Source organism: Patiria miniata, unplaced genomic scaffold (assembly GCF_015706575.1).
Source record: "Patiria miniata isolate m_02_andy unplaced genomic scaffold, ASM1570657v1 HiC_scaffold_18, whole genome shotgun sequence".
Lineage (NCBI taxonomy): Eukaryota > Metazoa > Echinodermata > Asteroidea > Valvatida > Asterinidae > Patiria > Patiria miniata.
The window spans coordinates 9,127,491-9,250,134 of NW_024037056.1; the positions used below are offsets into that span (position 1 = coordinate 9,127,491).

At 40.4% G+C, this 122,644-nt stretch overlaps 5 protein-coding genes across 6 annotated transcripts; 2 read left to right on the forward strand and 3 right to left on the reverse strand.

Annotated features, from left to right (window-relative positions):
• Nucleotides 1-11,076: 11,076 nt before the first annotated feature.
• Nucleotides 11,077-12,021, reverse strand: LOC119725092 (tyrosine-protein kinase receptor Tie-1-like). Its single transcript, XM_038196454.1, has 3 exons — nt 11,841-12,021; nt 11,518-11,628; nt 11,077-11,203 (listed from the first exon to the last, which is right to left on the reverse strand). Exons 1-3 carry the CDS (start codon nt 12,019-12,021, stop codon nt 11,145-11,147), a joined length of 351 nt encoding a protein of 116 aa, XP_038052382.1. The 3' UTR covers nt 11,077-11,144.
• LOC119725093 (deleted in malignant brain tumors 1 protein-like) lies at nt 12,014-37,504 on the reverse strand. The gene is made up of 12 exons (XM_038196455.1): nt 37,172-37,504; nt 30,024-30,351; nt 29,571-29,900; nt 28,342-28,671; nt 18,549-18,881; nt 18,054-18,227; nt 17,609-17,977; nt 16,104-16,448; nt 15,404-15,745; nt 13,207-13,404; nt 12,429-12,582; nt 12,014-12,117 (listed from the first exon to the last, which is right to left on the reverse strand). Exons 2-12 carry the CDS (start codon nt 30,331-30,333, stop codon nt 12,033-12,035), a joined length of 2,970 nt encoding a protein of 989 aa, XP_038052383.1. The 5' UTR covers nt 30,334-30,351; nt 37,172-37,504; the 3' UTR covers nt 12,014-12,032.
• Nucleotides 18,934-21,647, forward strand: LOC119724523. Its single transcript, XM_038195614.1, has 2 exons — nt 18,934-19,113; nt 20,160-21,647. The coding sequence occupies exon 2, from the start codon at nt 20,391-20,393 to the stop codon at nt 21,645-21,647; it is 1,257 nt and encodes a 418-aa protein (XP_038051542.1). The 5' UTR covers nt 18,934-19,113; nt 20,160-20,390.
• A 5,871-nt stretch (nt 37,505-43,375) lies between the features above and the next one.
• LOC119724526 (endoribonuclease LACTB2-like) lies at nt 43,376-57,181 on the reverse strand. Its single transcript, XM_038195617.1, has 7 exons — nt 56,986-57,181; nt 53,117-53,280; nt 50,987-51,113; nt 49,503-49,605; nt 47,686-47,913; nt 46,800-46,881; nt 43,376-44,397 (listed from the first exon to the last, which is right to left on the reverse strand). The coding sequence occupies exons 1-7, from the start codon at nt 57,117-57,119 to the stop codon at nt 44,351-44,353; spliced, it is 885 nt and encodes a 294-aa protein (XP_038051545.1). The 5' UTR covers nt 57,120-57,181; the 3' UTR covers nt 43,376-44,350.
• A 69-nt stretch (nt 57,182-57,250) lies between these two features.
• Nucleotides 57,251-116,436, forward strand: LOC119724524 (gamma-2-syntrophin-like). 2 transcript variants are annotated; one of them, XM_038195616.1, is made up of 18 exons: nt 57,251-57,394; nt 62,068-62,254; nt 88,218-88,346; nt 91,050-91,079; nt 92,376-92,432; nt 92,920-92,977; nt 97,775-97,818; nt 99,053-99,094; nt 101,493-101,577; nt 102,550-102,623; nt 103,631-103,770; nt 105,837-105,966; nt 107,553-107,708; nt 108,734-108,805; nt 110,202-110,360; nt 112,169-112,261; nt 113,884-113,997; nt 115,453-116,435. In XM_038195616.1, exons 2-18 carry the CDS (start codon nt 62,246-62,248, stop codon nt 115,579-115,581), a joined length of 1,521 nt encoding a protein of 506 aa, XP_038051544.1. In that variant the 5' UTR covers nt 57,251-57,394; nt 62,068-62,245; the 3' UTR covers nt 115,582-116,435. The 2 variants fall into 2 exon arrangements, with proteins under 2 accessions (XP_038051544.1, XP_038051543.1); XM_038195615.1 differs by lacking the exons at nt 57,251-57,394; nt 62,068-62,254 and adding an exon at nt 78,191-79,115 and having other exon boundaries at nt 115,453-116,436.
• Nucleotides 116,437-122,644: the final 6,208 nt, after the last annotated feature.

The window sequence follows — 122,644 nt, forward strand, 5'->3', positions numbered from 1 at the left end:
TATTGATATATATTTTCATTTTCACCAAAAAAAAAATAAAATCGAAAAACAACGATTTTCATGAAATTCATCCCTTCGCAAAAAAAGGTGACGAAATGTTTATTTAGGGGCATGACCAAATTTTGTTTCGGCCCACTATTTCGCCCGGGCGGATTACTAATTCGCCCGGGCGGACTACTATTGCGCCCGGCAGCAGATTACTATTTCGCCCGGCGGCGGATTACTGTTTCGGCCCGGCGGCTGATACCTATTTCGCCCGGGCGGATTACTTTTGAGCCCGGGCAGATTACTATTTCGCCCGGGCAGATTAGTTTTCGCCGGGACGGATTACTATTTCACCCGGGCGGATTACTATTTCATTAGTGCATTTTCACAAGACGTTCAATCTGCTTGTCTTCTTTTCTGATAGCAGACAAGCAGATGGCCACTTTTTGTCCTCCATACCTATCAGCTGGTATTTCTCGTAAGGCCAAGCAGTGCCCATTGACTTGTCCAGTTGTGATTTCAGTTCAAGTTAGTTTTATTTCATTTCGTTGAATTAGGGAATTATTTTGTTGGCTCCGTTATTTTAATTCAGTTTCCAAAATGAATGCACAAAAGGTTCATTCATGCACATCGATCCAAAACATAAACATTATACCCTCCAAGATGGCTGACTGCTACGCATGCATCTATTTCTTCACGATGCGAAACCACTCAAATCAGTCAATTCTTCACATTGCACAACACAACACTTGACACGAGACGGTGTGCAAGATGATTGTGATGGATATTGACCTTTTGTCATAAATTAGGCCTATTTTATTTTGTACAAACGACGCCTTTATTGACTCAAATATTCTTGTTCTTATCTTATATTATGGTACAGCGTCTTTTATTCTGCAGTCTTAAATGTTTGATTACAGGTTCCTGTAGTTGCATATTGGGAATGATTTCAGATGTATTTTTAATAAAACCTTGAGGAAATAATAAAGTTGCAAAAGCAAGTTAAAGTATTACTTTACTATTTACTTGTTACTATTACAGACTTTCATGACGGTCATGGTATAACCTGGGCCAAATTTCGTAGCACTGCTTAACCCTAAAGGGACCGGGGCGGAATCCGCCCCCCCCCCCTCAACATTTTCCACGTTAGCGTCTAAAAAAATGTTTTGCCACTGGAACTGTAATGACATTTTAGCCTCGAGCTTTGCACATCTTTGGATACCAAAAACATAAAAATCGGACCACGGGTTGCCGCGTAGCAAAATATTTTCAAGCGCTACGCGCCGTGAATAACCCAGCCCCTTGATAAGGGTTAACAGTTAGCAGAAAATCCAGCTGGCTGCTGCTGCTAAAATAAAGCATTTTTATTATGGCGTGTATGTGCTCACGATTGCGCACAGGGTACGCAAGGAGATTTCTATTGTTACGTCACTTAGTGACTTTTCTGTAGGGACTAATCGTACTTTTGCCACGCTTACTGCTTATCCGGCTCGTTAGTAAAAACGTCATACACGCGCACGCACCACTGATTACTAGCGCCCATTGGCTGCAAACTCTCAAACTGCGTTAACTTCCGGTTCCAATCGTGCAGAGATTGCTGGAGGTGACGTCACACTAACGAACCGGATGGTCTCTATAAGGGCCCCGTAAGCACAAAATCGGCAGTGCTCTGAAATTGGGCTACACGTATATTATAACATCTATATTCTTTCAATTGCCCCTAACAATAGTAACAGCAAACACATGACAATTAACAGATCTCCGGGAAAATTAGACTTTCATTCAGCATTTCATCTTGCTTGGGGTGACAGGCTTACAAAGAAAAGTCAGTAAAGTGGTCATAAATAATCATTGCAAATACAATATGCCGCATAATTTCATCGAGATACATGTACTTTCCCTTCCCCCAGGGTCGGTTGATAAAAAAAAAATCACTGATTTAAATTGCGATTTAAATCAAACTGCGATTTAAATCAAACGATTTAAAAAAATGCAAGGATTTTAGTCCTTTTTTTTGGTAAAAATCTTATGTTTGGCAAAATAGACTAATTAAGGGGTCATCCTTCGAATCAACTGATTCCACTTAATAAACAAAGTGTAAGATGTTGTTTACACATTCAAACATCCCTTCATCAGATGATCGACTCAACTTAGATTTTGCATTATTACCCCAAATCATTGTTTTGTTTTAAAGTCAAGATCTGACATTACGGACACACTCTCGCAAAATGTGGTCCGGCAGCTTTCTATACAAAAACCTCGTTGGCTCGGGGTTTTGTACGTAAACCTTATCAGTCAGCCGATCACGCTCAATTGACTTCGGCCAAACCGCAGTCCCATCATAAGAAATAAGTTAACAATGTTATCCGGACCATTTTTTCCGAGAGTGTGTCTCTAATGGTTGATGGGCTTTCAAAAAGAACTTTTGCAAATGGGAAAGACACTTTGGAAACATCCAATCAGTTTGAATATGCTTCATGAATTTCTGAATAAAGTATTAAATAACTATTATTTTTTTGGTGTGGTGGTGGTGGGGGTGGGTTGCCTTTTAGGAGGGGTCAGACAGAAGATATATCAGAATGGCGAAATAAGACCGACAGCGGGCGCAATAATTTTGATTAGGGTTTCAAAAATGTCTACGCGTCCGAGTCGGTCATTTGCATAAAAAGTGCCCCCACAATTTATGGTAAAAAACGAGACCGTCTAGTTTAAAAATCGGTGGAATCGTGCGAATATAGCCGAGGATCATCTCCCTAGCTTTTGGGCTATTATCTAAGAGCAGATTTGATAAAATTAGGGTCCAAAAATGGGTCCTATTTGCACGAGAAAATGTAGGGATGCCACTGGTAACTTTGGCAGTATGCAGGCTCAGCATTACCGGCAGGCTTCAAGCCTTGATGGGCTTTTAAAAAGAACTTTTGCAAATGGGAAAGACACTTTGGAAACATCCAATCAGTTTGAATATGCTTCATGAATTTCTGAATAAACGAGCACATTTTTAAAAGTATTTAATTACTATTATTTTTTTGGTGTGGTGGTGGTGGTGGGGGGGGGGGTACCTTTTAGGGGGGCAGACAAAAGATATATCAGAATGGCGCAATAAGACCGACAGCGGGCGCAATAATTTTGATTAGGGTTTCAAAAATGTCTACGCGTCCGAGTCGGTAATTTGCATAAAAAGTGCCCCACAATTTTTGGTAAAAAACGAGACCGTCTAGTTTAAAAATCGGTGGAATCGTGCGAATATAGCTGAGGATCATCTCCCTAGCTTTTGGGCTATTATCTAAGAGCAGATTTGATAAAATTAGGGTCCAAAAATGGGTCCTATTTGCACGAGAAAATGTAGGGATGCCACTGGTAACTTTGGCAGTATGCAGGCTCAGCATTACCGGCAGGCTTCAAGCATTACGGACACACTCTCGCAAAATGTGGTCCAGCAGCTTTCTATACAAAAACCTCGTTGGCTCGGGGTTTTGTACGTAAACCTTATCAGTCAGCCGATCACGCTCAATTGACTTCGGCCAAACCGCAGTCCCATCATAAGAAATAAGTTAACAATGTTATCCGGACCATTTTTTCCGAGAGTGTGTCTCTAATGGAGTTTAAGTTTTCCTTCGAAGGTTGAATTTAAAGACAGCATGCTCACTTTTGCATTTATCATTCCTTGAATTGTTTACATTAATATTGTAATCAACGTATCTCAGCTGTATGAATCAAGCTATGCACCTTTAAAGTATCATCAGGATTAATGTACCCTTCAACCAAGTGATTGAAATCAAGTGATTTTTTTTTAATGACTGATTCAATACACTTTTTTTTCAAAAGCATTTTATCAATTTATTGAGTTTTGTGGTTGATGGGTATTAAAGGAACTAAAAACTCCTTAGTGATGGATGTAAGGATGCATGGAGAGATTTAGACACCATTTTAGACATATCAATATTTTGAAAGTAAAACAAAATATAAAAAAATCTTATTAAATCAAAGAAATCATTTTTTTTTTTAATTTTTGAAGAAAAAAAAAAACCACCAACCCTGACTTCCCCTCCACTCATGCCCCTGAAAAAATGTTAACATTGAGGTATTTTACAGCAATTCAGTATTTCGTCGAGTGAAAGTTACCCGCATTTGAAAATATGTAGGTGACTGAGGCTGAATGACTCGAGGACTCGAGACTGAATGATGAAAAAGGCAGCAAAAAGTATGGGTGCCTAGTAAAAATTGTGAAGTCGGTACATATGAAAGTCTTGCAACCATAGGAGGTAGAAGGCAGTCCATTCAATATTGGAATGCTGTTTCATCACCGATCAATTGCTGCGTCTTATCCCCAAGGGCGATAGCCGTAGAAGACGGTGCTTACACGTCGCTGAAGGACAAATTCTAGTTATTGAATTTATATTTCCCAGACACAAATTCCACTGAATGAATAATTTTACTCTTTTTTTCGAAACGCACCTTTTAGTCCAGCGGATATGTGACAAAATATCGATGAATTGTGCACTTTTGCATAAAAGCGTGAAACTTGGCACAGATGTTTATATTCATGCGAGAAAATGTTTTAGATGTGGAGCCATCGCAAATTTACCCTTTTAGGGGCGTGGCATCCATTTAAAAAAAGGGGGGCGGGACTTGTCGTGCCCGCAGTAAAAATGGTTTTTCCCACTTTTTACAAAAGCAGGATACTTCACAAAGACATAATTATATAGATTATTAGTGTTTTCCAGATTCGGAGCCACCACAAAAGTACCTTTTTAGGGGCGTGGCAGCCATTACAAGAAAAGGGGGGGTTTAATTATTATGCCCACTTTGGAAAACATTGTGCCCATATTTCATCAACAAATAAAACGTCCCACAGACGTTTATATTTATGAGAAAACAAATTCCAGATGTGGAGCCATCTCGAACACACCCTTTTAGGGGCGTGGCAACCATATAGGAAAAAAAGGGGGGCGGGGTTTTCATTATGCCCTCCCTGGAAATATTGTTCCCACACTCATAGAGAAATGGAACTTTCCACAAACATTAACATTCATGAGAAAACAAATTCCAGATGTGGAGCCATCTTGAACACACCCTTTTAGGGGCGTGGCAACCATATCAGAAAAAGGGGGGGCGGGGTTTTCATTATGCCCACCCTGGAAATATTGTTCCCACATTCATAGAGAAATGGAACTTTTCACAGACATTGACATTCATGATAAAAACAATTCCAGATGTAGAGCCATTGCGAACACACCCTTTTAGGGGCGTGGCAGCCATATTGAAAAAAGGGGGGCGGGGTTCTCATTATGCCCAACATGGGAAAAATGTGCCCACATCTCAAAAACGAATGAAGCTAATTTCCACAGACATTAATACTCACGAGATAAAAATCACACGTGGAGCCATCGTAAACACACCCTTTTGTTATAGCTATGTTATGGTATTTTCCTCTTGCGAGTTGTTCTAACCAATTCCTTATTGGAGCGCGCGTGGCGCGTACTACGCAAATTGGTGCAGAACGCGGCGGTGCCAGTGTCGTGTGAAAATACGATTGTGGAAATTTGGATTCATTGATACTATTGCGCATGCTGAGAGTTAAGATTGTGAACGTTAAATTAATTAAAGGCTAAAGGGATCAGACTTCATCAGAGTCCAAATCCCAGCCGATGTTTTATCAACCGTTTAAAACCGGCCGCGTGACGGCTCTCGACCAATAGGAATGGGTAAATATCTCAGGTTTTTATGAATTTTCAATGATGCAGTGGGAACTGGAATGGGCAATACAACCACAAAGAATGACAAGGTCACATTGAAAATTTGCAACTCTACTACACTGTTTGTAAAACTGAAATTTATGCACGTTCTTATACATATTCACACAAAGCATTTTTTTGATACAGGAGTTTTAACAGAGTTAATACAAATAATATTTAGTAATCAAAATCTAAGGTCATTTTGTTATACATGAACTGGATTTCAAACAATCTGAATGCGAATGTTGCTCTTTGCGATGGGACATGAAGATAATTCATATTGTTTTCGTAAGTGTCACTACTTTTAGTTGTCAGGTAGTTCAGTATCTAGCACGAGCCCCCATCACCTTGCAGTCCAGTGCATTCTTGATCGGCATTTAAAGACATTTATCGGTTCTTAACATGGTTTCGAAAAAAAAAATTGCGGATAAGTTACAAAGTCGTGCATTATGTCGTTCTTGATAACTTGTCGCCATTTTGATTCTCGAATTGACATCTTCAAATGTCCAATGTTCATTGACGATTATTTTAATAATGGGTATTTTGTTGCGATATTGTTTATCAACGAAATTAGACTAGCCGGGAGCACAGTCGATGCTCGGATAAAGCTTTTTTTACAATTTGTTTTCAGTTGGAAAAGGGAAAATCATACAGCATTATATCCTTAAAAAGGTAATTTGTAGAATTTAGCGGTTTTAAACAAGGCGATGCAATCTAGTATAAATATATAAGCTGTTTCGTTGGCGCTAACATTTAATTCGATAAGTATCAAACTATTACCCATTTTGTACACGATAACGGCATTAAACTGATAACAAAACTGAAGTTAAAAGTAGAAATTGTATATAAGCCATACTGTTTTAGTACTAATGATATAACTATTATGTATATTTCTGTTTGTTTTTACTGTCTTTGTAACTGTAATTGTAACTGTGTACAGGTGATGTTTTTGTGTGTATATTTCGTGTGCATTTTTGATGTTATTAGGCACGCGAAATCACTGAGTATTTTACTGTGTGTATATGTATGCATGTGTGACAATAAATGAAATCAATCAGTCAATCAATTAATCAAATCCAAAGCCTAACGCTAGCTACCAAAAATACAAATTTAGATAATTAGTGTAACGCATACAGTTTTACCGGAAAATTATAACCATATAAAGATATCTGCGTAATAGACGTGCTAATATTTAACATACATATAATTGTTACAAATTTCAAAACAAAATACAACCGAAAACCAAATTCAAACAAGCAGTTTCAATATTTCTTGTCACGAATTATTTAAAAAGGCAATAAGCTAAGCTGTACAAAGCCGGCTTAGATAAGTCACGTAAAATACGTTTTATATTGAAACAATATATAAGCACTTCCGATGGCGCTAAAATGTAATTCGATAAATTTCAAACTTTTAAAAAGGGAATGAAATATATCCCATTTTGTACACAATAACAGCATTAAACTGATATTAAAACTGAAATTAAAAGCAGAAATGTTATTTAAGCCATACTGTTTTAGTACCTATGATATAATTATCATGTATATTTCTGTTTGTTTTACTGTCTTTGTAATTGTAACTGTGTACAGTTGATGTTTTTGTGTGTATATTTCGTGTGTATTTTTTATGTTTTTAGGCACGCGAAATCACTGAGCATTTTACTGTGTGTATATTTATATATATGTGTGACAATAAATGAAATCAATCAGTCGATCAATTAATCAAATACAAACAGCCTAATGCTAGCTATCAAAAATACAAATTTAGATAATTAATGTAACGCTTAAAGTTTTACCGGCAAACTGTAGCCATATAAAGATATTTGCGTAATATACGTCCTAATATTTTAACAAATACAAACTTCAAAACAAAATACAACCAAAAACCAAATTCAAACAAGCAGTTTCAATTTCTCTTAACATGAAATATTTAAAAATGCAATAAGCTATACTTTGATTTATTATCCCATGTTGTACACGATATAGGTATTAAGCTGATAATAAAACTTAACAGCAGAAATGCAAAGGCCTAGCGTTAGCTATCAGCCTAACACAAATTTGGATAATTATTGTAACACTTTTATCGAAGCAATGATCAGACCCCATACTATGTGTGCCCCTATTTACCAAGAATTAAATAAATCTGAACAAGTGTGTCAAAATTGTAAATCTGTAGATATACTTTTTAAAGACAGACACTAAAAAATAATCTTATTTTTTTTTTCTCGTGACACATAGCAAAATTTAAATCACTTCCTTTCAAACTGTTTAATATATATTTTTTTACCTATTGTAGCATGATCATTTTGTTACTTGCGAACAAAAATCTCATTCAAAGATTTGAAATCAGTATTTGAAATGAAAAATAAAAGTTCATTTCAGTCGAGGAAATGGTGTTAAGTCCCGAAAAGTAGAGCATAAGTATAATTGGCGCAATGATATAACAGGAAGATTAACCTTTTTATGTACAAACAATCAAGGCTATTTCATAAAAAAATACATTGGTTCGTTTTAAATGTTTGCCAATGTTGTCTATTACCTTTGAGAAAAATAACTTAGTACCAAGCTCGATTTGACTTTTTTTTTGATTTGATTTCCAAGATCAAGCAAACCATTTGTTTTTTACTCGTTTAAAGAAAGATCTCCTTCAGCCTTGGTTTACATTGTCTTCAGCTTCAATGTTGTCTGCCTTTCTGTTAGTTGTCATCAAGCTCTGGGCGAATCATCAAGTTCATGTATTGCTCAGCCTTTGGCAGCAGTCCCATGTACGTCTACAGGGAGGGAATAATTTTACCAATGTATGTGTGAAATCAACGTTTTAATTGGCACCTTGCGAAAATTTGCTAAACACTGATACCGAACGAATAAAAACGCATCGAATTTATCATTGATATGCTAATGATTGTATGATTCGATGGTCAGAGCGGGAATTTTGAATAGGGAGTGGTATGTGATGCTGGAGGAAAAACGGCCAAGCGATCCCGTTAGCTAGGTGGTCGAGTGGTAAGACATCTGCACTAAAGCAGGAGGTCGTGGGTTCGAGTCCCACCCGAGTGATTTTTTTCCAACTTTCACTTGGGAGGTAACACACTAAGTATACAGTGTTTATACGTCGGAGAAGGGCAAAAACCTCATTTGGTTTATATCACCCCGAAGCAAAATTTCCATCTTATAAAAGATGACCTCTCTTCATCCATTTAGGCACTATAAAAGGAGACCATGGCAACCAAAACGCCAATCGAAGGGATTGGCATGGACGTACCGAGGGGGAGGGGGCACTTGACCCTTCCCTCTATAAAAAAATAAAAATAAAAAAGGAGAAAACAAAATAAAAAAAGAAAGAAAGAAAAAGAGGCGCGGAGTGATAATGCCATTAATTGAATGGGTTGGAATGGGGTGGGGTTTAAATGTCCCTGCCCCCCCCCCCTCGACAAATGATAAATTGAGAAAATGCTGGAAAAGTACGGAATTTCGGGGGGAAATGTGCTTGCCCCCTCTAGAAAAAAAATCCTGGTGACGCCCATGGGGATTGGGTTAAACCACAACACCCATGCACCGTCATACCGAAAGATCAGTACGGTTCTGGATCAAAATATAATGATAATAAAAAAACAAAAACAAAACGATTGCGCCTCGCATGGCTAAATAGCATAGCATGTCCAGTGTACTGCTTGCATAATTCAAAACTCACATGCTCGATTGGGTTGTCAGCCATACTGGTCAGACGAGTCACTAGTTTCTTGAAATGTGGTCGGTTAGCTGGGTCTTCCTGCCAGCACATCAACATCAGGTTGTAGCTGCAAAACAACATCTCAGGTTGTCGTTTACAAATGACTAGTAGCTACTACATATAATATTGTATTTTCAATTGTGACAAAATTGTGTGGAAATAACGTGAATATTGTTTACGAAAGTCGATTTCCAAATAGTGCACGTGTTAAGTTGAGATAGAAAAAAATTGACGCATGGATTAAATTGTTTAACCATATTAGCGATTCAGTGTACACATCTTACATGTCATCATTACAGTTGCTTGGCTTAGGCATCCGGTATCCATTCTCCAACCTCGACAACAGGTTCTTCGTTTTAATATTTTGGTAAGGAGTGGCACCTTGAAAGAATATCATACAAAAAATTCTTATTAAGAGAGCATTCACAGACGGATACTTAGCTTTTTTTACAGGTCAGTTTTTCATTTTGAGAGCGGCACAGTTTTAATGTTGCGAGCGGGGCATTAGTTGTGCTTTCGACGGGAAGATTTTCATCTCGATAAGTAATCTGGAGAGGAGCACTATTGTTCTCTGATGGCCAATTTCCCATCTCGAGAGGGGCACAATTTTTAGGACTGAGAAATATTGACTTGAGGAGACACATCTACTTCAAGCATAGTCCCTTCGGAGATTTTTGAATAAATGTAACCTTCAAATAGCACGGGAGAAGTTTCTATCATTAAACAAAATCCATACATTACCCAGGGTCGCAATTTCCCATAGAAGGATTCCAAATGACCATCTAAAAAGATAGAATAACAATAATAAAGCTTATGATGTGTGACATGTTTGAAATGAATATTATTATTTGCATTCAAAATGTAATCTTATATACTTACACGTCACTCTTTGATGTGTACGTATTGGATGTCAACGATTCCAGAGACAGCCAGCGAGTAGGAACACGAGTCTACGAAGGCGAAATAAGAAAAATGATATTTAATACTTCCACTTTTGAATGATGGAAAACAGGTTGGCCCGAGTATGTTATAAAAACTATTAGGTTCTACTTAAAGCATTCATGTGAACAGTCTTGACAGAAATCCATTCTGTTTTATTTTGCCCTAAAATACCCCACCAATTTTGGAATTTCTTTTACCTGTGAACTCTGCACGTAGATATCTTCCCCTCGTGATAAACCAAAATCAGAAACTTTGGCAACCAGTCTATTATCAAGGAGGATGTTTCTTGCAGCCAAATCACGATGAATCACCTGCGAAAACCAAGCATGCTTCCGAAATCAACGGTTCTACAAAAACAGTCTCCATTTTGACACAAAAACATGTTGAGAAAGGTATAGGCCTATTCATTTTGCAGCACATCTGTACCTTTCTCGACTTTTCCCTGTGGCACAAAATGCCCAATTCCTTTGGATTCCCATGATATTTCATAAAGGGTGACTTCTAAAATGTCTAAAACTGAAATATCTGCGTCTTCAGTTTTAACCTTTAGCTTGTTGGCTGCAATGCCCGTGCACTCTGAAGAAAATTTGGTTTCGTTTATACAAACAATAATTATTCCACTTAAAACAAGACCAATACTAACCCCTATTGTAGCGAGGTGTTGCACTCCTTTGGCAACATCCAAAGCAAACTGAATCAGTTTCTCAGAAGACAGAGTTGACTGTTCATCGTCCTCCTGGGATCGAGCGTTTCTCAGGTATAGGTGCGCAGATCACCGTTCGGCATGAACTCCAAGGCCACGTACAGAATGTCTGGTGAATGAGGAATGCTTTATCCTGATATTGCATGTACTCTAGGTCTGTATGTCTCTAATGGCTTCAGGCAATATTTGTATGTCTAAAGTTTGAAATGTTAAAAAAATCTTATTAATGGCCACTGCTGTATTGAAAATGACTTTATTGTCTTCGAAAACTGAACATCATGACATACAATCATGTGTTGTCAAAGAAAGTTCGTCAGACGGGATAAATTGACCTGGGGAATGGTGTCATTACTATAAAGTACAATTTTACATGTAAAATACTAGAATAACTGAAGCTGATGCAGGATTAACGATTTCACTTACCATCATTATGACAGGCACCAAGAATACTGACCACGTTCGGGTGCTGTCCAATTTTGGTCAGAGTCCGGAATTCCTCCATGAAATTCTGCCGATCGTTGTCAGAAGCGTTTGCTGTGACAAATTAAGAAATTTGAAGCTTCCAAAAAAATATAGAATAAAAACAACGGAACTGAGAGATTTCCTTACGATTGTTTATAGTTAAGATGTAAAAAGATAATAATGGAATAAGAAACTGAGATTTTTGAACAATCAATATACCTTTAAAGAAACTGATGGAATAAATGAAAAATCTAGTGGTGCTCGTTGATAAAAACAAAACGTACCTTTCAGTGTCTTTATGGCAGCTTTTGAGATTTCTCCTCCAACCAACACTGCTCCATCACGAACCTCACCGAAATGTCCCTTGCCCAAAACCTTTACGCCGATCATCATACTCTTAAATGGAATGTTCCAGCTCTGCGCCCAGGATGGCAGACCTTCATCCTCACAGGTTGGTGATGACATATTAACTGCAACTACTTCATGTGAAGATGGGCAATCACCATCGACATCCTCATAGTCTGGTATCTCTTCAGGAGATATCTGATTCTCATACGTGGCCTATGAAATGCACACAATGAAATATTTCGACAACGCATTATTTTGGTGTCCCTCTAGATGATTCACAGTTTTTAATGATACACTTCATATTTAAAAGGTAATATAACTAAATGTAGAGCATGATGCTGGTAGTATGGAATTAACAAGGAAGAGTAAAAATGAAAGATATAAACACATGTATACTGGGAACCCTAGGTTTATGTAATGAACCAAAAGATGAAACAAAGGAAGGACATGCGTGAATCAACATTCAACCATTCTCATATATCATGATCATAGCAGCCTATTTATCATCTTATCTTGACACCCACCAGTTCCTGTCCCCCTGCTGGTGTGTCTTTGCTGGCTGTCTTCTACCCTTTAGATGACGACGAAAACAAAGGAACAAAACCACAGCCAAGACAATCACGATGATGATGATGACAGTAACGACAAGGATCAGAACTGTCTGGCTATCAGTTGTTCCTGATTGAAAAAAAATTCCCAAACAATATTAAAAAAATTAAATATTGCTGATGATTTTGAATAATACTTCTAGTTAATGACAAATAAACGTTACTACAGACACCATGAAATCATGAGATGTTCAGGTTTTCTCGGCTATTTCAAAACGTTTATCACTCGAATTCATCGTTGCTGATATTTAAATTCATCCAGCAACATCGATTTAGTGCGCTTCCAATGTTTAATTTCGTTCTTTTTTCAGACAATTTCAAATTTAGTTTGAGCACACGTTTTCGTCCCAGAGTATTCAATTTCGTCTCGTCTATGCCAAACCCTTTTATTCAGAAATCAAGTTCGTCTAATTGCTTTAGATAAGACGATTTCGATCTCTGAATGCTGCAATTTGGCAACAGCTTAGACGAATTTGATCTGTATTGACGAATATTGTCGACCCGGTGACACAAGCGAGTGACCGAACTATGAAATTGAATGGTTAATGACTACATTGGTTTTGTTTAATAAAAACTCGATTTTTTTTCTTGGACGAAATTGAATGTTAGAGTTGGTAATTTGGGATGAACAAATGTGTTAAAATAGCTGGGAAAAACTATATTTCAAGCAGCATAAACGCTCGCACATTTTCACCTGCGATCGTGGTAGTTGATTGTGTAGTTACTGTTGCTAGGTTCTTTTTTACAGGTATTGTTGTTTCCATCAATGTGGTTGACTCAGATGTTGATTCAGTGGATAATTTGGCTGATTCAGTTGCTGAAGGACTCCTGTTAGTTGTTGAGGGTGCTGTTCCAGGTGGGGTTGTACTAATAGTTGCAGAACTCCATGGTTCTTATTAAATAAAACAAACACAAAAAACAACCGATCACTTCATTGTGAGGTCACTTCAAACTAGAAACACAATCTAACAATCCGAGTTTCAATATTAGAAATTTTCGTTGGTTGAATTACAAATGCTGGCTGATTTGGCAGACAACTACATTCAATTGAACGAATATTTTGTTAGAATAGAAAAGAAAATCACGAATTTCAGCCTTTCAGTTGGAATTATTTTGTATTAATATTTGAAAACAAAATGCGTCTTTTCGGGTTTAATAAAATAGTATGCAATTTATTTACGCGGACAAATTATTTCTTGATTGATGCCGCATCAGTTAAAAATGTGAAAATGGAACATCGATTTAGTTAAGAGAGGATACATAATTATGATGAAGTGAAAAGGATTTCTGAAAATATGAATAATAAAATGAATGGTTAATTGTGTGTCAAGCATTTTGTGTTGCTGTCATAAAAATTATGCAAGTTGCGTTTCTGCCGTCCAGGCTATTTTCTTCCATTCCTCCTTTATCAGAAGCCGAAGCTGCTCCAGGTTGGCAGTGTTGTGTAGGCGCTTGCCTACTATCCTTCATATCGTTGTCGAGAACGTTGGCTAGTGTGAGGGCGCCCTCGCCAGCCTTCTATGCCTGTGCTCTACCTGAACCGGATTACTCGTCGATGAATATTTGAGCGGGCGCATCTCTCTTTAGCCGCAGGACATGGCCGAAGAGTCGCCATCGTGCTTCAAGGGTCCTGATGCTGAGCGGACAACACGTGCAGTATTCGGTAGAGTGCCGTGTACAATGTACATGTTATGGCCACCGCATGACAATCAATCTGTCGTAATTGGCGTTGGCGGAGTGAGTCCAATTGATCGTTTTGTTTTGGGGTAAGGCCTGCAGGTACCAATTTTGTAGAAGAGTACAGGGAACACGAATAGTCCAGTGAATATGTGACAAAATATCCATTCTATTACAGCACTTTTTTGTTTCATAATATAGGTTTTCCCGGCCAATTTTCTAAAATGTTCATTCACTTCTGAAAATCGGTCATTCGTTTTCGTCTAAGTTTGAATGCACGTCTTTAATCCCATTTCAATTTAACGAAAGTTCAATCGTTTTCATTGTCCGTGCATTCGGTTGTGAGAAACAGACGGCCAATTACGTTACCTGTGCGTTTATTTACGACAGCGTACCTTTTCGCGTAGAGTTCTGGCATACAATTTCGTGAATGCAATCAAAAGTACGTTTTTCTCATTCAAAATAGCAGATTGCATCACATAATATTAAACTAAAAGTAAAATAGAATGACCAATGTTTGAAATCGCCCTATCAAAGCGAAAAGAAAGTCATGTAAACGAATCTGAATGAGCATAAACAAAATGTGCTGCTCAATCACTAAATTGATTGAACTGAAATGGAATCGAATGCTCTGGTAGCGGAAATGAAATGCGTGTTCAGAGCGATTCTCAAATTCAGTCGAAAATGAATGACCGATTTTCAAAAGTGAATGAACATTTGAGGAAATTGCCCGAGAAAACCTATATTTCCCATTCCCCATGGGCAAATGGGACTTTTTGAGCCCTGGCGTGAATGGGAGTAATAACGAATCTCGCGTGATGTTAGTTTCACCAATCAAATGACAAGGATCTGTATGTCGGTTTTATAATATATGAATACTTTCACACGGTTGAGTTGCTGGATCGGACCAATGAAATGCCGCGGTTGCCTGATGAATATTTATGAGGTATTGTAAATTCTTGTATCTTCCGGCCCCCAAAGCCGACCAATGTTATGTAATTATTTGAATGGTATTGCGCCTTGGTTTTAGATATTGTTTTCATCAGAAATTTTGATATTGACTTTTTGCTTCAAGCATGCCAATGTTGTTTCTACACAATTCCAGTTTTTCTATTGTCACACCTAAGCTGTTTCAACTCATATGCCATGGAGTGCCAGAAAGCTAAAAAAAAAACCATTGAGGATTGATTTCACGTATGTCACAGCTTACATACCTGGAGGGAATACGGTAGCATCAATGTCTGTGTTGCAAGTCACTCCTACATCGTAGTAATGGCCAAAGGAAGTGTTGAACCACCCACTGTGCTCGCATTGCTCGATGCTTTCTTCTGTGCCCTCGCAGACAACATTGTCGAGAAGAATAGGTCCTGATCCTTGGCCAAAGTGAGCCCTACGCCAGACCCGGGATGCAGAAGGGTAGCCCAGCTGTCGACAGGTAACATTCGCTTCTCTGATGGTCCAGCCGTTATGGCAGATTGTACCCCAGAAGCATTTGTAGTACACTTCCACTCTTCCTTCATTTGGAACGATCCCATTTACGAGTCTCACGGAAACTACTGAAAGGAGGAGAATTTACAAGATAACTCCTCATTCCAGCGCTTCAATAAATGCAGTAAAGTATCAATAAAACACAAAATGCATAATAACAGGATAAAAATAAGACAATAACTATTGTTCCTTTTGGTTTTATGTATCGGGAAGGCTGCCTTTAGGCTAGTAATCACAGTTAATTAAAGATTTTTATGTTTTTATTTCATTCTGTATTTTCTTAATTCCAAAGCGAGTTTCACACTGTTCATAACGTTGGAGAAAAAAACCCAAACAAACCTGACATTCCTTTTGAGGCGGTTACTGCGTTCATCAACCACCGTGAACTCTTTCGAACCCCTGCCATTAGATAGCTACTCAACTTACTTGGTTCAGAGGTTGAATTGACGTGGTTGTCTCCGCACGTCACTGCAGCATCTTCAGCGTGACTACATCCATTAGGCAACCATCCACTGTGATTGCATTGGTCAATGTTGGATTCGTTACCATTGCAAGCAACAATGCTCAGGACAATAGGTCCTGATCCTTGACCAAAGTGACCACTCTGCCAGGCCTGTGATGCAGGAGGGTAGCCGAGTTGCCGACAGATGACGTTGGCATCTTCAATGCTCCAGCCATCGTCACAGACAGTGCCCCACTGGTCTTGGTAGTACACTTCCACTCGGCCTTCATAAGGGTTGCTACCATTAACAAGACGCACTACATGTATAGCTACAAAGAAACAATTCACACAATTGTTAACGAAAATGTCGTGTCTTGTTCCTTGGAAACTCTACGTGCTTCAGTGAGTTGGGAACCTTTGTTAGTGCTCTTTCACAAAACCTATACATTGTAATTCTCTTTTAGTTTGAAATAGAACACAGAATGTAAAAAGCTTTCAAAAACCTTTTTTATTAAAAAAAAAGCACTAGGAATGTAATTTTTGAAATGCAGTCCTTGAAAATATACTTTCGTTTCCTATGTAATTTTCAATTTTCGTTTTGCCATTTTTAGGGGCACTTTGGTATCTATTTTGTTTTTAGGCTAATGCAAATTTAACTATTTTTGAACAAAGGTGTGATGTCAGTTTACTACGCCGGAAACCCTGAACGTTATAGCTGTTTCAGCACTACAAGTTGCCAGAATTTTGAATGTTTTGCTGACATAATTTTTGTTCTTTGGTGATTTAATGTGTCAGTACATGACAGAACGCCAATGAGCAAATTTGTGTGTCGCATGCTTTTAAGTAGTAAATTTTGGGGTTCACAATTTCAGCTGAAAACCCCTAAACTGAACAGTGTCTTCCTGAAATGACATCACAGCAACAGCGCCTTCGGTTGTCTGGAAAAACATGAATCACTTTAAATATTTAAAGAAGTGCACTTTTGAATACAATTAACCAAAAAAGGGATGATAATTAGTTTTCACACATATCAGGGGAATAGAAAGTTGCACAAATTATGTTCCTCAGACAAATTCATGTCATGAACCCTTTATACGGGTACGGAACGTGCACACAACCTTGTTTTACGTTTACATTTGTACATGTACCATTAACAGCGTCCTCTACGTGGCCGGGTAATTTAGGATTTTACCGAATGGTCATCCCCATTACCGACACAGATATTTATTTTGCCAATTAAAACTGGTTTCATTTCGAAACCCTTCCAATATAGAGACTTTGTGCAGTTGCTCATTCAGTCAGCAATTTTTTTATTTTAACAATGTAACAGTATCAAACACTGTGAACGATAGCATCAGCTAGCCGGCCATTTCTACGCCATGTCATGTACACATGAAATGATAAACATTGATGTTAACGTTACTAATGTCAAATTCCCAGTAAGTGAAAATATGACGTAAATGGTTGTTTAAAAGACACTTAAACGTACTACCTGACGAAGAAGCTGCTACGTTACACGTCACTCCAACATCATAACTGTGCCGGGTACAGCTATGACTGAACCAGCCACTGTGATCACACTGATCGATGGTGGATTCATGTCCATCACAGTGAACGTTGGCCAGGAGAATCGGCCCTGATCCTTGGCCAAAGTGAGCACTCTGCCAGGCCTGCCTTGCAGAAGGGTAACCGAGCTGTCGACAGATGACATTGGCATCTTCTATGTTCCAGCCATAATCACAAATAGTTCCCCACTGACATCTGTAGTAAACCTCCACTCTACCCTCATGGGTGGTGCTCCCATCTACAAGCCGGACTGCAACTATTAAGTTAATGTTCACACACACACACACACACACATTTTATTTGACAGTCACACGTTGAACCTTCAAACGAAAATTTCTGAGCAAATATGTATTAAAATGAATGTCAACGTTCAAGATAATAATGCCAGGCCACTGTTGCAGGAGGCAGGCCAAGCTGTCGACAGATGACATTGGCATCATCAGTGCTCCAGTCATTATCACAGACAGTGCCCCATTGGTCTTGGTAGTACACTTCCACTCTACCTTCGTAAGGGTTGCTACCATTGACTAGACGCACAGCAACTGAAAGAACAGGCAATTATTGATTTCAACAGCCATCACCCTATTAGAGCAAAACGGATGAAAAGGTGGAGCAAATAATATAAAGCAATCAACTTTTATCCTGCTGATTACCATATATCAATGTTACCTGGGTGGCTTTCAAATGACCATATGTACATTGTATTTTCCTTTGAAAGGAGACTATTCCCTTAATAAAGAAAATAACACTTTGGCTATAATTATTTTATGCAAATCTTACAGCTTCATACACTTTCTGGTTTCAAATTTCTGTCAAGCTTCTATCCTCGAAAATTCCATTTTATATTATAATTAGCAGCTCACCAGGCTTAGGATGCGTGACATTGCATGCAACACCAACATCACCTCCATGACTACCTGCGTCATGTGTATACCATCCACTGTGGTCACATTTGACGATACTTGACTCATGACCATCACATTCAACGTTGCCCAGGAGAATCAGCCCAGAACCGCGACCAAAGTGCGCATTGCCATAAGCCTGGGATGCAGAAGGGTAGCCGAGCTGTCGACAGACGACATTAGCATCCTCGATGGTCCATTCTCCATAATCAGAAACTGTACCCCAATAGCATTGATAATATAGTTCCACTCTGCCTTCATATGGAATGTTGCCATCAGCAAGGCGTACTAGGACTTAAAAATTAAGCCATGATTGTCAAAAATTTAATACACGTATTGTAGAACCCCTCTGTAGTACAACCCCTCCAGAGTGAAGTTTTTGTAGAAAGTAACACCCCCATAAAAAAATTGGAATTGGCCAAAGACAACACAGAGTGCATGTGAGTGTGCCTTGTCACTTTCACATATTTTGGCAAAGTGACCAGACGTACTTACAACAGTGTTCTATTTTGTCTTTGCCCAATAGGTATGTACAAATGTTTCTTTCTTTTTATTCACATCTAGGTTCCTTTATTTCTGTTGTTCACATTTTCATTTACTTGGAGTATACAATCAATGACTTGAGTTGATCAATTGGTTGAAGGTAATTTGTTCTTTGAATTTGTCAACTTTACTCTTTTGCCAAGTTCCCTATAGATTTGACATGATTGAAGTTTGTTTTATGATGCTTAGATATTTCCATTATTGTTTGTATATTCACTTTTTGTAACTTTGGATGAGATTTAAGATGATATAAGTTTGATTAGTTTTTAGCAACTTTACTTTAGTTATTCACTTCAGTTATTCATGGAAAGTTTCACTAAGTTTCCTGGATTTGAGGAAAGTTTGGTGAAAGTTTGTGGAGTTGATAACTTAGATTTCATTTACTTAAGAAACTGGACCATGTATGTTTTAGTAAACTGTGTTTGTAGATTTTAACATTGAATGTAAGTTTCACCATTTAGCCAAGGAAACTTCCATTGCAAGCACTGAGTGTATATAGATAAGCTGAAGCATGGCCTTGCCACGTTGTGGAGGGCGAATACTAATTAGGCTAGCTAGAACAATGACTTGCTTGTGTGTGTAGAATGGAAAGACCACCTGTCACACAGTAAGGGCAGCACTGGGGGAGCAGTAGTATGCCCCAGGCCATTGACTTGGCTGGAGTTGAGCCATGCAGTGGAAAGTCTGTTGCTATAGCAACAAGGGTGCTGGCCAGCCTGAGTAGTGTGTTTATCTTTAAGACATGGCAGATAAGAGTTCTTGTAGTTGTGGCCATGAGATTATTAAGTTAAGTTTCCCCTATAGGTTAGATAGTACATGTAGTTGGCCTTTAGTTTTAAAGTGATGTTTCTCCTGAAGTTTGATAGTTTTGGCCATACTGATTTAAAGCGTTGTTATTTAGGAAACTGACTTAGCCTTTTTCTTGTACCTTGTTTGTTTATTATGATGTTTGAATAAACACTTTCACATATTTTGGCAAAGTGACCAGACGTACTTACAACAGTGTTCTCTTTTGTCTTTGCCCAATAGAAATAACGTTACCACATGACAGCTGGGTAACAAATCTGGCGATCTTGCCAGGACGTGGTAAATGCATGTGAATGCATTACTGCATGGCAGCTATCCTCGTGAACGTCCCTGGCAGCAGATAGTGCCCTGGAACGGCAGGAGGCAGTGAGGACGACCGGTTGGCGTCGGGAGTGAAGGGAGACACCTTTGACCTGATTCAGTGACGCAGTTGAGGACGGAGCAGACGAGAGGATGGAGGCCCTGCTAGCATTGCAGCAAAGTGTAGTCAGCCAGATTGGCTGCCTGCAGGAGGAGCAATTACAGCAGGTGTGCACAGAGCTGGGTGTTGATGAACACACTGCCAGCAAGGAGAGCGCACGCCTGGCCCTCATCCGGAGGTTGACCCGCCACCTTAACAGCGAGACCATGGAAGACATGGAGGACAAAGGTCAAAAGGTCTTCGAAGACCTTCGTGACTTCCTGAAGACCATCACTCCAGGAACGTCAAGCGCCTCCAAAGACCCCCCAGCCACCCCAGAGTCAAGCTCGACATCCACAGTGGAACCGGCCCCCAGCCCCCCTGCCCTACCAGTGAACCAAATGGTTGGCCTACTGAAGAAAGAGTTTCGAATCAGCGGCCAGGTTGGGGAGCCTGGTCAGAAGGACCGGCTCTCCCACAGTAATCTCATCATGCAGATTGAAAGCGGTTTGCGGAAATCATACAAAGAGGTCGAGATTGTAGAGGCTGTCATCCGGTCCATCAGCCCAGGCATGCGCTTGAGGAGCTACCTGGAGAGCACAGAGGGGCTAACCTTGCCAACCCTTCGGGAGATCCTTGAAGCGCACTATAGAGAGGGGAACGCCACAGAGATATACCAAGAACTCTCGTCTGCCTCGCAGGGGAGTACGGAGTCAGCACACGACTTCTTGGTGAGGACCCTCGACCTCCGACAGAAGATCCTGAAGGCATCAAAGATGGAGTCCACCATCAAGTATGACCCTGGACTGGTGCAGAACATGTTTCTGCACTCATTGAATACTGGTCTCCAAAACGACAACATTCGAGGCGAGCTGAAGCCATTGCTCTTTGACCCCACCACCTCAGACGAATCTCTCTTTCGACAACTTAAGATTGCAGAAGGGAGGGAGATCGTGAGACTGGCCAAACAGAAGAAGGCCAAGACAGCCGTGAAGGTCCAGGAAGTGAGTGCCGTGGAAAAGCAACAGCTGGACCTGATGAAGCAACTTCAACAAATTCAGGCAGACTTGGCTGCTCTCAAAGTCTCCAACAAGCAAGCAGCTGAGAAGCCCAAGTCCAGTGAAGGTGGCAGCAGAAACCCTCCATCCCGCGAATGGGGCTGCAATAGCTGTCGTCAAGCTGGGAAGGGTCCAGAGTGTGACCATTGCTTCGCCTGTGGCAGCTCTGAGCACTTCAGAAGGGGCTGCAAGCAACGGAGACAGACCAAGCAGTCGGGAAACGGCAGCAGGGCAAGCGGAGGGGATGCGTAACTGCCCTGACCTCACAACAATCCCCAACAATTCTTAATGATCAACCCCAACCCCATTCACCTAAACCACCACACCAAACGGATGTGCCACAGAGCGTGGCCCTCATGGCCTTGTCAACACAACTCACCCAGCAGGGCTCCAGGTTAGTCAAGCTTGTCGGCCCAAAGTGTACCATCCGGTGCAACCTAGGAGGAAGATCCACGAAAGCCCTTTGGGACACTGGCGCCCAGGTTTCTCTTGTGTCTTCTTCATGGGTCAGCCAGAACATGCCTCATGCAGTTGTTCGACCAGTGACCGACCTGCTTGAGGCTAATACCCTGATGGTGACGACTGCCAATAATGCCCAGCTCCCGTACGATGGCTACATTGAAGCAGAATTTCAGCTTCCAACTGGAAGCCACCAGCCCTTATTGGTTCCAGTGTTGGTGACAAGTGACCCCCTCAGTAACCCTATCATCGGCTCCAATGTTCTGGAGGAGTTAGTGCGAGACCCTGAGTATTCAGCCAAATCACTGTTGGCAGCCATGGAGGACACCTTTCCTGCCACTGGGAAGCAGAGTGTGCAAGCTTTAGTGAACCTACTGCAACAGCCAGAATCATCAAAGCTCTGCACGGTGAAGACAGGCAGGAGAGATGTCACTGTGAAGAAAGGTTCGTGTGCCAGTATCCAATGCCGCGTTCACACCGGAGCACCTGCATCTACGACGGTGATGTTCGAAGCTGATGTAGAACAACAGTGGTCGGATGGCTTGGAGATAGGTGATGCGGTTGTGACAATCCCTAAAGGCAGCTCTTGTCGTATCAACATCCTTGTCTCTAACCCTACTGGCCAGGATGTCACCATTGGGAGAAGAACCTGCCTTGGCACTCTACAGGCAATCAAATCAATACTCCCCGCAGAAGTCAAGGGTGCTCTACAACCTACAACCTCAGCAAAGATGGAAGCAGGCACCGCTGCAAGCGTGTCCAACCTCAACAGTAACAGTACCTGGGACCCTCCCATCAACCTTGAGCATCTTTCCGAGGAGCAACGGGTCATAGCAGCAAAGATGCTCCGGGAAGAATCCAGAGCATTTGCCCAGAACGAACAAGACATGGGAAGCATCGAGAAACTTCAAATGAGTATCACACTCAACGATAATATTCCAGTGCAACGGACCTATCAATCGATACCTCGACCCTTGTACCGTGAAGTAAAAGACTACATCACAGATCTCCTAAGTAGAGGATGGATCCAGAAGTCTTCTTCAAGCTATTCATCTCCAGTTGTCTGCGTGAGAAAGAAAGATGGATCCCTGAGACTGTGTGTGGACTACAGACAGCTCAATCTGAAGACCATCACTGACAGACAACCCATCCCACGCATACAAGATATGCTAGATAGCTTAGGAGGCAACCGCTGGTTTTCCACCCTAGATCAAGGCAAGGCATATCACCAGGGTTTCATGACAGAGGAAAGCCGTCATCTAACGGCCTTCGTGACTCCCTGGGGTCTTCATGAATGGCTTCGTATACCATTTGGGCTCAAGAATGCACCAGCCGTGTATCAGCGATACATGGAGTCCTGCCTTGATGAGATGAACAACGAGATCTGCATGGTTTACCTCGACGATGTTCTGATTTATAGTACAAGTTTTGAAGACCACGTCGAGAGGGTGAGAAAAGTTCTCCGTCGCATGCAGGAGCATGGTATGAAGTTAAGACCAGCCAAGTGTTCCCTCTTCCAACCACAAGTAAAGTACCTAGGACGTATAGTTTCAGCGGATGGCCATAGCATGGATCCAAAGGAGACGTCGGCACTTGAGGCCCTGAGGCAGAAACGACCAACAACCATCACTGAGGTCCAACAAATCCTTGGTCTTCTTGGCTACTACCGACGCTATGTGCCTAATTTCTCCAAACGTGCTAAAGTGTTGTACGATCTGCTGAAACAAGGCCAACCTGAGACTCAATGTGCTCCCAAAAACCACCATCAACGCAAGAACCTGAAGGGCAAACAGAGCAGGTCCCACAGACGAAAGAATGAACCGATAAGATGGGAGACAATCCATCAGGATGCCCTGGAGTCTATCCTCGACTGTTTGCAGCGACCCCCGGTAATGGCTTATCCCAACTTCTCTATCCCCTTTGTCCTACACACCGATGCATCCCAAGATGGACTCGGTGCGGTCCTGTATCAGAAGCAAGATGGGAAACTACGAGTCATCGGGTATGGTTCCCGGACGCTAACAGCAGCCGAGAAAAACTACCACATGCATGCCGGGAAGCTCGAGTTTCTTGCCCTCAAATGGTCGGTGACGGAACATTTCCGTGACTACCTGTACTACGCCCAACACACCACAGTATACACAGATAATAACCCCTTAACCTATGTCCTCACCACAGCCAAACTGAATGCCACAGGGCATCGTTGGGTTGCCGAGTTAGCTGACTTCAACTTGGAGATCAAGTACCGACCGGGTAGAGCCAATGGCGATGCAGACACCTTGTCCCGTATCCCACAGAGTGTCGAGCACCTGGAAAGTGTCCACACCGAGGCGGTATCCCCAGATGTGATGAAGGCAACCGGTCAAGGGATTACGGCTCAGTGTAATGGCCAGACAGCTTGGGCACATGCACTCTCCGTCCAAGACTCCACCACAGGAACAGTACAGACACCCATTCAGCAGTTCAGTAAGCAGGAAATCAAGTTGGCCCAAGAGGATGACCCTGGCATCAAAAGGGTAATACACTACAGGACCTTGGGAAAATTGCCAACCCGCAAAGAACGGAAAGGTGAGGCACCGACAGTCATATCACTTCTACACGAGTGGGGAAAGCTCCAGGTAGACGGTGACGGAATCCTCTGGCGGAAGACTGGTGTGCGCACACAACTCGTCCTACCCCAGAAGTTCAAGCAACTGGTCTACACCGAGCTGCATGATCATGCCGGGCACCTTGGGCCAGAAAGAGTAATCCATCTTGCTCGGGAGCGGTTTTACTGGCCTCACATGGCAGCTGAGATCGAACACTACATCACAAAAGTGTGCCGATGCATTATCCAGAAGAAGCCAGCCAAACAAACCAGAGCGCCCCTTGTCAACATCACCACAACGCAACCTTTCGAGCTTGTCTCCATCGATTATGTCCACCTGGAGCGGAGCAAGGGCGGGTTTGAGTACATCCTGGTGGTGGTGGATCATTTCACCAGATTCGCCCAAGCGTACCCAACTAGGAACAAAAGCGGGAAGACAGCAGCGGACATAATCTTCAATGATTTCATCCTGAAGTTCGGGTTCCCTAAAAGGCTTCACCACGACCAAGGGCGTGAGTTCGAGAACCATCTCTTTGCCAGGCTGCAAGAATACTCTGGCATAACGAACTCCCGCACGACACCATACCACCCCCAAGGAAACGGTCAAGTTGAACGCTTTAACAGGACTTTACTTGGGATGTTGAGGACCCTCCCTGAGACCCAGAAGAGCGACTGGAAGTCTGCCGTTAACAAGATGGTGCACGCTTACAACTGCACAAAACACGAGACAACCGAGTACTCGCCGTTTTACCTCTTGTACGGTAGACATCCTCGCCTACCAATCGACCTGGCTTTTGGGTTTGAAAGACCAGAGGGACATGGGGTCACCAGCCGAGAATATTCCCAACGCTGGCAGAACGAGATGCGAGAAGCCTACAAGGTAGCAGCCCAAAATTCACACCAGACAGGACAGCGCAGCAAGGCTTACTATGACCGGAGAGCACGGAGTACCATCCTAGCCCCAGGTGATCGAGTTCTTGTTAGGAATTTGGCAAGAGCTGAGGGCCCGTCCAAGCTCCGAGCGTACTGGGAAGACCGGATCTACCGAGTTGTCACCCAGAAGGGTGAAGACATCCCAGTCTATGAGGTTCAACCCGAGAGTGGTCAGGGCAGGAGCAAGGTGCTGCACCGGAACTTACTGTTTCCATGCGACTTCATCAGTGGGGACAACAGTCAAGTTGGTACTCATACCTCACCCCAGCAATCTCAGCCAAGACAGCCCAAAGCTGCTTCCAGACAACTCAGCACGAACCAACCAGATGAGAGCCAAGCTGTACAGCCGCCACCTGCAGAGAGTGAGGACGAGGACGATGATCTACCAGTCATCGTAATCCATCCTTCCACAGTCAGCTATGCAGAAGGAGCGACAACAGGGTACCCTCAAGCTGTCTCAACAGTCCCCCCAGTGGATGCAGCACTTTCGGAACACGGTGACTTGCAGTTTCCAGCCACTGATGCAGATGAGGGTACAGATATGCTTCAGCCCCAGGAAGGAGTAGAAACAACTACACCAGCTGTTCCATCTGCTCAACCTACTACAACGTCAGCCATGACAGAGGTAGGACCATCTCCAATGCTGGATAGTACGGAACATCAAGTGAGTGGCGTACCCCAAGAGGCAGGTGATGAGGAGACGCATCGACCTATCCGCAGCAGACACCCTCCAACAATGTTAACATACGACAGGCTTGGGACACCATCTTGTCAACCAACCATGCTGAATTCAGTGGCAGTACCAATGGCTCATCAGTACCCCCAGCAGCCAGTTGCACAAGTCCCGTCACAACAGCAGTTCTTTCATCCATTCTATCCTGGACAACCCTTTTGGCAGCATCCAGTGCAAGAGCCTTACCAGCCATGGAATCCTTCACCTTACTGGATGGAGCCTGGGCAAGTGAGACCATAAGCTGTAGTATAGCGACCATCAATGCAGAGACATGGTGTGGCAAGACAGATGACGAGAGACAGTTATCGTGTTGCACAATGAGCGGAAGGAGAGTCAGCAAGGACCAGGAGTACTCTCTTCAGAAGATGAGCGTGCACATGAATACCAAGTTCGCACTACAACCCAACAATGTTGAGATACCTGTCCATTCACCTGATTGGTCTGTGAGACCTAGGACGAGATATCCATGGAGATTGGATCCCCTCCACTGGATCTCATCCCGGCACCAGAGGAGCTACTGGGAAAACTCATCTGGACGGCAGGACGTTCCTGCGCGAATGGACTGTAATTCCCATGACTGTAGTGCGACGTCCACCATGATACTGTTTGGAAACAGGATTCTCCAAAGAACTGTGTATAGATCAATGTTTGACTGATAAAATGTCGTGATGACATTTCTTTTTTGGAGGGGAGTGTTGTAGAACCCCTCTGTAGTACAACCCCTCCAGAGTGAAGTTTTTGTAGAAAGTAACACCCCCATAAAAAAATTGGAATTGGCCAAAGACAACACAGAGTGCATGTGAGTGTGCCTTGTCACTTTCACATATTTTGGCAAAGTGACCAGACGTACTTACAACAGTGTTCTATTTTGTCTTTGCCCAATAGGTATGTACAAATGTTTCTTTCTTTTTATTCACATCTAGGTTCCTTTATTTCTGTTGTTCACATTTTCATTTACTTGGAGTATACAATCAATGACTTGAGTTGATCAATTGGTTGAAGGTAATTTGTTCTTTGAATTTGTCAACTTTACTCTTTTGCCAAGTTCCCTATAGATTTGACATGATTGAAGTTTGTTTTATGATGCTTAGATATTTCCATTATTGTTTGTATATTCACTTTTTGTAACTTTGGATGAGATTTAAGATGATATAAGTTTGATTAGTTTTTAGCAACTTTACTTTAGTTATTCACTTCAGTTATTCATGGAAAGTTTCACTAAGTTTCCTGGATTTGAGGAAAGTTTGGTGAAAGTTTGTGGAGTTGATAACTTAGATTTCATTTACTTAAGAAACTGGACCATGTATGTTTTAGTAAACTGTGTTTGTAGATTTTAACATTGAATGTAAGTTTCACCATTTAGCCAAGGAAACTTCCATTGCAAGCACTGAGTGTATATAGATAAGCTGAAGCATGGCCTTGCCACGTTGTGGAGGGCGAATACTAATTAGGCTAGCTAGAACAATGACTTGCTTGTGTGTGTAGAATGGAAAGACCACCTGTCACACAGTAAGGGCAGCACTGGGGGAGCAGTAGTATGCCCCAGGCCATTGACTTGGCTGGAGTTGAGCCATGCAGTGGAAAGTCTGTTGCTATAGCAACAAGGGTGCTGGCCAGCCTGAGTAGTGTGTTTATCTTTAAGACATGGCAGATAAGAGTTCTTGTAGTTGTGGCCATGAGATTATTAAGTTAAGTTTCCCCTATAGGTTAGATAGTACATGTAGTTGGCCTTTAGTTTTAAAGTGATGTTTCTCCTGAAGTTTGATAGTTTTGGCCATACTGATTTAAAGCGTTGTTATTTAGGAAACTGACTTAGCCTTTTTCTTGTACCTTGTTTGTTTATTATGATGTTTGAATAAACACTTTCACATATTTTGGCAAAGTGACCAGACGTACTTACAACAGTGTTCTCTTTTGTCTTTGCCCAATAGAAATAACGTTACCACATGACAGCTGGGTAACAGTATGTATTGAACTCATCCGGGAATTGCACAATTAGCTTGTCGTAAAATTACAGTTTCTGTTTGAATATGAAGTCAAACCTTTATTTGATATTTTTTTGTAAATATGTTGATCGTATGTGAGACCATTTAAAAAAAAAGCAAGTCGTGAAATTTCGACGTTGAATTCATTTTTTTTTTAGAGAATATACCGCTTGACCTTGTTTTTTGTGAGTAAAATATTGTTAAACTGCATGAAAGTAATGAGGACGAACATTGACAACTTCAACTTACCAGGAGAGGGGATGGTTACGTCACACGTCACTCCGACATCATAGTAATGATTGCAGTAAGTTACCACAAACCATCCACTATGGTCACATTGGTCAATGCGTGATTCATGTCCATCACATGCAACATCTTCGAGGAGAACCGGCCCAGAGCTACGCCCAAAGTTACTGAACCGCCAGGCCTGAGATGCAGAAGGGTAGCCGAGCTGTCGACAGACGACTCTGGCTTCTTCAATTCTCCATTCGATACTACAGACACTCCCCCATTGGCCTTTGTAGTACACCTCAACTCCACCTTCATTGGGTGCGTTCCCATTGATCAGACGTACTGAGACTGTAAGCAATTAAGGTGAGAGAGCGAGAGTGAAAGCAAGGAAATGACAGCAAGGAAAATGCAAGAGTTTAGTAAACAAGTTACTTGAGCCTCTGATACAATGAAAGAAAATGTAGAGGCAGAATTTTTTTTTTTAACAAATCTAAAACCGAGCTTGCCGGGGTAGGCCCCACAAAATCAACCACATTATTTATTAACTCAGATATCTGACTACAATACCAGTGTCAATGTTTGTTGTTAAAGTTTAGGGGCCGTATCATAAGTCCGACGCCTCATAGGTCCGACGCCTCATAAGTCCCATATTTCGGACTTATGAGGCAAAAAAATGTATTTATTCCGCCTCATAGATTCGACGCCTCTTAAGTCCGACGTCGGAAAAACGAGGCGTCGGACGCGTCGGAGCTATGGACCGTTACCAGCAAAGGTTCATTTGACCGACAAGGCAAGAACGAAATACGAGGTTGTATACTTACGAACGGCGCACTGTGCATAGAATGAACTTACTGGCCGCAGATCAGTCCGCCCGCGCGCAATTTTTGACGCAAGGGGTGATGCTACGGGCGTAAATCCGGGGGGGGGGGGGGACTGGTGCAGCCCTTTATGTCAATGTGTAATCGCTAACTCTAACAATTAGAGGCGCTAACATTCTGATATTTGACTTTGACCTATGAGGCGTCGGATTATAAGGCGTCGGACTTATGAGTCGTCGGACTTATGGACAGAAATAAAAGAAAATTTAATTGTCGGACCTACGAGGCGTCGGAGCTATGAGGCGTCGGACCTATGAGGCGTCGTATTTATGAGCGGACCCCAAAGTTTAGATAATGTTACTTTTCTTTGTTTGACTTAAAACATTTAAAGGTAGTGTTACCCGTCCTGGTTTAAATCTTATACCTTACCTGGTGGAGGAGATGCCAAGTCACAAGTTACTCCAGCGTCACTATAATGTCCGCAGCCGGAGGTAACATACCATCCACTGTGATGGCATTCGTCAATACTTGACTCATTGCCACGGCATGCTACATTGTTAAGGAGAATTGATCCTGATCCTTCGCCAAAGTGAGCACTGTGCCAGGCCTGGGATGCAGAAGGGTAGCCGAGCTGTCGACAGACGACATGGGCATCTCTGATGGTCCAGTCTTGACTACAGACTGTACCCCAGTGGCATTCGTAGTTGACTTCCACTCGACCTTCATTAGGTGCGCCCCCATTCACAAGCCGAACTAAAACTAGAAACGACAGAGGGAAAAAAATAATTTTCAATACACATTGAATAACTCGACGCTCCCTTTTGTGTCGATTTACCTGTGGAAGTATTCTGCTCAGTAAAATGATACATGAATTTGACTTACCAGGACATGGATCCAGAGAAGCACAAGTCACTCCAACATCCTGGCTGTGATCACAGTTATTGTTCAGCCATCCGCTGTGATCACACTGGTCGATGGTCGATTCTGTGCCATTACAAACAACACTATCCAAGAAAATTAATCCTGAACCTTCCCCGAAATAGGCATTCTGGGGGGCCGGTGATGCAGAAGGATACCCGAGCTGTCGGCAGATGACGTTTGCATCTTCAATGTCCCATCCGTTACCACATACCGTCCCCCCACTGGTTCTGGTAGTACACTTCCACTCTGCCCTCATAATTTGTGGTTCCATTGACAAGACGAACTGGAACTAAATGAGAAAGGAGACTCAAACGTGCGGGATTAAAGTCAATTAGCAACTTTATACCAACACTTTATCAACGTTGTAACTTACACATTTCAAGACATAATAATTACATAATATTTACATATATATGCATCTTTTCACTACAAGTAAGATAAGTGATCCACTTGAGTAACATTATGTGAACATCTTTGTGCCAGATTGCCTAAAGCAACCGTTTAAAATATTTTTTATGATTGGGATCCATGAGGGATATGATCAGAGGGCACTGGACGTGTGTTCTCATGTCTACATGGCTAGATCTAATTATGATTTCAATTAAGCTATCTGCTTGAAAAACAATGTGACTATGCGCTTTTAAAGTTAACCTTTATCGAGACGAAAACTTTCACTAGGAAAAGACAAACACCCTAAACCTTGCGTTGCAACAAAATAAACAAACACCCTAAGGCCAAAAAAAAAAGTCGCCGGTTTCTGGTATGCGCGCGCGTCGCCGTAGCCATGCGCGTCGGCAAAATGAAAACGTTTTTTTTTTCAATACAAGATGATGTCAAAAAACCGCCAAACTCACTGGTTTGACTGGAATCCTGCTGCTGCACAATTTTAACGTGTTTTTAGATGGGGTTATGATCGAGAATAAGCTTTATGTGGCCTCTCTGGACTCCCATATATTTGCACTAAGTTTAGTCGGGCACCATTTGCAGTCATCAGCCGACATTTGAAGCCAAAAAAAAAAAAAAAACTGGTAAAAAAAAAAAAAAAGCCGCGTCGCCGCACCACTTTTGGGGCAAGCTCCATACCAGAAACCGGAGACTTTTTTTTTTGGCCTAACCTTGCATTGCAATAAAACTTACACTGATATGCGTAAACTGGTTAATGATGTGGAAACCAAAACAACACAGTGGGGAAATGAAGGGGAAATGCGTGAAATATCCTAGCTATCAGATGATTAATTCATTGTGGGGTGGTTGGGAGATGCACCATTTGAGGATTTGAAGTTTGTCTAAAATAAACAAAGTAGCATGACTATGCATGCATCAAGTATTGGAAATGCCTTGGAATCTAACCGTTGCGTACACAGGGGCGGATCCAGGAATTTTCGCAGGGGGGGGGGAATTCATCGGTAAACAAATCTGAAATGTAGACAGTTTTTTTTTCTCCTGACACTTGGCCTCCGAAAATCAACAGATGGGGGGTGGGTGGGTGGGTGTGTGGTGGTGGGGGGGGGGGGGGGTTGGTCGCACTAAAAAGCGTCAACACAGCGTCAACACAGCGTCAATGACAGAAGCGTCAACACATCCAAAACTCATTCTGAATTGACAAAAAAGGTATATAAGTGTAAAGCATATAATAAAAGAGAATTTCCATTGGATTGAGTTTCCATTTTGTTGGTGGTGGTGGGGGGGGGGGGGGGGGGCTCGTACCATACTTTCAATGGGGTGCCCTCAAATCCGACGATTATTAACACTATATCACAGAATAGTGTACATGTACTCCCTAACCAAGCTGGCTCTGTCCGTATTTTGTGCAAGGGCGGACATTATTATCAGGATTTTTTTGGGGGGGGGGGGGGGGGATGTCAGAGCAGGATTTTTTTTTACAGATCCGCACCTGGTACGCAATCTAGACTGCATTGCGTTGCATTAATTTCTTTTCTGTCATTGTCAACCATTGCAATACCGAACACTAAAATGGAGGATTTGTATGAAATCATTGATCGTTTTTGATTAGGTACCTTTATGGGAACACCCCTAAAGGGTAAAACAATATACAGAAAACCAAACGACAGGTGTCACTGGGAAATGCAGGTCAAACAACCTGTTAAGACGCAAAATCAGAAAAAAAGAGCTTTGCCTCCGAGTGTAAAGTTGTCTTGCATTTGCATTTAACACACAGGGATGTGTTACAGATGAAAATTGAAGTGACTTCACCATGACGGCATCACATGTCATGTGACGTCGTATTAGAAGGGCAATTTTCTAGACCTACCGTATATCTACAGAACCCGTAGGTCTGATTGGATTGTAACTATAGGTACCCATGCCTGGGATGTTTTATAGATGAAAATTCAAGTGATGTCATCATCAAATGTCATGTGACGTCCATTGAAGGGGCATTTTGTTCTATATCTTCAGAACTATACGTTCGATTTAGTTGTAACTTGACATGTACGTATAATGTGCTGTGCTATAGAATGACATTTGAAGTGACGTCATCATGTGTTTATCACCCGCATAGAATCATTTCAAATATCCGAAACAGCTTTTGTTTGTCCATAAACATATTTTTTTATGGACTTGCGTTATACTTGAACTCAAAATGAATACTTAAATTACTCTCAAGATTGATATTCAAATGATTGATGTGATTTTTGTGTCGCCAATGCATGTATTTTGACAAAATCATTTATACTCGGGGAGACACAGGTTTATAAAATGAAGTGAGCTTGACACTATAGCAAACACAGGTTGCTTGTTTGATTTATTGAGTGCCAATTTAAACTAGGTTATATGTACTTATCCAAGGCTACTGTTCTAAGTGTATGATCTGTCCTTGGGTTGGAACTTTACGCATCAATCATTTTGTGACGTGTGCCCATGCATGCTTAGAACGTGGATAAAGTATTGTCTGGTTTAGCAGCTATCGTGTAAAGATATTACAGTTTACTTCTAGTCAAGGTATATATAATGACTTTATTTTACATACACTTCCAAGTGCATGTGGACATTTTTATTCTTTCAGACAGCTTTATATTCTGATAGTTTGTGCGTATACTGACGTATTTACGTATATAAGCGAACAATACCTACAGTATGTGCGCGCACAACCGTAGCCCTTGTACGCTGAAATGTTCCGTCAGCGAACCATCTAATATATGAATATTTATGAGTTAACTTTGAATAAAGCCGTGGAAACTTTTATGTGTGTGTTGTCTCATACACCATACCCTCTGGAGACTTGTGTACAAAAGGGAACAAAAGAGTGTATACGTCTCCACAGGGCATTTCTCATAGATGAATACGTTTCCACAGTATCACGAAATAGATATGTGGATTTTACTCAATTATAGGAATTTCCAAAGTGTGCTGATCCGTTGCAAACTGAAGTGTTTTACGTAAGGGATATTAAGTCTAAATTTCAGCCCAGGAAATTAATTCTAGACATTGCTGTGATAGGCCTTCACAATATTCCACGTTTCCTCGATAGCCTTTGAGGGAATTTCATGTTTCTAATCTAAAATATTTTATCTCAGTAACGCAGTAATGCGGAAGGTCATAGGCCTAAACGCTTCCGTACTACGGCCTTTTGGATTGTTACTATGTCCTCATAATTATTCACTCACTTATATACTTTAGAAAATAGTATTGAAGTTAAGGATGTGTCAGAAGAAATTTTCAAAAAATAAAAAATATACCAAATAGGCTATGGGAAGAATATATTACACGGCATGAATTAACAATTAAATGCAAATTAGGTATATTTAGGGTCAAAATTAACGATGGCATCCACCCATATCTTGTGATAGGTTATTGTTGACAACGTGGAATACTGTGATAGCTTGTCACGAAAACGTGGAATATCGTTACAGCTAACATATAATTCGGTGATATGCTTTCGTGAAAGCGTGTAATTCCGTTATGAGCTATCGTGGAAACATGGACTTTTTTGATAGGCTAAGGATATCATGGCATTTTGCTTTGCCCCGATAAAACATCACGGAATTCCATGCTGAGATACCATATCGTTTTCGTGATAGGATATCATAGTATTCCGCGTTTCCACGATAGCATATCACGCAATTCCACTTATTCATGATAGCCTATCACGGAATGCCACGTTTCCACGATAACCTACCACGGATTTCCACGTTTCCATGATAGGCTTTCATGGAATTCAGCGTTTTCATGATGGGCTATCGCTGCATGCCGAGTTGTACAGATATTTTATGATGAAACTCTATGTTAGGCCAAAAAAATATTCGATCTGTGGTCAGACCAAAGTTCCGGAATTGACGCGGCGACGCGTTTTTTTTTTGGGTTTTTTTTTTTGCTTTTTTTCTTTTTCTTCAAGCTTGCATTGTACAGACAAGGTGGGGTACTATTTTGCTTTTTTGGTGTCCTCATGTACATTGGTGTCCTCCATAATTTGCCTTGGTGCTCTCGATCATTTGCCTTGGTGCAATTTCCCATTCCTTGGTGCTCTTTGGTAAAAAAAAAATTGAGAAGGTGTGGCAATAGAGGGCGCTGTTGGAGCTACCGCTGAACATTTTGGGAAAAAAAAGATTAACGCGCATGATTAAAATCGACGCGCGCGCTGACCAGAGACCGACTTATTTTTTTTGGCCTTACCAAGATATTTTATCTCAGTAACGCAGTAACTCGGATGGTGTATACGCTCAGTTCCGTACCATTATTACACCCAAAAAATGCGCGCATTTCTCTCCAGATATCTTCAAGTAGTCTTGCCAAACCTCAGTATTGATGAGCTTACTGGCACCTCGTGCTTCCCCACACACACACTGTTGTTACGCAACGTTATGTAGATCCCGCTGATCAGGCAGTGTAATTTTTATTCCTAGGAGGGTTAGGGGCAATGTCATGAATAATTCAGTAGTTTCGATGGGAAAATTATGTTTATCCATGAGAACGGACAATGACATCAACAGCATTGTTGTTAGTTACTCAACTAGTTACAAACATTAAAGCATTTTAAAGAACGGTTGTCGTGGAGCTACCACACAGTAGCCTAGTGGATAGCGAGATGAGCTTATGGATACAAAGATCCCTGGTTCGAATCCACGTCATCGCTGCTCATTTTCATCAGCTATTTCTCTTCTCCAAATTTATCACTGAGATAATTTTAAATAAAGGGGAAAATAGAACGAGAACCTAAGTCTTGCAATGATTCAAAGGAAAAACTGAATTATTCATGACATTGCCCCTAACCCTCCTATATAGGGGAAAAAACGCGATCAGGCAAGGCCACTGGACCGACGGCCGCCGGTGATTGTGTATGCTCTTTTCTTGGCTTTATCTGTCAGTGCACAAACCAACGGCGTTGTTTCCTTATTGGCTCATTCTGGTTTGTACAAGTACACGAACCATCGGTACCGATGGTTCGTGTACATTCAATTAAATGTCACTTCGAGAGTGTCCGAGTAAGTGAGTTTGACAAAATCATTTATACTCGGGGAGACACAGCTAGGCTTATGCAATGAAGTGAGCTTGTACACTAGCAAATACATAGGTTGCTTGTTTGATTTATTGAGTGCCAATTTAAACTAGGTTATTCCTTATATATCTAAGATTACTGTTCTACATTGTAAGTGTATGATCTGTCCTTGGGTTGGAACTTAACCCATCATTCATTTTGTTTGCCCATGCTTAGAATGTGGATAAAGTATTGTCTGGTTTTACAGCCATCGTGTAAGCCTATTAGAGTATACTTCTGTGGGCATTTTATTCTTTCAGACAGCTTCATATTTTGATGTGTGAGTTACGTTTTCAGTTAAAACACTAAAAGTGTTCCCATTTGCAATTGCAATTGAAAGAAATGCAAACCTGAGTTTACTGCATATGTGGATTCTAGCTAGTATAGGTTTTCCCGGTTATTTTGACACTTGTATTACACAAATTCACTATATCGATACTTTAATTTCGTCCCCGAACATCGCCAAGCTCAATCCTCAATTTGAACTTCAAAAAGCCACCACTAGATTTCATTTAAGGTTCAGTATAATTCAAACTGTTAGCATTCCGATTCGTCCAAAATCTTTGAAATTCGTCTTGTGCAGCAATCGGTGTTGAATTGAAAAAGCAATTGTTTTTTTTGTCATTCGTTTTAATGTTCTTGTCGTTACATTTCGTCTCTGGTGACTTACAACGTTACGATTAAAAATGTGCCCAATCTTTGGACGTGTTTACACATTAATTAAATTTTAATTTTTTAACAAATATTTCCTTATAAATGAAAGTATAGCTGTAAGTTTTGAGTTTTCTTTGACAATTAACATTAAACTCGGAAATTGAACTTTCACAATATGCTCTTTGCTTAGCATATGGAATTAATTAAGCATTAAGATCAAACGCCTTCGTAATCTTGCTCTTTGATAAATGTATATTAATAAAACAACATAAATAAGGTATGTCTATCAAAGAACAACATTGAAGAGGTCTGTGAACTTAATGCTTAGTGTCCATGTCATAAGTGCATATTGTGAAATGTCAATTCCTGACTCTAATGTTAATTGTGAAACACAGATATAAAAAAATCATACCTTACAGCTAACTTCTTTTATTTAAACATATAAGGAAATACATGTTGAATTATCATTGTTTTAATACGCATAATTCTTCATGGCTGTCCCAAAACAGACGTTGACCATATAATTTGGTTCTGGCGAAAGAAATTGAGTAGTCGCATGAAGACTACTATGATGCGGTAAAACGCAGACTTGCCACAAATCTGATCACCACAAATTAATTCTAAAAGCAATCCGTGATTGGCTGAAAAGCTGCATATTATTGACGCTATTTAGGCTAGAATTTTTTTCGTTTTATTTTTGAATTGAATGATACCATTCTCTCTTTAATGAATACGACTTTCTTTCTTAGTGCAGTTCCTATTCAACCCTATAGCCTGGTTGCCAAAAGTGTGCCGACCATTCTCACACGCCATGTGACCAAACAGGTGAGGTTCCATCACCTGGTAAATTTTCGGAGTTTTCCGAACTGTTTTGGTTGACATTATCGTTAATTCTCTCGAAATTCTGGTATATAACGACGACCTAGTAACAGGTCTCGTTATTAGACAAGACGTCACTTACCTGCGTTAACTGAATAACAAGCGATGGTTACCAAAAGAACACAAAGTAACACAGAGAAAAGTGGTTCCTATTTCCTGGCACTCAGATCCATGATTAATCGTCAAAAGGCACCAAAGTAGATTCCTTGATTCTGTATGATTACTAATTAATGTTTCTTTTTCTACTTCGTCGCCCGCTATTACGATCGCTATTTGGTGATTCGCGAAAGTGTCTGGTTAAAATTGCAACAGGAACATGTGGACTGAAGTGCATTGATGACAGCCTGAGCTAGTGTGAACGCGTCTGTGGTTGCGTTGCGTGCTATTGTTATACCGAAACTTAAATAACGGATTTGTATGAGATCACTTATCCTTGTGGACTATAGGTACCTTCATGGGAAAACCCCCTGAAAGGTAAAGCCATACAGAAAACCCAGCGATACGTGTCGCTGGTAAATGCAGCAACTTGTTACAGAAAGGAACACGAAAACAGGCAAATTGCTCCGACAGAAACAAGGATTATTTCTTGGGATGCCCAAATAATGTTATTTTTGTGAGTGTTAGGCGCTTGAACACCATTTATTATTCTCTGTCGCCTCAGATATGATTCCTTGGAGGAACATATGGCGACAGTGAGATAAAATTCATGCACTTGTTCGTGACGTGATGGCCATGTTTTGAATAGGCCTACGTGGCGCGCGGCACGGGAACAAATTAAAAGAGTGCCTACATTACATTACACCAAAGTGGCATATTGATGATGTCATGGAATATATAATGATGAATTGTTTGACCTTTGTCAAAGTTAATGCCGAAATCCGTCCCCTCCCCCTTATTTTCATGTAACTCCTTTTCTTACTTTTACTTTCCTTTCCTTTTCTGTCGCAGATCGAGGGTCAAGTAGGTATATTTTTTCTTGTCTTTTCACTTTCAGTTTGTGCGTATATTGACGTGTACACGTATATAAGCGAATAATAATAATATGTGCGCGCACAACCGTCCATAGCTTGTACGCTAAAAGGTTATGTCAGCGAACCATCTATGAATATTTATGAGTTAATTGAATAAAGCCATGGAAACTTTTGTGTGTTGTCTCATACACCGTACCCTCTGGAGACGTGTGTGAAATAGGGAACAAAAGAGTGTACGTCTCCACAGGGCCATTTCTCCATAGATGATTACGTCTCCACAAGGCTATCATGAAATTATGGATTGTACAAAGACACGACCCGATAATTCTTTGCCCTTGCCTCCAGGCTCTTTATTTCTCCCAGTCGGACGCCTTAATTGTACATCCAATCACTTTGCACATATAATCATTAGCAATTTTAAATCCTGATCAATAGTATATATCAATCATTTATCATTCTTGTTAAGCAAGTACCTTGGTCTACATAGTATAACTGGTCTCGAACTCCTTAAAGGAGTAAACTTCAAACTTGCAAACTTAAAACAATAGATAGGCAATAAACAGGTCTTTTCCCTTAAGATGAACAAATGCAAACAACAGATCCCCGAGTATTACAGAGTATTCCCGGGAGTGAGAGAGGTTGGGTCAGCCGCCCCATTCGGCGGATGGTTACTCCGCCGAGTGCCCCGTGGCCCCCCGGGGTCTCGCGGGGTCTCGCGGCCTCCCCCGTCCCGGGGCACCCTGTGACAAGGCCTGGCCACGGTAACTGGTCAAGGCTTTCGTGACCACCGGGCCAAGCCCTGGCACAGAGGAAAAACAACCCCAGTGTAGACAACGCCAGAGTTTACTTAACATAATGGCCATAAGCGCATCTTACTAAACTTAAATCATCTGGATTGTTATAGAAACAAAAGTACGTGTCTACGCCACCATTACTCGTCCTTCCGGGGTAGCCAGGCACACAGAGCAACACGCCCATGTCAGCCAACAGTTGTCGTGTCCAAACCTAACCCATATTCTCCCCTTATCAAGCCCAAACCAACCAACCGTTATATTCTAAATATCTAAGACCCATTGGGGAAATTATGTGTCAAGCCCAAACCAACCAACCAATATTCTTCCCGATCGGTCCTAGTATGGAAATGTATTGACGTATCAAGCCCAAACCAACCAACCATATTGCCATAGTGGGACCTCTTTGGGGAAAGTATGTCAAGCCCAAACCAGCCAACCAGTATTCAACTAACCAGGACCCATTCGGGTATATAATGTGTCAAGCCCAAACCAACCAACCCATATCCTGAAAGCCCTCTGGGTCATAGTAAGGAGAATGTATCAAGCCCAAACCAACCAACCAATTTTCTTCTCTCTTTGGTCCTAGTAGGGAAATGTATTGACGTATCAAGCCCAAACCAACCAACCATATTGCCATATAGGACCTCTTTGGGGAAATTATGTGTCAAGCCCAAACAAGCCAACCAATTTTCTTCCCTCTTTGGTCCTAACTTGGAAATGTATTTATTTATCAAGCCCAAACCAACCCACCAATATCCCCCCCCCCCCCTCTTTGTCCTAGGACAGAAATGTATTTATGTATCAAGCCTAAACCAACCAACCAAAATTCAACTAACAAGGACCTATTCGGGTAAATAATGTGTCAAGCCCAAACCAACCAACCAATATTCTTCCTTCTGGGTTCTGGTATGGAAGATGGATTTATGTTTCAAGCCCAAACCAACAAACCAATATTCCTGGAAGTATGAACAAGTGCATAAGTTATGTATCAAGCCACATACCAACCAACGAATATTCATACAAGGTAAAATTAAATATGTCAAGCCCAACCACCCAATATTCAATAACTTTAACGGGTGGTTGGTTATTGTGATGTAAACCTCCAAAATTGGGGAGGGCGGGTCGGGAGAGCGTCCGAAAGGGAAAAAGCAAGTGGCCGATTGTATACTAGCGGTTGTTCAACCGCTTGTCACGTGACAATTGTGGGCTAGCCAGCACACGTTCCCACGCTGAGCGCTGGAGATCGCAAAGAGAGCGCATTCCTAAATTAATACATTTCTAGACAGGCGCACATACCGCGCCTTCCCCATTGTATCCATTTCCAGACGGACTCACATTGATACAATTTTGGTTCGGTTGTTTCACTTTTATCGTGGCTTTACTTGTACAAATAGGTTAGTGCCTTTACTCGCACAAACATCTTTTACTCAACTTATATACTTAAGAAAATATTGTTGAAATAATGATGTATCAGAAGAATCACGAAAATAAAATTTTCAAAAAATTAAAAAATATACTAAATATGGGAAAAATATATTAGGCTACACGGCATGAACTAACAATTAAATGCAAATTAGGTATATTTAGGGTCAAATTTAACTATGGCATCCACCCATATCTTTTGATAGGTTATTGTGAAACTTGGAATACTGTGATAGCTTGTCACGAAAACGTGGAATATCGTTACAGCTAACATATAATTCGGTGATATGCTTTCGTGGAAGCGTGTAATTCCGTGATGAGCTATCGTGGAAACATGGACTTTTTTGACAGGCTATTAAAGGATATCATGGCATTTCGCTTTGCCCCGATAAAACATCACGGAATTCCATGTTGCTGTGATACCCTATCGTTTTCGTGATAGGCTGTCATAGTATTCCGCGTTTCCACGATAGCATTTCACGCAATTCCACTTATTCATGATAGCCTATCACGGAATGACACGTTTCCACGATAACCTACCACGGATTTCCACGTTTCCATGATAAGCTTTCATGGAATTCAGCTTTTTCATGATGGGCTATCACTGCATTCCAAGTTGTAAAGATATTTTATAATGGAACTCTATATGTTTCCAAGATTATCTAAGTAACGCAGTAACTCGGATAGTCATACGCTTCCGTACCATTGTTATACCCCAAAAAATGCGCGCATTTCTCTCCAGATATCTTCAAGTAGTCTAAACCTCAGTACTGATGAGCTTCAAATTCACCAAGTTGCCTACTGGCACAATAACTCTTTAAAACCTTATGAAATTCACGTGAACAATGGGTGTGATATTTAGCCCAGCAAACAAAAACGGGGAAAACGAGGTGTATGTTAATTTGCCTAAATTAGTGAAGGGTTGCCAATAAACGTGGGAGACTTGAACAAGTTCAAAGAAATTCCCAAAATTATTGGAACAAAAATTAATGGAAAGAAAACATTTTGTCAATGATATAATTATTGCAAGCCTTTTTGGGGGGGGGGGTTGAACGTATTCAAATCTCCTTAGGCGACCCTTCGCTAAATTTAAGCCCAGCTCATTTCCCCCCGTTTTTGTTAGCTGAGTTAAATATTACAATGTTATCATTGTTCACATTGTTAATTTTCGATCAGGTTTTAATAGGGTAAATGTCCCGGTAAGCAAATTGTTGAATTCGACGCACATCAGTACTAAGGTTTGGCAAGACTACTTGGCATTGGGAGTCAGGTTGGCGTAGCGGTACTTTACTCGCCTTCCACCGCTGTGACCCGGGTTCGAATCCAGCCTGGGCCAATATGTGGATTGGGTTTTCAGTCCCTACCTGATTCCGTGGGTTTTCTCTAAAATATTCTTCTGGGCTTTTTCTCACACCTCTAAAACTGTAATTTCTTCTCATTGTCTCCTCTCTACAGGCTTCGTCAGGCTTTCGGGCTACAGTGCCTAGGGCACTTTTGAGGAATCCCTGGTTTCATTACCAGAAAGAAATAAAATAAATAACAATCAATAAATAAAATGATATCAGGACAAGGCAAATGCTAGCAATTTTGGGTTATACTAGTAGCCACATTGGGTCGTTACTATGTCCTCATAATTATTCAGTCGCATATAATGCTTAAGAAAATGTTATTTAAGTTAGGGTGTGTAGGCCTAAGTAGAATCACCAAAACCACTTTTTCCAAAAATAGAAATAATAAATAATATACCTTAAATGGGAACAAATATGTTACACGGCAGGGATTAACAATTTATGCAAATCAGGTACATTGGGTCACAATTTAGGGTGGCATCCGACACCTATATTTTCTTCTCCATCCTATGACTGATTGATCTGACATGGTTGCCTGCTATTACCAGAAAATGCAGTCCAAACTGTAATATTCCACTTTGGCTGGTGTACTATCATGCGTGGTGTCGAGTTATGTCGCATTAAAGGTGCACTTTTTCTCTCTCAATGTGACGTCACCAGGCGTCGAGTAACATCACATTATATGGTGCATTTTTCGAAGCGCTATATCCGATTGCAAGTCCGATTGGGTTGGATCTTCGTTGGTACATAATAATAATAGTAATAGTGGATATTTATAAAGCGCACGTATCCACCAGGACTGGTGCTCAAGGCGCTACTTCATTATTACCCCTGCTCATTGGGCCCATGAAACATTCTAAATACCATCTCAGCTCCCTGGGGAGTATACAGCTCGATGCAGCCTGTTAGGCGCAAGGAAGCTAATTCGATCACAATAACCATCTCTGCCCTCACAGGTACCCATTTACTCCTGGGTGGAAAGAAAGCAATGAGTGACAAAGTGCCTTGCCCAAGGGCACACGCACCATGACCCCGCCAGGACTCGAACCCACAACCTGCAGCTTTACCCACCGACCACGAATCAGTGCCCTTAACTACGAGGCCACAGTACTCCATCGACAGGGACGTTTTATAGTTAAACAGACGAGGTGTCAAGTTAGTCACATTAAAGGTGTATTCTCTCCATAGGATTTGCACGTTTTCCTTCCACGAGCAATACTGTAAATCCCATCGACTTCAGACTTAGTACACACATATACCAACAACAAAGGATGGTCGGCAAAGATTGTTGTCACGATGGCGTCTTCAGGTGTCAAGTTTCATGAAATTAAATATGCACAAATTGTCAAAGCCCTACATTTTCTGAAGTCCAAGTCCGATTTGGTTGAATTAGTTGGTATAGACAAGAACGTGTATGTAAATCTAAGTGACGTCATGATGACGTCATCACGGGTCATGATGACGTCATCATGGGTCATGATGACGTCATCACGGGTCATGTGACCTCACCTTAAAGGGGCATGTTGCTGAGGCCTAAATCTAGAGAACTAAATATTCAATTGTAATTGGTGTTATAGTGTAGTATTATACATGATATTTAGTGACATCATCAATTCATGATGACACATTTTGTCATCAATTCACAAAGCCATTCCAAGAACATACGAAACAGCCTGTGTTCATGCACGAACACACTTCTAGTTTTCACTTTTTTCAACATGGTGCTATTGATGACTCGCTAGAATTGGGATTAAATTTGAATTTCTTTTATTGAATGTCGTTGAATTATGGAATTATTTGTTGGTGCCGTTATTTTAATTTTGTAACAAAAGTGAAAGGTTCATTCATGAACATCCCTACAAAAAATAGGCATTATACCCTCCAAGATGGCTGCTACACATGAGGTATATGACCTCGGAGACTATACTACTCGAAACAGTCTATATTTTAAATCTGGCTATAATAATAAAGTTGAATCAAATTTAATGCACTACTTGTTCATATCTCGATAAACACACAACTTCAAACTCTCCGGTCATGTTAAAACGTGGTCCCAATTTCATAGCACTGCTTATGGGTTAGCAGAAAAGTTGTGTTACGCAACTAATTTAAGTAACTTTTTTTCCTCTGTGGTTAAGCATGCTTTTGCTGTGCTTACTGCTTACGGTCTCCTTAAAATAAACAAAGGCTCTGTGAGCACCAAATCGCCAGCGCTATTAAATTGGGCCCAGTTTTCAGCTTGCTACAGGTATATTTTAACATTTATGTTCTGTTATTGTTTTTCCTAACAATAGTTACAGCAAAAAAACATGACAATGAATAGCCGGAGTTACCTCAGCCTTACATTTTATCATTGGGTTGTCATATGGTGACTCCAGCTAGACGATGAACATTAAACCTCCGGGAAAACTAGACTTCCATTTAGCATTATATCTTGCTTGGGGTACATGCTTACATTAGTAAAGTTAGTAAAGTGGTAAATAAATAATCATTACAAATACAATATGCCGTAAACTTTTATTGAGATACTTCCCCTTACCCTCCCCTTAAGATGTTTACATTGAGATATGAAATACATTTTAAAAATCATGTACTACAAATATATACAATACCTCACAGCAATTAAGGATTTCGCTGACTGAAAGTCACCTGCATTTGAGGATATGGCACCATAATTTATATGATTTAAAATTAGAAAAAAATATAATAAGCGAGTCTCAAAAACTTATAGCTTGCTGCTCCACCGGTGTTCACCATTACTGCCTTGTCTCCCTGTGGAATCCAAAAAGACAAATAAAGATTTGAATAAATGCCATTTCAATGAGGAAAGCTATTGAAAGATAAGCTTCCCTGAGCTCGGCACTTATATGCAGTTAATGGCAGTCATGTTCACTGGGGGTAGAGATAGGGGGTGGGGTGGTGTAGGAAAATTGGGGGGGGGGGGGTTCCCCCAAGCAGTCACGTACACTGGGGGAAAGGATGGGGTGGGGTAGGAGGATTGGGGGGGGGGGGGTGTGTTTCCAAGCAGTCATGTACACCGGGAGGTAGGGCTAGAGGTAGGGCTGGGGAAGGATATTTTATTTTATTTTATTTTATTTTCATTATTATTTTTTTTGGGGGGGGGGGGTGGTGTTTTTTTCCCAAGCAGTCATGTACACTGGGGGAAGGGATAGGGGGTGAGGTAGGAGGATTGGGGGAGGGGGTGTTCCAAGCAGTCAGGTACACTGGGGGAAGGGATAGGGGGTGAGGTAGGAGGATTGGGGGAGGGGGTGTTCCAAGCAGTCAGGTAGACTGGGGGTGGGGATAGCGTAGGAGGATTTGGGGGGGGGGGGGTCCAAGCCATCATGCACACTGGGGGTATGGATAAGGGGGTAGGGTAGGGTGGGCTAGGAGGATTTGGGGGTATGTTCCAAGCAGTAGTGTACAATGGGGGTTGGGATAAGGTGAGGGTAGGAGGATTGGGGAGGGGGGGGGGGGTTCCCAGCCGTCGTGTACACTGGGGGTATGGATAAGGGGGTAGAGTAGGGTGGGCTAGGAGGATTGGGGGGGGGGGACGTTCCAAGCAGTAGTGTACAATAGGGGTAGGAGGATTGGGCGGGGGGTTCCATGAAACATCCCAACTCTCTCCCCTGTTAACTGATAGTACAGGTATTCACTTTTTACTTGCTGTGCCCGATGATAAAGCCAGTACAATACATGAAGTGCACATAGGATAAGCAATCAATTAGCAGCTCAGGTAGTCAACATTGAACATGTTGAAAGCACCTGTAGCCTCTTTGATACAAAATATTTGGTTCCACGCTACAAGCATACTTGGAATCCATTCTCTGAATTCAGGTGACAATTCCCCCCCCCACCCCTCGAAGCAGTCTACATCACAGGTGACAGTTAGTGAGATACATATACAGTGTACAGAAAACACATAGGTTGTGTAGAGTACATACAATTGTATTCAATTGATTCAGAATAGCTATTCACTGGATATTTCTTCATACATCAGGTGTAATAGTGCCCCAGGTTAATAACCCTTTAATAGATGTTATTGGGTTCTCCTATAAAATAGCACTGCCCAGCTCTCTACAACAATTTACGGCAAGTGTAAGGTACAAGTAACATTCAGTCAGTGAGACAGGTTAAGGAGAATACACGAGAAAGTGTGGATTCGTAAATTAAGAATCCACACTTGCGAGTGTATTCTTCGACTTAAACCATTGCATCAACAGAAGTATTGGAAAGAATGCTGCAACCTGACGCACTTTTTTCTTCATATATCATCCCATTCATCTCAATGAAGGCCATTTGTTGCAAAAATAATGATAAGACATGAATCTGGGACTGATAAATGTTTCCAAATTTGTTAAGAAATACTTGAAATGACTCTCCATAGACATTGTACACAAGCGCGGAAGTGGCGTCAGGTTGCAACATTGTTTCCTGACGTGTTTAGCATGTGTATCGACACACAGGCTCCTTACGTCAAAATGGATAGTTCAGAGGACGATTTCTTTCTGACTAAAAGTAGATTTTGCAGTGACGGCGAAAAATCTGACAGTGAAGATGCACTGGTAATTTTCGGAAAACAAATTTTCACGCAGACGGTCCTTTTCTTGCTCATTATGGAGAACAATTGTCCGACATGTTCAGTGGATGAAGTGTGGATTCGTAATTCCGAATCCACGTAATTCTGAATCCACACTTTACTAAAGATTCGTCGCTCCGAATCCACACTTTGTGACCAGTGTAAGAGATTCATAGATCCGAATCCACACTTTTAACAATAGTGTGACGTCACAGCAATGGTTTAAGTACAAAGAGGACACTAGGCTGGCCCTCTGGGACCAGCAGAAATTGAGCGGGCTTACATTCAAATCTGAACAAAATGAGGTCTGTGAGTTGCTGTTGTATCCCAGTGCACCCATTAATTAACCCTCCTATGGTAACATGCATTGTCAGCCTGCTTATTACTTGGGTCAATATTGGTCAAGACCCCTATTGGTTTGTACACAGTAGGCCAGGAGATGAGAAAGAAAATTTTGACCATAGGTGACCTCTCAAGCAAAGGGAGTGTGTTGAAAGTCTTGACTTGTGTTGCGGGAAGAGTTTATTAGGAATCAAATGGAAGCTAGAACACATCCAGTTGGCACCCTCCTGAAATTAAAAAAAAAACCACCTACCAACTTTGCCTTCCTTTTCCAATTTGGTTAGATGGTGGTCCACATTTGAGGCTGCAGCCATGTGTAAAATCTCGGGAGTCTCCTACGAGTGAAGCAATATTAAGCTTTATTAGAAGAAAAAGAACCATTTTCTGTGCTTAAAAATTACTGCACTAGGTACATGTAGCTGCATGAAAGGTAGTCTGAGCATCACCCGTTATCCACGGAGCCATCTCCTGTCTAACGTCTGGTATGTCAAAGCATGCAGATTCATGCAAGCCGCGCGCCAGCCAGTCGGAGTCGACTTTACTAAATCGTGACGTCATGTCATCCCAAAATCAGGACTAACGCTGTGATTGGTCAATTCGAATGCAGCGTTTTGTAATACAACAACAGCCGGGAGCGCATTCGCGTAACATGATACCGAGCGCCGCGCGCCGTGATTGGTCAATTCGAATGCAGCATTTTGTAATACAACAACAGCCAGGAGCGCATTCGCGTAACATAATACCGAGCGCCGCGCGGTGACATTTTTTTTTAAATCCATGTCTATGACGCTTAACGGGTGAATGACCGAAGACCCGATAGACCTATAGAAAGCGCCTGCTGATTGGTCAAAATCTAGGAAGTCAAGAGGCGGGGTCTTGCCTAATTAATCAGCAAATCTGTCCGCGCATAATAGATTCGCTGTGGTCTATTACATAGACTTCATGAAAGGAGGTCTCAGAAATTATATTTTGCTCAGTGACTTTGTCATAATAATAATTATAAAATAAGTTCAGCTAGTGCCAAATCCATTTAAATAAAATGCTCCCAGGCACTGAGAGCATTTAATGGGCGCGTCTTGGTCATATTACCTCCTACATTTTTGGCCTTAGCCCCTCCCCTCCACCGGTTCAATTCTCACCGTGTAGATGATTTTCACCATATCCATGCAAGTCAAGGCCTTCTTTCCTTTGTTAGCCTCCAACACCTCCAGTATTTGTTTCTCCCTCAAGTTGCGGTGATCGATGTACGCCTGCACTTTCTCAACAGCGCTGGTGACGACTGGCCCATGGCCGGGATAAAGAACGTCTGGTTTCAAGGCCACTATGAGCTCCAGTGACTTCATGTAGGTGAACAGGTCTTCAAACACCTTGCAACAAAAATCAAAGCTCACAACTCACTGACTTGCAGTTACTCAGTTGTATATTAGACGAGATAGACTTTCAAAAGTCTTTGCTTAGATCAAATATTTGGTGATCCAAATATTTGACTCAGAGGACTACCTAGAACAGGCTTTCAAGTAGACCAAGGTGAAAAAAGTGGGAGACAAACATGCATGTACAAGTAAGAATTTCAAGAAAAAAGTAGGAGCAAGGTAAAAAAAGACCAGGAAAAGTAGGAATACTTAGAAGCCTGCGAGAACTTTTACCAAATTGATGATGGACCTAGTTCACTATGCTTACCCCGCCGCCGCTGGACCAAGCCCAGTCTAATGTGGCTTTCTTAGATGTAGGTAGATTTGCAGCGCTTAACTGGATTGTCACTCGTCACTCAAATTCTGATGGGAGGCAGGCCGGCTCTGGACAACAGATGCCCATACATTGGGGATAGCCTGACTGTTTATCAAGGACAAACCACTGCACTCCCACCCATATTATTAGTATGTGCGAACATATTTAATGTCGTTAACTTATTAAAGAGCCATTATCTCAGTAGGGTGCTCATGAATACGAACCCGGGAATCCCGGGTTCGCGAAAGCCACATTAGACTGGGCTTGGTCCAGTAACGGCCTGGTATTGTTTTTGTGCAAGAGGTTTCTGAATGTTTGTGTTGTACACTGCATGCTAATAGCTATGAATTACAGAGAAATTGCATTGCACATGCCTTTAGGAAAGTAGAGAGACTGCACCTTAAAGGGAAAATACAACATTTGCAAACATCAAAAAATAAAACTACCAAATCATTTTGAAATACCTTGCTGGACTGTTAGTGAATGACAGTGTAAAGCATCCTGTAAAATCATGGCACCTGGTAAACTGTCATTTTCAAGAAAAGTGGTATTTTTGTATCAATTTCCAACGCTGATTGGCCGATCAGCGTTGGAAAAAACGGCTTTTTTTCAAATACTGGCCCCAGTTGACCATCGCACTTGTTTGCAGTCGATTACACACCTATGAACGGGTACAAGCCAGCTAGACTGGTTCCCTGACCTTACAATTCCCCAATGTATGTAAACTGCTCTGTTTCTTCTTAAATGGAGTCAGGGAACCAGACTACAGGAAAATGATTGTTTTTCTTGGTTTTTATAGCATTTTTGAACCCAAAACCTCAAAAAGTCAGTGTAACTATATGTGCTATTATATTTCCAACCCCCCAATTCCATCCATTTCTGAAAATTACAGCAAAAGCAAATGATGTATATTCCCTTTAGGTGTTATTGCCAAAGGAAGTGAATAAAGTAGGAAACTACGATGTGAACAGTACATTGGGCTGTTGAGATTACACACTGTGTAAATGTAATGTTCTTTTTTTTTTACAAGCACTTTACAATTTTTTTTGCCAAAAGTGGGCAAGAAAAGAAATGGGGATGGGTCAGGACACTCCTTGTCCCTCAGCTTGGATTTACCCTTGTGTGGAAAGTTGATCATTAGGTTGAAAACTAGCCATTCTGCAACATAGTGGTGCTCGGCAAAGTGAATCCCTTGTTTGAACATTTGTAATAACTTGTTTTTACTTACGGCTGTTCCTTCTCCCAAAATGCAATCTCCCGTAAAGACAGCATTTTCTTCCTCAAGATACAGCACCATGTGGTCATCAGTGTGGCCTGGTGTGTAGATTACCCTGGAAAATCAACAGCCGACAAATGCATACAATGAGCCATTTGCATGAGTGACCTATGACATTTGTGCATCTCATTGAATATCTTGTGCACTGAGAAGAAAATCTGACTATAAAAGATCCTGTTGTCATGAGCAACAGGCTGGGACAGTCTCAGCTTAAGTTGGTCTAGTTTAGGAGTGGCATTCTTACTTAAAGGGAATATACATCATTTGCTTTTGCTGTAATTTTCAGAAATGGGTGGAATTGGGGGGTTGGAAATATATAGCAAACATAGTTACACTGACTTTTTTGAGGTTTTGGGTTCGAAAATGCTATAAAATAAACCACGAAAAACAATCATTTCCGTGTAGTCTGGTTCCCTGACTCCATATAAGAAGAAACAGAGCAGTTTACATACATTGGGGAATTGTAAGGTCAGGGAACCAGTCTAGCTGGCTTGTACCCGTTCATAGGTGTGTAATCGATTGCAAACTAGTGCGATGGTCAATTGGGGCCAGTATTTGAAAAAAAGCCAGTTTTTTTCCAATGCTGGTTGGCCTACCAGCGTTGGAAATTCATACAAAAATACCACTTTTCTTGAAAATGACAGTATACCAGGTGCAATGATTTAACAGGATGCTTTACACTGTCATTCACTAACAGTCCAGCAAGGTATTTCAAAATGATTTGGTAGTTTTATTTTTTGATGTTTGCAAATGTTGTATTTTCCCTTATTCACTTGATTTAAAAGCTAAACGTGGGCCGATTATTTTGGACAGTGTCTCAATCAAAAGTGAATGAGGGACAGTGTTTCATTAAAAAGTAACTTTTTTGTATTGCTTGCCAAATTCAGACACTCGATAACTGCAAAATAGAGCGCTTTAAGGGCCCCAATTTCATCCTAATTGAACGGAACTACAAGCTCACAGTCCAGTGCACGGCTTCCACCCATATTTTTTACAAACCCTCAAGTTCATGGCCCACAGCATGCTCAAATACTGAAGATTTTGAGGGCATGCAAATCGTGATTTGGCCGGCATAGGCAATTTCGGACCGATTTACTGGCCTGCAACCCTAAAGAGTTGAGATGGCCTGATATTGTTTGGCATGATATTTTGGTGCCACCACATTCACAACATGCAAACAACAAGGGAGTCTGGCTGCCAGACCAAAAACCATCCTGCACTTACATTGTACGTGTAGTGGTGATCCAGTGTTTTTTAAACCACGACTTATCTCAAGCTTCGGCTTCATAATCTAAAGTCCAAACCAAATTGACTAGCAAGATATTTCTGAAGCAAATCATGGACCTGTAGACAATGCATAGTGTGCCAAAGTCTGTTAACTCTCCTAAAGCCTCAGCTGGCAACAGAGCCAAGCTTTTGAAAACACCAACACAAACCTTAATGTGGCACCGTCAGTCCGTAGAACCTGTCCATCTTCCAAGTATTTGTACTCCTGATCTACCCCCTCGATGGGCTCATCTTGATGCGGGCTGCGAGGCAACTTGGACACATCAATGGAGGACGCTAAAATAAAAGCGGGATATGAAATTGTACTTTATCAACACTGTGAGGCAAATTACTGTGAGGCAAGGAAAGCAGAGTTGATATTGAGTTAATCACATGTCAATCACAACTTCACTCACAATTAGCGAATACGTGTAAGGCTTAAAATTGAAACAGAATACCTTGTCACAGTTCATTTCAATCACTGGTCAATGGACATGGACTTGTTATTGACTTGATACAGCCCCCTCTAGGGCCAAGCGGTCACTGAACTTCTTCTGTTTCCTTAGCCTTTCGCCTTTAAATTGTTAAAGTTGTAAAAAATCTACAATATTGATAGGCACACCATTATGAACATCTTCATCTCTTAAAAATTCGTTAAAGAGCCATTTTCCCTTGAAATTATAGTTAACTAAATTTTCAAGGATTTTTCAACATATAAAGACAGATAAGGAGTCCGTGGAAACACACTTAAGAAAGTCTTTTGTTTACCCATGGAGATAGACCCAGTGTACCGCTATGTATAACCAATGATAATCCTCAGTGACCAGGGTCAATAACAAAATGTGAAAATACTTAACCCTTACAGGATTAGTCTAGTATAAGCCCCACGTAAATATCTGTGAAACATAGATCTCTTAAAGATTCTTTTCAAGGAGAAGCAGACTTTTAATGAAAATTTAAGGGATCAGATGTTCATGTTGTAGTCCGAAAATTTGGGACTCTCAATACCGCGAGTCCCAAATCTTAAGGTATTGAAAACATGCAATACAACAAAATAGACTGGCACCTGAAACAACCAGTTCCACGCCGCTTCAGTACTGCATCAATCAACTGTGCCAAAAGAAACATATGGAATGCAATGGGAACTAGTCTCTATTTACTACACATTTCTCCATAGTCAGTCACCAGACTAATGACAATGAATGAAGAGGTCAGTCTTTTCAAACAGTTGGACCATGGTTGGACATGTACCAGTCTAGTCTTTAGCCTCATTTTGAAATCACTTGACTTCCCTCTCATGAGCAAAATATTGAAGAAATGTCTCCTCTAAAAATTGAATTGAGTCTTCAGACTTGGCTGGTGAAATACTGAGGACCTTTTCTTTGCCCAGTGGACATTTTTGGAGAAATGTGTGTTTAAAGAGTGAGTAAAGTTGGCCTGACTTAGTTTTGCACGTTTCAGAGCACTCCAGGTCCCAGTCTGACACCATATGTGCCCTACAGTTTTTTGCAAAACAATCTGAATATACTTACAGCATGTACAGTGAACACACTATCTGATGACTAATAATGGGCCCTAGTCTGTAGTCATATAAAATTGGAGTGATTTTTTGTAGGACAAAAAGATGGCTTTCAAACAAAATTTCAGAGGCAAAATGTGGGAGTCCAGATTCTGTGCACACATGGAATACTCAACTGTTATGTTGCATATTACATCAGGGCGCGTAGCGCTTAAAGATAATAATTTAAGTTTCTACAACTTTTTTGTATTCACAGTGTACATGGTGTAGGGCCGGTGACTGCATCTACATGTATGTTCCGACACCCCTATGTTCCGACAACCTAGATTGTGTTACTCCCGGTTAGGGTTAGGGTTAGGGTTAGGAATAGGAATATGTGCAGTCGGAACAAGGGGTGTCGGAACATAGAGGTGTAACCGTAGGGCCAATGATATTTGTAACCCTAGTTTTAAACTAAATTGGTTAAATTTTAGGAACTACATGTACATTGCAGCTTGCTTGTGTTATTGGTGGGCATAAATCAGTCAATCTGTGCAATTGGTCAATCGCGCTGCGTTATCGGTCGATCATGACGGATATATCCCTTTAAAAAATTATCCTCCAGAGCCAAGGTGTTCAACGGGTTGCAGCGTGATCAGCCGACAGTGTCATGATCGACCGACAGCTCAGCGCGAACAACCGATTGCACCCAGCATTAATTATCAAACTGTCCGGTTTAAAGCATCATTGCATGGATCTCATGAGAAGGCTGCAGAGCCCCCTCAAGAGTCCATAGTCTTACCAAGCTGAAGTTCCTTGCAGACCCCTGGAATACCCCCCACGTGGTCATGGTGCCAGTGAGTGACGAGAATCTCTTGAATGCTCGTCTTGTGATTGGACAGCGTGGTCTTCAGATTGCTCAGATATTCTGGTTTGTCTTCCTCGCCAGTATCAATCAAGAAACGTCTGTGTTGAAAATGTAAATCATGAATGAACAGTCCCATGGATACATGTTCATGTTTATTTTAGCTTCTTTTTTTTGTAACAGATATGGAAGCCGAGTGTATACATACAATGGTCTGTGTGCCTCTTCCACTCTTGAGAAAGGGGTGTGCAAATTTGTGAGAAACGATACATGTATTCCAGCGTATACTGTATCCCTCTTAAAGGGAAAATACAACATTTGCAAACATCAAAAAATAAAACTACCAAATCATTTTGAAATACCTTGCTGGACTGTTAGTGAATGACAGTGTAAAGCATCCTGTAAAATCATGGCACCTGGTATACTGTCATTTTCAAGAAAAGTGGTATTTTTGTATATATTTCCAACGCTGGTCGGCCGACCAGCGTTGGAAAAAAACTGGCTTTTTTTCAAATACTGGCCCCAATTGACCATCGCACTTGTTTGCAATCGATTATACACCTATGAACGGGTACAAGCCAGCTAGACCGGTTCCCTGACCTTACAATTCCCCAATGTATGTAAACTGCTCTGTTTCTTCTTACATGTATATGGAGTCAGGGAACCAGACTACAGGAAAATGATTGTTTTTCTTAGTTTTTATAGCATTTTCGAACCCAAAACCTCAAAAAAGTCAGTGTAACTATATTTGCTATATATTTCCAACCCCCCAATTCCATCCATTTCTGAAAATTACAGCAAAAGCAAATGATGTATATTCCCTTTACATATTAACATCTTAACACTTTCTTATTTCTACAAATGCTTTTTAAGCGTTTGTTCTCTCCAAAATGTGAACATCAGTTAAATATCAACGGACATTAGAATCTGTATTTGCTTTGTTTAACCATATCGTGAAATTGTCCTTCACGCAAACATCTGTGAGAATGCACTTTTCTAACAGGTCCTTTTTATTCCCTGCAAGTATCGTCAAAGGTCTCATCTTTATTTTGTAGTTGTTTAAAGGATACATGTATTTGTCATTATTTTTAACTTGACCATTCCCCCCCCCCCCAAATCAAAAGTTGCTGAGTCACGTTTTGAATTGCGCCCGAATGCAGTGTCCGGGACACGGTCTCATCCAGCCAATTGCAGCTACGTGATGTCCTGCACTGAAACGACGAACTACATGTATAGCAACCGCGTGCGTGTGTGCGTGTGCATCATGTCAATGCTTGCGCGCACTTCGCCAAATTAAAAATAAACTAATTAGGCATTTGAAGTAAAAAAAAAACATGTTTCTTGTCCCCACCCGCTTCCTTTTTGGAGGCCTCCTGGATTTTTTTATTATTTTTTATTTTTGAAAAATGCAGTAAAAAACACCGAAAAAGTCCACAAATTCATCGGAAAATAAATACTTGCGAAATATGTGACCAATACAACTCTAAATGACACTATGTTCAGTTTTCTTGTCCAACTTGGATTTCATTTTAAAAGTGTCTTTGAACAGTGGAAACACAAAGAGTTTGAAATGGCGACCATCTTGAAAAAAAAAAAAAAAGCCCCTCTTCCTCCTTTTTTTTCAAAAACCCGGACGAGAAACATGTTGTTTTCTTATTTGGCCTGACGGAAATTTCCAACAATGTGTCTTTAGACGTATCGTTGGAAAGGCCTTTTTACATTGTTTTCTTCAAAATGACAGCTTGCCAGAGAGAATAATTTCACAGGGAGTTTAGTCCCATTCTTTAAATACCAAGCATGCTTTTCAACAACAATTAGGCCTACATCAGTTAGGCCTAGTTACTTTTTGAACATGTTGAATACTGCAACTGATGGACTGTAGGTTGAAATTCATCATGTAAAATAAATCAACTTCCATGACATCTCACAATCACCCCCATTTTAACATGTACGATGCAAAGGAGCAACTATAGAATGCAGGGCCACGCCGAAGCAAGGTTTTTATTTTGCCTGGAGGCGTGGATGGAATAGGAGTAATAGATATGCAAACCTGCAAAAAAGTGCTAAGTACAGCGAAGGAATGCACTGCACTTGTCTTCTAAGCTTCTCATGAAGGATCGGAAGGGAGGACGTGCTTGTAAATGTGTTGGGGGCACTGTCTGGAGCGGCGGAGGCACGGAGTCTTGGAGTCGCAGAATCGCGGAGACGCGGGGCACTGGAGTGGCCGCAGTGGCGCGGAGTCGCGGAGTCGCAGAGACGCGCACCGATAGAGGGCGCAATTCTCGGCGGAATCTTTTTGAGAACGAAGCATCCATATCCATTTTAAATGGGCGGGCCAATTAGGAAGGGAGGAGGGCGACAGGGCACTGTCTGGAGTCGCGGAGGCGCGGAGTCGGGGAGTCGCAGAGTCACTTTAATTGGGCGGGCCAACTAGGAAGGGGGGGGGGGAGGGCGACGGGGCACTGTCTGGAGTCGCGGAGGCGCGGAGTCGGGGAGTCGCAGAGTCACTTTAATTGGGCGGGCCAATTAGGAAGGGGGGGGGGAGGGCGACGGGGCACTGTCTGGAGTCGCGGAGGCGCGGAGTCGGGGAGTCGCAGAGTCACTTTAATTGGGCGGGCCAATTAGGAAGGGGGGGGGAGGGCGACGGGGCACTGTCTGGAGTCGCGGAGGCGCGGAGTCGGGGAGTCGCAGAGTCACTTTAATTGGGCGGGCCAATTAGGAAGGGGGGGGGGAGGGTGACGGGGCACTGTCTGGAGTCGCGGAGGCGCGGAGTCGGGGAGTCGCAGAGTCACTTTAATTGGGCGGGCCAATTAGGAAGGGGGGGGGGAGGGCGACGGGGCACTGTCTGGAGTCGCGGAGGCGCGGAGTCGGGGAGTCGCAGAGTCACTTTAATTGGGCGGGCCAATTAGGAAGGGGGGGGAGGGCGACGGGGCACTGTCTGGAGTCGCGGAGGCGCGGAGTCGGGGAGTCGCAGAGTCACTTTAATTGGGCGGGCCAATTAGGAAGGGGGGGGGGGAGGGCGAAGGGGCACTGTCTGGAGTCGCGGAGGCGCGGAGTCGGGGAGTCGCAGAGTCACTTTAATTGGGCGGGCCAATTAGGAAGGGGGGGGGAGGGCGACGGGGCACTGTCTGGAGTCGCGGAGGCGCGGAGTCGGGGAGTCGCAGAGTCACTTTAATTGGGCGGGCCAATTAGGAAGGGGGGGAGGGCGACGGGGCACTGTCTGGAGTCGCGGAGGCGCGGAGTCGGGGAGTCGCAGAGTCACTTTAATTGGGCGGGCCAATTAGGAAGGGGGGGGGGGGAGGGCGACGGGGCACTGTCCGGAGTCGCGGAGGCGCGGAGTCGGGGAGTCGCAGAGTCACTTTAATTGGGCGGGCCAATTAGGAAGGGGGGGAGGGCGACGGGGCACTGTCTGGAGTCGCGGAGGCGCGGAGTCGCTTTAATTGGGCGGGCCAATTAGGAAGGGGGGGGGAGGGCGACGGGGCACTGTCTCTCAGTGGTGGAGGCGCGGAGTCGCGGAGTCGCAGAGACGCGCACCGATAGAGGGCGCAATTCTCTGCGGCTCCACGACTCCACGATCGATTTTCAGAGGTAGGTCGACTGCGGTTCCACGCCTCCACGCAGCCGTACGGAGGCGCGGATGTAGAGTAAAGTGGCCCTGCATTCTATAGTTGTACCGATGCAAATTTCGCTTGAGTAACTCCAGCTGACAAGTCAATGACATGCTCATATTCATTCACATACTGTACATAGCAATGAACATGTCCTGTCAGCTGGAGTTACTCAACTCAAGCTAATGCAAATTATACCTTTTCCCGGTTCCTACAATGTATGTATTCGTGCCTTGAAGTGTCATGGGCCCTGGGTTACAGCCCAACACCCGCACGATTCGGGAAGAAAGTTGCTCCACTTTTGGGATCACAGTAGCCATAATATTCATCATTCAACCTGATAATAATCAGGATTTTCTTACTTTCCAGTCCACACCGCCGACATCATACATGTCATACGGCATGTACGGCATGGCACGGCACGTGATATGTTACGAGCGCCACCAAGTGGTCAGAAAGTGTTCATTTAACAGAATAAGACGGATACCTTAAACATGATCTGTCTTTCTATTCCTATCCCACTAATGAATCAGGATACCATACTTAATTTATTGCATTGAAAATGATGGTAAAGTGCTGTGTAGGCGTTTCGTCGGAAGATATGAAGGTAATATTCTCCTGTGTCTGTTGATTAAAGTGCAAAATCAATTTTACGACTGATTCTTGACTTTATCATGACTTAATTTTCAGGGAATTGAATAAAATTATGCTATTTTTGACGGTGTAAACTGAGTGAGAAGACCTCGACATGGTGAGTGAGTGTGAGAAAACTTCAGTTTCAAAGAGGGCGCGCTTTCCGTGGCAGCATGGGGCAATTTCGCTTGTCCCGGATCCCCACGATCTCATATAATATCAGGGCGCTGGTGAAAAGTTTTCCATACTAGGCCACCACTTTTATCAATTAATTTTCGAGCGCCAAAAAGTTGCATCCTTATTCATCTGTGCATGTTATTAAATAATGGTTATTTCCTCCACTTTCATGACATTCCCTCCTCTACTCTCAGTCTCACCCTCTCCTTTCCCTTTCCTTTAAAGTTTAAAGTTTAAAGTTTGCTTCGTCCTTCGGATGGGACGCAAAGCTGTAGGTCCCGTGTGTTGTGTAATGCACGTTAAAGAACCCAGTAACACTTGTCGCTAAGAGAAGGGGTTCGCCTCGGTGTTTCTGGCAGTGGCCGCAGCACCTTGTAAACCCTGGTGCCACATAATGGGTCTCATATCTCTCATGTACTTCATTCATCTACATTGTAATTATAGACATAACTCCCAGTGCCTTGAGTACCTCAGTACTCCGTTGCGATAATGCCTGAATAGGTTTCTGCAACGTAGCCATACACTATACAGATCCAGATACAGATAATTATCACCACTGTTTTTAATAATTTATACTTATACTAATTCCATACTGGTCACCACTTTACCTGCCGCCAAACACATCAATTTTCACCTCACCTTGTGATTTCAAACAACTGAACAAGAGGGATCCAGGAAGCTCTGTTAATGCGAAAAAAAATTAGGCAAAGTTGAACTGAGTTGAACTGAGTTGAAGCAACCGGTCAAAACTGATTGAAGTGTCTGGAAGACAGTCATGACAGCGGTACATTATACGCATGACGTCGACAACCATGACAATGCATGAGCCGGCCAATGATAGTGCAATACGTCATTATGAATATTTATTTTTCATGAATATTTAGTTTATTTCAATGGATACTTCAAATACGTCCAAAGATTGATCATTGCAACAGCGATCGTGCGCGGCCTACCGGTTAGAAGTCTCGTGTTTTAAGCAAGAGTCCTAGGTTCGAATCTCACTGAAGTTGATTAATAAATAGGAATAAAGGAAAGGAGAGGTGTGGGTGAGAGTAGAGGAGGGAAAGTGGAGGGAATAACCTTAACCCTAACAACCCTGAGCCCATCAAGCTCCAACAGCGGGTTTTGCTTGATTTTGGCAGGGTTGGTACCGAACCAGCTGGCCAGTGCCAGCTGGTGTTGGACTTTGATTGACTGGGTACCCTGTTGAATTTTGTGAGGTTCGGGGCAGAAGGGCATGAGATTTGTGAACACGTTGGAGTTTGAGGGAGTTCACTGGCATTTCTTCGTGGGTATGCTCACCTACGGTCCTCAGCACAGTTTGTGGAGTTTGGGGGAGTTCACAGGCATTTCTTCGTGGGTACGCTCACCCACGGTCCCCAGTACAGTTCCTGGTCAAATATATTGCTTTATTTTGTTAGGTTTGGTACCATCCCTATCCAATCACTCGACAATGCATAGGCCCATCCATACCAAGTCAATCAAACTCCAACAGTTGGAGTTTGGCAGGTTTAGTACTGTTCCCCATACAAGGCCTGTTGGAGTTTGGCAGTTTTGGTACCAGTGCTTACAGACCTGTATGCAGCTGTTGAAATTTGTTAGGTTTGGTATACTTTCTAGTGCAAGAGCCTAGGGGGTTAGGGTTAAAGGATGCAACTGTTGGCGCTTGAAAATTAATTGAAAAAAGTGGAGATCCAGTACGGAAATTTTTCCTAATAACCAATCTTTGGATGTATTTAAAATATCCATTGAAATAAGACTAATGAATATTAAATAAACTAAATACCAGGTATTCATATTCATATTCATGAGGAATTAAATATTCATAATGACGTATTGCACTATCATTGGCCGGCTCATGCGTTGTCGATGTCAAGTGTAACTTACCGCTGGCGCTAAACTTCCAGACACCTCAGCATGTTCAATCACTATCATGACTATGGCCGGTAGACCCGTGAACGTGGCGTTGTATACAACGCCACGCTGTTGTGTATTTTCGAACCTAGCGAAATCGATCCGCCATACATAATTTTGTATGGATGTTGAGTAGGCTACTCACCTAGAAATCTAAATTTGCCTGTCCGCGAGTTCAGGATGTGTCATTTCGACGAAATTTGCCATCAATGAAGACCCATACGAACGTGTAGAAGTTAGATTTTTAACCTGACAAGTGACCCTGACAAATGACCCTGGACGAGTACCCAGGGTCATTTGCGTGCAAAATTATCGGAGCCCTCCGAGCTACCCGTCTGCTTCATGTGGCGCATATGATAGGCGGCGTCTGATTGGCCAATAACGAGACCACGTGATAAACGCAGCTAATAATTTGGAATTGCACTTATGATCCGGACATCAGGAGTGCCCGGAGTGTCAGTGCGATACCAAATTATCTGCAGCATTTATCACATGGTAAATCACATGCATGATCGGAGGAGGTTGCAGGACGTCGAGATCTTGCCAGATTTTACCTCGAATATCGTTTAAATGCCAGATTTGGTGTAAAAGCAGATTTCAACATGTTCAAGAAAGCTTGATATGTGAATACTTATCGCACTGTAAGGCAATGCTCAGTCTTTGTCACGGAAGGACGATTTCGCTTGGTTCAAACATGTACAAGAGCGTGGCGTACCTTTACAAGCCACGTTCACGGGTCTATATGGCCGGTAGCTCTACTGAGTGAAGCATTGAACTACGGTACCCTCCGTACAAACGCTCCACCGATTTGGTATACTTTTGTGACATGTACATGTACACGGTATGCATTTTTGTGCATGCCCTCGCGAGGACAAAAGGCCCCCAAAAAACTGGTAAAGAGAATACAAATGAGAAAGACAGTAACCCTGGATAGATCCACACATTCATGACATTCCATAAGACCCCTTAAATTGTTCCAAACAACCGGTAATTTTGAAAAAAGAACAAAATTGTCTGAACTTACCGCTCACAATTAAATGTGTCTGCCGAGTTGCACAGTCCATTTCACTGACATGACTGATACATAATTCATCGCGCGCGTGTGTGACGTCACTATTGAGGAAAAACAAGTTGCGCTTACTCAACGACTGTTGCATGTAGTCATATGTGCCCCGCGCCGTCTGACAGAGTGGGTTTTTGGCCCGGTACATACATAATTATATCAGTATTTACAATACTGTAGGCCCTACACATTACTAACAGCATTCTCTAAGTAGGGTTGTCTGGTCAAAATTCCTTCTAAAATGAAATGCCAAAAACGTAGCTTGAATGAAAGCCTTTGGAATTCTCAATATTGGATCAGTAGTTTAGGAAATTGTATTAAATTATATGCCATGAGAAATACTTTACTAAGGAGCTTGAAATTTGGTTTGTGGGTTGCTCTTGGTAGTCTTATCAAGCCTACATATTGATTTTGGGGCCGACAGGTCAAAGGTCAATCACTATTGCTATAACCATGATAACCATAACAATAGTCTTCCATTTTGGTTGGGGACACTGACTTTATGAAAACTGCCAGCATGCCAGGGGGATTGCGCAAGTCTCACTTGCAGCATTTTTAAAGGACAGTTTGTCACCGGTTTCACGAAGGGACGGGCATGTGGATTTTGAAGAAAAACCATTTTCGAGATAATCGCAAGAGAAGTTTCTCCGTTTTTAAAACTGCAAAAACTACTACTTTGCAACAACTTCTTGCAATAAGAAAACCTTGGCGTAATTCTTTGATAGGTAAACTTTAATTTGAACCTGGTAATGATAATTCATATAGTGGTTAAAAAGCCAAAATTAATTAGTAAAGATGGCCATCCCTTCGTGAAAACGAAAATCTCACATTTCCACATTTACGCCCTTCTTGTTCAACGTGTTTATCCATAGGGGCGCGCGTGTTCCATTACGCGCACGCAGCTGAGAATGTAACAAAGATGCCCGTTGTTGACCTACTTTTATGCCTTGCAATAGATTTTGTACGTGTTCAAGGGGCAGGCATGTTCGCGTCTCTTCGTGAAATCGCAAAATGCAATTATCGAGATGCCTGCCCTCGCGTCATTAACGTTATTCAGGAACTAATGATGTTTTACTTACAGAAACATGTCCCAATGCTTACTAGTGTGTGCCATGTTTTAACGCAAAATAGTGAAAAAAACTTGAAATTGAAAAAAATGTCAAGTTTGACATGCCCGTCCCTTCGTGAAACTGGTGACGAGTTGTGTGTCGGATGTTTTATCCTACATTTACTTTTAAATGTTCTTTCCGATTAACATCATTTTGTTCAAAGCGCGTTTTGTAGCCCAGATGGGCATATTCCAGGCCATAGTGTCCCTTTAAGAAACCCATTGTGGGCTGGTACAATGTAGCTAAGTTCTACTTTCACTTGCACTGAATTTGACCTTGAATGCCTGACACTGACCCTGAGCAATCCCCTGACTGAACTCCTGTAAACACACCCTGAAATAATACACATTTTCACCAGCAAAATCGGTCTTCTCTTGCTCAAAGGTCGCCGGCAGGTCAGAGTTCACCATGTGACTTCGCCACACCCAAGACCTGAGTAACTCAAGCCTGTGACGTCAAGGCTTCTCTCGGTTCGAGCAACTTGCCGACAGAACTCATTTTATGAGAGAGTTTAGTTCTGGATGATATTGTCTGCTCATGTGTGCCTCTTGATGAGCCAGTCATGACGGAGGTGAGAATTTGTTTTTTTCCCAAATTGTCCTTCAGTAGTTTAGTGTCACTGTGTTGTAGTACTCGCACTCATACTCGTACTCGAGTGTCAGTACATTTTCATGATTTTGGTACTCGTCCTCATGACAAAGTACTCGCTCTCATTCTTGGGTGACTGCTCTATGTTCCAACACCCCTATGTTCCGACAACCTAGATTGTGTTATTCCCGGTTAGGGTTAGGGTTAGGGTTAGGAATAGGAATATGTGCAGTCGGAACATAGGGGTGTCGGAACATAGAGGTGTAACCCATTCTTGTACTCAAGATTGCAAATGTTCTCCTGCAAGAATTAAATTGAAAAAAAAGAAGAGAGTTACCTCTGCATGTACATGTACGTACATGTATACAGTGTATGCACTTGCACAGAACTCAACCCATCAAACATGTCAAACCCCAGCGGCATGTTTTATTGCAATCTGTCAGGATGGGTACAGTACCCCTAAACTGACAGTCTTTTACATTGGGTTGGCACACCTCCAGCTAATTCAAAGTCAGAATATGTGTGTGCAGTTTCCCATATGGTGTCAGAATTTGCATGGTACATGTACATGTACCTTGTAAATCATGCTAGGAAGTTAGGGTTAATGCACCGGTATACATGTTCATATGTATTTTGACAGTAAACAGCCCTTGAAAATGTACATGTACGTGTACAGTACAGTAGTATGTATGTGACATGTTGAAATTTGCGTGGAAAGTACTCAAACTGGCAACTGGTGGTTAGCTTACTTGTACTTGCAATGTACTCAAAATTCTTGAATATTTTTTTTTGGTTCTCATACTGATGGAAAAAAAAATATGCCACGTATTTGTACATGTACTCGCACTCAAACTCATGACAAAGTACTCATACTCGTACTCATGGGAGTGCATGTACATGTACATGTACATGTACTCGGGTCGGGACCACCTGATCACATGCCGTCACATGTTCAGCCCCAATCACTCGTTATCCTCTGCCTAATGTTTGGTCCAAAATTAGTTTCTTTTACGTATCAAAACTGTACTGCCAGTACATGTATCTTGTCATTCTTCTGAAAGCAACGAATGTTGTACAGTGACATGAATGCACAATATGGTACATGTATGCAATAAGTACATGTACATTGTATGCATCTAACATTTTGTACCTGAATAAATGTAGTACCGTACATACATGTACAAGTTAGGGCTACATGTACTGTCATGACTGTAGGATTTTTTAAAATTCTATCATCACATTGCATTTGATATGAAGTACATGTACATGTACCGGTACATGTATCTGTTGCCACTGTTCTACTTGTAAAGTGTAAATGGTAAAGGGTGTGTACATGTACATGTACATGTACCTGTACATATGTGTGTGTTCATGTGTTGATGGACAAATTGATCCCTCTGCAAAGTAAAAATTCGCCTGTGAAGCCTCCTCCTCCCCCCCCCCCCAAAAAAAAAACCCCATTGGCAAGGCAAAACCTCGTATACTGTAGACATTATTAAGATCGCATGAAATTTTTCCTCGGACCCACTGATAAGCTCGTTTTTTTAATTCTCATCATGCCATTACAAATTGAAAAACACTATAAATTCCCAGTTGCATGCCTGATTTAGACAATGTTTTCAACAGTTGTTTTTTCATGGACTCATTTAATCTGTCATTCTTTCAGCATTTAAAGTGGTCTCTCTCCATTAAAATTAGGGTATGTACATGTAGATTAATCTCACTCATAATAGTAAGCCTTGGCGGAATAGCTCCATATGATCAGATGTGTCCATGTCAAGTCATACTAGATTGCAGGATCACACCCCAGAGAATCCTGCCTCCTCGCTCAGTTGGGAGTCAATTTAATTGGAATGATGACACCAGGGCCAGGATAGTGAGTGCATTCTTCTTCAAAATCTTATCCCTGGGGCTATTTTTTTTTCTTCCCATAAAAAACCCCAAACAATTGGGTTCCCTCAAAATGAAAAATGCCACTTGATTTACACAGCTTTCAAGTAATTTTGCGTTTCATCCCATTTACAAAATTTGCAAGAATCAAGCATCTACTGAACATGCATGCATGCATGCATGACTTCATCCCAACAAATGTGTCCCACATTAAATGTGTGCAGTGTAAATTAGTATACCAGGCATGCCAGGAGAGGCCTGACTTTTGCACAGAGTAAGGCAGCAGATGTTGATAATTGTCAGTGATACATGTATGACAGGGTTGAATGCACTTTTTAGCTTTTGTTGGTAACATGGAAACAATCCAGTGGCCTTGATAAAGGAATGCCTGTACAGCATGTACAGGGGAGGGTAGAATGGGGGGGGGGGGATAGGGCAATTAGCCCAGTGTCAAGCATGTCAAGGGCTGTCTGTGTGTGTCTGGTCCATTCAAAAACAGAAGTGTTAGAAATGGTGGGAGAATATCCATTTTAACCCTAAAAGGGAGGGGGGGGGTGGAATCCGCCCCCCTCGACTTTTTCCGCGATAGCCTCTAACATTTTTTTTTCGCGACCTGAGCTGTTTTAGTCTCAAGCATTGCGCATCTTATGACACAACTGGATTTTCCCATGTACGTCGTGTACACAGACCAGAATTACCATTCATACATATGAATAATTAATTAGCCATAATTCCAAAACCGTTTGACCTACAGTCATGAAATTTGTTGGGTATGTTCATGAAGAGTTGCTCTATGCATACATGTACCGAGTTTCAAAATTTTCCGTCACTCGATGGGCCCCCCCCCCCCCCCCCCCCCCCCCGAGAGATGGTCAAAATAACCCGACCCTTTTAGCGTTAAAGTCTTAATTTTAATGGCCTTTGGTTTCCAACTATTACATATATACATGTACATGCATACATGTACATGTATGTATGTGTTTGGTCTACTATAAACGTGTTTACATGTTCGGTAAGTACAGTATCGGAAGACCATGGAAAGAATCTGTAATGGCTTTGTTCTATCATGCAGTGAATCCTCTACACGCCTACGTACTTGAATGCACTTACCGTGTAGTAGCACTTTCAATGACGCCCCCATAATTCCCACAAAAACAATCTATTTTGTGAAAACATTTTTTTTTTACATTTCATTTTGGTCTAATCTTTACTCCGTGGTCAAATTTATGAACATGATGAAAGTGAAAATGTTTGATCTCAAACGGTATTTTTGCTGGGTCACAGTCAGGCGCCTGGCTCTCAATGAGTAGGCCCTAACTTTGTTCGTTCATGTACCATAAGGCCCCCCCAAAAAAAATACTCGGTCTCTGGTCAGCGCGCGCGTCGATTTTAATCATGCCCGTCAAACTTGTTTTTTTCTTCAAATTAACACGGAAGCTACAACTGCGCCCTCTGTTGCTGCACCTCCTCAAATTTTTGTACCAAAGAGCACCAAGAAATGGGGAAATTGCACCAAGGCAAATGATAAAGGGCACCAAGGCAAATAAGCCACTTGCGTGTTAAATTTGAATAAAATCTGGAACGCTGACTTAATACAATGCTTTGCATGTTTTAACCTAGCATTCTCCCGACCAAAGAGACTGTTACTATATCACGTGATTCGGGGCAAGCCTTATGCTAGCAACCCCCAGCTCCGGCATGGTCTGGTGTCTTTGTGCCATTCTCACCCATTGTGAACGATGTATTGGTGCTGAGCGTCTCTTACGTAACTATGCAAGAGCTTGCCCCGAATCATGTGATTAGCAACAGTGTCTTTGGTCTGGAGAATTCACAGTTAAAATGTGCCAAGCATTCTGAGCAAGTCATTGTACCAGACGTTTTTCAAATGTAAATCCCAAAGGGTATAGGTTACACGCAAGTGGTTTATTATGTATAATGAGGACACAAACAAGCGAAATACACTGTACATGTAGTATCCACCAAGTCTGTACAATTCAAGCTTGAAAAAAAAAAAAAAAAAAACCAAAAAAGAGAGGAAAAAAACAAAACGCGTCGCCGCATCAATTCTGGAACTTCGGTCTGACCAGAGACCGACTATTCTTTCTTTTTTGGGCCTATACCCTACTTGACTGGCTCAGCGTGGCTTAATGGCTGTCTGTGTGTGGTCAACTGCGGCAGTTGAGTGATTGTAATATGAACATGATAGCGTGCTGTAGGGGGGAGGGCATGCAGGCCTTGTGCTAATTTTTTTTCCTGGCTAGCCCACTGGGCTAGTTTACAAATGTACTAGTTAACTGGATATTTTACTAGCCTGTATCTCTGACAGCATTATATAGTTTGATCGAAATTTTAACAGGTAAGTTTAATACTGAATTTTTCACTAGCCCACCGGGCAACCAAGGAACCAAGTTTAGGTAGCCCGGAGCATTTTTCGCTAGAATTTGTACGCCGGGCTAATCGAGGCCTGGGAGGGGGCCCAGTGCAAAGGACTGTCTGTGTGCCTGTTTCATTAAAAAAAATATTGGTATTAAAATGTTGGACATAGGCCCTACATCCGCTTTCAAGTATTAATTTTAATGCATTTTGTTTTCCATTATTCAATCTTTTGTTCTATACCAAACGTGTACTGTATATAACCGGTAAGTTAAGTATTGCAAGACCAATTTTAGAAAAGAATCTGTATTCACCTTGGTCTATCATGCAGTGAATCCTGCACGCGAACACATGCTCAAATGCACTTACATGTACGTACAATGTACCGTGTACATGTAGTACCACCTTCTGGAGTCTGGACGCCCGTATAATTCCGGCACAAACATAATCTATTTTTTTCAAACACTTTTTTAACATTTTATTCTTATTGCCTAAAAAGTATAAATCTTTTCTCCATCGTTAATTAAAGGGAATATACATCATTTGCTTTTGCTGTAATTTTCAGAAATGGATGGAATGGGGGGGTTGGAAATATATAGCAAATATACATGTAGTTACACTGACTTTTTTTGAGGTTTTGGGTTCGAAAATGCTATAAAAACCAAGAAAAACGATCATTTTCATGTAGTCTGGTTCCCTGACTCCATATAAGAAGAAACAGAGCAGTTTACATACATTGGGGAATTGTAAGGTCAGGGAACCAGTCTAGCTGGCTCGTACCCGTTCATAGGTTTGTAATCGATTGCAAACAAGTGCGATGGTCAATCGGGGGCCAGTATTTGAAAAAAAGCCAGTTGTTTCCAACGCTGATCGGCCGATCAGCGTTGGAAATTGATACAAAAATACCACTTTTCTTGAAAATGACAGTATACCAGGTGCCATGATTTTACAGGATGCTTTACACTGTCATTCACCAACAGTCCAGCAAGGTATTTCCAAATGATTTGGTACATGTAGTTTTATTTTTTGATGTTTGCAAATGTTGTATTTTCCCTTTAAAGAAAATCTCTTGGTGCAGTATGACCAAACTTATGAACATATGAAAAAAAGTGACAACATTTGGTAAATCTCAAACAGTATTTTCGCTGTGTCTCAGTTGGGTGACTGGCTCCACCCGTAACCCTTCTGAACATGTAGGTGTTGGGGAACATACATGTACATCGTGTACATGTATGGGACACGTTGGTCTGAGACCATCGGTTAGACCCTGTACAACGTTTTTTGTGTATGTGTGGTGTGTACACAATGTACAATTTATGTACACAGTACAAATACTGGTATACCCCGGTACGTGTAGAAGTGCTGTGCAAGTCCGAAGATTACTACATGTACATACATGTGTATGCATGTGACAGTTAAGTTCAGTAGAAACCCCAGCAAAGTTGAATGCTGCCCTCTATTGGCCACTTGTGATACATGTATTCACAAAAACTTAAGTGTCATTGATATTATGGTAGGCAAGCTGAGAACAACTGTTGTAATTTCGACTGGTCTGGTCTGTAGGGTTAGAGGGACGAGACCAGCAGCGTAGCCAACGTTCTCGCCATGGGGGGGGGGGGGGCGAATGGGAAGGGGGGGGGGCTGGATGTAGGGGAGGGGGGGGGCAATTTCTGTAGCATCCAGGATGAAAGGTAAAACCCGGTACATGTACCGTACATGTACGGTACATGTACATACATACATGTAGATGGGTTTTTGCACCGGTCACCCGGCCTCCGTTGAATCAAAAGGGTGCAGACTGGAGAGGGGGAGGGTTGGGGCTGGGTGAGAGGGGGAGGGGTGGGGCAGGGTGAGGGGGGGGGGGCCTTCTTTATACCATCTCTCTATTGGGGCGCTCTTCAAAGCGGACAAGGTACATGTAGGCCTACATGTAGGTGGAGCTCTCCATGGCGATACACTGAAACACATTCAAGCAACATTAAAAAGGATCGCTCGTAAAAAAAAAAAAAAGGCTGCCCGTGAAAAAGTCCTAGTAAATATCTGGTGGGGTGACTGGGGGGCGAAGTTTTTTTAGTGGGGGGGGTGGGGGGGGGGAGAGAAGGGGGCATGCTCTCTTTCTCTCTCCCCTCCCCCCCCCCCAAAAAAAAAAAAAAAAAATTAGTTCATGGATGGAAGGCCTACATCATCCATGTACATGTACACATGTATGTACATGTACATGTATGTAGTACATTTTTGTATTTACCCCATGTTCAATATCCTCAGGGATGTTTGCAATTCTGTTGCGGCAGGATATGTCGTATTGATCTTCAATAATAACGTGATCATGGTCATGTTTTGTGAACGTGTCACAAACCTAGAGTTGTTTATTGAACACATGCCTATAAGATTCACTCGCAACAACATGGGAGAACAAGACCCAAAAGCACAACGCACAAAATAGAAATAAGATTCCTTGAGGATATGCTAGGACCAGATGAATCGATTTGAGAGAGCAGTGTCCAAGTTTGGCAGGGCGTGTGTTGTGAAGTGGCGAGTATAACTTATAAGGGGCCTGAATGCCCTCCGGATTGCTGTAGACAAGCCCATGAAAAATGCATGAGCATAGCTGGAGTGCGCTCTGATCAAACTAACATGTACCCTTTGGGCTTTTTGGGGGGGGGGGGCGGGGGAGGGGAGGGGTATATAACCTGAATGAATTGTGAGTGTGTGTGCTACATGTATTTCTGGGTTAGGATGAATATTATAGGGAAATTTATACAATTTTTTTTTCTGATTGTGAGTCAAGCTCTTACTTGAGACTCAGCCTGCAAATACTATGCCCTTGATGGTCAAAATGGTTCTTGAAGAACTCTTGAGTACCATTGCTGCTGTGCCAGTGTTGAGGAGTGTTTCTCCCATGAGGTACAGGTACTGGTGTGCGTAGAAAAAGAGCGTCTATCTGACAATAATGTGACAGTACTCACATTATGAACAATTGACGATATCACACAGTTGACAATACTACCGGTCCATGTACATGTACATTGTACATGTACACGTATAGTAGATCCCATATGACCTCTGATATAAAAGTAATGTACATGTAGATCATGAACAATGTACATTTTGTAGACCTTACATCTCACCTTACATCTTACATCTAATTAATACCAATTGATGTGACTTGCAGCAAAGAAAAAAATCTGCAAGTTTTGTACCTTGAGTAAGAGAAAATGTGAGAATGTTGCCTGCTCTCATGTACACACACCGTGCAATACAGTGTGTATGTATGGTAAAATTAGCGGGGCTGACAGTATACAAATATTGAATGCTTCGAGTCGTGTAGTAAAACTAGCCTCCCGAGGTGATCCATGGACCATTCTATTTTCCTGAGGCGAAGCCGAGGGAAAATACATGTATGTCCATGGATCACTGAGGGAGGCTAGTTTTACTTCACCACAAGATAAATATTTGTTTTATAACACTTCACCCACAGATTCTGCTTGATTTTAATATTTTACATATTTAAATCTGAACACAGTTGAAATAAACTTCAATTTCAATACAAAATTGGTGGAAAATGTATTTCTCTCTTAAAAACTAACCCTTCATGAAATGTTTGAACCCAAGTCTGCGGCACGCTCTCTTTGGAATAATACGCACTACATGTACGCACAACTTGCAACGCGCACACCAGCATGCATTTGCACACAAATACCGCGCCGTGGAAATACCGGTAGTACTTTGGTTGCTAATGGTATAGTACTTTGGTTGCTATGCGCATACATGTAGTACTTTTGGCCGTGCACAGAAAGATAGCAAAATTATAAAGTAACATGTGACTCGCTCTCGGCCAATCAAGACACAGAATCTGTGGGTGAGGTGTTATAATACACAACATACAGTAAAATGTAGAAAAATGTCCACAAATCTCATGCTTTTGGATGCCTAAAATTATACGTACATTTGTACAATGGACATTCCCAGTTTTGACAATTTCAATCAGAAATTGGGCCTGTTTTTTTTTTTCAGTGATCATCAATGTTTTCTGAGAAGTGTTGAAATGAAAGTTTTCTGTGATCTACAAGAATGTGTTCAAACTTTTCTTCCAAATCACAATCCCCTCCACAAAGGTACGCGCATACATGCACATGTACATGTATACATACACGTACAATGGTACATGTACATGTACGGTACATGTACACGTATGTACACATATGATACAAAACAATGTACCGGTACATGTACAGTACATACATTATTTGTAAATGGCGTTTCAAACTTTTCAAGAACCACTTATTCAGTTTACCCAACAAACTTGTCCATGTTACAATAACAAAATTGTCTTATTTCTTTTATTATACAGTACATGTACATAGTATGTGCATGAATACATTTTCTAATGAAAACATGTACGGTACATATGTAAATAATAACTCAAGTCCTGATGTACACGTATGGTACACAAATGTACACGTAAACATGGGTGTTTGCACAAAAATGCAATGTGACCACTGTACATGTGTAAAGCAAGTTAAAACATTTTTAGTGTGAATTTTTTTTGGGTGATTCTCTACCCTTTCTGCCATTCTTTTTCCTCATTCTTATAAATGTTACACATGCATGTACATGTACATGTATTGTATGATACACAAATTATACTTGACGTTGCAGTGATTGTGATTGTCTTCAAATCTTGTTTTCTCAAAAATGTAATACATGTACACTGTACATGTATACAAACCGGACTACCAACGTCTAAACAAACAGCAGAGACAAGTATTTCGGAGGCTGCGTCTTTTGGTCTCTGGATCACGCACCACCAGCTGTGCCTACGGGCTGCGCTGTTCCCATAATTCAATTACATGCCGGCATGCTCAGCTTACACTGGCTAGGGAGGCTTCGCTCAGACAAAAACCGCTGCCAGCAATTGTCTGAATAGAGTACCAGAAGAAGAGGGTTGGGAAAGGAGGGATGAGCACACAGGGGCGTCAGGAGGATTACTTTGAGGGTTGGGTTTGCCGTCTAGTTTCCCTGTAGGCCCTGCTCGGCAATGTTCAAGTACTGGTCATACAATTGTACGTTGCGTAAATTGATTACTAGTAGTCGGCACGTGGTAATATCCACTTGGACAAAAGAAACCCACTTGCACTGGTAGTTCAATTTCAAGGCAGCACTTGTCCATGTTGAAATTATTATGCAGGAAACTTGACTCAACATTTTTTTTTCAAATTCCAAGAGTCATAATCTTGCAAACATCTGTTTTGATATTGTTTGATGAATGAATGATTTAATCATGGAACAGAGGAACAGAAAATGCACTATGTACAGGGTGAGTAGAAAAAAAAATGAAACCCAAATGTTGGGACCTTTGTTTTGGGGAAGTTCTGCATGTAGCATTTTCAAAATCTAGGATATGAAAGCCCAATTCATTATCTTTCTTTTAGTACAAGAATCATTCAAATCACTCAGGCACTTTTTAAGTTACGGCATTTTAAACACAACCACCCTTTTAAGGTTCTGTCCACGGATCACAAAAAGGTGTGCGTTCGTTCAGCAAAACGAAACAATTCACACACATCCCTATGTGATTTGTTTTTGTTTTGCTGAAAGAACACTGAAGTTTTTTTCAATCCGTGGACAGAACCTTCAAACGGTGGTTGTGTTTAAAATTCTGTAACTTGAAAAGTACATGATTTGAATGATTCTTGTATTAATTTAATTAGGCTAAAAGAAAGCTTAGGAATTGGGCTTTCATATCCTAGATTTTGAAAGTGCTACATACATGTATGTAGAACTTCACTAAAACAATGGTCCCAACATTTGGGTTTCGTTTTTTTGACTCACCCTGTACAGGTGGAGTGCACAGTTTGGAGCTCATTAAGTTTGATGTGTGCTAAAATCATTGGATTATTTAGTCAGTTTTGATTGGTATCAACAAGATACAAATGTAAAACTTACAATCTTGAGATGATTGCTCTAACCACTAGCCCTTTTAAATTAATAAAAGTCCTTTTGGTTAGAATGCATCTTTGGTCTTTCAAATGCAGCAATTATTTTTGGAAATGTTAATACTAAGTACCGATACATATGCCGAGTGGCAAGGAATGGATGGATATGATGTTGGACTTGTGCAATGAAAAAAATGGCAAAAATGTGGGCAATTCCACACTTACCGGTAATGGGCCCAAAAGTGTGACATTTGAGAAGACCTTTAAGTTTTGATGATAAAACTACGATCTTGGTCTCTCAATTTTTGCTGTGAGCATTGCAAGCTTCAAACAAATATCCTCACCTGCAAATGATATATTTAACTGGTTTTGTATTTTAGAAAATATAGTGGATATTGTTTTAAAAAGTGTTACGTACATGTACGTAACGAAGGACAGACATTTTAGATAAAGTCACAAAGTCAGCATAAAATGTAATGATCCCCTAATCTTGACTTATTTAAGAAGATGTACCCTGGCCAAATGCTATCTGTCAAAACCTAGAAAACTCAGAGTCGATGAGAAGAATTATTTGATATTTTATAATCAGGATTTATACATGTACATGTGTACGAACAGACTGACAAAGTGTCTGTCCCTGTTCGTACATAACCCTAATCACATCATAAATTTGAAGCTAGTGTGAAAACTGTTATATTTTTGTTTGACAACAATGTAAAATAGCTTAATAATGTCACTGGAAGTGCCTAAGTTTTACTGAAACTGAATTTGTCCCAAGCACCCTTTTCCTTGCAGTGTGTCTGTCCACGTTACGTACATGTACCATCACACAGAAAAGATGCCTGCTATTTTCTCAAATAAAAAAGATATCATCTTTTGTCATGTCTTGTCCTAGTCACTTTCAAGATATGGGAAAATAGGCCTACTGGAAAAAAAAAATACTAGCTCATCCTTTACCTTTATATGCAACATCCATAAACTTATCTAATTGGCCCATTAGTGTGGAATTGTCCCAGTTCCAGTTTAATTTCATGTGTAATTTGTACAAACAATGCACAATACCGGTACCTGGATGTTCTACCGGTATACAATGCATGTGCACAGTCTCCATTCTAGAGAGTATTAGGATGTGATCTCAATCCTCCATAATCCACCTCAATTTCTTTCATGAATCCATCTGACCTCAACTTCCAAACTGCAAAGAGACTTCAATCTTCCACATGTTCAATCAAAGATCAGTGCAAACCACAATGCAGATTTTGTAGGATTGAGGAGGAGCATCAGCGCTGGAATACCATGGAAGAACATTGTACATGTATGGGCCTTTCCACACTAAGGGGTACAAAAGTGTGACTTGGGATTGGGAAATTACATGACTTTTAAAAGCAGTTCTAATAATATCAAGTTGTTTGTCCTATTTTCCACTTACATGTACATGTGTACACATGTACATGTATACATTTCCACCCCATTTGCCATTGTTGAGGATTACAAGTGCTTAAAGGGAATATACAACATTTGCAAACATCGAAAAATAAAACTACCAAGTTTTTGCGAAATACCTTTACAGAAAAGCATCCTGTAAAATTATGGCACCTGGTATACTGTCATTTTCAAGAAAAGTGGTATTTTTGTATCAATTTCCAACGCTGATCAACCGATCAGCGTTGGAAACAACTGGCTTTTTTTTCAAATACTGGCCCCAATTGACCATTGCACTTGTTTGCAATCGATTACAAACCTATGAACGGGTACGAGCCAGCTAGACTGGTTCCCTGACCTTACAATTCCCAAATGTATGTAAACTGCTCTGTTTCTTCTTATATGGAGTCAGGGAACCAGACTACAGGAAAATGATCGTTTTTCTTGGTTTTTATAGCATTTTCGAACCCAAAACCTCCAAAAAGTTAGTGTAACTATATTTGCTTTATATTTCAAACCCCCAATTCCATCCATTTCTGAAAATTACAGCAAAAGCAAATGATGTATATTCCCTTTAAAGAATTCAAGACTTTCCAGGCAAATTTTGTCAAAATACCGTACACAATATTATAATGTCGAGACCGAGACCGAGACCGGTTTCGAGACCTACATTTTGTACAACAACACTGGTGCTCAACAGCTAACCTGATGAAGTTTCAGCTCAGCTTCAGCTGTATATTTTGGAGAAAAACAGCATTCTATGTACATGTACATGTACATTTGTAGGATCTTGATTTCAAATCAAAAGTTGCTGGATCGTGTTTTGAATTGGGCCTGAATTCAGCTCCGAGACACATTCTCACTGACCCGATTGCAGCTACGCGATGTCGCGCATCGATCCGACGAATTAGGCCTATAGCAACCGCATGTGCATTGTGCCAACGCTTGCGCGAACTTCACCAAAAAAACAACCACTAAACGGAAATTTCTAACGGTGGATCTTTAGATGCACTGTTTGAAAAGCCTTCTTTCGTTGATTTCTTCAAAATGACAGCTTGCCAGAAAGAATAATTTCACAGGGACTTTAGTCCCCTTACTATCTTTCAACCAAGTACATGTATGTTTTTCAAGAATAATTGCGTCCGTTACTTTTTGGATAGCTGCAAATGATGGACTGTAGCTTTAAGTAGGCCTACAACAAATTGCTACTATGTACATTTGTTTTTCTACTACACATCAAGTACTGTGAACCATAAGACGAGCCATATACGGCAACCATAATTTGATTTTTAAGTTCTCTTGTTACACCACTCCAGTGGTTACAATTATGCTTTCCACTGGTGAACCCTGCAGAGAATCCAGAACGCCTACCGCGTAATGGCATGAATGGCCTAGAAACATGACGTTGATTTTAAACTGGAAAACTCTGGAGAAAGACTAGAGATGGACACAGTTATTTGATACGGTTCTGGTGATGTGTCTGCATACAACGTACATGTACCGTAGTATGTGTGTCGGTGTACAATTATTGTGAATAATTTTCCATTTTTTTTACAAAATATATTAAAAATTGGGTCATTCAGATGATACGTAAGGGTCCAAAGTGATACATGTACATGTACCGACTTGGCCTATAGATTGGTTTCCTGTCCCTGTTACTTTGGTACTTTGCTATAAAAATATACACATGTCGGTCGGTCGGTACATGCCAATCAAGTACTACAAATTACAATGTAATTTAGAATGACTTCAAACAATTATTTGCTGGGTACATGTACATTTGATGTGTACATGCACATGTACATGTATGTAAGTATGTACATTGTAGTTTAATTGCTGTTCATAATCATTCTTAGAGGATGATCGCATGAAAGAGTGCGTCAGAAATAGATGTCAGCTGCATGAAGAGGTAACAGAGGCAAGGAAAAAAGTGGATCCCAAATTGATAGAATGAACACAGTGCAAGCTGCTTCCGATGATCAATCAGGTAATATAATAAACAGAACAGTCGTTACTAGTATATCATTCTCTTCATTGTACATATTACTGGTACAATGAACAGTTTCCCAGAGTTTGTTGGGCATTTTCTTTTCAGATGATAATATTTTACATACATAGTTTGTGCACATAAAGATCCATTCCGTAGTCTAATGTTTCGGTTGTCACTTAATCAATTTAGAGCTGACAGAATTGCTGACATCTCAGAACATGTACACAATGTAGCATACATGTACATGTACCATCCCTTCTGTGAGTCAGTCAGGCATTCCATAAACATATCACTACCAGTACATTGTACTTGGATCAGTGAACATACTGAAAGGTTAAAAATGTACATCTCCTCTGTCGTACATGCGTGTACATGTACACTTATTTGTCAAAACATTGCATGATGATGTGCCAGGCTATTCCTACATAAACAATTAGATTTTTGCTCTGTAACTCGAGTATTATCCCCTGGAATATTGATGGCAATGCATGGGTGGACATTCTCAGCATCCCTCGTTCACCTTGAGAACATAAGCACACAAGACAGGCATCACTCATCGCTCTGATTGGATGGCAAAATTGCCGAATGGCTACACTGCTCAAACATGTGTGTATATTATGGTGTGGCAGTGATCAATAAGAGACACAAATTAATCAAAGGATCCCTCTTGCAATACACTACCTGGTGGAGAATTAAAACCCAGATATTGCTCCTGCTTTTGATTGGTCCGCCAAGGGCAGCATCACCTGCACAACACACAGCTGATTTGACACAAGTTCCCCGTGAACAAATTGCACTCATACAGACGCGAGCGGTGCTGTAGCCTGACCGTGGAATCATTATTCATTTACACACTCGACTTGGCGTTGGGCCTCGTAATTACCCACATAGCGGAAGGCAATGAGGACTTGCAGGACCGTGAACGATGCTTGGAAATCACTGTGGATATTGCTTGATATCCACCCACTCAGCCAGCCCTATGGACTGAAAGATTTCAAGCCAACGTGGGGCCTGTAGAGACATACATATAGGGCATGCCACCGGTGCTTCGATCGGAGAAATACAAGTTGGATGACGTTATCTGTGGATGAATGAATTGAAGTCAGCTGTAAAGTTTCTAAAGTTCCAGCCAGGAAAGGATTCAGTATTTTCCACATACGCTCGATTGGCCAAATCCAAAATCTATGCTCAGTGATTTATTTGTGCACTGCATTTTGTACTCACTGAAAAACTGAATCTCCAAATCAATTTGGCATTCCACTTTTTTTTCTTTTTTTTTTTAACGGATGAGCGGAAACGGTAAAAAGACTGCACAAATTGTACCTCCGAAATTGACGGAGGAATCCCCAGTATGCCTTGAGGAATAAGGGCTGATGTGCACTGTGATTGTGACGGGGAGCCTTGCAGTCACAGATGACTGGACAAAAAGGTATGGGCAGTCTGCCGGAAAAAAAATTGAAGAGCATTTGCGGATTGTCAGATGCGTGAAACAGCAGATCAGTCATCCTCTGAGAGATTTGCTCTTTTGATGTTGTGCATCCTGCATACCATTTTGGATGTAATGGTACAGGTCTACAGAAGCGTATGGCATGAGCTACATGTATGTGTATTTTCCAGTCAACACTCTTTTAAGGACCACTGTTACTGGAAAGTTTGTGAGATAAATCTTTTGGTAAAAATCCGAAGTGATGCACCGGGTACATGTGGTGCACATTGTCATGTACATTGTACAGTGTGTACATGTACTTCAAGAAAATGGATTGAATGCGTGTGGAAATCAAACCAAATTTGTTGGAGCTTGCTGAATCTGTGAGATCCTTTTGAAGGCTTCGTGTAAGCAGATGCAGCATTGGCTACAGGTAGAGACGGCCATCAAGTTTGACCAATCGTCACTCCTGATTTCAAACTAGCGACCAATGAAAAGGAAGCATGGACAACCCTTCAATCGCACAATTTTCTTGATCTTCAGTTGCTGATCACTGCATGAAGTCAAAACACATGTTGTCTTCTCAACCACACTTAATTGAGAGGCATCTTGTCACTTGGCAGTTGCCAAGTAACAGCTGTTGCTAGGCAACTCCTGTTGTTAATGACTGGTCTGTTGCCAGCTCATCAAGTGTTGTTTGCGTTTGTCTCACAAAAAGATCGGATATCTTATCTGGAATCTTCAGTGACATTTTGAAGTACCGGTAATTGTTACATCTTTGTCAAAGTTGTTAAATGCTTTATTACATGATAAATCTTTGGGATGGCGAAGTTACATTGTGAAGTGTAGAGTATTTTGATATTCTGCCAAGATTTGTGACCATTTACACATACAATCAGAGGAAACTGACTTGACTCTGTTCAACGACATTTTCATGGGATTTTAAATACTGAAGTCCATCCTTGGAACATTTTCATCACAAATTTGGCCGACAAATTCACAGCAAGCTCTGCACACAGAGACCCAAAGTTCTGGAGGAAAATCCAACTTATGCTGGCCCAACCAGCGCAGTAAATGCCAGTTAGTGAATTATGTGCTCTCTGCAAAGACACAGCTGCCAAATGATGACTGCCTTGGCCTTCAAATTGATTCACCCAGCACACAACCATCAACCAGAATTTGCTAAATGTCATACTCTTCATCATCAGCTATTTTGGGTCCATAATTTTGTAATCACTGCCTGTGAAGATGGCCTTGTTTTAGGTGGCTGCCAAGCGTTTACCCTTCAGTGAAGCAATTTTCTCTCAGCTGTGTCCAGTTCTGGATGCTGTCTTTTTGAAGGTTGTGTGTTTACAACCCAGGTGTGCTTTAAACGACATTCCTGATGAATCAACTTCAACTATTTAGGCGGACGTTCGACAGTTAAGTTTACATTTGTACTGCATTTTCAGAATACTGAATTTCGGAAACCAACAAAAGCCTTCTTCATCCTTCTTTGATGTTTGCATTTATGCTTCTTCGAATGACTCACTCGAGTGTGAGTGTAAGACTGTGAGTCATCAACATCAGTTTTGTGACTCCCAGAGACATCCCATGGATGAATGAGTCACAGGTTTCAACATTCCAGAGTTTGCCTTTTTTTATCAACTAGTAACTGTGAGTTCTGTGAGTTTTTTTCTCAATAATGACTCTGTGGTTTGATGATCTGCTACTCACCATTGGTCTTGAGCCTTTCATGCTCAAGCTGAGTCACAATCTGCCGATCTGCCACTCAGGACACAGGAACCCTCTCTGGTTCATTCATGGGGTAAGATATTTCTACCTTATTCCAAAAGATTAGACCAGTTACTCAGCGCACCAGCAGACTGGTAGGAAAACGTACGTGCTCCATTTTCTATAGATTGGAGTTATTTTTGATCTTGTAAATTTAATGAAAAAGCCAGAAGAGACAAAAATAGGTCTTTTTTTGTGACAAATTAGATTTGTATAATGTCAAAATAAATGCCTGTTGGTGAGTACATGTACATGTACGTACATTTGTACATGTACACATCTCGACCATCAAAACTTTAATTTAAGTCAAATTTTCTGATTGTACGTACATTTGTAGCTGGAATCAGTCATGTTTTTGGGGGATAATTCACAATTTAAATAGTTTTGAGATTTCAGACTTCTTAATTCATTGCCTAGATATGTAGTTGACCCAAACAACATGATTCAGGTACATGTACATTTCTAAAATTCTATTCAGGAAGTCAATATTTTATCAAACATGTAAAATACATGTATGGGAAGTATTGGGAACACTACCGGTATTCAGCAATCACACTTCACAGTAAAAGCATTCAACATTGTACTGCATGGTACATGTATACCAGTGATTGTTGCACTGCAAAACCCATTGCCAGTTGAGCTGTCCAATGTTGCTCTTTTGCCCTCCATCTAGTCTTCATCCAGTCTTGTGGAATTCTTCACATTCCCTGGTAAACCTGCCATGAATAGAATGATGATGACGATGGATTGATGCATGACCTACATGTAACCCCTGTCATCAACTGGTACTCATCATGCTCATGTTGTGTCAGTTTTCACATCCATACATGTGTACTCATAAAGAAAATAATTACTGATTCTGATCTGTGCCCTTAAAGGGAAGATACAACATTTGCAAACATCAAAGAACGGAATGATCAAATTATCACGTAATACCTTACTGAATTGTTAGGGAATGACAGTCAAAAGCATTCTTTGAAAGCGTGGCTCCTGGTGTGCTGTCATTTTCAAGAAAAACTGTATTTTTCCAATGCAGCGTTGGAGAAAATTGGCTTTTTTCAAAAACTGTTCCTACCTTTTCATATTTAGTTATTCTGAATTTTCTTCGCAATTGATTATGTGAAGGGGTTCAAGCTTGCAAGACTTACATACATGTACATTGTAAATGTACTCTCGGACCTTACAATTCCCCATTTGTGTTTCATTTTAAGGGGGGTCAGGGAACCAGACTACAAGAATATGATAGGTTTTCTTGGTTTTTCCAGCATCTACAAACCCAAAACGTGAATTAAGTCAATTTAACAATATTTCTATAAACATACTAATCCTCCTAATCCATTTATTTCTGTAAATTGCAGCAAAAGCAAATGTTGTACGTTCCCTTTAAAGGGAATATACAACATTTGTAAACATCGAAAAATAAAACTACCAAGTTTTTGCGAAATACCTTAACAGGATGTTGGTAAATGACAGTCTAAAGCATCCTGTAAAATTATGGCACCTGGTATACTGTCATTTTCAAGAAAAGTGGTATTTTTGTATCAATTTCCAACGCTGATCGGCCGATCAGCGTTGGAAACAACTGGCTTTTTTTCAAATACTGGCCCCAATTGACCATTGCACTTGTTTGCAATCGATTACAAACCTATGAATGGGTACGAGCCAGCTAGACTGGTTCCCTGACCTTACAATTCCCCAATGTATGTAAACTGCTCTGTTTCTTCTTATATGGAGTCAGGGAACCAGACTACAGGAAAATGATCGTTTTTCTTGGTTTTTATAGCATTTTCGAACCCAAAACCTCCAAAAAGTCAGTGTAACTATATTTGCTTTATATTTCCAACCCCCCAATTCCATCCATTTCTGAAAATTACAGCAAAAGCAAATGATGTATATTCCCTTTAACCATAACTATGTACAAAACACATACAAAACACATTTCACCAGACTGGATGAAAAATAGAGTGACTTTCGAGTCCAATCTCATCCCAAAATTCACAGAAACATGTACATGTACATGTATAATTTCAAAGACAGGTTCGAATCAGAGCTGGGACCCTTCATTTCTACAAATCCTCAAGTGCTCCAGGGTCATAAAACTCTCTCCTGAGGGAAATTGACAGTACAAATGGTGATTTGGCTGGCGTGATTACTGACTTGCACTAAAGAGCAGTGAGATTCAAAAGTGCCCACTGTTGGTTATTGTAAGTGACTTCACTGTAAAGAGTTGAAAAAACTGAACAGCAGCTGCACTTCAACTTCAAACAAGCAGAAAAGTCAAAAGCTGCTTGACAGGAGTTTACAAGCAATGTCATTCACACATTACAATGAGCATCTTACATCTGTGTGCTATCATGCCCAAGGTTGCACCACTCCAGGGAATCAATGAAATAACAAATTGATGCTGGAGACAGCCCATCCTTTATTAGTTTTTATATTGATCTTTGTCTCTGACAAAGTATAGTACAGGGAGTATCATTGTTTAATGCCTGGGAAGTCAGGTTGGTGTAGCGGTACTTTCCTTGCCTTCCACCGCTGTGACCCGGGTTCGAATCCCGCCTGGGCCATTATGTGGATTGGGTTTTCAGTCCCTACCTGATTCCGTGGGTTTTCCCCAGAATATTCTTCTGGGCTTTTCCTCTCACCTCTAAAACTGTAACTTCTTCTCATTGTCTTCTCTCCACAGGTTTCTTCAGGCTTGCGAGCTACAGTGCCTAGGGCGCTTTTGAAGAATCCTTGGTTTCATTACCAGATATGATTAAAAATAATAACAATAATAATAATAAATCCCCGCATCTGATTGGTTGGTCGTTGATTACTTGTATACGTGTACATGTACATTGTACGTTTCATTGAAATTCCTCCCAAGGCATATATCACAGATGCACAGCGAAAATAGAAGTTCAATTCCATGGTAAATGGAAGTTCCATTGCAGGGTCACACTTTTGGCGGCTTTGACCGACCAGATGAGGAGGATTTATTCTTGTGTTGTCATACATGTACATGTTCATGTACATGTATGTAAAACAAATAATAAATGTTTCACATTCGTGGAATGGACAGAACAATTTGTTCCCGTTCCACTCATTAACCTCGCCTCTGCGTCATCTCATGAAATTATTCTGATGGTAAAGGTTCAAGCCCTAAACATCACTCTGAAAGTCTGATAACAAACTCAAGATCTGGGCCCAATTTCGTGGTTCTGCTACACATTGTATACCGGTACATTTGTAATTTACCGTTAGCAAAAAAATGGTGTGCTCACCTTTAGAATATTTTAACTGGAACACATTGTACCAACTCTACATGTAGGAATTGTGGCGTTCATGATGCAACATTAACTACCGGTAAAGCATTCTGTGCACACAGGGTCTAATAGCACACTTGTTTTTTGGGTTTTTTTTGAAAATCTTGCACTGTTAGGGGCCATTCAGAATTTTCAATGTTTTAAAATTTCAACTATTTTTCCAAATTGTGGGTGGGTGGGTCAAGCTAAATAATTGAAAATCGAAATTCACTTTTCATGGAAAAAAAGAGCAAAAAAAAAAAAAAAAAGATCTTTTGACTTTTGTTTGTTGTCGAAAAGTTTCAAAGAGACAGCTTTTGCCTCCGCCCAGCACCCAGCAGCAATGGATTTTTTTCCGAAAGGACACGCAACCCACACAGGCCCGCCAGTGGAATGTAATTAATGATGTACAGTATGCAAGTGCATGTACATGTACATGTTTTGTTTTTAAATACTGCGTAACAAATCAGTTTTTTATTAATCGAAATTACATGTAGGGGTGGGTGGGTGGGTCAAAATAATTTGGAAAAAAAGTCGAAATTCTAAAACATTGAACATTCTGAATGGCCCCTTAGCATGGTTAGCACAGATTGGTGGACTACCCTGCATGTTCATACCTGTACACAAGAAGCATGGAATTCTATGCTTTGCAAGGCTATGAAATTGTGCCCTACAGTACATACATTAGTATCATCCTGCCAAGTTTCTGCTGTTTGACACGCGCATCCTTGGAACCCAGCCTTTAATTATTCCCAAGGCATTTTTACAAGACCCCTTTGAAATTTAACAAGGCCTCTCAACAATATTCTGCTGCAACCTACAATGTACATGTACATTGCATTGGCAGAGGTTGAAATCACATTCGGAAGACATTCACCAACCGTAAAGCAAAACCATACAATGTACAAAAAGTAGTTACAATGTAGTCGCTGCAGGCTGTACATGTACATGTACATACATTATTAACGTATTCTCAATCCTGCAAAAGGCTCCAAAATATCCTTGTGGAATATGAAGGACTGGAAGGTCAAGACTCAATGAATCAATATCTGCAATTGCTTTCCTCCCTTTTCTTCCAACAGCAGATTCATTTATGAACGTGCTTATAATTACCGTATAAGTAATGCACAGAATATTGAATTCGCACAGACCACCTTGGCAAATTTGCGATTGACAACAATTGTGCACGTGTGACCTTCCGTAATCAAATTTCATTCCCCAGTAATTGACTTGAATGGCAAAATAATTTCTATGGCAAATAAGAAGCTGCTAGCTGTCTTGGAGGTTCCACCACTGCTGGTCTGCCCTAGTCTTGTTTCAAGACTGAATGTTTTATTGGTCCTGCACGGCATTTCAAGGATGAGTATCAGTTGAGAGGGTACTATGAATTTTCATTTTTTTTTTTACATTTTTTTTTTCAATCTAAATGTTTTGAAAAGTTTTCAGAATGTTGTTTTGCGCATCACCAATTACGGTACATACATGTAGCAAACAACAAGCACAGTCTTGAATTGAGACTACCACACAAACCACATAGTTTAATACCACCAGCAAATCGTCTGCCAGATTGTGCCTTCAAGGATCCCAGGCTCAACAATAATAGCGAAACAATTTTCTGGCATCTCTGGTTGCCATGGCAATGCTGAGGGGCTTCTTTGTTTGTCTGCCAAGGCCCTTGGAGGATGTGCTTTAGGCTCTGATGTTTGAAGAGAGCTAAATTGTCTGGTAAAATTGGAAATCGATGGTGTACCGGTAGTACATGTACAATGTATGGTCTGTCTGTGGGTGTGCATGGAAGTTGAACATGTACAATGTTTTGTATTTTGTACACATACCGGTACATGTGCCAGTACCATGTTATGTAAATTTCTATTGTTGGGGTGTCCTCATGTTTTTTGTTATTCTTCATTACATTACAAGAAATTTGCAGTGTTTGAGAAGTAAAAAAAATGTTAAATCAACTTGGGAAAATATGGAGTGAAGTTGTTACATAAATGTACATGTATGTGAAAGAAATTTGCATTTTTACAAAAGAAATTCAGGATGTCTGTAAAGCTGCCAAAATTGGAAAATCTTGAGCAGTTTTTTGAAAATTTTTGTATTTTCTGGGGTTGTTATTTTTTTAAAATAATTTTAATATGGGATTGTGCATGTAAGATTGTAATGCGGGGGACAAAATGAATTAATAACTTTTCTAGATCTATGCATTTAACAGTGGACAAACATGTTTTCCTTTTCAGTTTTCAGAGCCAAGTGCTGCCCCACATACTGAATTTTTCTCCTAAACACATGTTCAATTTGTTTTATTAAAGCGGGAAAAGGCTTTTTTTTTCTATTTTGGACGTTTTCAATCCCATAAAATAATTACAAAATATACTGTATCGTCAGGTCACAAAAATAAACATGGGCAGATTTCTTCATTTGATGTCTCATTCAAAACTGAATACTTTTGTATTCAATTCTGGAGGTCGCAGGTTCAAACCCTGCTCCTGTCAATATCTTTGTTAAAATACTTTTGTATATAGTTATTAGAAAAACTAGCAATTAAAAATCAAAACCCAGTTCTCGGGTTGAAACTGAAAAATAGCATGGGGAGAGCAACTTCAATGAAAGTTTACCACAAACTCGTAAGCACATACGGTACATTACACCCTCCTACGTACATGTAGGCTACAAACCATCGCTCAGTACTACTGCTATTTGGGTGGGTGGATCAGTTTCCCAGCCTCTGGGTTGGAGGGTCTGTATATAGCCACAGCTGTGTGTCGTACAGTGTTGAGTTTACAAAGTGAAACCCTGGAAACATCTCTCCAATGCATCTGTGCTCAGGCCAAATTTGCTCAAATGGAAATGGAGCCAGATTTTGAAACCAGATGACCGCATTGCCTCATCGAAAAATGCATTTTACTGCTAAAATGCATCATTCTGTTTAAATACATACGTTACTTGCAAATTCACTGTGGGCGATTCTACGGGAACTCATGGTACACTTTTGCGCATCCTTTTACATTCTTCATGATCTGATTTTATAGAACCTCTATTTTGGGAATTTTTGTACTCACCGTTCAAGGCTATCCATGGTATTACAAAATGAGATGCCAACTTATGACTGCATGCATGGGACAGCTGTGAAAAATGGTATCTCCTGCTACGCTGAAAGGACGTGTATGAACAAATTACTCATTTTATTTCCCGTTTCAAGGAAAAGTGGTCGTGTCAAAACAAAATCCCATTGATAGGCATAAGGTAAAATCCTTCATGAATGAACAGGACTTTTTCCGTATCATGTACCTGCTGGTATGTGTACCAGTACACTCTCAGAATTTTGTTATAAGAAAGTGATGGGCAAACAGCCAACCGAGTTTACATCCTGATCCTTACATGTGTTTGGCATAATATTTAGGTGAACACAATTATTAGAGATCAATTTTTTTTCAGTCATGTCCACTTTGGCATGTTTGGTGTGGAATATTCGCCCATGTGCCGTACAACATGTACTTGCTCTTGGTGTGATGTCACAATTTCTTCACACTATCCAAAATCTTGGTGTTGGACGACTGTTCCTTGCTCTACATGCTCATATGGTACAAATGTATGTACATGTACATGTACCGGTAGAACCTCTAAAGTTTTGGGAACCCCTTTCACGTACACTGACACTAGCAAGAATCCGGCACTCTAGATCTACAATGTACATGTACATACACAGGTAAAATCCAACTACAATGTAGGCCCAATTTCATAGCACTGCTTACAAGTTAGCCGAAAATTTGTGCTTACATGTACTATAGCAGAGAATCATGATGCTGCTTATGGCGTGGACGTGGTAACGGTTGTGCGCATTGAGATTTCTATTGTTACCGTACCGGTACATGCTGTACGTCATTGATGTACATGTAAGCAATGTTTTCCTCTGGGATTAACCATGCTTTTGCTGTGCTTACTGCTTACAGTCTCTATGATATAGATGGAGGCTCGGTAAGCATCGGCTGTTAAGCAGTGCTATGAAAAAGGGCCCTGGTAGGGTTGACAGGTTCTACCCAGGTAGAAAATCCAAAATCTACAGCGGAATCATGTACACACACTGGTGTTTAGGGTATGCCTTGCCTACCCTTGTACGGTGCAACCTGGTTCCACTTGCTGTGGACCAGTGTTGATTTCAACATGGGTAGATGAGAGGATGGTGTGAAGAGGCCTTGAAAAGGCACAGCTGTGTCTTATGGTGATGGGTTTACAAAGCAAAACACTTCGGACGGCTCTCAAACACATGTGTCCAGGCTAAATTTATTCAAATGAAAATTGAGCCAAATTTTGAAACCAAATGACCGGGCCTGGTAGAAAATACATTTTACTGCCAAAGTGTAACTCTCTACTCTTTTGAAAGCTTTTCTGAAAAAGGCAGGGTTCATCATACAAAATGTACATACATGTACATGTACATGTACATGTACTGGTACATGTACAATGTATGGTATTATTATTATTATTTATTCGGCCAACAAATGAACAACAGTACGATGACAAAGCAAATAAAAATTAAAAAGTAAACAAAAATTGGAAATTGAAAAGTAAGACCAGACAAGACTGAAGAATGCGAGTAGGAATGGGTCGGGGGAGGGGGGAGGGAAGAGAGGGTGGACAGTTTGACAGGGGAGAGGAGATAGAGGGACAGAAAACAAAAACAATATAACATTCCAAACCGGCCAGGGTAAACAAAAGTGTACTAAAGCACTGTAGCTTTAAGGCCTGCCAACCCATGCTCGAAATGTCTACACAAAAATTAAATAGTATTCAATGTAAATATGAATATATATATGAAAAAAAACCCAAAACAAAACAAAAACAAAACAAAACAAACTAAATCAAAACAAAACAAGAACAAAAACACCCCCACACAAAAACAAACAAAACAAAACAAAACAAAACAAATAACAAAAACACAACTTTAGTTAGAACAAAATGGCAAGCAAATGTGTGCATGTATTTCAGGTGAATGCCATTGGACGCAAATTTGACATCAAGCATGTCAAGAAACATTTGTGACCCGCTATTATGCAGGTATTATGTCACAAAAAAGTGAAATTGAGTTATGGTCGGAAAGCCCACAGTGTTAGCTTTCATTTGGTATATAATCATGATAATAGAGCTCCATAGCCACTCCCGTTCTGGAGATATGACGTATTTGCATACTAATTACTTCCTTGGAGTTCAAATTACACAAAGAAAACAGGCTTTGAAATAGCTGGCTTTGTTGTAGAACAACAGAACAATGCACACAAAACAGTTGTTTGTTCCCACTTTGTTCATCAAAATCAACATTTCTGTGAATGAAACCTGAAACTGTACGTATTAAAGATGTCATTCATGATAAAAAATGAAAATTACATTTTGACAAAATTTTCACCCTCTTAGTGTTGAGTGGGCCATTATTACACAATAATGCTTAGCGCAACTTAATACCCTTGTTTGTGGAGCCGGTCACATTTAGCAAAACTCGCTTGAGTTGGAATAAATTTGACACCCTGTACTGCTGTGACTACACAAATTCGCGTACTGCATTCACTTTTGCTCTGAATACTTATATTGTGGTTATAAAATTGATCATCCATTAAAAATGGTTTGTGCTACAATGTACATTTAACTTTGCTTGACTTGCTTTGCTTTGAAATGTCCCCAATTTTTTTTCTTTCCATTCAAAAACATGTATGTACAAAATGTAGTACATGAGTTATACATTTCAACCTGAAATTCAAGCCCGGAAAATGGTTTCCTTATTCTCACTGTCCAATGGAGAATTTGAATTATGTTTTTTTTTTACTAATATTTGAGCATACTGTTTCATTTTGCAGGTCAAAACAGGTTACCTGAGCTTGAAAGATGGACAGCACAATGGTGAGGTGGTACGGGTCCAGCTGTCTAAGGAGAATCTGAGTCTACAGAGAGAAGAGACATTCCTTGTCAGTCCAGTAGATGCAGAGGTTGGTGTGGATGAATACAAATTTGGCCCATCACTACTCCCTTATATCCCTACCCAATCCTACTCCCACATGAAAGAGTGTATTTGCCTGCAATTGGGGACCCCCTATTGTCCCTCCTTTGTTTGTACCGTTACTTTAACTTTTTAGAAAGACCTCCCATATGTTTTTTACACGGATCCAAATTGGGGACCTCTCCGGAATTGGGGACCCTATTGTCCTCTATTGTTCCCTATTGTTCAATGTCCCATATTGAATGCAGGAACAAACTCATGTACATCATGGAGGAATAAGCCCGTGTGTACATGTAGATGTACAGTTTTGTTTAATCTAATCCTTTAAGCTATGCACATTATGGGGGTCTCTACTCGACAAGCCCTGCTTTTTGGAGGCCGGCCACCACTTAATCGCCCTTCATTCTAATTATACCCATTTTCCATGTATTGTTATTTGATTGAGTGGAAATAAAGTATTGATTGATTGATTGTATGCCGAGAACCCACCCTACTCCTACCCCTACCCAACCAGCCCTATATACACCTACCCCAACCCTACCCCCCACCCACCCTACTCCTACCCCTTACCCACCCTGCTCCTACCCCTACTCACCCTACTCCTACCCCCTACTATGCCTACAGAAATTTGAACTACATCATGTCCATTCATATGTACTGGGTACATCTACATGTACCTCCCTGGTCAGTGCATGTGACATCTGTACAGATATTAAACAGTGAATCAATTGTTACCAATCTTCCCTGACATTGCAGTTGCTGCCAGTGACATTTATTGGCCCTAGATAAACAACTTAATCTAATCAGTGGGCAGCCCCAATAAATTAGCACCCTATCACCAACATTTCCAGGGCAGTCAAACCTGTAATAAAATCTTGACAACTGCTGAATGGCCTGCTGGCCAACCACATTACTGGTACATGTACCAGTCACTTTTTCAGAGGCAATCAAAAACATTTACATGCATGACATGTACAATGTATGTTATTTTTTTCCAGTGGAACAAACTACATGATGCATGTTCAAGGAATACATTTATTTCTCACAGACTTTCACCGAACCCTCCTATGGAAACATGCATTGTCAGCCTTGCTATTACTTGGGTCAATATTGGTCAAGACCCCTATTAGTTTGTACAGAGTATGCCAGGAGGTGAGGAAGAAAATTTTGACCAGTGACCTCTTAAATAGTAGGAGGGTTAACCCTAACAGTCCTAAATCCTCCAATTTCAATATGATTTTGCACATCCCTATAGGGAGTTTAAGGATATCATTCTCTTCTTGAACTTTTTGGCAGTGTTCATTTTCGCAATCCCTACTTCTGTCATGGAAGTTTTGTTGCATGTAATTCCAAGTTCCAGTACATTAGCTCTTTCTAATTGACAGTTTTGAAGAGTTTAACTTTATATACCATGTATACTGTTGAACTTTTACCAAGCACATTTGCATATATGTGTCACCTCAGAATGTTTTTTTATGAAATCAAAGTATTCACCATTACTGTAGTCAGACTTTAAAGTGGCGTTGCCCCTGTTACCCTGGTATTTTAAAGTTTTGTTCCAATTTTTTTTCTTTTTTGAATTGCTATTTTTCAAACAATACAAAAGTTATTTTTTTCTGAATGAGACATTGACCAAAAAAAATGGTCCTTGGATGTTTAGTTACATTAAATTATTACACATGACTTCACAATTGCGAATTACTGGCTGCCAGACAATAAGTCCGTTCTTGCAGGGTACACAAATGTAGACTCGTCCCCTCCCACAATCAGTATCGATAATGTACGGACGAATGGGAGCAACTCTGCTCGCAAAGTAGATCTGTTTGTGCCTAAAACAAAATGCTTCTTTTACAGGGTTGCAGACGTCCAAACAAGGATAGAATAAAAGCATACAAGTTTAAAAGTAGAAAAAGAAATGAGTTTGTTGAAGAGCAGGGGAACACAACATTAACGTTCTGGACAATACAACTTGATCCATCTTTGCATTGCTCACATTCCAATCCTCACTTTTAAGAATTGAGATAAAATTATGCACAAAAGAACTTTCCTACATGTATGTGGTAACATTTAGGGGTACTGAGTTAAATCATGGTAACAGAAATAAGGACCACCAACATGACCAACTAAATTGAAGTTGTTCAGAAACTTTTGAGAAAAATATGGCAAATACCCGGTACATGTGTACATAGACCCCACTGCGACAGTGAATGAACAGTTACATGTAACCCTCCTATGCAAACATGCATTCTGAGCCAAGTTGTCCTTGCAGTCAAAATCAATCAAGTGACTATTTTCAAACCTTAAGAATTCCCAGCCCACATAAAGCAGGATTAACTGCCTTGGACTGATTAAGTACATGTACATGTACATGTACATGTACATTTAACTTGATGTATGCTGTGACGGGTCACAATTTGATACTGAATTCAAATAAACCTTGAGCTTGATATATACAGGCACATGTGTTTTTAGTTAAGGAGTTTAATGGCCAACCTACAACATGTACAATGTTCATATAATTTTTGTACGCTGTAGATCTCTCACATCCCAGAAATATCTCGAGAATAGTTCAAGGATTTAACTTGAGCATATCTTGATCCTCATGACTCGTGCCAAATTAGATTTCTGTAATTTCGTTTTGAGTGGTGCGAGCTTTATTTTCACATGTGTTTTTGCTTTGCTTGTGTTCCAGGTGAATGGACCTGATATAGATTCATCTAAGGTATGTAAATGAATATGCTCAAATCATTTTTGGGATGTTGTATTGATAAACCGTGAAATTAACAACTGATAATACACAGAATGGTTCCATGTAGACCAGAGATATATGTAAATGTAATTAAACTTCAAGATGCGCAGATGAAAAAGTCTGCATTACATGTATCAGTACTTCAAGTGTGTTATGACATGTATGTGGTTTATTTGTTTTGAAAACTCAGCACATTAAATGTGAATTCATAAATACCTCAGACAGTTTAGCCATTCCTATTGGTCGAGAGCCCGTCACGTGGCCGGTCTTAAACGGATGATAAAGACATGGCTAGCTGGTCTTAAACACTTTTCCAGTGTCGCAATAAAATGTAGACCCCTAAAAATCCAGTGCCTCTTACCGTTTCATTGGTTGAACGTTCACAATCCTCACGTAGGCATGCGCAACACTACCAGCGAGTCAGAATTTTATAGTTCGAAATTCAAAACGCAACGCGCCAGGTGCGTTCTGCGCGACATCGCTCAGAACATGCCACGCGCGCGTCAATCTCCCCAAAAGGGCTGTTTACATCTTACTCGCCAGCTGAACACTCCATTATTTTGCTAGAGGGATGTTTCAAAAAGCATGAAGTGAACTTGTTGAACAAATCGGTATTTTTTGAACGAATTATTTGATATTTTTTACCAAAAAGGTATTTATGAATGGGAATAAATATGTGCTCAGTCGGTATTTATCACTCTGTTTAAGACCACTTAGAGTCTGGGTGCTGATAATTACCCTCGCCTCCGGCTCGGGTAATTATCAGCACCCAGACTCTAAGTGGTCTTAAACAGAGTGATAAAAACCTCCAGAGCACACATTTATTCCCTTATTAATGCACACACAAAAACCATAACCATAACTAAAGTTTTTTGTATTGTATCAGTTACATACACTGTAATAGTTTTGATATAATTTGATGATTTTTATCACTAGGCCAAATAAAAAAAAAACCCAAAGTTTCTCGTCCGGCTTTTTGAAAAAATGAAGGAGACGGCCCCTTTTTTCCCAAGTTGGCAGATGAATTCTTCCATTTTCTGTACCATTTTGCTTGTTTCCCAACCCTTTCTACGTAGCTACAATTTTGGTGGAAACAAATAAAAAGACAATATTTATTGACAAAATTTACAAATAATATATTGCAAATGTATGAATTACAAAATTCTGTCTTTGTTTCTTGGATTTGGTATCAGTATTTTCAGAATTCATGTGGCTGCTTTAATTGTATCCATACCTTTATCAGTGAATTATCTGTTTGTTTTTTTCTAGGAAAGAAGTGTTTGCTTGAGAAGACAAAGAATCGGAGGTCTGGGACTTAGTATCAAGGTGAGTAAAGCTTAATAATACAGTGTAAAACTATTTTTATGCAGAGCACCAGACTGTTTCGGCATTAAGTTAGCTTTTAGTAAGGGTCTCTAAAATACACACTTCATGACAAGACCTTGAATGCCTCGCAAAGTAAACTTACATGTAGGTGCAGATTTCATGTGTCTGTAGTTATACATAAATTACATAGACAAAAAGCCCGTCCTGTGATTCGTATTTTACAATTCTGTGCCAGGACAATGTTGTTGTTGTTTTTGTTGGTTTTTTTTGGTTGAGTGTACAAAGAGATGAAGAAAAAAAAGTTTTTAAATCAAGTTGTTTGGAGCATGAGATTACAAAAATAGAAACCTTCATTAAGAATAAAAAGACTACTTCCTTGTGTTATGTACATACATGTATATTTATATGAGCAGTGAATTATCAATTAAAAAAAATGTGTTTAAGAGTAACTTCTGCGTTTAATCATTGTAAATCTTCTTACCCCTAGGGAGGTGCAGAGCATAACATCCCCATATTGGTATCCAGAATATTCAAAGATCAAACAGGTAAGTTTCTTTCAATTAAATGAGATATTTGTAGGCTAACTGCATGAATTTCTTACCTTCAGTTCTCTAGTCCGATACATGTATGCATGTACATGTACCACCTGAAAGGGAAGATACAACATTTGCAAACATCAAAAAACGAAATGATCAAATTATCACGAAATACCTGACTGGTGTGCTGACATTTTATTGTATTGTATTTTTCCAACGCTGGTCGGCCGACCAGCGTTTGAAAAAAGTGGCTAATTTTCAAAAACTACTCCTAATTTTTCATATTTAGTTATTCCTCATTTTCTCTGCAATTGATTACACACTTGTAAAGGAGTACAAGCCTGCCAGACTGATTCTCTGACCTTACAATTCCCCTAAGTCTACAAATTGCTCCATTTCATCTTAAGTGGGGTCAGAGAACCAGACTACAAGAACATAATTGGTTTTCTTGGTTTTTCCAGCATCTACAAGCCCAAAACGTGAAACAGGTCAGTTTAGCAATATTTGCTATAACATTCTATCCTCCGAATCCATTTATTTCTGAAAATTGCAGCAAAAGCAAATGTTGTACATTCCCTTTAAAGGTATTTTTACAACATTTGCTTTTGCTTTAAGTTTGAGAAATGGATGGATTTGGGGGTTAGTATTTAAAGGAATCGTTGTTACACTGAACTGTTTTGAGTTTTGTGTTGTACATGTAGATGCTGGAAAAAACTATAGGTTTAAAAAGTGACCAGTACCTAAAAAATAGTGACTGTGACTTACATGTACATACATGTATATACTAGAACGTGGTACCACCAAATTGCCTGCAACCATCTCCGCATGGATTACAATAAAGAAGTCAAGCTGAAGGAAAAACAACCACTGGATGTTACTAATCCTATTGCCGAGAAATAAAAACAGAAGTCTCGAAACGTTGCTTTTTCTAGACTAGCCTAAAAGCCACTTAACAAATTGATGTGTGGAAAGCAGTGAAGTCAAAAAGCCCCTTGCGTGTGTTGTTAAGGGCCCAGTGCAGATTAAGGAAGGATTGGGTATTAAAATGAGAAAGTAGGCAGACCAGAATTTGCTTTCTTTGGGGATTCAGAAATTTCAAAAACAAAATGGGCCAACCAGTGTCTTGCAATTTCTTTCCTCTCTCATCATGCTCAGATTTTTTTTTTTTATCCCAATGTGTAAGCCTTTTTTGACCAGATATTCTAAGACCAGATATACAGCATTTGTAGTTTCCAAATTGTGATGGGAAAAAGTTTCCTTCAGTGAATAAATACATATATCACACTTAAAATGGATGAAAACATGGGGGGGGGGAACAATCTAAAAGCTTTACAAGAGGCATTGTACATGTACATGTACATGTACATGTATGTGTACGATGAAACAATGAAATAAGATGAAATTGAAAGTTTTGTCACCATACATACAATAAGTCTCCTTACCCCTCTTCTGTTTTAGTCACAGACAGTCACAGACAGTCACAGACAGTCAAAAAGACGGTCACAGACAGTCAAAAATTCCATGCACTTCCCCTGCCATGCCATTTTACACAGGGAAGGCACAAACAGTCTGATCATACTGTATTTCAAGTAAGCACTCTGACTAGTCAAATTCAGTCAACAGACAAAAGCAGGAACTGGTGGCATATATACACGTAGCTGTCTTATCAATCACCTACAGTCAAAGCACAGGTGTATATCAAGTGACAAAACAGTCATAGCCGGTCAATCCTTTTTTTTGTAGGCTGGAAGCTCTTACATGTAACTGTTGAAAACAGTCACTTGATTGATTTTAACATACATGTAAATGACAACTTGGCACAGAATTTATGTTTGCGTAGCAGGGTTAAAATATGGTGGACACATTAAGAATACACAGTTTGGGTAAAATCATTTGTAAATTGACACAAATATACAATGTAACCAATTAACCATATCTGAAAAATAATATGATAGTTGGGCCGTGGTGTTATTCCTGGTGGCAACCAGTAAAAATCGCACAAAACGTTTGTTTTCTACCAGGACATCAGACATGTCAGACAAGAATATCTTTGCAAAACATTTGTTTTGTTATACATGTATGTACATTGTACATGTACAAACATGACAAAGATACCACAGTGTAAATTCACAAAAAAAACATTTTAGTTGTTAATTTCTCAAGTTGAGTGTTCATATAACAAAAAAATGCACATGTCATTTAGAGTCCATTTTGTAGTTAAAGAGATCTTACATGTATTATGCATGCCAAAATTTCATGGTTTCTTAATACCAGGTTGTACATTTATTTCATTTAGATTTCTGCATTTAGTGCATTAAGATGTGTCACTTTGACATATGTACACGTACCTAAACATGCTGAAACATTTACTTGTAAAGGTAAATTGCTCCCTCACCATTCATGCACATATGTACTTACATACACATGACATAGTGCCAAAAGTTGAGCAAAATTGCCTATCAATTCCCAAGGGAAACTTGTAGTCATTATCAGCTGTTATTCTTCACATTTTTTTTTATTTGTATCCATGCATGATTACTTTCAAAGGGACTTGCTCCACTGATTGCAGAAACGACTCAGACAAATTGCATTCACGAGGGAATTAATGTATATTTATACTTTTGAGAGAATGTTGTTTTACAGTGTAAGACAAACTGCAATCCCCGTAGATAATGGACTTTACATAAAGCGTGCAAACAGAACGGTTTGAAAGGTCGGCAGATTGTTGTTTTCTTTTCATCTTGGACGTTAAGAGACTGGCTATTGTTGCCAGAAAGAATACTATGGAATAAAAATATAGGGGAATTGGATACAAATTGCATTATTTATCTTCAAAATGTCAGACACTGACATTAAAAGGGGAGATGGATTTTCAAGAAGCCACAACTGAATTGGTCCACAGTTGAAGTCAGAAGAAGAATAAATTAACGATGTTACATATCAATTTCTTTGTGAAAAGTGAATTTCTCATTCAATTTCTACATACAACTGTATGTACATGTACATGTTGAATGTTCATGGTCAGAAATTACAATACAATGTACTGTAGGTTATACAGTGTTTTTTTAAATTAGAGATTATAAAGATGGTTTTTACGGTGGCACAAACTAACAAAATGAATGGAATCAGTACCACAGAGAACTTAAAGGACTTTTTTTTGTAATGGCCAAATTACCGACCTCAAACTTTTTATTGCCACATGTGGCCAAATTAAGATTTAAAATAAAGTGTATTTTGAAAATTAAAAAAAAGTCTTCCTATAAGCTTTGTGTGTTATTGGTGAATCAATCAATAAAAATCTGTTTTAATAAACAGAATACTGTTAAAGAAACCGTATACTTGTATACTGTACAGGTATGTAAACAAAATAAATATAAAACACTGACAGACAAACACAAAGTTACAAAATTATTTTCCTACATGTTCATGTGTACATGTACATATGTAAGTATCGGTAGTTAAGGATGTTAGAGAGGTTGTAGAGGAGTTCTTAAATCTGTAACCGCCTGCCTAAATTGTTAGGACGACAATTTACTGGTATCCTATTAGGCCTATGCCTTAGTTAACTTGTGGTATGACAGAGATGCATCAGTTTTCAACACTGTAAGTGAACGACATCAGAAATCACCTCGTAGTGAAGTTGCTTGACTGCCGGTGTTCCCTGCAGGGGTGACATACCGGTCACATTGGCCGGCCCCCTGCATGCCGGCTGTCCCACATCGTTAATGACAGACGGCGATGATGCGTAGATTCTTGTCGCGTCTGCTTAACATGCTTAATGGCAGTCATTGTAGGCGCGGGGAAACGAACCTGCTGGTGAACATGTGGCACATATATACAATGCATCTACACATGTAGGGCCAGCAGGGCTGCCGACTTTGAGTAAGAGCTGAGCGTGAGAAATTGGCGATGGAGCTTGATCAGAAGTTGCAGGGGTAATCATGCTAATGCAAACTTGTGCGAAGCGCTAACGGTGTAGGTTTGGGGCTCGCTTAAGGGTCCTGAGAAATTTAGGCAATTTCTTACCACTTCAACCCATTTTTGGGGGGCAAAAAGATCATCATACATCATATTTGAATGATACCGGTAGTTATTTATTTTTTTTTAGAGTGAGAAATCCCATGTGCGCATGAGAGGGTGACCTGAAATGCATTAGTCTCATGCTCAGTGCGTGAGAGTTGGCAGCCCTGGGCCAATAAGTCTCCGTACCGATGACGTCACACTTTGTTAACATGGGGCCCACGGTCCACTGAGCACCATAGGAAAGCACACACGTAAACAAAGTGCGACGTCATCAGTACAGGGGCTTGTTGTGTGACTTACATGTACATCATGTACATGTACAAAATGTAACATACATGTATGTCACGGCTGGTGTAACGACATTGTCAAGCATTGTCCTTGTCCCCAGGGTGTCGAGCAGTACCACTACCTGCTCTCTCACCCTGGCATGGATCATTTGCATGTGCAAGATTTTTGAACACGGAAATGAGGAATAGTGGTGCCGTCCTGTGCTTTACATCAGCACGTTGTGGTGTCTGGGGTAAAAACACAATGAGTTTGTCGCGGCGTGAGCATGGCGTGAATTACGAAGCATCATGTGTCACTTTAGCATGCTTTTTTTTTTCAGACATATGTAAAAAGGTTGCAGACATCCATGGGAGTTAATTTTATTGGAATAAAACATGTTACAAGTTGACATTTTTAAGGGGGAAAAAAACGGCATTTATTGAAGAGCAAAGGGAACACAAAATTAAGCCTTGAATATTAATTTGTGTGTGTTTTGTTTCCCCCTTTGACTTCTAGCCGACCAGAGTGGTGGCCTGTATGTGGGCGATGCAATCTTAAAAGTAAGTTCATTAGTACATTGACCGTTCATAATTCCGCAGTACACTTTGTATTATTGAAATAAAGACCTGACTCAAATGCATTCTGGTCAGCGTTCAGTGGCATGCTAAATCCTTGATCATGTTGATGATTGAACTTCCTGCATATGTCAGCTACATATGCACACATGCCCCTACTCTTCCACACATTTTGCCTCAGTTCAGTACACCCTGGAACACCTTGGGTTTTTCTTAAAGATATACACATGTAGTCCATCATTTGTAATTTGTGCATTTTGTTCGTTTGAAGCGACAAAAGTGCTCAAAATCTAAAAAAGGGTACTGAACAACTACATGTACATGTAACCTGATGAAGTTTCAGCTCAGCTTCAGCTGTATATTCCGAGAAAAACAGCATTCTAGGATCTCAATTTCAAATCAAAAGTTGCTGAATCAGGTTTTGAATTGGGCCTGAATAAGCGTCCGAGACACGTTCTCACTGAGCCGATTGCAGCTACGCTATGTCGCGCACTGATCCGACGAATTATAGCAACCGCGCACGCGTGTGCGTCGTGCCAATGCTTGCGCGGGCTTTGCCGAATAACAAAACGAACTACTAATTTAAATTTCCTACGATGCGTCTTAAGAAGCACCATTGGAGAGGCCTTCTTTCGTTGATTACTTCAAAATGACAACTTGCCAGAAAGGATAATTTCACAGGGAGTTTAGTCCCCTTTACTATCTTTCAACCAAGTATGTTTTTCAACAATAATTACGCCAGTTACTTTTCGGATAGCTGCAAATGATGGACTAGAGCTTTAACTGATTGGGAGGTAGAGTAGAGATCACATGTTCCTGTAGTTAATAATAATAATAATAATAATCGGCGTTTAAGACTGCTCTTATTGGTAAACTAAATCACAGCGCTTACAGTATTATTATTACCCCTGATCATTGGGCCAATTAAACATTCCAAATACCATCTCAGCTCCCTGGGGAGTATACAGCAAGGAAGCTAATTCAATCACAATAACCCTCTCTGCCCTCACAGGTACCCATTTACTCCTGGGTGGGGGGAAGCAATGAGTGACAAAGTGCCTTGCCCAAGAGCCCACGCACCATAACCCCAGGCTGGACTCGAACCCATGACCTGCAGAATTACCCGCAGACCACGAATTCAATGCCCTTAACCACGCGGCTATGGCACTCCACTTTGGGATGTATTTATAACTCTCTTCTTTTGGCTCCTCCCCCTTAGGTGAATGGAATGACCATTGAGAGAGCTACTCATGATGAAGCAGTAAGTGTGACAAGATGGTTCCACTTTATGGGCCGGGATAAAATAACGTTTAAGTAGGGAAGGTCCAAAACCTATCACATATGAGACGAGAAGTGATTCAGAAATAATTAAGGGAGGGGTTCATTGCAAATGAGCAACTGAGAAGACCTCTGTGACACTTTTCACTGTTACGTTCTCAAATTTAGAATTGTTTCTGAAAGATTGCCGTAAAGTAGCTGCAAAGCGTGGCACTCGAACCCATGACCTCCTGGTTACTGGTGCAGACATCACCCAGCCGACCTCCACATGCTGGTTTTGTGGTACAGCTGCCTGAGCTAGTAAACCGAGTGTTTTGGATTGAGTCCCACCCCAGCAAGCCAATGGTTTTTTCTTGCAAGCTCTAAGACATCACTGATAACAAACTGATTCTAACAATAGTGTCTCCCCACCACAAAATTCTATTGTACGATTCAATATTTGGTTTTTGCCTTCACCGATGTAATGTTTAAAGGGAATATACAACATTTGCAAACATCGAAAAATAAAACTACCAAGTTATGAAATACCTTACTAGGATGTTGGTAAATGACAGTCTAAAGCATCCTGTAAAATTATGGCACCTGGTGTGAAGTCATTTTCAAGAAAATTGTATTTTTGTATAAATTTCCAACAGTGGTCGGCCGACCACCGTTGGAAAAACCTAACTATTTTTCAACTACTGCTCTAACTTCACCATTTTTTCAGTCCAAATTTTGTTTGCTATTGGTAACATATTCATGAATGGGTGCAGGCCAGCTAGACTGGTTCCCTTACCTTACAAATTTCCGGCATCTATAAATTGATCCATTTTATCTTTAGTGGAGTCAGGGAACCAGACTACTCCACCATTTGTGTTTTTCTTGGTTTTTCCAGCATTTTCGAACACAAAACTTCAAACATATCAGTGGAACATTATTTGATCTATCATAGTAACCCCTCAAATAGTTCATTTCTGAAAACTACAGCAAAAACCAATGATGTACATTCCCTTTAAGCTCTGGCCACTGGCAGGAGCTTCTATACATGTACATGTCACTTGGTGGTCAGTCGGTCGGTCGGTCGGTCAGTCTGTCTGTCTCCGAAATTTGATCAAAATAAGCCCCAAAAGTTGACCAAAAATAATTGACCAAAAACAATTGACTAATTGACCAAACACCATGCCGTCGATGTAAACTACACCCTTGCTGACGGTTTTGGCACACCGATTTTGTTAAGATTGATGCGCATGCACGCGCGACTAATTGACCAAATGCCATGCCATCGTCATAAAATACACTCGTGCTGACGGTTTTTGGAGCACTTTTTATTTCAATCGATGCCCATCCACGTTTATTTTGCATGCCGGTATGTCTGTCCCGGGAAATTGACCAAAATAAGCCCCGTAAGTTTCCCAAAAAATATAACTACCAAATTTTAATTTGCAAAACAAGCAAACAAAATAAATGAAATACTTGTAATAACTCTAAAGATGTTTATGAAAGATTGTAAAAGGAGGCAAAATACGTGCAGTAATGTTATAGTCAACGTGGTATTTATCACAAAGCGCTATAGCCTTTAGTCAAGTCCCACGCACCTATACCCGGACCATCCGTACACGTAACGCACCCCGGATGCTGGCACGTAAAAAGACTAGCACGAGCGGCAAAGCCGCGAGGGCCTTTACTATCTCGTGGAACTAATCACTTATTCATTTGTTCACGTAATATAAATCAAGCAATATAAACCAATCATCTAACAGTGGTTTGCGGTTACCAGCAACAGCACCCACACCATGGCGTGCGTGCTGTCTGGCGCCAGACGACGGCTGATTTACGTTAGTAATTCTGCATTTTCATTGGTCAATTCACAACGGGTAATGCATTATGCATGTCTACCAAATCGGTAGACTAATGTAAAGAAAAACATAAGCGTTCTCCACGAGATGGTAAAAGCCCTCGCGGCTTCACCGCTCGTGCTAGTCTTGTTACGTGTAAGCATCCAGGGTGCCTCACGTGTCCGGGTAAGCGCGTGGGACTTGACTAACATGACTAAAGGCTAAAAGCGCTATAAATCCAGGTATAAATCTAAAGTATGCCATCGGCGTCGCATTTTTGGGCGTTGCATTTTTAAGCTCTGGCAGGGACCATTTTGATAAATTTCATGCAAAACTTTCATGCAAGACGGCAAGAGCTTATCGTGCACTCGCAGTTGTTTTTATTAACACTTACTATACACCAGTTAGCAGAAGATCAAGTCCCACCCGAGGAAGCTTGTGATTTCTTTTCTTGCAATCCCTCAGACAACCCAGAGTATACAGTCTTAAGATAAATTATGTCTAGGGAAAAATCCATCATATAAATAGTGATCCATTATATAAGTTATGTTGTTATTTGACACTCAGGTGGCAGCCTTAAAGAATGCGGGTACAGAGGTTGTGTTGACAGTGCGACATTTCAGAGCAGCTACACCATACCTCAAACAAGCAGGTAAGATGCTTCTGAAGAACCAAATGTGGGTTGGGTTAAGAAATTGACTATACAGGATTCAAACTTGCAACTTATACCAGTGCTTGGAAGACCACTCTGTTGATGGAGCGACTGGTACAGTGGTCAGGAGGTTACATGTTCAAACCCCCCTATTAACAGTTTTCCTTGTCCTATCTTATTGTATTGATTATAACGTGGGCCTGGGCATTTTTCCTTTGTCAGGTTTTAATATTTGGGGTACCCATTTTTATTCAGCATACAATTCCTGATTTCTTCATTATAAGATTATAGCTTTTCATTGCACAGTTAATAATTTCACCATTTACTACTTTTTTTTTACACCATATTAGGTCCTTTGTCAGTGTTTGTTTTTAAAGGGAATATACATCATTTGCTTTTGCTGTAATTTTCAGAAATGGATGGAATTGGGGATATGGAAATATATAGCAAATATAGTTACACTGACTTTTTGAGGTTTTGGGTTCGAAAATGCTATAAAAACCAAGAAAAACAATCATTTTCCTGTAGTCTGGTTCCCTGACTCCATATAAGAAGAAACAGAGCAGTTTACATACATTGGGGAATTGTAAGGTCAGGGAACCAGTCTAGCTGGCTTGTACCCGTTCATACACTGTAGGTGTGTAATCGATTGCAAACAAGTGCAATGGTCAATTGGGACCAGTATTTGAGAAAAAGCCAGTTTTTTCCAACGCTGGTCGGCCGACCAGCGTTGGAAATTGATACAAAAATACCACTTTTCTTGAAAATGACAGTATACCAGGTGCCATAATTTTACAGGATGCTTTACACTGTCATTCACTAACAGTCCAGCAAGGTATTTCAAAATGATTTGGTAGTTTTATTTTTTGATGTTTGCAAATGTTGTATTTTCCCTTTAAGTCAACCAGCCAGTTGTTAGATAAGTTGCTTAATTTTATGATTTCTCTTTAAACTTTATTGTTTTTTTTATAGCCAAGCTTGCTGATGAAAGCAAACTGGAAGCAGAGCAGTCCAACTCAACGCAAAACCATGACGAAAACTGGCAGGTAGTGCAGAGTTTTGCAAAAACAAATAGTAACATATTAGGATTGTAGTAAATATACACCTCACACAGCCTAGCGGTAAATAAGACGAATGTGCATTGCTGAGGTCAAGGCTTTTTGAATGTGCACTTCAATTTCCGTAGCTAGACAGTGCTTGAAACCTTTAGAGACATTTCAATATCTCTGAAGGGTTTCAGCACTGTCCTGAGTGCCACGAATACCACTTTCAGTATGTTATTGAGCACTGGAATACGCGTACATGTACATGTACATGTGACAAACCACAAGGTTTCACATGAGCAAGAAGAGGACGCACTCTTTTGTTCACATAGCCTTACATGGATTTCGGCGACAAGAATTAATATGTCACCCTCACGCACATACTGCACACATTCTTAAAGACGAAGCTCGCGCGCATTTTGGTATTCCTATTGGTCGGAGGAGCCCGGAGTGCGTGCATACTCCCCAAGCGCGTCTCGCGCGAACCTGGTTACACCACAGAAAATGGCTGCCGCTGGATTTGTCGATACAAATACTCTTCGGAAAGAAATTTGTTTCCCTTGTTTTGTTTTGCGTTATGTCTGTTGAAATCTCAAAATCCATAACACTTTTCCTTGTGGAACACCTAAATTTCTAACATATAAAGGCTCATCAATTGTGTGTTCTGTTGTCCCTGGTGTTACTCTCTATTCCTTGAACCCAACAAGGAGCCTTTACACATGCACAAATGTATGTACATGTACACCAGTTCACCCCCTATGGTCCAAAGTACTCACAACCAAGTTTTCTTCTGATTGTCCACAAGCCTGATTCGTCTTTGCATAGTTGCGTAGTGTACATGTATGGCAGCCAAGATCCTTACTTTTTTTTTTCTGGTCACTCCTGATGGGGTACAATGTACTTGTACCGGTACTCGTGCAGTTTTGTTTCAGTGCAATTAATGTTAAAGCTGGGTAGGGTTTTGTGATCTATATTTTATCACTGTGTCTGTGCTTAATTGTACCCAACAGACGAGGAATAGCGCCCTCAATCAGCAGCAGGAGGCCAATGCTAAGCAGCCTAAGCCAGAGAAGCGATGGGTGGATTTGCTGTCTATTCCCCTCCTCATGGCTAGAGTGTCCCGTTACACGCCGGGCACGGACAAGCTCAGGTCAGCAATATTTATCACTCATTCATAAATACCTCAGACAGTTTAGCTATTCCTATTGGTCGAGAGCCCGTCACGTGGCCGGTCTTAAACGGATGATAAAGGCATGGCTAGCTGGTCTTAAACACTTTTCCAGTGTCACAATAAAATGTGGACTCCTAAAAATCCAGTGCCTCTTACCGTTTCATTGGTTGAACGTTCACAATCCTCACGTAGGCATGCGCAACACTACAAGCGAGTCAGAATTTTATAGTTCTAAATTCAAAACGCAACGCCCCAGGTGCGTTCTGCGTGACATCGCGCAGAACATGTTACGCGCGCGTCAATCTCCATAAAAGGGTTGTTTACATCTTACTCGCCAGCTGAACACTCCATTATTTTGCTAGAGGGATGTTTCAAAAAGCATGAAGTGAACTTGTTGAACAAAATTGGGATTTTTTGAACGAATTATTTGATATTTTTTTACGGATAAGGTATTTATGAATGGGAATAAATATGTGCTCGGTCGGTATTTATCACTCTGTTTAATACCGCTTAGAGTCTGGGTGCTGATAATTACCCTCGCCTCCGGCTCGGGTAATTATCAGCACCCAGACTCTAAGCGGTATTAAACGAGTGATAAAAACCTCCGGAGCACACATTTATTCCCTTACTAACACGTACTGAAAAATTTGTAGGGCTTCGGTTTTAGGCACATGTAGTTTGGGACCTGTTCCTGAAAAGTATCAATACATTGATCAACAAATGTAGTATTTAATATTCAAGTAATACAAATTTACTGCAGTGTGTGGCCCATCCGAGAACATGTTTTTTGTTGGTCAAAGATCATAAAGAAGAAAATGTCAGTTTGATAAAAAAAACAGCAAAGAAAAATATAAACAAAACCAGGAGTTGGTTAATATGAACAGTAGACACAGCTGACTGTTGATCATTTCTAAGAAAAGTTGGTTCAGAATTCACAAAGACAGTTTGAGGGTTGTGGAATTGCACATAAGACAGAACTGAGTACCTAATTCCGTAATCAGCTTTTCAGCTGCGCATTTCAAGTGAGCCCAGAAGTGAGCATAATATTGAATGGAAGAGATACACAATTTGGTGCAGCACAAAGCATTTCTGTTTATAACATAAACAGGCAATGCTACATGTACATGTATATGGTTGATTTCGTCCGTGCAATTAGTCTCGGTCCAAGACAGGATCTGGATTTTATTACCCTAATACAGCTGGCCACTGACAAGTGCAGTGCAGCCACTATGGCAGTAGAGATCACGTTCAATTGCATATGTAGATTAATCAGATCAAGTCTTTGGAACATTGGCAGTGCTACCCAGGAGATTCCAAGCATACCTCATTAAGTGCACTGTATTTGAACCAGTGCACTCGCATGAGGTGTGCTCGGAATTTCCTGGGTAGCACTGCCAAAGTTCCCAAGACTTGATTTGATTCATCTTGTTGATAGCGACCTCTACTGCCTCATGTGGCGGCTGCGTTTGTGAGGGACCCATTGTGTTACATGTACAAGACTGCAAATGCTATAGGTGTGCACATGCATAGGTGTACATGAGTTTGTTTCTGCATTCAATAGGGGACGTTGAACAATAGAGGACAATAGGGTCCCCAATCTCTCGAAGGTCCCCAATTTGGCGATGTGTACAAAACATTAGGGAGGTCTTCCTAAAAAGTTTAAGTACAAACAAAGAGGGACAATAGGGGGTCCCCAATTGCAGGCAAATACACACTTGTATGTACGTGTACATGTATGTACATTGGTAAGTTTATCATCTGTCCCGTTCTGTTTACACACAGTATTATACAAACACAAATGCAATAGCAAGCCTCATTTTTAAAAGTAAAAAAAACAGCAACACAGACATACAAATGTAGTTTATTAACGATTCTTCCTAAATTTCATGCTTGTTATTATTTACATCGCATGTTAAGGATTTGTTGTTTTTGAAATACAGAAATAACATTATATGAAATGATTTTTGCCATTCACAAGTTTGACTGTGACTCACACTAAGGGAGCATCTGCAATATCGACCTAACATTTATTTGTTCTCCAACAGACCCAACTCCTTTGAGCTAGTCGGCATGGACGGCGTGTCGTCCGGTATCCTCCTCTGTCATAATGCATCAGAACTCAAAGATTGGCTCAAATGTATCTCAGCAAATATTGCAACGTTAAATGCACAATCTGTAAGTACCCCGGTACGGTACTTTCTGAGTAACAAGAAGACATGGCAGTGTATTTGCCTGCAGAAAAAACTCTTTTTTTTTAATAGTACATGTACAGTACATGATATACATGTAACTCACTGAACTAGTTTTTTTTGCAATGCTTACATTTTGATATAAATCAAATTAGGAATAGTTAATGCGGTACCCGCTGCTATGTACATCAGATTCGAACCAGCCAACCGATCCCGTTAGCTCGGTGGTTGAGTGGTAAGACGTCTGCACTAGAGAGCGGGAGGTCGTGGGTTCGAGTCCCACCCGAGTGATTTTTTCCACCTTTCACTCGGGAGGTAACACACTGAGTATACAGTGCTCATACGTCAGTGAAGGGCAAAACCTAATTTGATTTACATTTTGATATGAAAGTCCACTAAAAGAACTACCTTCAAACTCATATATTCGTAGGAATAACTCTCCTGAACAACATCTCTGTAGTTGGCCTTTGACAACATCTCTGTAGTTTGCCTTTGGGAGTCTGTTTGTCAAGGCCAATAGGTCATATGCATGAACAAAAGAGGGCGGTGTGTAACATAACAATGGGGTGTTTGGAATCAGTGGCATAGTGAACAGAATGTTTGTGAGTGGGGGAGGTTATTAATATGTTACCCCAAAGTTTCAATTTGCTGGACGGCCATACTGATGTTGAAGCTTGTTGGCCTACATGTGCGTACTCAGCCTTTTTGCTACCTCTAAAATATCTATGATGTTCAACGAAATATACAAAGCATGGTTTATTTCCAATAGTGCAAACAGTAGTCCCTTGTATGCTTTGACAATTGCAGAAGTTTTCGGAATCAATTCCATTCGGAATCGAATCCATTTCTATCAATCCAGAATGGCCATGAGGAAAACCTCCACATTGACAACATTACGCGATCACCGTGTACATGTATATGAGTCATTAAAGGATTTACCAATATTTGGTAAAAATTGTAATTTGCCACAAATATGGACGTGTCGAGTGACGCAACAGCTGTTCTGAAGTGTTTGGAATCTATTCTTAGGAGAATTTAGCTGTTACTTCTGAGAATCCATTCCTCAGAAAAGAAGAATCACGATTTCAATTCCAATATTGGAATTGATTCTATTCAATTCTGACGCAAGCCTACCGGTAGTCCCTCGGGGTTGGCTGATCTTCACGACATGAAGGATTCCTAAAAAAAAAAAAGAATCACGATTCTGATTCCAATTTCGGAATTGATTCTATTTCAACTTCTGACCCACTTTGAGTAGGGAGGTTGCCAAATCATACATCAAAACCAGTAATTTCACACTATACATGTACATGTACTTCCTCACAAACCATGTTGTATTTTTGTATCGGGGCCTTTTATGGTTCACTTCATTCGTTTCATTTCCTAACAGATGAAGATATCAAATGCAGATTCTATTCGATCTTCTGACCCACTTTGAGTAGGGAGGTTGCCAAATCATACCACATCAAAACCAGTAATTTCACACTATACATGTACTACCTCACAAACCATGTTGTATTTGTGTATCGGGGCCTTTTATGGTTCACTTTCATTCGTTTCATTTCCTGACAGATGAAGATATCCAATAACTTGCTCCCGCCGTCGGATCAGATCCTTCACATGGGTTGGGTCGGGGAGCGACTGCCCACCGTTATGCAGATGCACACCTGGAAACCTAAATTCCTGACCATCCGAGGGGCAGATATCATGCTCTTCAACACCCCACCTGTAAGTCATTGGAGTGCTGAAATTGTTTTGTTTTCAATAGTCCTAAGACCTAATGATGGCACACTTTCTTTACATGTGCGCTTTCCTGTGAGAGCCAGTTGGGACTCGGTGGCTCATATAGGAAAGAAAGAAATACATTTTCCTCCAGTTTTGTATTGAAAAAAAGTTCAAATATATCAAATGACAAGGATCTATATGTCAGTTATATAAAACAAATATTGAGTGGCTTTAAATTGTGAAATGGGAGGAATATTATCGCTCGGTAAAATGTAGACTTTTCCAGTTCACTCGGCTTTGCCTCGTGAAATGGAAAAGTCCAGATTTTACCTTGCGATAATATTCCTCCCATTCCACGCTGAGCCACTCAATATTTGTATACTGTATGTGCGCAACATTCCTGTTTGTCCCTTTCATTGGTAGTGGTGTGCATATACCAGTAGTACAGGAACTAGGTACCCTATTGAAGTGAAACGCGGGAATCCGAGTACCCATAACAGAAACCCAAACCCAAAATTCAAATAATGCTGGAAGTTATCTGAAGGGCTTTTTACTTTTTTGGTGTAAACTGTCACTTTCCCGAGCGTCATCTGTTGCATGTTAAAATACACTTAAATGCAAAATCTGTTTTGATGTTCAATATAGCCTGGTTTTCATTTCGAAAATTCCCCAAAAATGGCATTCAGAACCTTTCTTTTTCATTGTTAAAGAAACTAAGTAATTTGTTAAGTTGGTTACGGGTACCTGATCCCATAATCTGGAACCGGTTCCTGACATCAGTGGTCGGGTATTCGGGTAGGTACCCGGTTCTGATGCACACCCACATATCCATGGGGCTCCTGAAAGCACCCTCTCTTGTTTTTGAATGGATCCCATTAGGCCCCTGGCTTTGTTTCGGGATTTTTACGTCTATTGTGGTTAAAAAAACAAACATGCCATGCATCACAGAAATCAAAACTTCTTAAAGATATCAGTGCTTGTATTCCATCGCTTATATTCAACATTTCAGAATGGATTGTTTTCCACAGGTAAATACAAGAGACTGGTTGAGATGTGAACGAATACACAAGCTGTATGAGGTCATTACAAGAGTTTATAAGGTACAATGCACATTATGTTTATATCTGGCATGTATGGCCAAAAAAAATAAGTCTCCGGTTTCTGGTATGGAGCTTGCTCAAAAAGTGGTGCGGCGACGCGTTTTTTTTTTTTTTTACCTGATTTTTTTGCCTCAAATGTCGGCTGATGACTGCAAATGGTGCCCGACTAGACTTAGTGCAAATACATGGGAGTCCAGAGAAGCCACATAAAGCTTATTCTCAATCATAACCCCATCTAAAAACACGTTAAAATTGTGCAGCAGCAGGATTCCAGTCAAACCAGTGAATTTGGCGGTTTTGAGACATCATCTTTCATTGAAAAAAAAACTTTTTCATTTTGCCGACGCGCATGGCTACGGCGACGCGAGCGCATACCAGAAACCGGAGACTTTTTTTTTTTTGCCTATTGTGACAAACTATCAAAGACGAGTGCAAGAAGTTTTCTGAAAAGCTGTCAGAATCTGGATAGTGCTTGTGACATTGTGGCAAATAACCCCTATTAAATGTTCATCTATCGTGCACATTTCCATGAAAAAGTCACAGATGTTTTGACACAAGTCCACACATGAAGGGACGTATTATACGTACAAAGTGATGCAAGTTTCTGCCCGACGGAAAGAAGTTTAGTGTGCACAAAGGGCTATATGTGCGCAAGTTAAAAAAAAAGTTTAAAAAAATTAACAAAAAATCTGGAACTCAGTCGGAAAAAGGGGTGGGTCAGTTAAATCCCCAGCATAGAGACCTGCACAGCAGTATTGGCACAAAATGACCTTCAATATGGCTATTGTCTGTTGTTTTTGCAGTCAATAAAAGTTGTAATCGTGTGCTATTTTCTAAGTTTCACACTGAAAAAAGATCCCTTTTCAAAATTGCTGTGTTTCTAGCGATTCAAAGAATATTCTCTGATGAAAAAATCAGTCTTGGTTTAGTTATTGCATTGTTACTATTCAAGTCTCGAATTACTTGCGGCCCGGCCAAAACTCTGTCTTTGCAGGGTAGACTGGTTTCCCCCTTACCATCAGTATTGATATGTGAACCAGGAGCCAGTGTGCTCCAAAGGCCGAGGCAAGGCTCGAAAGACCAAATAAAAAAACTTTCTTCACACGGCTGCAGATGCCAAGAAAAGTTGAAAAGGTTTTTATTTGTAGTTGGTATTAAACATACAAATGGAAAATATATTTAGAAAGAAAAACTGAATTTGTTGAACAATATTGAAGAGCATTTGGAATGTAAAAAGGGGATGCTCAGGCACAGAGTTTTTAGCGCCGTTAGAGCATTACAAAGTTGTATGATTAATTGTTGCAAAGTTTCACACACTGCCTGACCGATTCTCATCAACTTTAAAAAATGTCAAGTACTTTTAAAATTCCTTGTTTTTCATTTCTTGAACTTGCAGGATGCAGAGCTGTTGGATGACAGGCCTCACTGCTTCATCTTACAGACTGGTGAAGCCAGTAACAATCAGCATTACTTATGCACACAGAGCCGTAGTGAACTCAATGTGTGGCAGAGTGCTATGCAACGAGCAACTCACACTGCAGTCTCCAAACTAGGAGTAAGTTACACTGTGTAGGGCATGTCATCACTTTGCAATAATTGAGGCCCTCAACGTCAGTGACTTTCCAGCCTCGACTCCAGGAGTGCGTGCGCGTTCCTTCACTAACCCCTGGCTCCTTAGGAATACATAAACAACGGATCCAGCTATTCAGTGCGTACTGCGCGCAAACTTTGAAAACTGCACGCCCTGCATGTAATGCCCTTGTACGTTACTGAACGCCACGTCGCGTAGTAACATTTTTTTCAAAACTGCGCGATGCCGGTACGATATCCTGGAAGCCTCAGGTTTTTTTCCCCCAGAATCCTGTATCTTGTGTTGTGAAATAAATGTATGTGTGAATGAATGAATGAATGAATGAATGAATGAATGAACTGTAAAGGGACGACAGCGGTACACAATGTACGTACGTTTAATATAAATCCTTCCTAAATAACGCGAAGTCAAAATCTCATGTTTGAGAGGATCGATTCTACAAAATAAAACTTTCCAATTTTTTGAGCACTGCGTCGTGCCTCAAATACATCAACTGCAGTCCTAACTATTTTGGACATTTAAATTACACAATCCCAGGGGTTAAGATTGCGCAAAGCATGTTGGGAACCAACATAGCACAGCAAGATCGTATCCATGGAAACGAGGTTGTTGATTTCCACCATGATAGTGCATTACCTTCTTACAGGAGCTGGCACAGTGGTTTTGTTACTACAAGAAAGAGGCCTCCACGAGTATTCAGTGATCACATGAATCTTGGGATCGATCTGGTCTACAATGTATATCGTCACCATTTTCACGAAGTCAAAAATTACAATTTTTCGATTTTGATTTTTTCTCAATATTTGGCATTAAAACAATGTACTTAACCATTTTGACATGTTTCTGTAAGCAAAACATCATTAATTTGTAAGTTACATTAATGTTGCAAGGCAAGGGGCAGAAATCTCGATAAATGCATTTTGCGTTTTCACGAAGAGCCACATACATTTTGTCCCTTTGAACGCGTACAAAACCCATTGCACGGAAATACGTAAAAGTAGATCAAATGAGATTTCCGTTTTCACAAAGCCACATATCTCTGTTACATTTTTAGCTGCGCGCGCGTACTGAAGCGCGCTATGGAAATACACGTTGAACAGAAAGGGCCAATTTGTCGGAATGCTGAATTTACGTTTTCACGAAGAGCCACATCTCTTTTCTAATTAATTTTCACCAATCAACTGCTGTATTAAGTCTTATTACCGGGTTCTTGTAAAAATTCAGCTCACGTAGAATCGTGTGATGGTTTTCTTGCTGCACAAAGTTGTTGCAAAGTAGTATTTCTTGCAGTTTTAAAATATGAAAAACTTCTTTTGCGATTATCTCGAAAACACTTTCCTTCAAAATCAACGTAATATATATGTGGCTGTTCGTGAAAACGGTGACGATATGTGGAGTGTCGGGGTCCAATGGCAAGGATGTCCAAATAATGTGTGGCAGTGCGTTTGTTTAGAACTTGACAGGGTTCATCGTGCTTGTGTTCTTGGGCAAGACACTCTATTACAATTGCCTTTGTTCTTGCTCTCCCTGTGAGGGTAGAGAACCGATTTTATTGATCTTGACCCGATGAATAAAAGTGATCTCATGGTCTGACGAACAGGGGTAATATGTTTGAAGCTCTCTGCAACATAAAAAAGCACCACATTTATTAACATTCTTCTTCTTTTGAGCTGGAATTGAGCCGTTGAAGCAAACTCTCTCTAATGTTTTCTGTGTTACAAATACAATTTGGGTGAGAAGAACTTCATTATTCTCTTCTATTTTTTTTCCAGACGAAAACATACGGATGCACATGGCGGAAAAGGGTGGTTGGTTTAACCTTTGACCTGTCAACAGGCTTCACGTTATTTGATGCACAAAATAAGGCAAGTTAAACACGGCAGTGATCAGATTTGTAGTCGTTTCCATCGCAAGTCAAACCACAAGTCTATCACAAGCCACTCTCAAGCAGTGGGAAAAGAACAATGAAAAAAACAGATAGTGTTCATTTGCGTAGCTTGGGACTCTACTTGAGATTAAAAGGACCTGATTACATCTGTGGTAATGATATTTTTTTTTCTCAAGGGGGGGTGCATGTTATCACATTTGAAGGATTACGGGTAGTCTAGTTTGTGATCAAGCATTAAAGGGAAAATACAACATTTGCAAACATCAAAAAATAAAACTACCAAATCATTTTGAAATACCTTGCTGGACTGTTAGTGAATGACAGTGTAAAGCATCCTGTAAAATCATGGCACCTGGTATACTGTCATTTTCAACAAAAGTGGTATTTTTGTATCAATTTCCAACCAGCGTTTGAAAAAACTGGCTTTTTTTTTTCAAATACTGGCCCCAATTGACCATCGCATTTGTTTGCAATCGATTACACACCTGAACGGGTACAAGCCAGCTAGACTGGTTCCCTGACCTTACAATTCCCCAATGTATGTAAACTGCTCTGTTTCTTCTTATATGGAGTCAGAGAACCAGACTACAGGAAAATGATTGGTTTTCTTGGTTTTTATAGCATTTTCAACCCTAAACCTCAAAAAAGTCAGTGTAACTATATTTGCTATATATTCCCAACCCCCCAATTCCATCCATTTCTGAAAATTACAGCAAAAGCAAATGATGTATATTCCCTTTAACATTTATAACAAAATATATTTGCCTTATAAAACAAAAGTTTTGTATCCATGATTTTGTATGCATCCTTTATACTCCCAATGTTGGAAAAGTGCAAGATACATGCAGTTTGCAGCAGTGTCTGCACAAGCAACTTGTGATTACTAAATCACTTTTAGAAAATATCAAGCTGCACCAGATCCTTTCCCAGAAATTTGATTTGCCTAATTCAACCAAATGTTAGTGAAATCTGCTTGAAATGGAGAGCAATACTCACATTCAATCAGTGTTGTAGTCGATACCAGCACAGGACTAGCACAACACCAGCCACAAGTAGCAGGGCACAAACAATGACAAAGGAATGCCTTTGTTTTAGTTCATTTGAATAGCTTGTGACTTGAATTGAGACTGGAGGTCTTGTGATGGTCTTGTGATGGTCTTGCAGGGTCTCAACTACAACACTGCATTCAATAACTTCAATTACTTTTGGAAAGAATATAAGGTATAGCTATATTACTCATTTTCCCCCGTATATCAGTCAGGTTGGCGTATGGGGAGTCAGGTTGGCGTAGCGGTACTTTCCTCGCCTTCCACCGCTGTGACCCGGGTTCGAATCCCACCTGGGCCAATATGTGGATTGGGTTCATTGGATTGGATTGTGGTTTCAGTCCCTACCTGATTCCGTGGGTTTTCCCCAGAATATGCTTCTAGGGTTTTCCTCCCACCTCTAAAACTGTAATTTCTTCTCATTGTCTTCTCTCCACAGGTTTCTTCAGGCTTGTGAGCTACAGTGCCTAGGGCGCTTTTGAGGAATCCTTGGTTTAATTACCAGAAATGATTAATAATAATAATAATATCAATAATATCAATTTGATTACAGCAAGCAATTATTTGGAGGTATCGCTTCTCTCAGCTCAAAGGCTCCTCAGATGATAACATTTCCACAGTGAGGCTGCAGTTCCACAACCCCAATACAGACAGGGTGGAAACACAGGTAGGTCACCACAAAGGTTGAAGGTCAGATTTTTTCTCTATTTCATAACAAGGTCTTTTTTTTTACCATAAAAAGAAGATGTACAATTCCATCTTGGGTTTTGCCATTAATTGTTTATAAGCAGCTCTGTGCGAGGGGACTTGTCAGTGGGACTTAATTGGACCCCTTACCTCTAAATGCTTTTAATCATTTCTATTTTTGCACATACCACCTGCAATGTATTTTTTTAAGCTAAAACTAAGCATTGGAATTACAGCAATAGGAGAGTGAAGTGGTTATATTTTTACATGTAGCAATGTTGCTAACACCTCCCTGTGAAATGACAATTTGGATCAAATGGTGTTCACATGGCATACACATGGCGTTCACATGGCGTTCAGAAGATGTTTGATTCCTATTCACATGATATTCAGTTGACATTGCATTCAAAAGGTGGTCACATCACAAGGTGTTCATGCGGTATATGTGTCATGTGGTATATGTGTTTGCATGACGTTCAATTCCCATGGTGGTCACATGATATTCATTTGGTATTCACATGATATTCGATTTGCATGGCATCCAAATGGTTCTCACATGGTGGTCACATGATATTCATTTGGTATTCACATGATATTCAATTCACATGGCATTCAAATGGTGCTCATATGGTGCTCAGATGGTGGTCACATGTTGTTCATTTGGTATTCACATGATATTCGATTCACATGGCATTCAAATGGTTTTCACATGGTGGTCACATGATATTCATTTGGTATTCACACGATATTCAATTCACATGGCATCCAAATGGTTCTCACATGGTGGTCACATGATATTCATTTGGTATTCACATGATATTCAATTCACATGGCATTCAAATTGTGCTCACATGGTGGTCACATGATATTCATTTGGTATTCACATGATATTCAATTCACATGGCATCCAAATGGTGCTCAAATGGTGCTCAGAAGGTGGTCACATGATGTTCATTTGGTATTCACATGATATTCAATTCACATGGCATCCAAATGGCTCTCACATGGTGGTCACATGATATTCATTTGGTATTCACATGATATTCAATTCACATGGCATCCAAATGGTTCTCACATGGTGGTCACATGATGATCATTTGGTATTCACATGATATTCAATTCACATGGCATCCAAATGGTTCTCACATGGTGGTCACATGATATTCATTTGGTATTCACATGATATTCAATTCACATGGCATCCAAATGGTGCTCACATGGTGGTCACATGATATTCATTGGTATTCACATGATATTCAATTCACATAGCATCCAATTGGTGCTCACATGGTGGTCACAAGATATTCATTAGGTTTTCACATGATATTCACTTGGTGCCTATACATGGTGTTTCCATGATTTTCCTATATGGCTACAGAGTGTTCAAGTGACATCAAGTGTTTCCCATTCAACTTTGTTGTTCCTGTTTTTGCAGGAGTTAGAGTGTCCCCATCTGCGGAAGTTACTGCACTGTATGCACGCCTTCCTTTCAACCAAGTTAGCCTTAGTGGACCCAACGTTTATGAAGAGTGCAACAGCAATGCCTGGAGAAACACCACACTGAAACATGCTGCTTCTTTGTAGTGCTAGAAATGTGTTACTTTCATGGCTGTCTTGAAATCATTTGAAGGGTTATAGGATCATTTGCATTTTTCCCAAAAGTAACCTACCATTTTAATCAAAAAGTTTACGTGGATTAAAGATTATGCTGGTATTGAACACCCTGTGAAATTATTCCATCTGGCTTGCTGTCATTTTGATGATCATTCTGATGATCAATGATCATTCAGTTGACTGATTATTTTTTTTTGAAATAAAGAAGGCTATTGACAAAACTTGTAATCAAAAGGTTGTGCATAGTTCTTCTTGTTTTCTCGAAAATTGTAATGTCCACTGAGCTGAAACTTCAACAGGTTAGGTTTTGAACGTAAAAGTATTTGGATTTTGATGAGTGTTATTATTGGGAACAAACAAAACGCATGAACAACAAATGATCCTATATGCCGTTCAAATAATTGAATCAGACATACATAGGTGAATATATAGCAGTTTCTCCAGATTGGCGGTTTGTGATTATGCATTTTTTTGGGGGGGGTTATGTTGCACATGAAGATCTGCCATGCAATGCATCAATCCTGATTTCTTTGGGCTTTTTGCAAAGAACCTCCCTGGATCCTCCAAACTGTAGCAATTTGCAGGAAACCAAAGGTATGCACTTTGTTAGTCTTGGTTCAAGATTTGATTTTGTTGTTTTCCCTGATGCAACCAGCTCCCTGGTAAGCACAGTCAAGCTACTGCCAAGATAGTATACAAAAAATGAATGTTTACGAGTGCAATGGTAAGAATAATTTCATGAGGGAATGGAACATTCTATCTGTCACCGAATGAAAGTATCCTTTCCATAGACCGCTTGCAGACGCGATCGATAATTGACGCGTGAAGGTGCGCGACGCCATGTTGAGGGACAAAATGTGCGTGAATAGATATACGCTTGTCCCACAACATGGCGTCGCGCACCTTCGTGCGTCGATTATCGAACGCATCTGCAAGCGGTCTATTGCACGAATGTGAAACGTTTATTATACAAAACCTGAAGAAATCCTCGTTATGTGATTGGTCAGTGCCACCAGTAGTGTGACCGTGCAATGGAACTTCTATTTACCGTAGAATGGAACTTCTATTTACCGTGGAATGGAACTTCTATTTACCGTGGAATGGAACTTCTATTTACCGTGGAATGGAACTTCTGTTTCTGCAGTGCGGCAGCGCCGTGCGTTTTGACGAATAATTGAATGACGTGATCACCAACCCACCAATCAAATGACAGGCTTTTATTCAGGCGTTGTATAAAGTTTACTATCAGCAAGATGAATCAAATCCCTTCTTTGGAACTTTGGCATTGCTACCCAAGAAATTCCAAGTATACATCACGTGCTCTGTATTCAAGCTAATGCAGGTTAAATGTGTCAGTTATACACAAAGAGTTTCTTTCCAAAACCAGTAAACACTATTTTGTTAACTTTTAGAATCTGGCCCTCTCCTGGTTGCCCAAAGTCAGTTTCGACAGCTGTTATATAGTTAAACACAGTGTGAGAATACGATGAAGCCAACATAAAGTTAAAAAACAGCTGTTATAATTGTTTTAATGCTGTAAAGTTTCCTTACCTTGCAAACTTTTCATATTTTTTCAAATGAAGATATTGCATTTTTGAAATAACTCTTGACATTATTGATTTTTTTTTTTTTTCAGCAGCTTTAATCCATGAAATAATGTTGAAATTGAATTGAAATAACATTTAAACAATTTCCATGACAATTTCAAATTGCATTGAAAACTGTCAGCAAACTCTAGTCACTTCATTTTTACCTCAAATTAATTCTGGTTTACTTTTTAGTTGGCATTAGAAATAAAATATCGATAATTCTTATGCTCAACATTGTAACTTGATTTTTTTTAATGTTATCTTTTCACAAAATAAAAGATTTGCTGCAAAACAGGAGTGCAGTAAAATTGCCATTTTGTGTATAGCCTCAAATTTGAAATGCTCAAATCTTAATCTTGTATACCTGTGATGTGATATTCAGTAATGTTTATGCATTTGTATTTATTCCTTTTTATATTCTCATTTTTTTCATATTTGTTTTATTCATTTTACCTGTGCATATACATTGTATACTTTTCAATTGTCTTAAAATGTATTATGTTTATTTGATTAACAGGATTTGGTAATTGGGGTAAGACAGTCCATTTTTGTTTTTAAAATGTTCAACGTTATCTGCCATATATATTTGAAACTTCAGTATTCTAAGGTTTTGTTTAATAGTGGAGATTTTTTGTTGTTTCTCGTTTGGTGCTGTTTTCATTATTAATGTTGAAATATGGGCTAAATGATTCATTGTATTCTGTAGAGATTTTTTTCTTGATAATTGAACAATGCAAAAGAGCACAATTCAGTGTAAGTTGCAATTTGCATATTGTGTACAATATTCATATTTTCATGCATTTATGGTAAGTTCTCGTTATTCATGAATGTCGATTTTAACATAATATGCTACGTTTATTTTACATTATATGTAATTGTTGCAATTTACATATTGTGTACAATATTCATATTTTCCGTGCATTTATCTTAAGTTCTCGTTATTCATGAATGTTGATTTTAGCATAATATGCTACGTATATTTTACATTATTATATGTTATTTACAATACAAAAATGTCATACTTAGAAATTTACACGGAAAACAATGGTTCTTCTTCAAATACGCAATTGTATTCAGGGGAAATTTCAGTGCTGGTTTATCATATCCAGTGGCATGCAAATTGGCAGAGCTGGTAAGCAGAAATTGTTGCTGATTTAGTAAATAGTTTGGTAAGCAGAAATGTAGCCCCATAAATGTGGCCCATTTACTGGACTACCTCCGTAAACATAGGCCACACATCCACATGTACAAAAACGTGTCGCACTTTGCCAAATTTTGATTTTCATATTTAGGCTTAGTTTGTAGGTTTTTTTTGCTTTAGAAGCATACTCACCCTCTTTATAGGCTAATCAGAAAGTGCTGCCTTTTTCAGATGTCTAATTTTTGTGAAATTTCATTTTGCAATTTTGATACGCAAACGTGTGTAAATGAATCTGGAAATTTCACGAAAAATAGACGTCTGAAAAAATGGCAGCACTTTCTGATTAGCCTATAAAGAGGGTGAGTATGCTTCTAAAGCAAAAAAAAACCTACAAACTAAGCCTAAATGTGAAAATCAAAATTTGGCAAAGTGCGACACGTTTTTGTACATGTGGATGTGTGGCCTATGTTTACGGAGGTAGTCCAGTAAATAGGCCACATTTATGGGGCTAGCAGGAATGAAGCTAACTACAGGGATGGACATGTTAAGCGTAATATTTCTGCCAGTGAAACAAGTTCAGTCTGACATTTTTTTGTAGGGTACTGTAATAGAGTATCGATTCTGAGGTCAGAAAAGTTGGACACAAAATGGCTTCCTGTGTACCATTATGCATCAGGCATGCATCACCAGCGGTCATTGCCGTCATGCTAGTGCTCAATCATGTCAATACTCTATAGTTGGCCAAAAATCTCTGCTAATTACATGTAGAGCAGGACAGTTTTGCTGAAAAGCGTTTCACGACCTATACACTTGTCGGGAAATCCCTATTAATCCATCTTTGTTTGTCATTCTTACCATTTAACAATTTCCTGGAGCACCTTAGTGCAGACATTTGCTAAGCATGGAGAACATGTGCTGAGCGAAAAACAGTTTACCAGTCAAAACTCAACGTAAAATGTGTTTTGTCTCTGACTGGTTCTCTGCTGATTTGGTATAGCACTTTAATTTGTTAAGCAAAATATTGTGCTAAGCTGCTACATGATATTGAGCTTGGCCTCCATGAAATTCTGCAAGCAGAAACGTTTGTGCTTAGTACTCTAATCAAGGCATGTGTCAATTCCATAGCTCTGCCAATCGCAGAACTGACGACCGCCTTTCTTTGTAACAGAACAAGCACATATTCAGTATTATACAACACCTGAATAATTCCCCTCCATCTGATTGGTGGATCATTGATCACATGTTATTGAATTATTCGTCCCAACGCATGGAAGTTCCATTGCACGGTGAATAGAACTTCCATTGCACGGTGTCATCGCTGCTGGCGGTGGCGCTGTTTTAAATCGAGATTAATATGATGGTTCTCAACCTGTTGAACAGTGTGCATAAATTAAATATGATGAACTTCCTTGTCAAACTTTCAAACAGTTTTTAACCTGAATAAATGGGTTATTAAAAGTCAACCAATCAGATGACAAGGATTTATTCAGGTGTTATATAAAACAAATAATGAATGTTTCACGTTCGTGCAATGGAAAGAATAATTTCATTCGGTGACAGATGAAATGTTCCATTCCACCTGTCACGTCATGAAATTATTCTTACCATTGCACTCACAAACATTTATTATTTTGTATACTATACCCTGTACATCGGTACATGTAAGCACACACCTTTATGGACCATTATCGCTTTAACTCATAAAAGTCCGTATGCACTGTGCTATCATGGGCCCAATTTCAAGGTTCTGCTTACCGTTTACAGAATATTCCTACTAACTGTTGCAGAACATTCTGTGCCGTTTAACGGCGAGCATATTTCAGGGTTCGCTCGTACCCCCGCCCCCTGCAAACAGGACGCTGGGATACTCTGATGAGCTTCAATGTGCGCAAATGCTATCCAAAAACTTGCCATAAAAATGCGCACATCCCAATACCGGATGTGATTTCTGTTTCATTGCGGACCATGTGGACAAAATTTTGAGCGTCGCATAATGCAATCCGACCGTTCGTGATTCGAAACAGAGCCTGAGCAAGCGACGGGAATTGTCAATTTACAACACAGATAAGTTTTACAGAATTGCCTACATTATTACGCTTTTCAACGAGAAAAAAACCCATCTCTAAACTGGAATTTAAGAGTAATTAATCAGTCTTAACGGCCGTTTCAAACCTTGCAGAGTCATGACCTTGATGATGCGCAGATCACTGGTCACGCAAAATCCAACCAATCAGAGCGTGAATTCATCAGAGTATCCCAGCGTCCTGTTTGCAGGGCGGGGGGTACGAGCGAAATTTCAGGGGTTAGTGAGAAATATCGGCTTATGCGCATGCGAACATCCATAACTAGTATCTTCTGCTAGCGCTGTTAGCACAGATCGTAGGCCCAGAATTCTGTGGTTAACCCTATCTGATGTTGCTTTATGTGAACTTTATCTTGAAGTCATTTTGTGTCCTCAGTCTGAGAGACCAATAATAGTTGCACATTTCTCTGTGCAAAGGTAGGCTATAGTCTTGGGAGGGTGAAGAAACTGTTCTGCAGTCGCCAGTCTGGAAGTGGAGTCTATAGTTCTGATTCATAATTGATAAGAAATGTTCTGCATTGATCATTTTGTGGGCAATAAATAGTTCTGCCGTGTTAATTAATATGGTATGTTGGTACACATACATACATTAATGCTTGAATACTTTTTCGAAGATTTCTTCTCTCTGTACATTGATATTGGTACATTAGAATTATATCAACCAGTTCTTTCCACAATATGTATTTTTGCACTGTTATAATATATCTGAAAAAAAAGTATTTATAATGTACCATTGTAGAACAATAACATTTGTAAAGTTATTCTATTTCAATCAGTATAATTTAATGACGAGTTGATGGTGGAATTGTGGGAAAGTACGTATGAATGTGCTTTTCATGGATTTTGATGATGCAATTTGACAAAGTAGGATAATTATTGGAGGCATTTAGGTGGTAGGCCGTTGGTGGATGTGGCGCTATTAAAGAAAATATATGTAAGTTTCAATTTTTGACCAGCCCACTCAGATATATTTTAACAAGATTTCTCGAAATAGTCCCATTTGACACATTTTTCGTAACGTGCACATTTTCCCCCAAATTTTTTGGCCAAAATCTTCCCAATCAGGCAAAATAATGTTTGAAACGATTTCAACATTTTTTTTTCACAAGAAATGTCGTCTTCTCTTTATTTCTATAAATTTTCGGAAAGAGAAACAAATTTTAAAATTTGCAAGTTTTAAGAGGTTGTCCAATTTTTGTGCAAAGTTTTCTAAGGATAAAAATGTTTTCGAATTTTCTCCTTGCGTCTTAAAACATGCCAATTTATCTGAGGAAAAGAAATAATTTATCTAGCAACATTTGAGCAAAAGAATATACATGTAATTTTAAACAGTGCTATTGTGTTGTGCAATTATTGCAGTGGAAACTGCAGTTTCTGTAAAACATTAACTCATCCAATTTGAGTTACTTGGATGTACGTATAGCTAATCTTCGCACAATGCATCGTTGAAAATAATCCCTTTTTAACTTTTAATTGGAATCTTCTGGTGTTTTGAATCTAGTCCTTGTTTACAGCCTATTAAATTTGAATTGTCATACACTGTAGTATCTTTTGAAATAAGGAGTTCAATTTGTGTAACACAAAGAGAACAAAAGAAACTAGTAGATTACTTACGTTACTGACTCGGAAGAAATTGTAGAACTGTGAACAATATTCACGGGCTAATTTTTAGAACTACAAAAGTACTACTACTGATTACTAACTGCAGTGATTGCAACAAACTTTACCAAAACATGCTTGTTTGTCTAGCAGTTATACCTCGACTCTTCAAATAAAATGACAAACTTTGAGTAAAGCTATAGAGTGGAAATGTATCTTTGTTGTGCTTATGTTTATTTACTTATTTTATATATAATATATCTCCAAAGCTAGTTATCCACTCTTAAACGTCTCGAATCAGATTTGCACGAAATGCGGGTTCTACAGTACACGGTGACCCCCAAAAATGCGATCCTAAAACATTTGCTTGTAAAAAGATAGAATCATATCAGTCGAGCTTTTTCTTTCAAATACTTTTTAAACAAATTCATGAAAGTAGCACTTCGGGTCAGCGGCGGCGGAACGATTTTCAAACGGTTGGGTGTGGGGGGGGGGGGGAGGCATCAACAAAAGGGACACTTGTCCAGTGAAAGGTGTCTTCCGTTCTCTCGTTGGTGCACTAGCGTAGGCCTATCCAGTATTTTGGGGTTTTTTTTGGGGG

What these genes read in the sequence shown, in the direction of transcription:
- LOC119725093 (XM_038196455.1), bottom strand. Translation starts at nt 30,333, where the DNA reads ATGGAACCACAAATTATGAGGGCAGAGTGGAAGTGTACTACCAGAACC. An exon ending in CTTGGCATCTCCTCCACCAG is followed by an intron (nt 28,672 to 29,570) that starts GTAAGGTATAAG and finishes AATTGCTTACAG; the next exon opens with TCTCAGTACGTCTGATCAAT. An exon ending in TGCTACCGTATTCCCTCCAG is followed by an intron (nt 13,405 to 15,403) that starts GTATGTAAGCTG and finishes TTATTTAATAAG; the next exon opens with AACCATGGAGTTCTGCAACT.
- LOC119724526 (XM_038195617.1), bottom strand. Translation starts at nt 57,119, where the DNA reads ATGATGAATATTATGGCTACTGTGATCCCAAAAGTGGAGCAACTTTCT. An exon ending in ACTGACGGTGCCACATTAAG is followed by an intron (nt 49,606 to 50,986) that starts GTTTGTGTTGGT and finishes TTGATTTTCCAG; the next exon opens with GGTAATCTACACACCAGGCC. An exon ending in GGAAAAGGAAGGCAAAGTTG is followed by an intron (nt 44,398 to 46,799) that starts GTAGGTGGTTTT and finishes TGGATTCCACAG; the next exon opens with GGAGACAAGGCAGTAATGGT.
- LOC119724524 (XM_038195615.1), top strand. Translation starts at nt 78,993, where the DNA reads ATGACTCTGTGGTTTGATGATCTGCTACTCACCATTGGTCTTGAGCCT. An exon ending in CCGGGCACGGACAAGCTCAG is followed by an intron (nt 103,771 to 105,836) that starts GTCAGCAATATT and finishes GTTCTCCAACAG; the next exon opens with ACCCAACTCCTTTGAGCTAG. An exon ending in CAGACAGGGTGGAAACACAG is followed by an intron (nt 113,998 to 115,452) that starts GTAGGTCACCAC and finishes CTGTTTTTGCAG; the next exon opens with GAGTTAGAGTGTCCCCATCT.
- LOC119725092 (XM_038196454.1), bottom strand. Translation starts at nt 12,021, where the DNA reads ATGTCATCACCAACCTGTGAGGATGAAGGTCTGCCATCCTGGGCGCAG. An exon ending in TGCCATAAAGACACTGAAAG is followed by an intron (nt 11,629 to 11,840) that starts GTACGTTTTGTT and finishes AATTTGTCACAG; the next exon opens with CAAACGCTTCTGACAACGAT. An exon ending in TGGTGCCTGTCATAATGATG is followed by an intron (nt 11,204 to 11,517) that starts GTAAGTGAAATC and finishes CTCATTCACCAG; the next exon opens with ACATTCTGTACGTGGCCTTG.
- LOC119724523 (XM_038195614.1), top strand. Translation starts at nt 20,391, where the DNA reads ATGGAGGCCCTGCTAGCATTGCAGCAAAGTGTAGTCAGCCAGATTGGC.